Here is a 103,449-nt window from a genome sequence, read left to right as displayed (position 1 = left end):
TCTCTGTTCTTCAATCTATCTCAGACTGTAAAGATGTTCTCTGTTCTTAAGTCCATCTAAAACTTGTTTTCTTGAGAAGATGGACTTACAGTTTACAGGGTTGCAGGTTTCAAGATAACACCCATTTGGTTGCTGAACTTGAGCTTTTAGAAAGAGAGAAAACTTTGCTGACTTTTTACTCACCTTTAAAGAAGTTGTGCCGTTGATGTTATGGTTTATTGAAAGTTGTTGCACCCAAGGCGGATGTAAATATTCGGGCTTTAAATGTTATTGGTTATTAGATTAGATTAAGGGTTAAGGTCATCCCATGGGCCAATGCATTTAGCCCTCGGGACACTTTTTAATTGATAAAATACACTCTCCATTTGCAGCTGATGATGCTATAATGACTTTGGGACACTCAAATGTATTTACAGCGTAGTGTTAAGTTAATTAATACACACTCCCTGCCATGGCTGGAAGCAAAGACTGAGTTACAGGAAACACACTCTCTTATATTGGGATGTAAACTTTTATAGTAGCATAAACAGATGGAAAGGCCGACCGTAAATTTTGTCTCATATTTAGTAATTACGTTTATGATTGCTCGGAAGGCAATCACATTAGGACAATTTTAATCTACTTTGATTTTCTTAATAGGGTCACAGTATTGATTATTTTCACCCCTTACCTGTTTTTCCTTCTTACTTTGGTGTCTCCGTCCATATATCATAACCTCAAAGATTATGTTTCAGGCTTTTGCAGCCCTATTTGTAAATTAGATGAAAATGTCGCTTCGTCTCAGATTTCACAAATTCAGCCCATTCACTCGCTCATTGACTCCGGACGACTTCCTGAGCTCATCACTTTTTTAGCGAGGACACAGCAGCACGGAACTCATTAGGAATTCAAAATGTCACGGCAGATGGCTTCCCAATGACATGCGTTGGATTGTATTGTTTCATTTCTTTAATTCTGCATTAAATGGAATTCTCTCAAATGGAAATCTAATTGGCCGTGCTGCCGGACCTCGGTAATAAAGAGCTCCTGAAACAAGACACCGGTTATAGTGGCTCCGACAAAGTCCATCAGTCTTTTGGCATTTGACTCAATCAACCGCGGGCATATCGAATCACGTCATTTGATGGCAATCATAAAAGCAACAATGATCGCTATTGTCAGCTGTAGACACCAGTATGTCTGTCTCACCTCTCTCCTGGTCCAGAAGTCTTTGCCGAGGCCAGAGGGCCGCTGGACGCCCATATTCTGCACTGGGGCTTCCTGCCCAGTAAGGACGACTACCTCAGAGTGCTGTGCCAAGCAGACGTGGTCGTCTCCACCGCCAAACACGAGTTCTTTGGCGTGGCCATGTGAGTTCACTTCTCTTGCTTTGCTTATTTGCTGCTATTTAAAGGTGCTGCATGTATCATTTGAACAACAATAAATCATTAACACATTCATTTTCAGAAAGTAGTATAATTACCCACCATCGCTGAGAAGATTGGCAGCCTCTACCAGCCTCTAGACTGCATTTTACATTGTGTGCTTCTGTGTCAGAGCAGTGAGGTTTATGTGAAATGTGGTCTTAATTTTTACCAATTTTAGATAGAGGCTACCCATAGTCTCTACCATGGTCTCATTTGTTTACAGTAATTATACCAATGTATCATAATTGATTTGACAATTATATATTCATGTTTAAAATGATACACGTAGTTCTTATCTAAGGGCTATCTAAGGGTTTTCACATTGTAATAGTCCTTTTAAAGTGTGACTCCACGGTCTCTACTGTCTAGGCGATTACAATAACTACCAAGCTAGGGTCGTAAACTCTTTCCTCTTTGCTGTAATTTGGCTAAAAACAACCCAAACAACCCGCCCTGAACCAACAAAACTAATTTCTTTGGGTCGGACTTAATTGAAATTGCCTTCACAACAGAAATTATTTGCAATTATTTTGATCTGCACCCGTGTCCACATGGCATATTCACACCTGTCAGAAAAAAGCAAAAAGTTAATAAAATCCGCTCTAAATATACACAGCCCATCAAAGGTTTGGACACACCTCATTGAATGTACTATGTTTTTATCTGATTTTTGATCTAAAGCCTTATGCTTAAATGCGTGAAATTAGTTTCTTAGACAAATATAAATAGTGAAGTTGATCCTATGTATGAATTTCTTTCCAAAGCCTTTGCCTTTGCATCAGGGCAAAGGGCGACTACTTTAAATAATTTAAAATATAACTTATACTAACACTTTTTTGGTCACTGCATAATTCAATTTGTGTTATTTCATAGTTTTGATGTCTTTACTATTATTCTAAAATAGTAAAAATAAAGATTAATAAAATAAAAAATTTTGACGGGCAGTATAGGTGTGAAAACCACCTAAGAGGAATATTGGCTAAATATGGAGTTTTGTTATATGTTTATGTCTATATGCAATAAAATACATTGATCACGTACACATTTGTATGCAACATGTGTATGTAAGGAATCCACACATGCACATCCACACACACCTGTAGTCTGTAAGCAACTCCTACCTGTCCTGGACGACAATGATATCTTTGATAAGTTCCAGTCTGGTTTTTCGTCCGAGGCACAGTACTGAAACTGCTCTTCTCAGGGTTTCAAATGACATCCTAATGTGTGCTGATGCTGGAGAGTGTTCAGTTCTGTGCCGCTTTTGACACTATTGACCACTCTATTCTCCTTAGTAGGCTTCAGCAATGGGTGGGTATAACTGGGACTGCCCTTGACTGGTTTGCCTCCTATCTGTCAGATAGGAGTTTCTCTGTGGCTGTTGATGATTATGTCTCCTCATCTGCTCTGTTGACTTGTGGTGTGCCCCAGGGTTCAATCCTCGGTCCTATTCTTTTCTCCCTGTACATGCTTCTAGGGCTGCGATTAATCGATTAGTCTGTTGATTATTTTCTCGATTAATCGATTAGTTGTTTGATCCATAAAATGTCAGAATGGTGAAAAATGTCGATCAGTGTTTCCCAAAGCCCAAGATGACGTCCTCAAATGTCTTGTTTTGTCCACAACCCAAAGATATTCAGTTTACTGTCATAGAGGAGTAAAGAAACCAGAAAATATTCACATTTAAGAAGCTGGAATCAGAGTATTTTGACTTTTTCTTGAAAAATGACTCAAACCGATTAATCGATTATCAAAATAGTTGGCGATTAATTTAATAGTTGACAATTAATCGATTAATTGTTGCAGCTCTACATGCTTCCCCTTGGTTTCTTAATTATCATTATCATTGTTATGCGGATGATACACAGCTGTACTTCTCATTCAAATCGAATGACCTTAGTCAGCTCTCTACCTTGCAAGACTTCTTAACAGCAATCAAGGACTGGATGTCACACAACTTCCTCCAGCTTAACCCTGACAAAACAGAAGTCCTTATTACAGGCCCCGAGAGCATTTCTGATAAAATACAGCAGTGTGTCGGTCCTTCAGCAGCAAATGTCAGCTACAAGCCTCAAAAAACCTAGGAGTCCACTTTGACCAACATATGAACTTTGAGTTGCATATAAAGAAAGTGGTCCAGTCCTGTTTCTTTCAACTAAGAAACATTGCCAAAATCAAATCTGTATTATCGTTTCAAGATCTGTAAAAAAATCATTCATGTTTTTGTCTCCTCCCGTCTTGATTATTGTAATTCGCTGTTCACCATCCCGAGTCGCTCCTCTGTGTCTCGGCTCCAGGTCCAAAATGCGGCCCCCAGACTTTTAACCAATACACGCCGTAGGTCACACATTACACCAGTGTTGGCCACTCCACATTGGTTACCCATCGACTGCAGAATTGATTTTAAAATTCTCTTAATCACCTATAAAGCGCTACATGGGCTGGCCCCACTTTATATATCGGAATTATTGTGTCCCTTGGCCACAGTGAGATAGCTGTCCCAAAATCCAGGTTTAAAACTAAGTGTGACTGAGCTTTTTCAGTTGTCTTCCTTTAGTCATAAAAAACGCAGAGTCAGTGGATAGTTTTAAGAAGCTTTTAAAAACTCACTTGTTTCGTAAGCACTTTGTTTTGTAATGTGCTGTTTGCCTTCTGTGCAGTTTTTAATGTTTTTATTTTGTTATTTTCTGCTTTTCTGTTTCTAACTTTCTTTTTTCATTTTCTACTTTTTTACGTTTTCATTGTGCAGCACCTTGTAACTCTGGTTTCGAAAGGCGCTTTATAAATAAAGTTTATTTGCTTACTTACCTTAGACTGGACACCCTCGCTATGATTGAAATAGGCTCACGGGGGACGGCACGGGTTTTCATCTCAGGGGGCCACAGTGTAAAAGTGGGTGAGGTGTAACCGCTACTGATCAGACAAGCATGCCTCGAAACCCTAACTTCAGTCACCTGTGCTCCGCATTTGAAGGGTTTCATCAGAACATGGCCTGCGTCAAGGTATAGCAGCGAGGCAGGCCGGCCTCTGTAGAGGAAAAGTTATGATCTTATCAAACAGATCTCAGACCGTTCCTTGCCCCGTAGCCAGTCTGCCGAGTTAGATCTCACTCCAGCCTCACATAGGAGCTTATGTTTCGCTGTCGGGGGAACCACTGACATTCATTTTCTGCTATGTACGGTTGAGGCAGCGGGCAAAAGGGAAGGGAAAAGTTGAAGACCGGCTTACTTAATGAGAGCAACATTAGCGAGTACCTTTTGCAGCAAATGGCAAGCAACAAACAGTGGCACAAGCTCGGTGTGCGGTTATGTATCCAAGCATGACTAATCCGAGTGTAATATGCTTTCGGTGAGCTCACTTCCTACTTTACATAACAGTTCGAGCTTTTGCATCCAACGTGAAGCCTGAGTTGCAAAGGCAGCAGAGTCTGCGTTCGGAGAGACAAAGGGTCACGTGCGTCGCGTGCGATGTTCACCAGTAAAATAAGCGCGAGGTTTTGTCTAATAAGGGGAGAAAACAAGAGTCGGAAGAAAACACGGCAGAATCTCACATCTGCGTGATAATGAAGTCATGTGCTAATTATGGCGGTGAAAAAGACTGTCCTTCTGAGTTTGAGGAAGAGCCGTCCCTCTGGGGGAAGCCTTCCACAATGATGTTTCTACTTCCTTTGATCCAAAACCAGGGGGAACTGAGACACACAGCCCACCCACTGTGTCTATTGATAGTCAACTCTGTGGCTGTGGTGATGTGTGTGTGTGTGTGTGTGTGTGTTTTGTACACAAAGCACTCGCACACATGTACGGTGTCTGTGTGTATTTCAAAGCTGTAGACACGCACACAGAAATATACACATTGACAGGATCAATATCAGCATGGGGTTTCCCTTGAGACTCAGGTGGAGGGGAGTATTGAACGTCTCAAAGTGGCTTCTTTCTTCTCCTGCTCTTCATCTCCTCCAGAGGAAAATGGCTAAATGTTACTTATCGTTTGAAACACTTAAGAGCGCCGCCGAAGTAGCCGCACGATAGCCGCGCTCCTCACTCCCAAGTGTAAACAATAAAAGCCCTCGAGAGCAGCTTCAGCAAAACGGGCCGCCCAGTCATACGGCCCTGACCGAGGTGTCACCAATGCGTTTCATCCTCATTATTGTTGAATTTGGCCTAATCTGATTAATTATGAGTAGGCAATGTGAGCAGACGCCTATTCATGCCCTGCAGTGATGAAGTAATTTAGCCCAGCAAAATTAGCAGCTAATTATATTTGAGATGAAAAGCCTGATAACCATTTGCACGCTTACACATTACGCCACTGGAACGGAACTGACCTTAATAATCGCTTTCATAGATTCTCGCCGTCGTGGACCAGGGGGGCCGCGGTCTTTGCCGTACCTCGCGATGATCTTGATTTGCATTGCTTTTGAACTATGTCCATTTAGAGAGCGCAGAGTACTTTCATTTATTGCTCAGAGGCAGAGGGCAGTCTAGCCGTCCAGGAGACTGTCGCGTCTCCTGGTGGGGTGTGGCTTGAATTATTTTGTTATCAGAGGGTGTTAGGACAGGGTGCAGGGTGCCAGCGCATGTCCTTTGTCCATCAAATAAATCCTATGAAATTGCAGTCCTGGAACCCGAATCTAGTGTTTAAATATGCATGTTTCCAGCATGAGAAATGATGGACTAAAGTGATGGCAAGGAGTGAGATTGAAAAGCCATCAAATATTAATGTACATTCTACAAAATATTTAAATAGGCGGGCAACTACGGTGGTCAGCAGGGTTCAAATGAGTTGAATCAGTCTGGAGCAGGGGAGGAGCGCATGCTGAACTTCCTCATTGTTATCATCTTACAGCATATAAAATGAATGAATAAGTTATTAGGATTTTGTGATGGTATTTTTTGAACAATTCTGTGTTTGGGCGGGGATCGGAGGCTCACTAAATGAGGTGCTTTTCTTCCCGTGTTTTTGAGAACGGGACGCTGTAGCGCCACGTCTCTGAGAAATGTCCTGCCGACGCTTTTCTTTTCTCTGAATTCGCCCCGGCTCGTCTGTAAGGAACTTCATTTAGTCTGAAATGTTCATGAAAAGAAACCAATGTCAACAGCGACACAATGGCGCCCATCTTGACAAGGCCATTCAGCGCAGGCAATTATCAGCATTGGATAATGTTTCCAGTTTGCAATTTTAGGGACAGGGCAAGCAACCTCAGTGCGTCTTTGCCCATTCTGGGCATTTTCTGCAAATGGATTTATAACTTGTGGCCAAAGTATTCCACGATGGCTGCTGTGTCTGTGTATTACTTCTGTTTTCTTCTTCTAATATCATGTAGGTTAGAAGCCGTCCATTGTGGCTGCTATCCACTTTGTCCCAAGTCTTTGGTGTATCCGGAAATATTCCCAGGTAATGCCAATTATTTCTTGACGTGCAGGCAAATACACGATCCGCCCGTGCAAGTTATTTAAATTTGCAAGGATTCTCTGCCTTTAAAGGTGATATATTCCTGTTAAGATTCGAGAGGGAAAGTCTACCAATGGATTCCCTTTGTAACTGAGCCGTGAAGTTTTACAGTCACCCAGCTCCGAGAAGAAGAAAAAGATATTGGCCTAATTTACCTGATTCTTAAGTCCATAGCTATCTCTTCCTTCAATTAGATTTGCATAAATAATGTGAATCTTTAAAAAGAATACTGGTTCAATTATGTAAAACCTGTCCCAGTTCAGTGTAATATGTATTTTTAATTATAAAAGTGAGCAGTATCTATTTTTGTGCTTTGAGGTTTTGTTTCATTAAAGATGTGTGTGCGCGGGCGCGTGCGTGCACATGTCTTTTTTTCTTCCTTCCTTACAGCTGAGTATCTGTACTCTACACCTGACCAGCTGTGTAAAAGACTGCAGGGACTCTGCAGGAGGCCAGATGTAGCCAGGAGACACAACATAAAGGTAACTAACTGTGACATGACAAGAGCACAATGAACACATGGGGCTCTGTTTTCATGAATCGAGGCACAAAGACAGGTGATGGCACAAGTTCATTGCGCTGTGCTCGTTTGGGTGTGAGCGACAGATTTTTGGTTATTTCGTGACCAGAGGCGCTGGCGCAGCACAGGCTCACAGTTGTGAAAGGTGTTGGATTAGGAGGAATAAATTCACCAGGTGTGGTGGGGGCTGGCGTCAGTCCTAGCCAATCAAATCAACACCTCTCATCCCCTTTAAAAGCAGTGCCTTCCCTGCCATGGCGTACTGAGAGTTTGGTAATAGAGAGGGGAGTCCATACAGTGCCAGTGGGGTGCTGTATGTTACAGCACCCCAAATATTCTCCTTTCTCCTTTCTGGAGATATTGAAATCCCTGTCACCATGTTTTCCATTGTTTTCAACTTTCCAGTACAATAGAATGTATTTCCATTATTTTGTCAGTGGCCTGTAGTTTGTTTTACTTAAGTGATTAAAAAGGTTGTATTCAGTTAGACATATTTGGCTACATTTACATACGCACAGTAATGCCTATTGTCAATACTGCAGTAAGGCAATAGCCTGTTTAAGCGTTTACATGATTGTTCTATTTACATAACTAGTTTAGATTATACAGAGAGAATTCAGATTTCTCTAAAGGTGCAGATATCCTCTAACAAGCTCAGCAAGCCGAGCCTCCAATCCATTCATTTTAGAGGAGCTGACCACGAGATGTTAGCACGGAGATGGAAACAAAGGAAATGAACCGGAAAAGGAAATTAAGACACTTTTCCACAAGGCAACATAACTAATCACGTGAGATTTTAAAGCCATAGCAGGCTGGGGTGTGTGAAGAGTTCGACTAGTTCGGCCAGCGAGCCCGTTCACACCGCCGGGTCTGCAGCCAACGCAGCGCCTCGTTTTTTCCACAAACGTGTCCTTCTGTCCGTCACGAGCTGCTCAAACTCATTTCTGCAGGAAATAAACCCGTGGCCTTTTCCTCCCTGACTGGCTTCCTCGTCTCTGCGCTCTAGGTCGACACCGCCGCCTATTCCTGGGCGGCCCTGGAGGAGGGTTTCGAGAGCCTCCTGGCAGCCCGAGCGGACCACCGTCCCCGACAGGCCCCCGGCTGGAGGGAGGCGGCCTCGAAAGTGGGCACACTTACTTCACTCCATTAGCGGCGGAGTGAGATGGATTTAGAGGGTTGACGGAAAGTCTGCCAGGGGAGTTTCTGGGGCCCGTCGTCATGCCTGACACAGCGCCACGGCCCGCAAACCTGTGGTGGCTTCCCAGACAGAGCGTCTCAGGCACCTCTCCTGCTCCAAATCAAAGCCAGTCTCCCGTTCTGGAGACATTGTGTCGGGACCTGTAAACGTCCCCATCTTCACATGCTAGAAGTACAGTCTCTTTTATGTGCGTGTGGTTTGAGGGAGACGGGAGGAGGGAAGCGGGGGGGGTTACGTGTAAAAGCTTTCATGTTTCCCATAGGCGGTGCCACCTCATATATCCGGTTGTATCCATTTTTATCCTTTGTACTGGAAGACGTAAGGCTGGAATTCAGCGTTGTGTTTTTTTTCCCCCCTCTCCACCGCACCGACAGAGCGGCAGCCAAGTTGTGGCTTGACGTGCTATTCTGCGCCTCTCCACCTGGGTTGCCAGGTTTGGGCCAGAGTCCCTGGAATGCGTTTGCTCGAAGTGCCTAAACAGACCTTAAAACCTTTCTGGGGCTGCTGGTCAGCTGGTATCGAGTGGTTGTCATAAAACCTCTAACATTTTTGTCCATTTTATCATTCTCATACACATGACATCTGGTAACTGTATTCTCGCATTGATGTTTCTGAGATTGCAAATCACAAACCTTGACAAATAAACTTTTGTTACACAGAATCGTCATTTCCATTCTCATTCTCTTTGAAGGCATTTGTGGAAATGGTAGAGTTCATGCACTATAACATATTGTACACACTTGGATGATCAGTGTATTTTTAGCCGGAGGAAGCCTTTGATGTGTGATGAGGAGGCTTCCTGTTCTCTCCACAATTCAATTTCTAAAAGGAACGTTCTTCCAACATCTAAATAATCGATTTGCTAGAGAAGACAACCTTACATTGGCATATGGATATGTCCAGAGGGGCAAGTTTGAAAGGTGCAGAGGTTAACAATGTGATTCCGAGCAAAACCTTAGAAGTGTGCTAGATCTGGATAATTTTCCATATTTGCTATCCTCCCTTTTCTGAGCAGGCGCCCTGAAGTGTTGCTCGCAGCGCCCTGAATCCACTGCCTCCTCACGTCTCCATGATCTTTTATGGCGTAAACGCAGGCCAAGAAAACAGCCTCAGAAGAACACAGGGTTTATACGGAGGTGGAGAGAGAATCCCGATGAAAGCCGGAGTTCGTGTTTGAATTAGAGGCTTCTATTATGCACATGTTTGTAGGGCTAGACTGGGTACTGGAGGGGTGCCCATCTTGGTTATTAATGGACTTTGAGGTAACACGGGCCTCAGGGTGTAGCATCAAACTGTCCACCCACACTACTGAGTGCGACACACGGCTCTAGCCCGGGGCGTACTTACCCACAGCCCCCATCCCAATGCATTTTACATTCTCACAGATGATATAAAAGGAAGAGGGGGTGGATGCAGGGGAGCTTTGGGGAGCCTCCTCCCTTGGCCCCCCACCTTTAGCTTCCATACAAAGCACGGGGTTTTGTATGCCGCTAATGAGTGAGTAGGAGTTTAGTGTACACAGTGGGCCCCAGCATGGTGGCTGGAGTTACTATTGACATAATTCATATTGTGTTATCAGGTTGTGTGGCAATCCAAAGATTAGAATGGAAACAGTTGCCTCATTCGGTGTCTGGAATCTTTTCACATCTAGATCACCTGCAGATTCAATGAACCATGTCTATCAAGTATGGCCGTTAGTAGGTGTTGTTGCATGCACTCATACACCTTAGGTCGGTGGTTCTCAACGTGGGGTCCGGGGACCACCAGGGGTCCTTGGGGGGGTTCCCCCAGCAAATTGATGAATTGTTATTATTTAATTTGCAAGAAGTTAACACAATTAGAGAATGTAGAAGAAAATACTATTTTGATCATAGTTTCACTGTTATCTCTCTACCTACAATACAGATAGTCATGGGATTCTGTTCAAAATCATGTCTAACAATAAAAAATATTCTCAGATTTGGGTCCGAGAGACCCGTGGCCCTAATGTGGACTAAGTTAGGGGTCCTTGAAAAAGGTTGAGAGTCACTGCCTCCATGTCCGCTTGCACTGGATCAAATGTACAAACTGATTCAAATGGCAGATGCATGTGAAGTTTATGTCACTGCCCACAGGTTTACACCGCCAAACTTTCTCACCTGCATGTAAACTGAAAGGATGCGGTGAGACGTGGACTGACTTAGAGGAGTTTTGGAGTTGTGGATTAGGAGCCAGCTTTCTCGCAAGACAGCGTTTGGCTAACTTCGTTCAGACTCCCAACGCTCTGCTGCGCTGCCTCCTCGACGCTCTCCGACACTCCGAATGTATGAACGGGAATTCAAACAGTGCTCTAAAACAACAAAGGATGCAGTTCGGGTGCCAGAGTACGCTCTGCACCTCGGGAGTGCCAATTGACGAACGTTTTGCACCAATGGGTGGTTATGAAAAAGGAAAAAAAATAAAGACATCCGAAACAGAAAGTTGTCAACTATCCAGATGGTTCATTGTCACTCGGCGTTCTGTCTTATTGTGGCCGGGCGCGGTTTGTTGCCATGTTTTTTGTTTATGTCGATTCCAGAAAGAACTTAAAAAAAAGTGTGTCATCTGCGCTTTGTCTTACCCGTCTTCTCATGTTCATTCCTTACCGAGAGGAGAAACAGAACGCATTGTGCGACCGTCAGTGCGACAGATTAAACAGGCACTAAACACGGCACATCACGGCGATTTACCACTAACGTGCGTTCTATCAGTGCGATGGAGGGGGGGAGGGAGGGAGGGGGGGGATGGCACACCACAGTTTTAAACGCTCTGAACACTTTCGCCCCGTGGTGATTCTCTTCCACCTGGTAGGCATGAGGAAGGAGCGACGGCATTAATGCGATTCCTTCTCGCGCCGAGCAGAGTGTGTCAGAGCCACTCTGCGCGGCGGAGCGCCACAAAGAACACACAGTGTTGTGTTGACAGTACCAGGGCACTATGTAAATCCAGTCTCCAATACATGCACATGCTGTTAGTGTAAATATGTACTGTCTCATTAGCCGCGAGAGACGGTCAAGCGGGTCTGTAAAGCGACTCTACCTTTTTCTGTCTCCAAATTCAGGAAATTTAGATAAAGGTTTGAGGGAAGAAACATAGTCAAATTTGGCACGATTTAAATAATATATGAGGGCAATATGCTGAAAAAGATAATGTAATATAAAGTCATAGTCCTATATTTCACCTCACATTTGTTGGGCATTTCTTGAAACATGAAAAAGTAACAGTACACTTATATGAGAATGAATCGGCGAGTGGCACTGATTGGACATTTTGAATCACGACACAAGCGAGGGTCTGATGCGGTTACATCACGGCATGTTTCGTGACAACGTTTAGATTATCCGCATTAATCTTGCGATGATGCCTTTAGTCGGCCATCTCTCTTCCAGCAATCTCTGGATGGATTCATTGAGCTTTCCCACTGGGCAAAGAGTGAGCGTTGCACCTGAAAACCTGAAACTGTACTGGAAACAGTGCAGAATTTGACATAAAAAAAACCCCACTGAAATCGTAAATCCTAGACATAAAAAGAGCACATTTGTATACGTAAAACAAGACAAAGTACAAAAAAAAAAAGTCTGCTTTCTGGAAATACTTTCACTGTAAAATAAAGTCAGTCTTGACTACATCATGGGCAGACCTGATCACAGTGTGGGGTAAGGAAATTGGTTGCAGGTACTGTAGAAATTGCTTTACAATACCAGCCTGTTAGTGTCACTGTTATAGGTTTGATAATGAGAGCTCTGTGGGGGGGTTTAACAGCCGATCTACAGCCCAACGTAAACAGAAGGCGTTTACCCCCGAAATAGAAATTAACACATATGGCCAAAATGATCTGTACCAGGGCCAATATGAGGCCTGCAGATGCTGCCCTCCCACAGACGATATACAGCACACGCCGCCGATTTGGACGCGATCATTGTCTTAAGTGGGTCATACTGTACCACATTTGCCCCCCCCCCCCCCCGTGCCAGATCTACGGTAAAGCTGACGAAACACGTCCGCAATAAACTCCACAGAGGAAATTCACGAGTTCCCCTTATCTATTTTAGCAATTGCCGGACGCCGAGAGAACCAGCTGTGTGAAGTGAAGCAATAATTACATCGAAAAAACAGATAATAAAAAAAAACACAGATTAACGCAGATTGTGAGGGCGCTCAAGTGGACAAAACGTCTTATCTGAACCCCATGGGTCGCTCTGGCCTTGCTGGCTGTGGCCATAGGGACACCTAGACCAGAGCCGGGGTCACGACCCAGTGACGCCGTAAACCTCCATAACAATGCAGTCAGTCTCCTAGTTGTTAGAATGCCACACCACTCATAAAGGTTTTATAGCAAAGTCTATAAAACAGTGAATGCATTAAACCTTTTCATTGGCCTGTTAATACATGTTGCTTTGAACAGTTGGTGTCATGTGTACTGCCTGTGCTGTGTAGCCTATGTGCTATTTGTGCTGTGCGTGTGTGTGTGTGTGTGTGTGTGTGTGTGTGTGTTTCATATTTGATACCTCAGGGCTGCAGGATTGTTTACTCTAAACTTGTCACTCAACGGCACTTTCCCCCCCGTTTAACTCCGGCACACTCCCACTGAAAATCTCCCCACTGAGGTTTTTTTTTTTTTTTTTTTTATCTTGGAAGCTGTGACTTTAGGTTGTTTGCCCCACCCTTTTTTTTATTTTGTTAATTTGCCGTGCAGTTGTTCTCGGCGCCTCCTAGACGCTGATAAGGGCACACACACACACACACACACACACACACACACACACACACACCGCTATCTGTGTTTTAACATTTGCTTACTGTATTCTTTCCAGGGGCTCCGTTTTTAGGAAGCTTTCAGGCGGTGCAGCCCCTAGTGCAAAGTAAAACCAAGACCACGAGAAGCGATGGAGCATGATCGCTCTGCCTGTTTTCGGTGTTACATTTCGAGCCTGTTGTCGTTCTTTATTCCTCTCCTCACGCGTACGGCCGAGTGAGGATTATTCTCCGTCCGTAATTAAAGCCTCTTTTTTTTTCTTTTTCTCGCCAGGGGTCAAATAAAGGCAAAGCGGTCCATTCCTTAATGTGTAGGTTGCTAGATGAGTGCATCATTGTTGCTGGAGGTTCTGAATGACTAGATTGTGGCCTTGAGCCGTGGCTTGTTCGCTCGTCTTAGCCTCACAAAGAAACACACTTCCATAAACCCACAAACTATGGCCGAATCATTTCTCGTCTCATGTCAAAGGCTAATGCAATTTCTAAGGAGGAAAAAAAAAAACCCCTCGAATAATAAATAAATAAAAATGATCCAGCTGCAGCTGGTTTGTTCCACTTGATGATATTGTGAATACTGAAATGAGAATTCCCTTTTAGCAAACAAACTTCCATTTCAGACAACAGGAGAGCTACACAGAGAGCGTACGAGTGAAAGAGGGAGAGAAAGAGAAATTTTGAAAAGTAAGAAAAAATGTTGGTTTGGGGCCTTTTGAAACTGGTGGATTATCAACAAAGAACAGCAACATTAATTTCACGCATCAGGAGCGAGGCTGGTTCCATCCTCTTGGCTCTGCGGCTGTCTGATTGTAGGCTGAAACAACACCTCCAGCATGGAACGACAAACTCAAAGAATGACAAAAACAAAGACACTGGTCTGGGAAATTTGTTTATGCAAATATACATGTGAGCGTGCGGATATGGATAAGGAAGAGTAGTGTTTTGCTCCTGACATCTGATACATTGGTCTGAGAGAACCTGTTGTGCGGCTCTGACAAGCCGGCAGAGGCTGAATGAGGGAAGCCTGATCGTCTGTCAGACACTGAGGCTTTATTAGCATTCTCAAGGTTTTCTTTTGACGAATCTCAATGTCAAACCCGGTGTCACACTATTCCATCAGCCGCTGTAGCCGCTGCCAATGAGCAAACCATAGGCAGGAGAACACTGTAGTCTGCAGTGCTTTTTAATACTGGGGACTTGTGAACCATACAAGTTATTATTTCACCACCACCCCCCCCCACCTCCCAACCCCCCATCGAATTAGGCTAATGACAAACACAATTTCTCATTGCATACAGCAATCCCATATTTCTAATAACTAACTTGCCCCATGCACTTATCAAATAGACATAGGAATGTACTCCCACCTTACACTCCCACTTTGTCACAGCATGTTTCGAGTGTTTCAACATATGATCTGAAAAAGTACCAACATAACAAATAACTCATAAAATACTAAAAAAACATAGTTATGCAAGTAAATAAAGACACGTTTTGATGTGGAGATTTTCAATTTACCCTATTTTGTACACGGGATCAGCACAAATACGAAAAAAAAAAAAAAAAACTTAACCGCTTGTGATAAAGAAGAAGACGAGCATCAAAGGAGCCGGCTGTCACCCGGTATCTCGGGGTTATTTAAAAATGCAACACTTGAAAGATCCATTTTTAAATAAAGGGCCAGCCTCAATTTTCCATGAGGCTTCAGAAGACGACGCCCCTCCCGCGAGACGGAGCATTAAAGGTGCCATAATTAGACGAGCGAGCCCCGCCGATTCCACATTAGCTTTTTTATTTATTTATTTATTTATTTATTTTTTTTTACCGTTGCCATATGGGCCGTTACGCTATCCTCCGCACCGGTGTTCTCGATAGGACAAAGGGAGAAAGCGAGGCGAATGAAAAGACGGGAGTTGTCCTCAAGTGACACAGTCATATGCTATCAATATGCTGCCATATTCCACTGGAGCTCAGGCTGCGTTTTAATGGGCCCGCTGGTTAGAACGTGGCATGCCTCAGCACGGGGACACTGTACTGCTATGCTTTCATTTCTGCTTCTTTTTTTTTTTTTTTTTCTCCTTCTTCTTTTTTAACTAAGGCAGGCAGGCGTCCATTACCATGAATCCCTCTTCCAGAGAAGAACAAAGAGAGGGCTCTCCAAAAACAGAGTGGTCGACAGTTATTATATGAAATAGCTGCTCTGAGAGAGGCTTGGCTCCCCGACCCAAAACAAACCGAGCTGCACTCCCGTCCCGTCCCGTACCGGACTGACTGACGGTTCGGTTCGGTTCGGTGCGGAGGGCTTCCAAGCCGATGCCGGTCGTGTCATCTCCTCTGCTATCTCTCTCTCTCTTATTACACGGCAGAGCACTGCGTATCGCCTGACATCTTACAACGAGGCATCATGCATAATACATGCGCCTTTGTGTTCGTGTTGTAAACTACTTTGGCTTTCTCTCCTCTTTCCACACCTCTCGCCCCCACCAGGAAAAAAAAAAAAAAGCATGGGAAAAGACACACCAGGCGTGTAGCGCCGTCGACTCTCCAATCCAACTTCTCCCTTTCTTGTGTCAGTCTCGGAGAGTGAAATGTGGCGCTGAAAGCTTTGGTGGCCTGCCGGCCTCGTTTGGTCTTCGAAAGTGTCTGCGTTTGCCAGGAGGGAGGTCACCCGAAGCTGGAGCTCATTCTCCCCCTTTTCTTCTCCGCGGAGATTTAGCGAAACACACGACCACAAAGCTAGTTTAAGTATGTCACTCTCCCATCGTTCCCAGTCCCCGCTGCCAAAGCATGAGACATCTGATTTAGGGAATAATAAAATACAGAAAAATGGCTTTCCCATAATTACAGACTCTCTTATCTCGGCACGAGAGAGAGAGAGAGAGAGCGGGGGTGAGAGAGAGAGAGAGAGAGAGAGAGAGGGAGAAGAAAAGAACAAATTCCATACAGACAGAGTCTTTGCATTGGCTTTTAAAATGGATATAAAAAGAAACTGCTGTTTGGGAATATGAAAGCGCCCGGCTGATTCGAAACTGATGTGAACACTGTCATACCGTACCACACAGCTACAATTGTATTTCAGTAGGGATTATTTGTACACTCAATCCATATGCTGACTGAGCAAGGTTTCTGACAGTATTTACACAAATCACATTTGCTCCTCGACAATGCCTGGTTGAGTATCAGATTTTTCGACTCGACTTGGAACGGTCGGAGTTGCGTGTGTCAGAGGAAGCGAGCTCCCGCGGAAAGCTGAATCACCCCGAGTGGCTCGACGCCGCGCCGATTATCCTCCCGAACAATAACAGATCGTTCAGCTGCGCGCCGGAGCCCCGTTTCATCGAGTTTTTATCAAGATCGTGTTTCAGCAGTAAACCTTCTGTGTGGCATTCACAGTGTCTGCAGTTTTATCTCTAAAGTGGATTGTCACCCCAAAAAAAAAAAAAAGCAGCGGCTGTTGAACGATTCTCCTTTTTTTTTTTTTTATATATCTTCCTTCCTTTGGACAACAGCAAATAATCCCCCCCCTTCTTCCCCCCCCTCCCCCCCAACAGTTCCCTTTGAGTTCTTTGCGGCCCTTCTTCACACACACATTGAACCTGGTCTTCTTCAGTGTGACTCCTGCTCTGCCTTTCAAGACCAAAAATAGCTCTCAGAACAAAAGAAAAAACCTTTGCTCACGGAGGAGAAATTCAATGAACACATTCACAGCACTTTTCATGTGGTCGAGGCGCTCTGGTGGGAAGAGGGAGGAGGAGGGAAGGGGGTGGGGGGGTGGGGGGGGGCAGCTGTGCTGATACGAGTGATGGAGAACACCTGTGTGCGTGTGTGTGTGTGTGTGTGTGTGTGACCATACCCTAACCTGTGCTGACCAGCAGAGGGGGCTGTTCTGATCCGCCCGGCAGCTGTCCATTCTTCTATCAGGGATGCAGTGGGGGGTAAACTCCAGGGGTGGACTTAGTGATTTTGGGGGCCCTAGGCAAAGGCAAGCATGGGGCCCCCCTGAATCCCGACCCTCACCCTTTTCACTCCGTCTCTCCTATATGTTACCTTCAAGTCAGGGATGAGCAAAGTACCGCAAAACATCCAATAGTGGTCAGGGCCTGGCAATATTTCACAAGAAGTCAAGTGGAAAAGTCCACTATAGCGTGAACGAGTAAGAATCGGGTCATGGGCATGACTCAAGATTGAAAGATGTTTGTCAGTAAGTACATGTCTTTTAAATTCATGAAAAAAATGCTTATATTACTTGATATTCTCGTCTTGTGCTGTAAAAGATAGCTAAGCTAAGGCAAATAGCAATTCTATTTTTAAAAAGATATTTGATTATGAGTTCAGGTCAAATGCTTAATTTTAATTCTACATGTTTTATACTGTTGTGTCCATGCACACGTTTCACTCACACTTTTGTTTGAAATCAAGCTTGTCCTTAGCCCTTTGATATGTAAGAATCATTGTTTACTGTACAAATGTGACTCATCTTATTGATATTTCTACTTGTCTTTCATGCTGTGGCCCATGACAAAGTGCTCCTAATTTTAGATTTGATTGTATCCTGGTTTTAAACTTTAAACTGTTTTGGATGTATATTGTGTTTTAGTGGGACCCCACCCAGGAAGAGTAGCTGACACCCTTGTGCACAGCTAATGGGGATCCTTGAGATGAGAACAAAAAGTGCTATAACATTAATTTTCAAAAAGTAAAGTAAGAACATCCTTCCTATCAGCAGATATGTTAGGTCGATAAGCAAGTGTAAGTATAATAACATACAGTAACAGCAACAAGAAGATGTGTGTGTGCGTGTGTATTGGGGGATACACAGGATATTGCAGTCTACAGCGGAAAACAGGGAGTGACTCTGCAGTTGTAACTGAGGTGGGAAGATCATTCCATCTGGCCATCTCATGTATTTCATTTACAACAGAGTTTGCTTGCTTATCATTAGTCTATGCCAGTGATTCTCAACCTTTTTCATATCAAGGACCCCTAATTCAGTCCACATTAGGGCCACAGACCCCCATTTGATGAGATTTGTTCGGACCCAAATATGAGAATATTTGTATTGTTAGATAGGATTTTGTCCAGAATTCCATGATAGTCTTTCTTCTTCATTCTCTAACTGTGTTAACTTCTTGTAAATGAAATAATGCTGAAGTTTAACAATTCATCAGTTTGCTGGGGACCCCCTTGAACCCCCGTCAAGGACCCCTTGGTGGTCCCCGGACCCCACGTTGAGAACCACCGCTCTATGCCGTGGCTGTACTCAGTGTACAGTGCTCCTTAGGCAGGCCAGCTGATGTTCCCTCACACCGCTTCGTTTAATGTGAGACCCTATATTGCCTATATCGAGTGTATGCATGTATATATCGCTCTCTCTCTGCAGAGGCATTAGAAGAGTGGAGTGCAGGAAAAGAGGGGTGACACATCTGAAATGTTGCTCCTCACATCTAGATGAAGCAGGCCTGTTTTAATTGCGTCCAGCGTTTGAGTAGCAGGCGTGGGTAATAGGAGCTGACAGACAGTATGATAGCAGTCCTGTGATCACCATTAGACTACAAAGAGTCTGGCGCTCTACCCTCCCTCCCATTTACACCCTGATTGACTGTTTTATTTCAGGAACAGCTCCATTAGTCAGCCTTCCATGAGGGCTCGTCCGTCATCGGAAATTATTGAAAGTAATCATCTCGTCCTACGCTGTATGCGGATATGCGTGTGAGATTTGGTCGAAGCACAAAAATTCAAGCATGGCCCAACTGAGTAGATTGAGACTGAGTGTAACCCGACCCAATTCTGGTCCCGAATGGAGGGGCGATGGCATTTTGGGGGTACGAGGGCCCCAGGAGGACATGCAAGAAAATACAAAACAGAGGAGGTTTAGCTAGTGGAGACTGTTTTGCAGGCATGCAATGGTAAAATGGCAGGCAGGATGTATTAGTGGTTAAGTCCTGCATCCGGAGGGTCTTGGTTCGATCCGCAGTGTGGACAAAAGATACGAATGCGCATATTGGAATAATGCTGCCCAATAGTGAATTAATTAACTTTCACATCAACGTTTTGACCCCGTTGGGTCTTTATCAGGTTTGTTCAAGTGGTCGAGTGACTTTGTTGCTTGTTTATGTCCCGCCCTCTGGCAGTACATCTTGCCCAGCAGATGCATTGCCAGAGCCAAGCAATTCTTCAGCCTTGGTGATTTTAATAGCTGCAGGCTCTCCAAAACAAAGTACAAAATACCAGTAATACATCAAATGTGACCAAACTGTAGGAAACAAGATGCTGGGGAACATGAAAACGTGAAAAACACATAAAAAGCACTCAGAAAAACACCTTTAAAGGGTGCTATTGGGCGGTAATATCCTGAGCACTGCAACCATTAGTTCATTTCACCCTGTGATCGGTGCCCATTATGCTGGATTATTCTGCATGAGCTGTTTGGAGAAATCTTATGGTCATTTTTGCACTTTTTGGAACTCTAAAGCAGTGATTCTCAAACTTTTTCATATCAAGCACCCCTAATTTAGTCCACATTAGGGCCACAGACCCCCATTTGAGAGTCTGAGAATATTTTTATTGTTAGATATGATTTTGTCCAGAATTCCATAACTCTCTATATTGTAGGTAGAGAGATAACAGTAAAACTATGATCAAAATAGTCATTCTTCTAAAAGTTTAACACGTCAATTTGCTGGGGACCCCCTGGAACCCCCTCAAGGACCCCTGGTGGTCCCCGGACCCCACGTTAAGAATCACTGCTCTAAAGAACCAGGACCCGGACAGGCTGACATGGAGCTGCACTAGCTAACTCGCTGTGTGTTGTGTGGACATACAAACTTCACTGGTGTTTCAACTGACATGAGAGTAGATAATGACCAAATTTTTATTTTGGGGTGGACTGTTCCTTTAATGTGAAAAAGTTTTATATTGCAGCTTTAACCACTACCGGTTGCTACACTCTGGCTGGCCCTGCACACCAACCAGATGAAGAGAATTTCCCCTTCAGATGAAAAAAGTATATCAAAAAAAAAAGTGAGTTTCAAGACATGCGCTCAGTCCCATTACATGTGTACTAATGACAGCTGTATCACTAAAGGCAATTACAAACCAGGTTGTAACATCCACAAGTACAGTAGATACACAATCCCTCTTCCTAAAGTAGGTCCGTTGTCAAGGTTTTATTTTATTTGGTCATGTTTTTTATGATGCCATATAGACTACTTAACCAGCCAGGCTGGAACAGTGCTGGGAGCTTTTCACTTCAAGTTTAAGGTTTATAAATTATGACGTTGACATAAAATACTTCATATTTCTAAGATCAAATTTGATCATTTCTATTAAGGAGACCCTTGAGATGGAGATATAAACCATGATTAGCTGTCCTCAATCTTGGATAAGCTAAAAGGAGATCTGGAAAATGTCACATTTGACACAATGGAGCCAATTTTTTTCCAGTATCATAAAGAACTAGACAAATCTGTCTCTGGTAGACATTTATACGTTTGTATATTGACAAGTAGACCAAGTAGCCTAATGTCTGTGTATTCCCTATGAGGTTGTCGATCATTGCCCACTTGTATGTATTAGAAGTCCTGAATTAAAAGTCTAACCCCCTGGGAGGTTTATACGAAAAAAGCATGCTTTCTTGCATGAATTGCCTACATAGCTGAATACATATATAGATTAGCATATCTGCTATTTGGTGTGTAGTCCAAAATCTCTGGAAAATATGAATGGACTTCAAAAAATGCCAAAAATTAAGGGCTTGATCAGATACCCACGAGATATCTACATTTTGTTCCAAGGATTAAAATACATCCATCATTTTTTTAAAACTTGCTACCTACCTCTTCACTTGTCACTGTGGGACATGTAACCTTCAGCAGGAGAAAGCGCTGGCTGGTGAGACTGGTAACCGGCGACACTTCTCAGCAGGTACGTTTAGCTTACCTATTAGCATTAGCATTTATCCTTCCATGTGTCCTTCGTGGGCCTCTGTAGTGCAGTGGCTTTGCTGTGTGTTATTTACAAATATGTTGCGGTTTCTGTCGCCCTCTAGTGGTCAGAAGGTTTTCTTTATTGCAGCTTTAACTGTTGTCTCAAACTGTCGTCTCATTCAAATTATTAGTGTTGCATTGAGTAGGCTAGTTTTTATAGTTGTTGTTCATATATAGTAATAGTTGTAATAGTTCATATATAGTATATATAGTAATAGTTTTTAGTCATTGTCATATTGTTAAGAAAAGATGTATATGTGACCTCAGGAAGTTAATTACCATGTGACCCTTTAAGCCAATCACCTGCCAACTCCTGTATATAAATGACATGACTTCCATTTTCCTCCATGCTCTGATGAAGGCCACTAGGCCGAAACGTTAGCATGTTTGTTGACATGGCCAGTATAAATTGGTGAAATTGAGATTTGTCAACTTTGTCCTGAAGATCTGTGTGTGTGCTACCTTTTTACCTTTGGGTATTCAACGTTGGAACTTATATGACTTTGGTTTAGCACCACAAACAAAATACTGGGAAGGCGCATCCTTTAAAAGATCTCACTACTACTTTATTTTTGGTGTTTCCAAATCCTATTCATATTTTGAACTATACACTAAATGGTGGAAATGCTAACTTTGCATCATACTTTGCCTCTCTACTCGGAAATTAGATTTAAGATTTGTTTTTTATTATTAAATAGTGAAAAGTGGGGAGAGACAGGAAAAACTGGAAGACAAAAGCCAGTGTTAGTTAGCTGCTAGCTAAACACAAAATCAATCAGATGTAGGCCTATCTGTGATGAAATGATCACTTTCCCATAAAAACAGCACAGAAATTAACCATGTCTGTTCAGTCCTTTTGAGACGGGCAAGTTGTACGTACTGAAAGGCAATCAACTGTTCACAGCCACAGTTGCCCAAGAGCTGTGAACCTTGAACATGGCCGGCAGATGGTGTGTTATGTCCAGTGTTGCCAACTCTTTTTCAGGGAATGTAGTAGTTGGCTGCCCAAAAGTCGCCAGATGACATCATCCGCTAATTTGCATGTTAATATATTTGCTGCTTTTACGGAAGGAGAGGGAGTTACGCTGTGTATTTGAAGCTCTGTGATCATCAGACCTCTGGATTAGACAAGCAAGTAGCGCAAATCGGCATCGGTCATACAAATGTGTTGCCAAATGCTTTGAGTCAACATTAACATTGTTCCCCATGGTCTACAAAAGTTGCTATAGGTTTGTCAGTAGTTGCTTTCGAGAAATAGTCTGAAAAATCACTAAATCTAGCAAGAAAGTCGCCAAGTTGGCAACAATGTTTATGTCACTTGAAAGCCCTCTATTAAAATTCTACATATTTTCCCCAAAACAGACCTTTTACACCATTGATTCCATTTTGAATTCACAATGAAATGAATAATGACTTTACTCGCCATTACTTAGGCATTAGGCATTACTTTTACTAACTGGAAAACAGTGTATCTTTAATGGTGACCTCATGGTATACCAGTAGGCGCAAATAAAAAATTCAATCAATAAAACCATCACAGATTTTTGAACGATCCCCCCTCCGACATTATGTCCCACCCCAACATCCTGTTTCAACAGGAAATACATTAAATTAAGGAAGCAAGATGCTCTCAAAATACTGTTTCATTGTGACTTGAAGGTCTTCAGGACTCGCACTTAAGGCCCAGTCATAGCACCATGTCAGCTCTATCTTTGGTGATAAATAAGAGTGTGAAATTTTCACTGTTGGGTGAAAACCTTGTAATGTAAGGATTACATGCTTCTCTATGCTACAATTCTACATTCCATGGGTTTATGGAAACTTTTCAAAACCAATTAAATGAACTAAAAACATCAAGCTTAAAACAAGACTGTTTTACTTAGTTCTCGAAAAGTTGACATTTTGGAGATACAAGGTTTTCACCCGACAACAGCGATATTCAAGCATAGTGCTGCTGTCATACTGATCTATATGAATCCTATATGAATTCCTGTTAATAAAGGGGTAACACTTTATATGAAGTGTGCGTTAACTAATGTTAACTAATGCATTTACTAACATGAATTAAACATGAATAACAACATTAACAAAGATTAGGCCTAGTTATTGTTAAATGCACATGAACTGCATAAATTAATGTTGTTATACATGTTTGTTAATGTTAATGTGTTTATTATTTAAGCATGAACAGTGACATTAACAAAGATGACTTCATATTAAATACACAATAAACAACTGCATTAAGTAATGTTATACATTTGTTAATGCCAATGTATTGTCTACATTGAAACCTAACTCTTCATGTATTATTTAAACATGTCCTGGCATTGACTAAAGTGAGTATATATATATATATATATATATAGCGGTAACACTTTACAATAAGGGTACATTAATTAAGGGTTAGTTGATGCTTAATAAGCATTAACTAACCCTTAATGAACAGTTAACTAATGTGTCTGGTAATCATTTACTAATGGTGTTCATGCTAAGGTATTAATTTATACATTATTTAATAGTCATCTTTATAAACTATTAAATAATGTATAAATTAATACCTTAGTTAACATGAACACCATCAGTAAATTACACATTAGTTAACTGTTAATTAAGGGTTAGTTAATGCTTATTAAGCATTAACTAACCCTTAACTTAGTGTACCATTATTGTAAAATATTACTATATATCTATATATATATATATATATATATATATATATACACTACCAGTCAAAAGTTTTGACACATTTTTCTTTATTTTTACTATTTTCCACATTTTAGAATAATATTAAAAACATCAAAACTATGAAAGAACACAAACGAAATTATGCAGTGACCAAAAAAGCGTCAAAACTATCTTATATTTTAGATTCTTTAAAGTAGTCGCCCTTTGCCTTGATGGAAAGGCAAAGGCTTTGGAAAGAAATTCATATATAGGCATCAACTTCACTATTTATATTTGGCTAAAAAACTAATTTCAAGCATTTACACATTATAATTACAATAGCTTAAGAGAATGAGAAACAAAGTACATTCAGTCAGGTGTGTCAAAACTTTTGACTGGTATATATTATTATTATTCACGTCAGGTAATTTTCACCCAGTGGCTAGAATCACTTCCCTTACAACAGAGCCATTATGGTTAATTATAAGATCAAATTATGTCCTGTTTTATGATAAGAATCGACCAATCAATGTCACTTTTGAGTGGGAGAAAATATATTAAAAAGCAAAACAATGTATGAAAGAGCAGTTTTGTGTTTCTCTCTGTCTCTCTGTCTCGCATGCCCTCTCTCTTCAAGACTTTCACTGGCATATTGTCAGAGTGTGTTGGTGTTTCATATTAAGTGGTTTTGTTTTGTCAGTAACTTGATGCGCTGCTGTCATCTTGCCCGGGTCTCCCTGTTTTGTTTTCTTAATCACAGCAAGACTTAACCTAAAAAAAACCTACATAAATAAAAAGAAGAAATCAGCAGTGCAGAAATTCAAACAAGCGGGACAGAAGAGTTTCAAACAAAGATATTCTAAATTTCTACTATACATTGATAAAGGGTTATTTAATTTTTATCAAAACATGCCTTTACAAAGGCCAAATACAGACTACAAAAAAAATATAAAAATAAAAAAAAACACTGTAATTCAACATTACATCACAGATACAGTATGTGACATATAAATGTTGACAAAGAATGAATTACATTTTAATTACATTTCAATTCGGTATGTGGAGACCATTATTCCCTTTTCAAGATAACTATTCAAACTCATAACCATGAGGTGCAAATCCTCCTGTTCATTGACTCAATAACACTAGTTGCAATATAACAGTAGCAAGTAGGCATAATCATTTAGAGGATACACAGATTCATCCACATAATGACGATACCATTTCTTGTCTTATTACGATGACTCTACTGCAGTTACTGCACTCAACTAGACTTTGTTCTCCTCTACACACAACTTTAAAACTCACATTTTAAAACTTAGACTAATTTAAAACTAATACTTATTACTTTTAAATTATTTTTAGGCGTAAGGCTACAGCGGTGAGTACAATGAGATCTGTCACGTATAATAAAACACAGTCATTCTGGACTTAAACTCCCTTAACTAATTGTAGCTTTGTTGGTATTAATTAAAAAAGGATCATCCACAAACTTTGGGCTGATAATGAACCATCAAATTATTTTCACAGTCTGTGCCAAAACAGGCAATGCATTAATTTTTGGGGAGAACAATTTTGGAGTGTGCACAAAATCTTAATGATTTATTGAGTATATTGAGTGAGCAACTCTTTCACTCGACAAGGACACTTGTTGAGAATTGAGCTGAAGTAACAGAGCTTCAGTCACAATGCTTCTTTTTGATCTTCACACTGCAAAAAACGTCCATCTTAACAAGTCATTTAGTCTCATATTCAGCCTTCAGATCTTATTTTTCTTAAAAGAGTAAAACTCTGCCAGGGAGGAGAGATAACTCCACTTGTTTCCAATGCAGTTTCAGGAGTTTTCTAGAAATGAGTGTCAGTATCTTGAAACAAGTCAGAATAAGGCAGATCACTGCACTACTATCAAGAAAATGACACTTGATTCTACAAAATTGCATTGGAAACAAGTGAAATTATCAAACCCCACTGGCAGATTTTTTCACTTATTTTAAGAAAATTAAGATTTTAGGACTCAATAATAGACTAAATGACAGAAATATCTACAGTCTGACACCATCTGATGAACAAACACAACTCCTGCTTGCAGACAGCACTATTTCTTGTTGAGGCTGAAGATCTCCTGGCTCTCGATGAGAATGAATTCCACTATCTGGTTCTGGTAGACCATGTTGACTGCCATGTTCCCCGAGTCCATCTCCGGCCACATCAGTGTCGGGCCAAAGACGATGCTGATTCCCTGGGTTGACATTAGGTTTTTCGTTGAATAGACCAGGACCCTGACAAAAAAAGGACACAATTGTAGTTGTGTGCATTTGTAAACTGAATGTAAACATAGCTTTTCAAGTGAAGAGATCTGGGGCGAGTGAAGGTCAGAAGCATTTTTTGGCAAACGCCACATTTCTGCATCTACTGCTCTCAATACGCATCTATATTATTTCTTCAGGTTTGTCAGCACAGTCGTTTTTACCCTTAAATGGCCCCTGTTGAAAGTGTATCTCGTTTCAATACTGGCAACGCTGGTATATCATTTCGTGAACCCAGCTTTAGGTACTCTAAGATCCAGGTTCAGCCACAACTAAAACCACTCACTCTCCCCACACCACAAATTCAGCAGTGGTGGTGTGCATTGCAGAACATCCATTGACTCGACGGGGAAAGTTCTAAAAGTAATGTGGACGGAGGTTTAGCACAGGGAGTCTGGAAAGGCAAGGAAACCAGAAAAAAAGTTGGCGCAGGGAACCGAGATCCACATTCAACTCGTGTAAGACTACATTTTCTGTGGTTGGGGAACCGGTCACGAAGGTAGAAAGCTACACAACTGGACTCTAGTGAACAGTGTGTGTTGGTGTGAACTGTCCTCCCCCTTTCAACCGACTCTTTGGGAAGGTGTTCCATTAAAAAAGGGAGACCTTAAAGCCGAGGGAAGGGAGTATCTGAGGACTGGCTCGCGCTGTGTGCTGTGGAGCGGGGAGAAGCTAGCGACAGGGTGCAGCATTCTCCTTGTGCTGAGGCTTGGCTGGGGGACAGAGGCAGGCCAGGCTGGGGGGGGACCAGCTCCACGGAGGAGGCAGCCCACAGGCTTCTGGGCCCGTTATGGAGTGAGGCCTGGAACGGGATGGAAGGACTGCGGCACAGGGCCGCTCTCCAAGCTGTCAGTGGGCTCTTGACGAAGCGTTCTGAGGTGGGATCGAGTCCCTCCTTGCCCAAAACGGATCCACACAGGGCCTCTCAGCGCATAATTGCATCCAAAAGGTATTGTCAGCTCGCCAGGCGTGTTCGTCTCTGCCGCTGTGGCGTCTAAAGCTGGTATTTTGGAGAGCCGAAGTGATGTTATCTATGGCTTACATGTCATAAAACACAAAGCAAAAACACAAGCTGTAAATTTTTCTGCCCTCTTAGCACATACTGTTATTGCTTAGATGTGTTACACATGTACGCTATTGCAAAAATGTTTTCTTTCCCTTGTCTTGTGTTTCTAACAATATGCAGTGGGTTTTCTGTAACGAAACAATAGTTCAAGCTCTATTTTAGAATGTAAAAAAAAGTGAAGTGTAAAACATAAAAATACACTCATGCCCTCTGAGGGCTTTTCTAATAAGGTCAAAATCAGGATGTATCTGTTACCTATGAAAACTTGGCTCTTAAATGGTTAATTGCATGTGATGGCCAACATCTTGCCCTGCCATATGTCATTACACTATGGACTGAGCACACGCGTGCCATGCATATTCCTTAACCTCATTAATGAAGCAAAGTCCTGATGATCATCCACACTGACACAATCATTATGAATAATTATCCTCATCTCACTTTGAGCTAAGAAATGAAATTTTCCTTTTAAATATGCCTCCAGTCTATAATGTCAAAATAAATGTGCTGTGAATTCAAAACACTGCAACACTAAAGACGCAAATATATGGAAGTCAGTCTGCAAAGGACGATCGCTACTATAAAGCATTGTGTTATTTTCTGTTATGGTGTTTTCTTTCTACTAGCAGTTTATGGAATATGCATGCGTCACACAGTGTCATCAAGCTGGAAATAAAATGCATAAAAGCTGAGTAATTGCTAGAAATTGTTGTGGGCAAGTTGCATTGATTGCATCCAGATTTGAAGCTCAGTTTACAGGTGGGTGTTAAATTGCAGGACATTGAATCATTACCACCCAATTATCAGTGCTTGCAAAGCGCGAATTCACCTCCTCCTAACAGAATCCAGGTGTAAGAAATTAGCATTGAGAATTGCATTGAAATTTGTTTAACATGAATCGGAAAAAGGAAGAACTAGACACCATATTCCATTGCTTTGCCCTGTTCCTCCACTTTCAAAATCTAGTGAACATGTTAGAAAAAAAACAAAAAAAAAATCTCTACCAAAGGAATGAAGCTATGGTTAAACTTGTGTGTAGTGGGTTTAGTCAGAAGATGACCACTAGGTACAAACATATGTAGATCGCCGGCGGGAATTTCCTAAAAACTTGTAAACTGCGTCTTTAAAATTTAAACGAGACAGAATGATAAGAGTTCAAAACCTCCCTGTGTGTGTGTGTGTGTGTGTGTGTGTGTGTGTGTAAAAGAGCGAGAGAGAGAGAGAGAGAGAGAGAGAGAGTGAGTGTCTATGCCAGCATGTGTGCATGCATGCGTGTACAGTATATATGGTGCATTTCTGTGACTAAGTGTTTCGGGGTGTGTCCTTGAGTGCAGCGTAAGTGAAACCTGATTAGAATGTGTACACACTATAATTTCCCATTTATGTCTGCAATTAACCTAAGCCCCGTGCCTGTAAACAGTACATCACTGTTCCATGCCTGTCCTGGCATCAGCATTTTAACTTAATTAGAACAGTACAATGATCTAAGGGTCTGGATTGCCATGCCTAATGGCTCACTAATGATCTCAAATAAGAAGACTCAATTATTAAAGTAATTCTACTGTATATTCACAGGAGGGATACATCACCTAAGCTCCCTGGCTGATTCTCCTGCTCTATGGCGATCGACTGGGAGCCGGTGTTAATACGGCAGCTTCCGCCGCGCCTCGTCCTCCCCCCGCCATTCTTCCACCGAGGCCCTCCCTTTCATCCTTGCCTTCCCCTCGCCACCTCTTCCTCTGCCTCGGGTCTTTTTATCTTTTCTTTTTTTTTTACCTCCTTGTGTTTTTCTTTTCCACCCGCGCGGCCTTATTCGGCCTTCGAATCTCATTTTTCTTAAACCAAGAGACAAATTTCAGGAATTTTCTAGAAATGAGTGTCAGTCTTGTTGGGACAAGTCAGAATAAGGCAGATCACTGCACTGCTGTCAAGAAAATGACACTTGATTCTACAAAATTCTTGAAACAAGTTGATTTGCATTGGAAACAAGTGAAATGATCAAACCTCACTGGCAGATTTTTTTCACTGATTTTAAGAAAATTCTGATTTTAGGACTCAATAATAGGCTAAAACGACTTGTTAAGATGGAGATTTTTTTTTTTTGCAGCGCAGCAGCCAACTTACTTTACTTTCTCATGTCATCCAACCACGGCCTAACATTCTAACGTTCACTAGTGCCGCACAGCGATGGGAAGGAGCCATGGTGGCATGCACAATGGCAAGTGTCCGGCGTGCCCAGGAGGTGACCACAGGACTCTTGATGTGAACTGACGAACCATTGATATCCCCTACATAAGCTGACGTGCGCGGCCCAAGATGCCAATGCTAATTAATTAGCATCTCGTTTTTTTCCCTAAGTGTGTGTGTGTGTGTGTGTGTCGGGGGGGTGCTTGACAGGACATGGGAGCTGGACCATGATGGCGTCCCTCTTCCCTCCTTGCCTGGAAGGCTCCCGCTAATTGGGTCAGGATCATTGACTCCTTCAGGATCACGGGACAGATAATACATTGAGGTGGGGAGGGGACAGAAGGAGGAGGAGGAGGAGGAGAGGAAGGGAGGGGGCCGAGGTGCCAGAGGAAGAGGAGGATGGCTCAGAGGTCTGATCCGAACCCGAACCCGAAAAATACCTCCGAAGTTCAAGTGCTGAAAAGTTTCCAGCGAGCGTCTTCGGTGCACAAAACGGGGCTAAATATTTACGCCCGGATTGTGAAATGTTAGATCGCACACACCAGAAAAAAACAAACGGACTTAATCCATTCCGGTCGGGTACCCGCTGATCTCAGGACCGCCACGCCTATACCGAGGTCGCTCCAAAGGTTTGTTTTTTACAGTTCTCTAAGGTCAGCAAGAAGTGGAGATGGAAAACTGAGCCTGTGGATGTTTTAAAACCCTTGCGGTAAATGGCAACCATGAACAGCAGTGACAAAAACACCCACAAAAAGAAGGAAGAAATAGAATGGCTAAGTGAAGGTACACTTCAGAGAATCTGGTTTCCTTGACCACATCATCACAATGCGAGTACACAGCTCCATATTGAAGCCAGACCCCACGGATTGGGGAGGAGGGAGAGAGGGAAAAAAAAAAAGAGAGAGAGAGGAACGCCGGTTCCACACAGGCAGAGGACGAAGCCACAACAAAGGAGTCGAAAACTTCATAGACTCCTCCATTACTAAAGGCCCGGCCCCAGCCAGGACCGAAATAAAACCCCTCAGCGAAGCCCGGGATCGTAAAAAAACACTCTTCGTTTCAGAGGGAAAAAACCTCGCTTCATGTGGGAGACGAGGACACACACACACACACACACACACACACACGCACACACACATATTCTCACACTCTCCCAAGTACCATCTTGTAATCTCATCTGACATCTCTGATAAGAACTGCGGTCATCTGATAGGGATGGAAAATGTTTTTTTTCTCTCTTTGTAATTATTTTCCCAGTGCCCCCTTTTTCTCCTCAAGGGGAAGGGCGCTGTATACACTGTGAGCTCTTTTTGCCTGTTCTTGTCTCTGGGAAGGGAAAAAAAAAAAAAAAAAAAAAAAAAGGCAAATAATAAAGTACGGAAATAAATAAATAAATCACACATGATCCTCATTTAGTGTGGTCTAGTGTGCAATTTAGATTAGGCAGAGGCTACGCATCCAGCGTAGGAGAGAGCAGAGGAAGGGGTGGGGGGGAGAGAGAGGAAGAAAGAGAGAGAAAGAGAGGGGGGGGAAGAAGAGAGAGAAGAAATAAGTGAATAAGGGGCTAGGCCACATCAGTAGGTGTGGGTGTGGCACCCCCCCCCCCCCCCACCCATTCCTGGCGCTGCTCCCTCGGGACCGATTCTCCTGCCGCCCCGTCACATGAGACGAGAGAGAGAGAGAGAGAGAGAGAGAGGCAGGGGGGCGAGGGGGAGCCATTCTGCGGCCAGGGGACAGACTTGGCGGCACTGCTTGGGATTTACCCCCGTCCCCCGCAACCGCTCGCAGTGGAAGCGTGTGAACGAAACAACGCGTCAGTGGCTGGCTACTGACAGCCTCTATGATCACCCACCCGACAGACGCTAGGTAGCTGTGAGCCGGGAAGGTGGAACCGCTCTCCGTTTCCAGACGTTCTCTGCTCCCGTTTCTTTTTATTTTAGCCGTGCTATAGGTACGTTTCAACGAGCGGGAGGGAAAAGGGGAAAGGGGAAAGAGTCTTGTCAGCGAGAGAGAGTGGGAGAGAGGGAAAGAGAGAGAGAGAGGATGAGATGATGATCGCGCAAACGAGCGAGAAGGGAAAGGAGCGAGGAGAGAGAGAGAGAGAGAGAGAGAGAGAGAGAGAGAGAGAGAGAGAGAGAGAGAGAGAGAGAAATCCTCCCCGGCAGCCATCCTCCGAGGGCAATTCTGCAGGAATATGAATAGGGAGCTTTGGACTAATTGAGGAACCTGGCATGCGAAACCAAACAGACAAACACGTTTTCGCGCCGCAGCCAAGGGGTATGTTCCAGTTAGGGAGGGGCTCATAAATCTAAAATGAGTTCAGTTGGCCTCCTGCGCGGGGGGCTGGTAAATGTGGAGAAGGGCTAGGGATGGGATAGAACACCTCTCTGGGGATGTGGGTTTAGCCATATGGCCCTTTAGCCTGGCCAGGACGGGACGGGAGTGGACAGGGGCCAGGCGACTCTCACACACACACACACACATACACACGGCGCTGAGGTCACTTCCCCCGGCCCCTCATGCGGGACCTGGACGGTTGCGGACGGAGGGCAGGAGAGCGTCCGACCTCTCCATCCTCTTAAAGTGCCGAGTTTGACCCTCTGTCAATCTGCTGCTCAGAATAGTGGATAACAGATCTGACTCAGGGTTTATACAGTGTGTGTGTGTGTGTGTGTGTGTGTGTGTGTGTGTGTGTGTGTGTGTGTGTGTGTACCTGTTTTGCTGCCCTTGTGAGAACCAGTTTGAATTTTAGACACTGGGAGCGATAGCGTTTTAGCGAAGCGAGGTCATTTTGGTCGGTCCTCGCTTCTACGAGGGTTTAGTTTAGGGTTTAGGATTGAGATTAGAATTAGGATCAGGTTTAGATCCAGGTATGGGTTTAAATGAAGGTTTGTTTAGGATTAGGACTGAAGATGAAGGGTTCTGAATTTATAATGAATTTAGTCAGTGAAAGTCCCAACAAGTAGAACAAATCATATGCAGTGCTGTCAAAAATGTTGTACACCCCTTGAGTTTTTGCACAATTTGTTGGGCTACAACATGATTTTATAATGAAATTATTTGCTTTTTTTGGTCTGAGACCTATACAATGTTTTCGATTACGTCATGAGAAAATTCTATATATTTTTATGAAGTTAGAAAATTCAAATAAATGAAAAATAGGGCGTGCAAAGGTAAGTGCACCCCTTGAGCTGAACTGTGTCACTGATATTTTGTGATCAACATTTCATATCTTGTGCTGCTCAGATCTCATATTCAGGTTGGAGGTACAGGTTTTGAACATTATTTGCCATTCAAAATTGTACTTTAATACAAAATTGTATTAAATGTTTATGTATTTGTTTTATTGTTTCTTTGAAACAAGAAGACCTGGACTCCAATGCCACCCATAAATGAAGCTCACATTCCACACTATGCTATACTATACTTTAAAATACTATACTATACTATACTTGAATATACTCTATACTATACTATACTATACTTTAATATACTATACCATACTTTACTATACTTTAATATACTCTATACTTTAATATACTATACCATATTTTACTATAATATACTATACTATAATATACTCTACTATACTATACTTTTCTATACTATACTATACTATACTATACTACACGTTTTCTGAGATTGAATCCATCCCACACCCTGAAATCCATTGAGATTCCATTGAGACCTGTTACCAGCTGTTGTTTCAAATTACAAATAATTTCAATTTCAAATCATTTTGTAGCCCAACAAATTGTGCAAAAACTCAAACTTTTTCATGGTACTGTACAGCTAGGATAAATCAAACATGTCTGATTTACTGTGTATTCTAAAACCTGATGAGTTTGTGGGTTGAGGACCGGTTGGAACGCTTGCAGGTGCCATGAACTCACCTCTGCAGGTGGCTGAAGAGCAGCCTCATGGTGTCTTGGTTGGGCTTGGGCAGCTGCTGGACCAGCTTCTTCATGCCCTGCACCTTCTGCTTGGGGTCCTTCGTTTCTGTGCGGGAAAACAGGAAACGGCATTTTATGCATGACATTACGGGCTAGCTGCGATACGGTAATTAATTTGATTAATTTACTTATTTTGAGCGCTGTAATTGCCTCGGTAATTAAAAGTAACTCATAAACTATGGCCAGTCATGCCATGCTGACCATGTGTAATTAATTCCTGAACTACAGAGCACGAGGGAAGTTTCTCCCACACTACTAAAATGCCATCTTGGCGTTCTTACCATACGTAGATGGATCAATACAAAATGCTTCTCTGATTGTCCTCGCTTCTCCACATTCAAGTGGTATTAGTGAGACTTTCAGTAGAAATGGTTGATTACAGGAAGCCATTAGATGCTATTGTGTTGTACTGTAACATGAGCCTTGATTGCTGACCAATTAGAGGCCATGTGGGAATATCCTATCAGGCTCTTCCTCATGGGACTGCAGATATTGGCGCTAATGCAGATGCTGGAGAGTCAGTAAAATGACCATCATGCTCCGCTCTCTATTGGAGGGCCTTCATTTTGACCTTTAACCCCCAGGACACAGAAAGCATCGATCATACTGCTGGGAGGGTCATGCTAATGCATATTGGGTTTTTTTGCCTGCGGGGTGTTGAAGATCAGGTGAGAGAAATACCACCAGTGAACCCTCTGAGCATCTGCTTTGATGAATCTGGTAAGACTTCATTGTAATCACTGCTTCATTGTAATCACACACAAAAAAAACAAAAACCTAGAGCACATTCAGATGAGCTAGATAATCTGGGTGGGGGAAAATCCTCAATTTAGTCCTCACAGTCCCAGAGACATCAATACCGCGGATCAAGCTCCTTTCAACCCCCAAATTTAGAAAAAAACAACGTTGCGTGTTAATCTGAACAGATGTTTGCCTGCTTTAGATCTATTCCATTTAGGAATAGTTGGGCCAAGACGTGTATCTGTCTTTATAGGAGCAGAGGAGGAGAGAATAGAGTGGGGTGGGGTGTTTTTATACCTCTTGCTCATAAACACAATACCAGCCTGTGATCAGCTGTAAGAAAAAAACACTTTCTGTATAGTTCCCCCAGTATGTTAATGACTCTGCCATATACACCTAATTAACGCTCAGTTTATTTGAATGTGATCTCTAGTTGATCAGCTGCCTTCATCTTTTCTATGGAGAATACAGAATAGAATAGGCTAACTGGCTTGCTAGTTAATGTTAGCAACTGAACCAGCTTATAGTATATTATATACAGTACATACATAAAAGCACTGCTTATACAATAATGTGCTTTATTATAAGATGCATACTGTCTTACTGTCTGTAATATATACAATACTGTGCAAAAGTCTTAGGCACCCTAGATTTTTTATATAAATTTCTTAGAAGTCTTAGATGTTTATTTGTTTTCTGCATTAGTGTGTCAGTAGTCTGCTGTTTATTATAATTTTTTTATATTCAGAAACTTTTCATTTCATTAGTTTTGAAAGCATCTTCGCTTTATGGATATCATTGACATATGACTTTTGCACAGTACTGTATATATATAGTATATATAGTATACATGAAATAAATAAATAAATAGATAAATAAATAAATAAATAGACAAAGAACCCAGAAGTTCTCCTGCCTTCAGTGATGTGACATCACTGAAATGCATTTGCATTCAAAGAGGATTATAGCAGAATAATTATAAATCTTCACTTCAATTTTGACTTTAACCTCGCTCAATAAGTAACAGCTGATTTGACCGAAATAACTTTCACCATGAAGTTTCACAGCACCCAGCTATAGAGAAGTGAAGTGTCTCACTTCCCGTTGCCTTGGCTCTTAAAGCCCACAGTGAAACAGCGCCAAACACAGTGACACCGCAGCGAGGCGAGGCTTCTACCCGTTCATCTGTTGAATGCTGCAACCTGTTCTTCCTCTTCACCGCCAGTTAAGTGATAACCCTGCGTTTCCCCCCCCGGCTCGCCCGTGCTCCGCTTCCCCCCCCCCGCTCACCTCAGCGGGTCAAGCAGCGTCGGCCTGACGGGGCCTGCGTGTTCTCATTAGGGCAGGTTGTTAGCAGACACAGTCAGGACAATGTTTGGCCTGCTCTCTGTTGTAGGGCCGAGGCTCCCCTTGAGCACGGCTACAGCAGATGTCTGCGTGTACACCGAGCTGGCATTGGCACAGGTGGCAGATGCCCGTGTCGGCTGCCAACCGCCGCCAGTTGGGCACAGATGGACCATCACGTTCAGGGAGGGAGAGCCGGGCCCCTGACCTTCTGCTGTAGGTGAGGCTCTCTGGAATGTGGGAGCGCTTCCCTGAGTCGTGAGCGATTGTTTCCCCCCCTCCTCCCTCCCGTTAAGTTTGTAAAGAAATGACAAAACCGAGCGGGGCAAAGTTTCCTCCGAGAAGCTTTTCCGACGCGAAGAGGTGCCGTCTCTGCTTTGGATTTGAAAGAAGAGATCAATATTTGCCAGCATCTGCTGTTGCGCACAACCTATCAGCAGTAGCCGGCTTTGAAATATTTAATCTAGTCTCTATTACTGGCACAAAGGACATGATTCATTAATTACTTTGCCGTTGGTGGCGGACATATTGGAGATGCCCCTCAGCCTACCATTGCGGACAGATGGTGGGGACACTGTCATTAATTTAAAGCAGGCAGAAATGTTAAGACTGTGCCATCTAAATATGCTGAATCACTTCAACTAACGACATGCACCAGAAAAGCAGGAACCACTTAGAAACGATAGCAATGCAAACAATGCCAAGAACAAAGTACAGTCACAGAACTGTATCTGATATCTTCCGAATGTCCTTTAGTGAGTAAAAACCAGCATCATTATGGGTCGATTACAAACGGGGGGGGGGCGACGGAGCTCGGGAGCAATAGGAAATGTCTCGGACAAGTGACGTTAACCCGCAGAAGACTAAATGAACATTAGTCATGTCGAGCGGAGTCCCAGGCCGCAGCATTAGGCTGCTTTTTGGGCACCTTGAGGGAGCAGAGTGATTTATGGCCTGTTATGACAAGAGACCATTACAACTCCCCACTGAGGTCTGTTTACAACAACACAAACAAACACACCAATGTGGAAATGAAATTCAATACAATGACAAGGGGTAACGCAAGGAGCCGTAACAGGCCCCCACATATTTCAACACCTCGGCTGAGCGAGGTATATGACATACTACTGCTGCAGCTTTAATGTACAATAATAAAAACTCTTAGATATTTCAGCATTAACTTATTTTTCTCCTCTACAGTGTCTTCAGTGACACAATGGCAAACTAGAATGTCCTGAACTAAAAAAAAAAAAAAAAAAAAAAAAACGCAACATGTACAAATTCCTTTGCTTATTCCATTCTGAGTAAATAATATTAATTAACTAGACAATAGCCTCAAGTTTTCTTCCCCCCCCCCCCATTCCCAGATAACTGTTTCAATCGGTGACACAGCGACTGGATACACATTCAGCACCTAAAACTGCTGTGCATCTAATCCCATTACAAACAGAGAGACCTAGTTTGTTTCGAGACAGCTTGCCGTACAAGCCCGTCTCCAGGCTCAGTGTACTGGCTTACCAAGGCCCCGTCAAGGCAAATATTAGCAGAAAGCAAATAATCCTGCAGGTTGTGATTAAGATTTTAAATGGATCCCAATTGTGTGCTTTTGGTTAATGAATAACAAAGTCTTAGAGGATGGCGTCTGTAATTTATTAAACATGAAAAGCTCCTTGATGAAATATAGAAACTAGATATATTTTTGCATTTCAAACGATTTGCATGGCCAGCTTACTTGCATGCAAATGAGGCGGAGTTTCAAAGAGTTATAAAAAGAAATTAACTAATAAGTACCATTGAATCGCCCTGTTTCGCAGAAGAAGGTGTCATCTTCATCAGAGGTAACCGGACTGTGCAATTAACCCACAAAAGCCACACGAGCACAATTGTACAAAAGTGAATTTATGCATTCTATCATTGCATATTTATGTAAGGGCTTCACTCCGCACCCCAAACACAAAAACACACAAACATAATTAATACTCATTAGGGATAAGTGAATAATCAATCTGACTGATAATGGCTCTGCTGTGCTCTCTAAGTCTGGATATATCAACTGAATAGAATTTTTTTTTTTTTTTTTTTGGGAGGGGGTGCAGCAGAGGTGAAGGGACTTGTGGTAAATTTCCAGTTACTTCTCAGTTCCTTCTTTCCCCCTAATAGTGATCATTCGTTAAAACTAGGGCAAAACATAAATATGTACAATAATTCATATGTAAATGACGGCTCTTTGAAGTTAAAGAAGTGGTGTGTTACCCGGGATGACCTGGAGCTGGAGCTGGACTTTACCCTTTCCAAGAAATGTTTGGATAAAATATGCTTCTGATGAGCTGACCCAATTGTGGCCAGCCTTAGCAGCATGTAGAATATTACTATATTACGATATAGTGTGATAGAACCTCTGAAACCATTTTGCATACAGATGAATACTCACAAACATCAGATTCTCCAATTTGCCAGATACTATGTGCATCTATGTTCAATAGTGGTTAAAGTGAGAGTGGAATTAATTTATATGTAGAGGTAATTGGCAAACACAACAGATCTCATTGACACTCCTGAAAAATGTTTGTGCTTCTGTGTCACTAGGGTGGAGAAATATGAAAAAAAAAAAAAATATGAAGGAAATATAGTCAGCTACAGTTTGATGCAAAAGTCCCTGGCTAGGTTGAGATTGTGGAGCAGTATTCATACGATCTGTTCTCGCCTGGGTGGCCCAGTTACAAACTCACATGACTCTATTTCCATGGTTACTGAGGGCATAGACAAGGACCAAACAACTGGGGAAAATATGCCTTTTCCTAATTAGCATTTTTGAATTAATAGAATAACAATTTTTACGAATGCTCGCCCGATTTTAATTTCTGCGAGTGAGACTGGGGGTGAGGGGCAGAAAGAGGAAAAGGAAACTATGTTAAGAGAGGTCAACTCTCTGGTATAAAGTAAAAATAAACAACTTGCAAATGCGCACTCACACACACACACACACACACACACACAAAGGAGAATCTCTCTGCCAATTTACACATTTACTGGTGATACTTTGAATAACACCCTTGCTAAAAAAAAAAAAAAAAAAAAAAAATACAAATTATAGCAACAACTTTGGTGTTCAAACGACATCTATGTCAGTGTTCCAAAAAGATAAAACTCAATTCATCAGTGTTTGCATTGATTTGCTGGGAACAAAAAGGCAGGCTTGTCTGTGAGACAGGTGGCTGGAGATTCCAGATCCCCCGCTCTGATACTAGGGCCACATGAATAATAGATTCTGCTACGTTGGTGCCAGGATCATGGCCTGCAAACACAGCTGCTCCTCTCAGCCATCCAAGAATGAACAGCTCACAGGGAAGGGAAACAGGGCATGGGCCCCACCTGAGGACCCGGCACAGAAAAAAATAAATACAAACTCACCAAATCGAGAGAGAGAGAGAGAGAGAGAGAGAGAGAGAGAGAGAGAGAGAGAGAGAGAGAGAGAGAGAGAGAGAGAGAGAGAGAGAGAGAGAGAGAGAGAGAGAGAGAGAGAGAGAGAGAGAGAGGGAGGAGTTAACAGGCATCTGTGATCTGTGCGCACAAAAGTAGTGAGAGAATGAATAAAGGAAAAGAAAGATGAATTAAAGAGGGTGTACGACTGAAAAAATGGTGGAGCAAAACATTGTGTTTGTATTTAGTTTGCAATGTGGAACATGGCTTTGTATTACATAACATAAAAACTATGATTACCAAAAGCTTTAAAGTGGAAATGACAGTATGGCTTTTAATCACTGCAAAAGGCTGCTAATAAGGCAGTGGGTCTGTCAATCTGCACACTGTGTCTTGCTGGGTGTCACGAAAAAATCTGCATGTAGAGACACATTATGGCAAAGCAAACCTCGCACCACTATCTGCTGGCTGGGGGATTTCAATTAGAGAGCTGGTGAAGTGGAGCTAGTATAATCATCCCACCTCTCATTTCAGCGGGGCCCGTCCAGGCCCAGAGGATCTCCCCCCTGTAATGCAACCCCATTACTGCCAAGATGGCCGCCGCGGCGCTAATGATGACGACCCATCTCCTCCATCACCACCGAGAGACCGTTTCACATTGTCTTAAATGGAGGGTGATAGATGGGCACGGGGCAAAGAGTCACACATATCCGTTTACAAGCTAATGCCTGGCACAGATGTTGCCCTCTGCTCATGAGCCCATCGGCTCAGCCAGGTTGCTGTTGATTCTCTTTAGCAGAAGTATTTTCTTCATTTCACTATGCCCAAATGAAATCCATAGTCATATGTCTGGAAACCGTTTTCTTCTAATTAAGTTTTAGCAACATAGCTAGCTAAGTGGCTACAGCTAGGCTATTTGGATGTGATGGGATGTAGGGAGGCTAACTAGCTAACATTATTTTTTTTTAGCCTACCAGAGCTAAAGCTAAAGTATTTGAGGCTACTTCAGGTAACGCTACACATCAGGGAAGCCGTCAATCTTTGACACCTTCCTTCCTTTATAAGCTAACAGAGATCGGTCATATTTCAAGAAATCCTGAATCCATCTTCTTGTCATTCAATGACAATGAGATTCAATGAGAAATTTAATAACCAGATTTTTCATGAGGTGAACTGTTCACCTCATGAAATCGCATCTGGATTGCAACTTGGGTAAGGTAGGTTCATGAAATCCCTAATGGACTCTTATCATAGGCTGATTATCTGCCTCAATATTTCCCAGAACCCGAACAAGGCTTCAGAGGGCGAGGACCAAAAAGATTCCTCAGTACCGAACAGCATCGCCTCTAAACGTCTCTAAACGCGAACGCTGAAGCTCAGCACAAAGATGTCGCTCTCTAAAACGCAAAACGATAGCTCGTTTGAAATGTAAACTAAGGTGCTCCAGCAAAACATCTGCTAACATCTCTCTTCACCCGTCCTCCTGTATTACCACCACCACGTTTAGTCACAAATCTGTGCATTCTCCTCCCCTGGCCGTTGATCTGGGGTAGCAGAGAAACTTGTAGCAGGTTAGCCTAATTACACCTCCTGCTATGAGGGGCTTCCTCCACTGCTAATTAGTTGTCTAAACGCTGTCTGCGACTCATCAGCCACGCACATGCTTATCTGATTAAGTGGATGGAACCACCTTGAGTGCCAGTGGGTATTCTGGCCTACATTTCGAGCATGTAAATATTTATTGCCAAATTATGCCACCACCTTGGGATTGTTGGCAATCTGCTTTCAAGGTCTCTGTGAGAATATTTTTGGGCACGGGGTGGAACAGATTTGATAATAGAGGAGACTTTCTCTAAACTGCATAGAAAACTTGTTAGCCCGGTAAAAATAGGCCGCACCCAACTTGGTCTGCAGCCGAGCATTGAACATTTTACAGTAAGCATTCTTGTCCAAATACAATGCTCAGCCACTGTAGAAGTTATGTGGCAGATTATATATACTATATATTATATGTATACCTTAGTCACACATGAGACCAACTGATACTGCTGGCCCACGGTTCAACCCCGAGGCAAGGAACACATGGCTCAGGTAGCATTTCAGCACCAGACTCCGACCTTTAATGGCATTGTTTATACAAGGTTAGCACAGAGGCGTCGTCTGTCCGGCTGATAGGGGGGGTGGGGTGGGGGGTCTGATGGCCAGGCCTGATGGAGCCTGACTGAGATGTGAGACAGGAGGGTGACACATGAGCGGCTGGAGGATCTGGTGACAGCTTATGACTGGACCCCGGATTGCACACCAGGTTCACAGGAGCCTTTGAACCAACACAGTTGGCCCAGACAGGGTTTAATTCATAACTGGGGGAATTTCAGAGGTGAGCAAAAGAACCTCTTCCTTACTATTTGAGATCGTGGAGAACACATGGAAAAACACTTTAAAAACACATTAATTTGATTTCTATTAGTGAGAGAATGCCAAAAAGGTCCCTGTTTTATAGAAAGCCTTTGTGATTAATTTTCATAATTCTTGTGCTATTACACTGTAACTTTGAATTCCAGTACAACATGCTACTGTGCTATGCAGGCTTTGTGGTTAATTCAAAATTGAATTGTGAACTGATATTATCATAACAAGCAGACCTCAATTTCTATTAAATCTAAGGAAGAAGAATTCAATTCAATTAAGTACATGAAACCTCGTGTTCATTCGCTTTTCTGCTTTATTGAAGCTTTCCAGGTGAGAATGCCATATAGTTTTGTCAGCTAATTTTCCTAAAATCCCTCAATTCTACTTTTTTTTCCGAAATTCATGTTCACCTCCCAGACATTTTCAATTCAAACTCCTATTCAAATGCATTTAAGTGAATTTGACTCGATTTATAAAATCCTGGATTGGCCCCAGTTGTGCCAGGCTTTCTATTGATATCTCCTCTGTTCCTGTGCACATAGTGTAAACATCAACTTTGCTTATCAGCTGAATTCCCAGTGGTCTCTCCCTTTCCAGCTCAGAGAGTGAGAAATAGTTTAGTCTTTAAGTGAGCTGCCTTAAGGGACAACAGTTCTAGAGGCAAACACAGGCACTCACTGTAAACAGGATTAAGGCTAATACACCACAGGGCCAAATGAATGTGTTACTATGTAAAACGAAGGGTAAACTGCATAAAATATGGTCTTGGCTGAATATCAACTAGCATTCTGACACATTAGCCAGAATCAATGTCATATTGGGGCTATTAGAGGGGATGATGAAAATGAATTGCAGCAAAAAAAGAAGTATTCAGGCCAGTACTTTGGAACAATAGAAGTGACTGCAAGGTGACTGCGAGCCTTGCCAATATGGCAAAGAAAGCAGCTGACACAAAACCAGCGGTGTTGACAGAAAATGCAGCTGGGCTTTACTCACTTATGGCCTCCACAAACAGCTCAAAGAATCGGAAGGGGAACAGCGGCTCTGGCAGCTCGCGGAAAAACATCTTGAGCGCGCCGGTGACAACGTGGATGTCCTCCCACTGGCTGCCGTCCAAGTTAAGCTCCTCCTCTGGGAGAACACCAGGCAGGCAGAGGACAGGAGGGAAGACAGAGGGAACAACACAGCTTTAATTGGGAGAATTAGCTGGGGCTAATTACTATGCTAATGTTTACCTGCTAACAGCGCTCGCTCGCTAACAGCCGGGCCTCCCCGGCTGCCCAGAGGTCTGGCGCCACATGTTTTCGCTCTCCGTTTGAGGCGATATAACCCTCCGCTGAAATCACTCAGTTTTAATAGAGCTGAGACCGGAGAGGGCCCCTGGTAGTGACACAGGCCATCAGGTAGACAAGCGATTCGGAGGGAGAAAGCGGCTTCGCGGTGCCACAGGAGGGAAGCCGTGTGAGCCAGAGCCAAGCTGACAGGCCTGGAGGTCTGACGCTGCCTCGCTACCGCATGAAGTCACATTAGGATGTATATTGTGCTTGGAAATATGCCATCCTTCACCTACTGAGACAATTACCCTTTACAAGGCGCTAATCATGCGGTATCAGGGGATCCGCCAAACAATTCACATGTAGAGAACTCATTTTCGAAAAGGCTGTTGATTTGTATTAATTTGTAAAGCGGTTGGCGTAAGTCTTAACTTGCACCTCCAAAACGGTATTCACTGAGTGACATTCATTCTTATTTTAGTTTGCCTCGAACACTAGAAGCCTCAACTTTCAGTCAGTCAGCCTCAGCCAGTGGATCCACTTGACACCTATAAGCTCATTTCTAATCAGCCCACTGTTGCCCGGCTATTGAGCCTCGGCACAAGGATTCGCTCGGGGTGGGGGTGGGGGTGGGGGGGGGGGGGAAGTCGGTCTTTTTTTTCTTTGGAATGCACTTCAAGTTCAGCTGAGGAGTGAAAAAGAAAATTAGTATCAGTCGCAAAGGCTGAATGTGCCCCGTGGAATTTTCATAGTATGCTATGCGATGTGGCAAACGTAGGCCAGCCTACATAATGTAAACGATCACAGGCATTGTGAGCGTCCCTCTGCCTCGACAATGTCCAGTGTCTCTGAAGTGCGAGCGCGAGTTGGAGGAACAACGCGCGTTAAGAACAAAATGGGCGTTAACAGAAAGTAGGCACATGGTGTCACCGCGCCAAAATGCACGGAATGCTGGAAATGCCGGTGATGTCACTCTCGAGCGCTTGTGTCTTGTGTTGCGATCCGGCCTCTGAACCGGGAATCACAAGGTACAGAAGGAAAAATATGGTAACATGCATTCCAGAGGGGGGTTGCTTTCGTGTTTCAGTGTTTTTGAATTATAGTAAGAGGTCAGTGGTCTGTCCTTGTTCTTTGACTAGGCAGTACAGACGTTTGTTTGTCTGTGGGAGAAATCCCCATGGGCTTGAGCATCTCACATGGAAATGTTGGATAATTTGCGTGTGTGTGTGTGTGTGTGTGTGTTTGGGATAAACTGTTGTAATGGTAAACACTAAAACCAGAGTCAAATTCCAACTTCCAACGAGGGCAAATTATGTGTAGCTTGTTACCCGCTGACAGAAAATTACAATTTACTAACAACTGCAGTTGTGGAAAGCATTCTCGTTCAACCGACCTTGATCCACTATGAACCGCAGCTTCTGGATGGTAGCTAGGTTGCCACTGACTCTGTAGATGCCATCGGCGTCCAGGCCTGGAAAATGTACATGTTAAACAGAAGTGAAATGGTCTTTGCTACAGTATGTTCAACAAACACGTGTAAATACAGACGGATGCCATCAGCTTCCAGACCAGACCTGGAAATACACACGAAATGTAAGTGAAACAGTATTATACAATCAACAAACACATTTAAAAATGCAGGCATATTAATTGTGAGGGCAAAAATGATAAAAAATCATACTGGCTCTTGGTTTCTGAATTACATTGTTTACTGCTATTGAATAATTTAGTGTGACCAAAATACATGCATGACTTTGATATTGCATGGATATGAAGTTAGAGGACAACACATATCAATAAGATTGCAACCTTAGATTTCTGATTCTCATTGTCCATACTAACTGCTGTTGAATCATTATCTGTATAATATAATATTGCACAGCATTACTGGCATATATACAGTACTGTGCAAAAGTCTTAGGCACCCTAGATTTTTTATATACATTTTGTCTTAGATGTTTATTTATTTTCTGCATTAGTGTGTCAGCAGACTGCTTTTTATAGCATTTTTTTTTATATTTAGAATTTTTTTTCATTTCATTATTTTTGAAAGCATCTTCGCTTTATGGATTTTTTTTTTTTTTTTTTACATGTGGCTAAGACTTTTGCACAGTACTGTATAGGATTGATATGAATTTCCAATGATTTCTGATTCACATTGTTCATGACTGCAGCAGAATTGCCAGTGAATATACTAATCTAGTATAATCAGGAAATACATGCTCCAAATACACGCACGGATATGAATTTAGAGGACAGTTAAGTATCAATGAGACTGTAGTTCTTGGTTTCTGATTCCCATTGTTCAGACTGACTGCTGTAGAATAAACCGTCAGTGAGCCTCGTCAGGGGCTTGGACTGCGATGCCATATGGCTCCATTTCACTGTGAGATTTTGAGGACTACTTTGATTATAGAGTAGGCCTGCCATTCTGTGCTGCATCCAAGGACTCAAGATGAGACTGCCAAACCAACTCAATATCAGTCGACAGCTTGTCATGCTTTCACTGTCCCCGCTCTAAAAATGAACAATGTTTTTTTACATGCCATTCTGTGTAAAACAGTGTTCATAGGAATCATATTAATTCAATGAAACCTGTTACATTTCACAGGAGGTAATACAGCTTTAGTTGATGATATAGGGTCTGACAAATAATTAGAAGTACACAAAGACATGCTGATGTTGATTTTGTACACTTTGTATAGTTAAAACAGTGTGACCTGCAGGTATGAAAGCATCCAAATTAAGGTTAGACTACTAGTTTGCTACAGAAGAGGATCAGGGCCACATGTGAAAAATGTGTTTGAGTTCTGAGTTTAAAGTCAGAATTCTGACATTAAGGTCTGAGAATAAAGTCAGAATTCTGAGATTAAAATCAGAATTCTGAGAAAAAAGTCACAATTCTGAGATTAAAGTCAGTATTCTGAGTTTAAAGTCAGAATTATGAGAACAGGGAAACAATAACTGAATAGGTGGTCGAATCACTGAATATTAGTCATTTTTTGACATGTAAAATGTTTAAGATGTTGAACATCAACACAAACTATCAGCTATCGGTAGCTTTAAAACAAAAATACCAGTGTGAGACTTCAAAAATCGGTCAAACCGTAATCCACATACCCCCAGACCCAGTGCATAAGAAAGATGAGCACATTCCATGAGATGCCCGCTCAGTTCCTGCAGCTCATTTTCGGGACACTGTTGTCACAGCAAACTAACACTGGGCAGAGGTAGCCAGGATGACATTTCCCCCTGCCCTTTATATTGATTGCACTAATGAATGTCCACATTTCATGCGTTTGACAGCGGCACGGAATGTACCGTTGTCACTGCCGGGGTAACTTGAGGATATAAGCTGGCGCGGAAAGTAAAGGAGACACTGCGTCCTCCAGTGTCTGTGACCCATGTCAGAATGACCTGATAGAAGTGAAGCTAAAATACATGTGGGCACATTGCTTTCTACTTCAACTTGTTCAAGGTTGTTTGTTTGCGCTCCCTTTCACAGCTCTCCCCACCGCCTCGCCATGAGCTTCACTTGTGTTGAAAGGTTTATTTTCTTACAGGCCAAAGTCCATCATGGATCAATAAACATAACAGTTGCTCTAAATCATAATTGCCATAGTTTAAAGGCACTCTTAATCAGTATTATTTTCTCAGCAAGTTTATCAGGCCGCCGCAATTTTACCCCAAGATAACTAATAGTCCTGAACAAATGTTCAGCCAAAACCACAAACGGGACCCATTACACCAACACATAATTCACTCTCAATTTCGGCTCGGTGTAAACAGTCTGAAGTGGACTCCATTCTGGACGGGGACCAAAAATGAGTGATTTGGGATGCTGGGGAGCGTTTTCCTCAGGGTTCAGCCCCTTTGCCTCGCCAGCTATGTTAGGGAGCCTGGGAAACTGCTGATCAGACACACTGTGCTGGAACGCTAAAAGTCAATGACCGAGACACACTTCTTCTAAAGCAGCCACTTTAGACCGTGGATCTTGTCAAATGAGCTTGAAAATGTCAACATGGAAAGAAAGTGTAAACAGTATGAAATGCTGAAACGGGAGATTTGCGCGATTGTGTGAGATGAAGCGTCGGAGAGGTATAGAGAGGCCGCGGGGGCCAGGATGTGGAGCTGAGAGAAGATCTCAAAACCTAATCCAGGAGAAGAACAGGGAAGTGCATTCTTCGAGCCTTTCCCACACAGATATCGTGCATTTTAATCTCGTTCCCATACACAATAAAAGAACTGGCAAATGTGAGCTTTCAGCAGAATGGTACGAGAGCACATACCTCGTTTCTCCACAGTTTCCAGACAGAGCTTGACGAACTTTGGCACGGTGGTTCCTTCGCGCTCGCAAAGTGTCAACAAGTGGCACCCGAACACGCGATCTGGAGAGTGAAGAGTTATGACTTGTTAGAAGAGGTTTGTGCAGAGCCACAGACGTTAAAAAATTTTAAAAAATTGGCTTTTCAGTTTCATCATTTACAAACTTCTGTGACATTATTACGTTCTTTTTGTCAGATCTCACCTTTCATTGCAACAGTACAACTTTAAGTCAAAAAGTGGAATATCTGTTAAATCAGATCCACTTTTTTTATTGACATTTTTTCACATGAACCTTGCGTCTCCCAAGTGGCGCGACTCTAAACAGAGGCGGCTCCTCGTTCGCTCTCCTCATGCGAACGTTTCCATTGCTTCATTACTCCACTTTTGTCCAACTGACTTAGCGAGGAAAGGGCTCTCTGAACTCGGCCCAACAGGCACTAAATTCCAAAAGCCTCTGCAGCTACTAACTTCATCAAGCCAAGTGGGGAACAGAAAGGCCGTGGCCTTAACGCATCTCGGGGGTTAGCCAGCACACATGGAACACAGGCCGATTTTCACGCTCGGCGGTGAGGTGCTCTCGTCGGGTATCGCGCCTCTCCGCAGCCTGTGGAACATCAAAGATCGCCCTCTCTTGTTTATACAGCGGAGGGGAGGGGAGGGTGCACCAAATACATAAATGACTCCGAGCGGGGCACCTTTGCATACAAAATGCACTTCTTCCCCGGCGCTCGGCGAAGATAAGCAAGGGGGGGGGGGGGGGGGGGGGGGGAGAGCAGAGAGGGGGGAGGGAGGGCAGAGAAATGGAGCAAAATTACCCCTCCTAAAGGAATTCAAATAACCCTCCCGTCGCATGGATTTAATTTGCATTCTGAAGAATGATAGGAGAGAAGAGTGGAGGGGGGTGGGGGGTGGGGGAGAGAACGTGATTTGAGGAAGCACACTCTCTGAAGTGGCTTGCCCACCAGCTCTGCCAAAAAGGACAGTCTGGGGGCCACCTGCCCCATTCCTTAATCCACAAGTATTTCATTTATTCCGTCAATAACGTCCTCCTCCCTTTGATCTCGCGTTTGTCCCGTGGACACAACATTAAAGGGTCTCCTTGAAGCTGGGGGAAAATTCCAAATACCGTTACCTTCTTCTTAGGATTGCAAATGTGCTTAAATATGCCCTTTAATGGTGTATTTTCCTTCAACCGTGAGCTCAATAAATTAGTTACCCCTTTGAGGAATGGGCGGGTAGCTGCCTCGGATCGGCGGCGGTTTGTTCGAGTGAAAATGCATTCAGTTCGTTTATCTGCCGCTGTTGTTCTTCTGCGTTGGAGGAGAAGAGACGATTTTCGAATCACTGTAAGAGCGATTAGTCGTATTGCCACGGTGACAATCAATTGTAAAAGAAATTGAGTCTCTTAAAAAAATTTCCTACACCGCTCTTCAGAGAGTGACTGTTAGCTGAAAACTTAGTCTGACGGTTCATCGCAAGTTCATCACAATATGAATAACCATTTGCGATAATAACCCCGTGAAAGCATAACACATGAATCATGAATAAACAGAGGCGTTCTCAGACAGTCTCTCCTTGTCGGGACATATTCCAGGGTGTTTTATTCATGTCGTGAGTGTCAATGTTTGAATTAGTGAAAAGCATCACCTTTAATGATGCCTTTCTCTTGCAAGGTCTTCATCGATGGTCGCCGGATGATGAACTTCTTCAGCCGGTTTTTCACCCCGCTTTTGTCCGCGCTGTCTGACACGCTGTGCTTCAGCTTGGAGCTTGTGAACATGTCTGCAGACAGGCACACGTGAAGGAAAAAGCAAATGATTACGCTTCAAATGTAGGGCAAACTATTATATTTACTGCAATTTTGTCTTTGCTAAACCTTTAGTTCTATTGTATTCAGGGCTAAATCAAGGCAATCTCTTGGTGTTTTCGCGATAGCAATGCTGGTCGCGATAACAGACCACAAAGCAGAGGACTTGCAGAGTTTAGTCTCTAAGTTAGAAGAGAAAGTGAAACAATAATACGCCTGAGAGTGAAGCTGAAAAAATACTCGATCGCTTTCATTTTGCCCGCAGCGACATTTCTAGATATGAACTTTAAAGGGACGACACGCCTGTTTGGTGTGGGGGGTGTGGGGGGGGATGTGGCGTTTTTTTTAGCGGTGGGAGGGAAGACTTGTGTATTTTTTTTTCCACTCAGGCAAGTTGCATATGGATTGTGTCCCTGACTTATCTTCACAATCATTCAAGATGGATCCGTGACATGAAATCAGAATGCTAAATGATGCAGAATGAACCTGCAAACCTGATGAGTTGTAAGGGGGGGGGGGGGGGGGGGGTCTTGTAGTCCTATGACTGCCTTTTTTGCAAGATTTTAGATTAGATTAGGTGAAGAGAGACATTTTTCTATAATTTTAGGTATGTAGCATTTTCCACAAATTGTCAAAAACAGCTAAAATTGACCAAAACATAAGATAACACAACTGGTAAATTCTTCTTATAATCAAGTATGTCCAAAATAGAGCAGATAGCAGGATTTGTGCAAACATTTTGCAAAAATAAACAAAAAAACAATTGCTAAATCAATAAAACTAATCTCTGTACCACTCTTAAATCATTAATCTATTAAATTAGTGTGTAAAATATGTGATGGCTATATTCCTGGAAGTCAAGAACATGTGTGGGGGAAAAAATAGACAAAAGTAGGGGAAGGTAATTAAAAATGAAAGTAAAAACCATCCCCCAGTTATCACACAAAATATTGATACGTTTGGATAGATAAATCACATCTCGTTCTATACGGGGCAATGCCTTTGATTCAGATATCAAATTTAAAACGGGCACATGTGAAGTCACTGAGGGAACTACCGCTTTATGGATTTTTCTTTTCCTTGGGTGGATGGTGATGGAAAATATAAGGATGCTAAATAGAGCCTGGTGGCACCACTGCTACCTGATGCTGAATTTCCCCTTCATTCCATTCCCACTCTTATTTATTCATTAGGCTTCTTTCCAGGCACCTCTCCCATGGCTGTCTTTTTCTATTATTCATTCCAATTGAACTTTTCTGTGTCTTTGGGAATTCCCAACTGTTTTTGAAAAGACCGGGCCTGCTTGTCATTTTAATAAAAATGAACATTGCTCCTCCCAAATGAATGAGGCTGACCTATTTTTTTTTTTTCTATAGGATAGCGTTGAAATCAAAGAAACACTTTTCCTCCTTGCTCTAGAAGGGGGAAGCTGTTCCAGTAAAGTGACCCTAAGATAAGAATACATCTGTACTATCAGTGTAAGCTGATGTAACACTGCACCATGCTCACATTCGACTGGATTTTGTCAATCGCACTTTGGTATCATGATGTCATCTGAGTTGTTTTCTATTGTTGTATTCATAAATGCATTCAGACTGATGTGTACTATTTAAGTAAAAGGCAAAGTGAAATTCTTCTGCCTGGATAATGCGTCGTTCTCATGCCTTTGCATTGAGAAGAATGTCTCCAGAACCAAAGGCAGAGACTAAAGATAACAATAAGAGACTGGATCTTCGCCTCCATGTCCCTCGTCTCTAATTAGGATTTTAATATGATCATTCAACGGCAATAATATTCCTCGTGCTACGCCAAAGGTGACAAGATTGATTTGAACCATTGACAGGGATTACCATAATTGCTACTTGACATATGCTGACATAATTCTAATTAGCATGTTCTTGTGTCATGGTTCCTCTGCCCGCTTCCTAATTGAAATCAACAGTCGCCGCACATTTTGGCCACGTATTTGCAAAACAGAAAAAGTGCCACAAAACATCAAGGGAAATCCGTCACACCAAATCACTTCAGCAGGAGACAAATACATATGCAGAACGCTCCATCTGTTATAAGTCATTCTTCTTCACATATTGGAAAACTAATAACTTTCCATGCAGTCGGGAACACATATCGCAACCCAGGTAGCTTGCAAGTGAAATGCATTTTAAAAAAAACACTATGGAAACACTGGCATCTGATTGGTCTATGGACCCTGCGGTGGCCATTTTGGATGTTACTGAATATATTTATTGTTGACTACTGCCGCATTCTGATACATGGGGCCGATATTTAAATATCAGATATTGGCCAGTCAGTGTCATCCATAGAAACAGTCTGTAAAACCTGCAATGAAATATTATTATATTTCCAGATTTTATTTTTTTCATTTAATTGCTCAGTCCTCCGAATAAAGCATGGAACTTCCGCCCACTTTGATCTATGCCAATTTTAAAGATATTAAATAGCGGAGCGAAATATCACCGACTGGCAGCTTTAACACAACAGAATCAGTACTGGCCTTCAAAACCCATATTGGTGAAACCCTGCTTGGGACTGGCTACTTACTGATGGAGCGTCGATGTCCAGGGTTGGCTTGCTTCGGGCTGGGGGAGGCGGATCCGAACCCGGGCAGGGAGCCGCCATGTCTGGGCAGGTACTCTGTGCTGTTTGACCTCCGGAGCCCGGGCTTGCTGGGAGAAAACCCTCCATCCTGCAGAGGGAAAGGACCGCACGACCTTCCACAGTCACAAAGCTTACTGACTGCATTACTGCTAGAGATGGGACGATATGCTTATCACACGCTAAAGTCTGACTGTGCAGAATCATGTTTGTTTCCGAGCCACAAATCTTTCTCGCAATGGCATTGGCTCGCTAGAATGTAAACAACAAATTAAAAATGTCATTACAAAGTACAAATAATATAATTTGGATGGAGAGCTTGTGAAACTGTGATGGTCAAGTGTCTCATTTGTGATTACTACAGTAGAATAAAATGGAGCTAATATCGCGATTCATTTTTCTGTCCCAAGATACGTATCGTCACATTTTTGTATCGCGATATATTGAATTTCAATATAAAGTCCCATCCCTAAAAGCTATTAATCATTTGTCCATTGCAGCATAAAATCCTATGTTTGACTTGGTAGTCCATGATTTAATAATTTGCTTTTAAAGGAATGTTTCATACAGACACTCAGGTTAATCATAGCACTAATAAGATAATGGCACCTCACACAGAACAAGATGAATAGCATGTAAGAAGAGTGCTTACCGAGGAACTGATTGTCTTTTTAATAGCGTCGTACCATTTGCAAATTGTGGGGTAGCTGTCAGCTTGGAGGAGGTATTCACTCCCTGTGTTTGTTGTGATCTGTAATAGACGAATTAGAAAACTTACTACACATTTTAATATCATTTATATCTAAACCATATCATCGCACAGGAGTGTTTAAGGTCACTATAATGAACATGAGCAGATCCGCATGGTGTTCGCAGACGCGAGTGTCATCCGAACATCAGGAAACCTTATCCCCGCCGCTTGCCGCGTGTGACAAGAAGCTCACGTTTCGCGGGCGTCTGTGCCAAGACAGAAGAGACAAACACAGACTGTCTCCTCAGAGGGGAAAACACAATTAGCGTGATACTTGTCATCTTAATATCGGGCCCGTTCTGCATCTCTCCAATGGTGCAGTAACAGCGTTTGGCGCCGTCAAATACAATAACCGTAGTTAGTGAAAGTCTTTCAGAAAGCATGACATCAAGGTCAGCATTGTCAAGTGCGGTTGAAATTACACTGATAAGAGCCCACACTGCACCAGAAAGAGGCAAAAATAACATCAAAGTAACCGTATAATATTTCATGTGGAATAGACCGGCAGCATTTTTATTGAACTATTTTAATAATAAGAAACGATAACGCTCCTCCGTTCCTTCAAGGAGGTAATTCCTCAGCAGTGTGAGGAGTTCAGGATCCACATAACCTTTTCCCTTTTATTTGGGGAAATCATCTTAATCCGGCGTGAAACACCGGACCGGACCGTAATTCTTTATGTCACACGAAACCTTTTAATGAATTCTGAGGAGGAAAAATTTCATATTTTATCAACCGACGTGCTCGGCCGAGTCAGCCGTAGCCTTAGGGAGTGGCTTCCCACATCCTCCTGTCCCGATATTCCACTCGTGCGATCCGGTTACCCTACATAGACCTTCAAAGTTTCTGACTGTTTGGGAGGCTGACTTTTCTGACTTCATTACAAAGCGTCAGGAGCAGTTAAGCAGCATCCTTTTGTGATGGCAGATCTAAAAAGGGGGAATGGTTACGGGCGCAATCCTTGTCAGAGTGTGTTTGTGATCCCTCTCTTCTTGGGTTACGAGCATCTGAACAAGCATGTTTGCTCTGGAACATTGTTTTTCCTGGAGGCTGCCCCAGGATGTGTCAGTAATAGGGTCTACACACTCACGCTGCATTGTGGGGGACAGGTTATGAAGAGACTGGTGCATTCAGAAGTCCTTGCAATACATATCAAACCTTTAGATCTATTTGTATAAATGCGAGCTTATGAGAAATACACGGCTATGAAGGAAAATGCAAAAACGGGACCGGTGAAACCAATGACTTCTATGCACACCAAGCCATATATGCTGTATTTATATCAAATCTCCTCTCTCTGATTAACAGGGCCATGATGGACTCAGATAGGTCGTTTCATAACCTCAGTTAGATGTCTTCGCATTCATTTTGCATAAGTTACAGTCTGTTCCTCTTATGAATCTTGCATGGTGGACACAGTGAGCTCTTTCTCGTCTCCCACCGGAGCCTGAGCTACCTTCAACTGGGAGGAATCTATGTATGTTTCATCCTGCCATTCTTCACCTCTCATTGCTCAAGAGTGATTGCAAGTTCAACCTAAAATCGGAGTCTTTTCTTTTCGTCATCACAAAATTCACAAATAATACTCTCTTCTCTCTCTCTGGGCCAATCAGCAAAAAATATGCAGCCTTGTTTTGACCTGTAATTGGGCCAATCAGTGTCATTTTGAATATGCGTTTCCCCAAGTTTCTTCTAAGTCTGATCGGCTTTCCCTGAGATATTTGCGCGACACGTGGACAAATAAACAAACAGACGATGTGCCGCCCCCCCCCCTTGAGCTAATCAGTGTAATTTTGAAAATGCCATAACAGAGCGGTGAGATGCATCATTCCGCCAAGGTTTGTCAAATTCCGATCAGGAGAGCTTGAAATATCACGTGACTGACGGCTGAGCGAAAGAACGAACGGAAGGAGATCGAGCCACAGTCCGACAATATCGAGACAATCCCCTCTATTACATGTGACAACAAAACTATTTAACATGATTTTCATACAATTATCCCCTGATGTAAATAGGGCATATGCATAAATTTATCCCTAAATCTGGGCCTTGAAGAAAGCCACGTCTCTTTAAGATGTCCCTGCAACTTGTTATCTTGAGATCCGTAGCCTCGATGTCGAAGCAGTGCTGAAATCCTCATGGCACTGGGGTTTAAGAGCATGGTGGATTTATCATGCATTCTGCAGGATAGCCACGCAGAAATGCATCCTGAACATTTGCTCCCCCCTTTCTTCTGCTGTCATCTCGGAAACAGAAGTGCTCCATTGAAATGTCAGGCTTTACACGCCAAAGTCTATCTGACTCCCCGATAAGGAGGAGTCGTCCTTCTGAAGTTTAATCAAAAAGCGAGTGCAAACTACTTAAAAAATATATCAAACATTTTCTTTAGCAGCGGTATGGTCAAAGATGCATTAAAGATTATCAGAGGCAGCCTGAAGAGATGACAGCGGACTCTCCGTGTCTATTCATTCGGTTAATGAAAAATGGAGATAAGCTCTTTCAACTAAATGCGGCCACATCCAGCCTCGAGTCCTGATGTCAGCTGTCCTAATCTCGCCGTGCACAAAGGTACAGTGTGTGGCGCGCCGCCTCTCATGTCAAGCTCGTATTGAGCTGTAGGTTCGGTCGCAAACTCGGTAATTCGCCTTGATGTTAATCCTGACGCGCGCGGGCCTCTTGAACCGCAGTTTGTGATTTTAATTAGTGCGGTCATTCTCAGGCAAATGTTTGCTGGGGAGATGCTAATGTGCATGAAAGCAAATAGATCCCCCGCAGGCCTCTCAATCGCCTTGTCCAAATGGGAGGCAACAGCATAGGAGGTGATACTAACCAGACTGCGGTACCTAGGTCTCCAGTGGAAGAAAAACACATGATACATGAAGACAAATAGAAATAAATGTGAATATTTGATCCCAGGCATTGAACAAACAGACAAGGAATTAACAAGATCACGTTGTTTTCATTGGCTGGCTCGGTAGCAGACATTACAGTTCCCAAGTGTGTATAACCAAAACACAAAAGCACATCCAGTGTCTAAGTAAAGTACATTTAAATTGCTCCATCCACAGACGAGGAGCAGGGTATAGTATGGTTTCTATTCATTCCAGACACCAGCGAAAACGGAGAAGATAAAGCAAAAATTCCAGTCAAAAGTTTTGTGTGTATCTCTGCAAAGTGAAATGAAGTTACAGTAACCAGCACAAGTACTGTTTTGCATTCGGAAAAATGAAAAAGAATATGAAATAAATCATTTTTTTTCATCACATTTCTTAATAAAGAGGATGTTGAATGTCTGGGCCTTATTTTGACTGGAGTCATTAATATTTAAATATGCACAGTGGTGCAGAGCGGAGAGTGCCATTTGTGCTTTTATACATTTGCATTTGGCTCTTAAATTAAACATTAATTACAGTTCTTCATAAAGGAACAATGCAACGTTGAAGCATTCTACTTTGCCAAGTTAATTATTTCCAATTTGCAACAAAATATCTGTGAATGTGTCAAACTGTGATGATATGGTTCACAGAGATTAAAAAAAAAAAAAAAAAAGTTCTTAGACTCACAGCATAAAGAAGAGAGTAGTGCTGGTGTTTCGTCAGGTTTGCCCTGAGAAGAATGTTAATTCTAAGGCCAAGGCAATGTTTGTGATGTTCACTTTTGCCATCATTTGTACAATATGTAAAGTATCCTTAATTTACAATTCACAAACTCCCTTTCCTCTCGGTCGCTCCTCTTGATCTTCTGTGAATTCGAACACGGCTCCAGATAAAGGTAGAACCGTTAAACGCAGTCCCGTGCATGTTGATCCAGAATAAAGGCTTGCGGTTTTATGAGGAGAAGTTCATTTCGAAGTTGTAATCTCCGAGGCAATCTGCTGTCGGACGTCTAAATCCGTCCACCGTTTTGGCGATTAACATACTGTGCTTTCACTGTTTCTCTCAAGAACCAAATTAATGCCCACTTCAATGTAAGCAGCTTTGAAGAGTAAGGGCCACCACACAAATACCTTTTCTCTGCTTCGGGGCCGAGCGGAGACTGTCATTTCAAGAGATTAACTCCCTTTTTGGGAGTCTCCAGAGAGGAATTATTTTATGACATTAGAAAGGTAACATGAGCCGACACACAAACAGTATCAATATAACGCAGTGCGGCTGATGTTTACTTTTTCCTCGCTACCCCCCCCCCCCCCCTCCCCCTCCCCAAGAGAATAGCAATCCAGAATGACAGAACACGATTAAACTGCGAGATAAAGCTTTTTTCTCTCTAACAATCTGATGTTTGGTTGATTGCGTGAGTGAGTGAAGACCAGCTGATAGCATGACACATAGGGAACCTGCGCATTTCATCAAAAGGCCACTCTGTCGTGAGGTCGGTAAGGTCGGTCTGACGGGCCCAAAAATTTCAAAACACCCCACTGTGCGTATAGAGCTGTGGGATACAGAGATGAACTATTCATTTCTCAGGCAGCCACACCAGTTTTGTAGTTCATTTGGTAGGGAAGCAAAGTCAAAGAGTGGATGATGAGCATCTCTTCCAATTAAAAGCTTTGGCTGGACATTAGAACAGCTACTCTTTTTGGATTATTATACATGTCTGCTCAGTGTTTGTTTAATGTAGTTTTGTGTGCTGGACATAGCGCCTTCTAATTTTTTTGTGTGTTTTTTAATGTCCTGTATAGTTATGTGTTATTTGTCTTCCATCGAGGACCATATTGGAAATAAGTTGTTTTGTGGAACACTTTCATGTGCCATCCTCTGTGTTCAATGTAACATGCTAAGTTCTTTAACATGTTTGATTTTTTTTTTTTTTTTACCCGTAATAAATTCAATCAATCAATCAGCAGGCCTTCATGCAGGGATCCAGCATTCTAATTGGTTCTAATTTTGTTTTAAATGGTTTTACTTTGTTTGAACTTTTACTGTTTTAACTTTTACTTTGCTCTTTGTGAAGCACTCTGTATCTTTGTTAAGATAAGTGCTAGACAAATATGGTTATTATGCATGCCAATATTGGCAAATTAGGCTTTTGTATTATGTTTCACAGAAACAAATACATCACAGCTTATCACAAATTCCCTGCTTGTTCCCTTCCTGTGGTACATTGGGGGAAATGTTGCCTCCGTAACTCACAGATTCACAAAAAAATCCAGCGGGAAAGGACCACAATGAAGCCATCCCACTCTGCTGTGAACACACCTAGGACAGCCTGCTGGAAGACCAGAACACATCTACTCGCCCGTCTGGCTCTGCGACCCTCTAGAGTTAACACAACATGTTACTGTGACGATGGGAAGTGATTGATGTGCAGCAATATACAGTTACAGCCCAGTTTCAGACGGCCGGGGTTTAGCAACCCTCCTGGGCCAATTAGCCATAACACTTATCACAGCGTCACTGTTGAACATATCATTCTGAGTGCATGCCCATGAGGTAGAATATAAGACGCCAGCTATGATAGCGGTTTAGACACCACAGAGACATGTAGTTGCTATAACATGGCGTCGATTTTTCTCGAGGTGAATGGAAAGTAAGATATTTTGACATTCGAGCACGGCTATTAAGCTATACACTGGGTTTGATCTATTTGGGTCAGAGGCAACTTTTTCTCCGAGCGGTATGTGTTTTGGGATGAAGCCACTCTTACTCGCAACTGTAATCACGGCGAGTCATCAGGAAGCAATCAAGCACCGTTCGCTTAAGACGGATGGCATTAAAGTACTCAGGTCAGCGGCTTTGGACGATTACATCCTGGGATCAGGGTGGCAGGAGCGAGTTCACACAGGACACTTACTCCGCTCTGCTACCGCAAACTAGTTCCAACCTGCTCCTCCTATCTCCCTATCTCGCTCAGCTACATCTAAGTCATTTCTAAAACATTCATCACAAGTTTATCTTCCAAATCGCAGTTAGAAATAACTGACACTAATTCCAATTATAGGCCCTTGGAAGAATTCGCGGTCACGGAAAGGTGGCTGGGTATCCTGTGCTTACGGTGTCAGAGGATACCATAAACACAGTTTTATATTCAAGAGCCTCCTCATCAGCGTGAACTTCAAAAAACACATCGACCTCGTTCAGAAAACAGAGTTCGGCAAACCGCGCTGACCCCGGCGCCCGAGCCCTCCTCCGAACATTTGGCTGAAATGCTGCGAGCGTAATTCACCTTTAACACACTGCGGAGAGACGCATCCGTGAGGTGGCGTAGGTCTTTTGGAAGGAATATTAAACTTTCTTGTGATTAGTCCGAGACAAAGCGATGTGGGTTTTTTTTTAGGTTTTTTTTAGAGTGGTGGCAGGTTAGGGCTCCTCAACTGAAGTGGACTCATTATTTTCTAGCCTCGGGCTCCGTTTCATCATCTTTTAGTTGTTTCGGTCCTCTCGCTTGTTGTTTTGGAGTCTGTTTTTCCAGATTGCGACTGTAAGGGAGCTCTGTTTGTCAAAGCAGAAAAGGGTACAAGGAGCTCACAGCGAGCGTCGCCCAAAACTCAAAAGAATCAATTAATGATGAGAGAGGGATGCAAGTGTTGACGTCTTTGTCGCAATGGCCAGTTGATAAAACCAGACGACTTTGACACATTACTTTTGTCTCTCTTTACTTCTAGGGGGGGGGTGGGGGGTGGGGGGGGGGTGGCTGCAATTTGGACTTTTTCTCCTCCTTTTGTTATTTGCTTTTAACTCACTCAAGCCAGACACGCACTTAGATATTCAGAAATGCATGAAAAATGCATGACCACTTATTCAAAGTTGTGCTTCTTTTCATTATTTGAGCAATGTCAAAGAAATCTCAAGTTTTATTAGCCTCAAGGGAAGCGTTTTGAGCCTTTAGTCTGTCTCAGAGGAGATCGCCTTTAATCAATGCCGAGGATGGTAAGAAATGAATTGAAAATATTATGTATTGCCCGCCACGCTATCGTGACTGTCTGCCATTCCATTTGAAGTTTTCCAAAACAAATATACTGTGTAGTATATGGAGCATATTTTTGTATAACCATCAGCCGGCTACACTGATGGGTAGCAACGCTGTCTCTCTCTCTCTCTTTTTTTTGCAGGAAAACATATTTCTTATCAGGAACCTGAGAGCCATATGGGAGTAACGATGACCCACTCTCAGCTCTGTCACAATCACCGACCTTTTTGCCACACTGCTCTCGTTTCTATCTTTGTTTGCGTTAGCATTCTTTCCGCGAGTGTGCCACAAGATCTGGGGGTCCCCCAGGTGTCAAGAGTCTTAACACACAGAGCAGAACCCGTTCCCTGTGCTGCTGGAAGGTATGCATTTCACTGCGTCAGCCATTGGTGTCACTGATAGCTTGATAAAGGACACCGTGGACAGGAACCTCGCATTGTTTCGAGGAACCTTTGCGAGAGTTTTTATCTTTGAACGTGGATGAACCTTGAAGAAAAAAAAAACACAACCGGCTCCGACATAACACTTACTATAGAACAATGCGCAGCCATCGATAGGGATTATGATATTGATGAGTCAAAGGAAGGGCGAGGAAAGTGTCCCGTAGAAAGGCAGCGCAGCTGAGTAAATACTGCGAGGCGGCGACAACAGCCCCAGCGACATCCTCCCCTCGTTCCCATCTGCCCCTTTCGCCCTGCTTGTGGAATACTGGAGGAACTGTGTGTCACTCATCCACAGCGATAGAAGATGATTAAATAAACTTCTCAAACTACCCAGCACGCGTCTTTCCCGCATTTGCCGTGAAACCTGCATTACAAAACAAAGCGAGCGGGAATAGCGCTTTCTCAGCCCGCAAATTTTTGTCAACATTTCCAAACACTTTAACTCACACTCCAACCCCCCTCCAGCAGACCACAGCTATGTTAATCCCTACTGAGCGAACCCTCATAAATTGATTGAACCCCCCCCCCCCCCCCTAACTTTCAACTTTCTGGATATAGAAGAGAAGGATCTCTTTTTTCAGGGAGACGATCGCCCGGAGAGGTTGGTTTCAGCTCGCTCTTCTATCCTTTTTAGCCATAACTTCCTGCAGGAAGAGCAGGTCTTCCGCTGCAGCCTGCTGGCCCGGCTCGTCCGAGGAGCGAGCGCTGGGAAAAACAGCTGTCGAGCGGCGGAGGTCTTAGAAAGTGGACACAGGCCGAGGGGCGCAGCGCCGGTCCGGGTCGTGAACTTTGGCTCCGGCTCGCCAGTCTGTCAATGACAACAATGTCCAGGGAGGAAGCTCGCTTTACTGGAATGGAGGGAATAATATCAATTGGGAGAGCAGGGTGGAAAAAAAACAGCCATTATTCCGATCCGATGTCAGTGTGCTGCCTGTTGAGAAGAGTTGCTTTATCTTATTTGAACGTTTAAAAGTTCATTTAGTCAACACATTTTCCCCGATGGACGCAACGGGATGGAGAGTCGAATCCAAACGAACCGATTCTTGATTCCATCACGACAATTCTGTGAGTCGATTCTACTAATAAACAGAATTAGAATCTCGACTCCAAACTCTGGAATCAAAGAAACTGTTTCATTTAAACAAATTTGTAATGAATTCATTCATCAGTTGGACAGTTGCTACAAAACTCATTGAGCTAACCAGACTTTATAGAACATTTGTACCAAGTTTTATACCATTTTGTGGTAATGTAATAAATTAGTCTTGTTGTACAACTTCAATTTTTGCATCGATTTTCATTTAGAATCGGTTCCATCAACTCCATTACACGGTGTCGGAGTCTTAATTGACTCCAAAAATGTTTTGACTCGTCCACATTTTGGGGTTATTATGTTGACAAGACACCGAACAGGTACTGAATTTGAAAATAACCACTTTGCATTATTTCGATAATTTCATAAATTTGAAATCACTCTATCAAAGTTCCTATCAAAGTTGAAATGGCCTTTAGAAACACATTGAAACACATTGACTACATAAACCCAGCCTTCAGATTATGTGGTTTAAAGGAGCAATTATGATGGTGTCCTCTTTGAAACAGCTAAGAAGAAACAAGAATCACTCTGATCGTCTGTGGCATGGGAAACTGTGACCTAAGTGGGTATAAAAATAATGCCATTATGTTTTTAATCACATCTGTCTATCTGGGCTCCATATCTTCCAGAGGTATTTCTTAGATTATGAATCACTCTTTGGGACGGGGCAAAAATTAACAGGAACTTTCCATGCTAATTTTAACTTTAATCCTGGTGTTGATTGACAATGTTGTCAGACCTCAGAATAGCTTTGCGTCGACATTACAAGCACTTCTCTGTCTACAGCACTTGGATTATTTAAGATTATGTTGTAATTCCCGTTTTAATCTGCCCTGCATTAAGATTTCAGAGCTGAAATGCTGTGCAGAAGAGTAGCACTCTGCCGCGATGAAGTGTCTTAAGCGTTTGATGAGATCTGGAAATCTGCTCTCATCCTCTTCCCCTTTCTCCCGGATATCACTGTGTTTTCTCATGAAAACTTGCTCCGCCGATGAATTGATCATCAGTTTGCTTTCCTGGCTTTAAGCCTTTATCAAAAGATTATCTCCAAAAAGGCAATAAGAAGTACCACTGTGCGGGTCTGCGAGTCTAATTCGTACAAAAATAGGATTTCTGCGGATGTGCAAAATGCGAAGATGTCCCGGTGTCACCTTTAAATACGAATAAAAATGAAAATTCTTCACAGAACAGGTGGCTAACGCAAAGACAAAGCCCTCAGAAAAATATCAAATATGATCTTAAGAAGTTGAAAACAGTTTTATAAGCTGCTTAGATCTTCAGGACAACGGAGGACGTGGATTCCAAAGATGGTCCCGCCCCACACCCAGCTTTCACTCTCAGAAGAGCAAACACAGTTCACACAGCCTGCAGTGACACAGGGCCACGGCTCAAAGCTCACACTACATACTATTTAGTAGAAATTCTAATTTATTACCAGTAGAATTAACCAATCACTGCAACATATGTTCAGACTGATATGCAGAGATGATGTGTTGAGATTAAGATGCATACATTTTATCTTTACTTCTGTTGTATAGCTTCTGGTATGAAGTAGGGTTAGACTGATATTGATTTGCCAAAATATGGGGCCGATATTATTTTTTTTTATTAAATATCAGATATCGCCCTGTCAGTGTCGTCCACCTCTGATATGATGGAGGTTCTGTAAAAAGTCTGTAAAATCTACAGCATTTTACTTCCTTTGCACATTTTAGTTTTTCATTTAATTGTTCAATTACGTTTTTTTTTGTAAATGAATTCTTCATTTAAAGGCCTAGTGTATCCCAGATTTTCCCTACCATTGAATAGGTGTTGTGGGTTCACTGGTAACCCTAAAAGAATTTCATTTCTCTGTGTTTCAGTGGAGAGTTTTAGTGTTCAGCAGTGAGTTTTAGCTGCTTCAGAGGCTTTTCCACCCTGACAAGAATATAATGATGCATCAAACACTGAATACTTGGCATTTTTTGGCGCTAAAATGAAAAAAAAATTAACAATATTCAATATCAGCAGAAAATATTCTGTTTCGGCAGCTTCAATACAAAAATATCAGCCTTCAAAAACCCATTTCAGTCGAACCCTACTATGAAATATGTGGTGTAAGCGGATATAGCCCAGTACATCTCGAGGCTTGAGTACATCTGTCTTACTTGAAACACATTCTTTCTGCTGGACTTCTCGGTTGTCCACTCGACAACTGCCCCACATAGGTCCACTCCATCTGCCTTGCATCCAGGTTTCTAAATACAGAGCGGAGAGAAGGTCAGAGGGGGAAAAAAAACAAAAAACACCACAGTTACACCTAACAGTCATTTACGAAAAAAAGCATATTCACAACATCTTTTGAGCAAAACGACGCTCACCAGGTTTGAACAAAGTAAAATTGCAATAATAGAGCGAATAATGTAATCCAATAATAGAGGACCAATTTATTTCTGCTTTGCTCTCATGCTTTTTTATTTTTCTATCTTTTGGTCAAATGAGAATTAGAGTTTAGTGTATTTTCAATATGCCCAGTATCATTTCCCCAGCAATTAAAACTGCTGTGTGTAACCGCGGCACAATGCGGACGACTTTGTTTTCAGTCAGAGGGAAATGTGATTTTGAAAAAAAAAATAAAAAAAATACTGCCTTTCGCGCAAGAACTAATTTAAGTAAAAGGCACGGCGGTCCATTTATTAGATATTATTGCCCTTTACTGTGGTCTCAGCAAATTCGAGCCGTTTCGAGACAAGAACATTTTCTCGAGGATGAAAAAAAAGAGAGAGAATTAAGATTGTGTAAGCATGTCGTTTCATATGGAGGGATCTTGTAAAACAATATCATTGATTTCTTGGTGTCAGTCAAAAAGTTATCCAAAACAGGGAATTGAATATATATCTCTAATACATATATTGGACATATTTACACTGGTGAAAATAGTAGCTTGACTTTGAAGAGATTTGTAGCTTGTAGTGTAAAAAGAATCAATGCTAGATGTGAAAAGCCATACTTAATCATGTAAATAGGAGTTTATATACTAGACAAAAGAGATAGATTTATTTGAATACTACTACATAATCTACACTTCATGTGTGTACTATGCAATGCAGGTGAGCTCAGACCCAAACAGCACAGATGTGACACTGTAGGTAAACTGTCTAAATTCACCAACTCGCCATCATCAAAGCGAAGGGAACGAGTCGATGATTTCCATCTGAGAAAAGGGCCCAGATACTTCAATCTGTAACCCAGCCTCAAAATGTCGTTCTCAAATAATGAACTATTGGACAGAGAGAGTCTGACAGACCCGACACTCATGGGGCTCAGTAAGGGAGAGGGCTTTGATTAAGTCCTCGGAGCTTCATTAAAAACCATGGCAAGCTCATTTTAGAGACAGCCCTCCCCTTTCCAATACTCCCCCTCTCCACCAGTCACCACTTTCTGTCTTTTTCTGTGTTTGTCTCTCTCTCTCTCTCTCTCTCTCTTCCTCTCTATATGCACGTCAGAGCCACATCAGGGCAGGGTGGATTAAAGTCAAAAACACACCGCCTGACAAACACACACACACACACATGCGCGTGTATATTCACACATATGGCACGCAAACATGTAGATAGGCAGACATGTACACACTCAGAAGAAAAGCACACACGCACGCACACACACACACACACGCGTTCGTGCACGGCGGTCTCCAGGAGGGGGTAAACAGTTCCTCATTGCTTTCTGATGGGGTGAGCTCCAGTCCTCGGGATCAAAGCCAAAGTTAATTTGCCAGTTTGAAAAATATGAAAATGAAAAGAAAACGGTTCATTTCTGGCATCAAATTAAAATGCACACAGTGTGCGTTCACTCAACATTTGCACTCTTAATGCTAATAGGCAAGCCCTCTGAAGGTTGATATGAGGCCATAATTGAACGCTGGCCCTCTTATAGTCTGCTGGTAATGGTGTCCAACTCTCACTATTGGTGTCACTTCGAACTTTACAGTCACTTTTTTACCCCTGAACACACTCCGGAGCTGTGTGGCTGTGTGTGTGTGTGTGTGTGATGTGTGAGCGAGAGAGCGAGAGAGACAGACAGAGAGAGAGAGAGAGAGAGAGAGAGAGAGAGAGAGAGAGAGAGAGAGAGAGAGAGAGAGAGAGAGAGAGAGAGAGAGAGAGAGAGAGAGAGAGAGAGAGAGAGAGAGAGAGAGAGAGAGAGAATAAGAGACAGAAAACAAAGGGACGGAAAGAGAGAGACAGAGAGGAAACATATGCATTTACATACCAAATTTGTTACAGCCTCTTGCTTGCTCTCTTTATAGAACAGAAGCTGATCTGAATCCAAGACTACCCATGTGGAAGTCCAGTTTTTCCTCTGCTTCTTGCCACCTTCCGATATTTTGGCTTTATTCAAATATTCACCTTTCACTTCGGCCTGAAAGTGGAGACGATACAGGGGGGGGGGGGGGGGGGAATATCAGCGACAAAATCAATATCATAAATAGCAGACAATAGTCAACGTTAGAGAAAAAGAGCACAGCGGCCTGGCGGCGTAATCCAACTACTGAAATACATTTTTATTTTCTGACGGGGTGACCACAGAATTCCCTACCGAGCGAAACTTTTTGATCCACCCAGAATGTTGCTGAAGCGCTCTCCTATCACACACGGATGTGCTGTCATACTCACTGAGGTTCCAAACACTGCGGCACCGCCGACGTTATGCTGGGACTGATTCCTCCGGTGGCGAGAGATCTGCAAATCAGGAGCAGAGGAAACACTGAACTGAGCTCCGTTAATGCTGAAAATCGTCTATAGTATTAGTTCTATTTTTATGTTAATATTTAAAATGTATTTAATATTGTAGGTGTTATATTTCAAAGGTAAACAGGTGCAGAAAATAGAATACAGAGAATAATTCTTCTCTTAAAATAATGTATGTTGAAGTCAATTATCAATGCAGATCCAGTGGCAATGCAATGCAACATCATGCAGGCAATTAGGCATGTACATGTGATTAGATAAAGAACATGGCATATGAGCAGTGTGTATTATATTGTGTATATTATATTTGTATTGTATAGTGCATGCTATTGTGTGACAGCTCTGTGTGTGTGTGTGTGTGTGTGAGGCATAAGACCTCGCTGCTCACCCCAACCCAATGCCAATCATGATCAGACCATGATAGCTGATATCAATAAAAAAAAAATAAAACTCACCCTAAAAGACAATTTTTTTTTTTTTTACATAAATCCAGCATTGCAGTTGTTAAATCAATTGAATTCAGTCAGATTTTTACTCTTTCCTCAACCAAGTTTGTAAAGAATTACCAGGACGATGTGGTTGTAATATTCCGTTTACACAGAAATACAACACAGTATTTGCCATTTTAGCAAAGTGGCATGCAAGAACAGGAAGAATACTGTTCGATGAAATGCATTCCCTTTTTAGAGAGCGGGGACCTATTAAAAACTGCAGTAGAGCGTCTCCAGTTTGACATGAACTTCTCCCCACTAGCACAGTGCTGGCCTGCCCTCTACTGGTCGCTCAACACTCTAGGAATGCTGGGAATTTGAGGACAGCAAGAATGGCCCAGACTTCTCACAGACCCAAAGGTTTTGCTTTCTCTCTCTGTTTGGGTCCAATTTTTTTAGCAGCCCTATTTTCTTTATTATTATTTCTGACTTTTATTTAATTTTTTTCCCCCCAAAACCAGCAGACAAACCTCCAGCCTGAACAATCATGGGTTTGGATCTGAGCTTGATGTCATCATCCCCACTCACCAGCACACAATGGCACTTGTTTATGAGATTAGATAACCTTTGTGTTTTTCATTGCAACGCAATGAAACCTATGACCGTAATCAAAACAACAGCCTGTACACTGGAGTGGTGAACTGATGCAACGTTACAGCAACACTTTTATAGTGCCCTGAATGTTAATGACCGCGTTTCCAGTCTGTAGGACGATCCTGGTTAATTACACACAGTAGCCTCTGCCTCGCTGCCCTCTGGTAAAACTGTTATTACAGGGCCACATCTTGCAAACAAGTAGCGAGTATCGTCTGCGTAATTAGCAAACATGGGAAAAAAGCAGCTTCGAATGTGCGCTTGTGGCTGAGACTGTGCAAAAAACATTGCATCTTCTGGTTTCTGTCAATTACCTCAAACTATGAGAAGTTGCAATGAATATTAGGAGGATTTTGTTTGTCAGTGGATGGGTTCATAAATGAAATATTACTGTATTTTGTAACTGAACAGATGCAATGGCTTTGTGGGAGAACTATACGAAACAGGTGTCCCCGCTCTCCCTAGCCCTTATCAAATAGATTAGATTAGCGGTTCTATCCAGATCATCATGGCCACACGGCGATAGCTACTTCATACCAAATATGCCACAGCAGATTGCTCATTTTGTAAATGCATCATCTGTTTTATCTTTTTTTACAGCATGTTTTTCCCATAGGGGCCTGCTAGGAGTCAAACAGAGATCATCTCAATTAAGCTAATGATAATCACCTACTGTGCAAGTACAGTTTAGAAAACAATACATAATCATCATTACTGGAATTTATACAAATATGTCACAGAATGGCTAACAACTGTCAATACGTCTGTGCTGTGAAATCCAACCAGAAATGATCTAAGTTATTTCCAATACACAATGATGCGGTTATTTAAAAAAAAAAAAAAAAAAGGTACTACTTGTAGCATTTCAACATTTATATATCATTCTATTAATTGTGATACTTTGATATTATAACCGTGAACAAATGAGACCACAGTGGAGACGATTGGCAGCCTCTATCTCACGCCAGTGGTATTATTAGTGCAGTGTTTCTCAAAATTAAGACCACATTTCCCATAAACCCCATTACCTCCTGTTGCTACTTGCCCCCCCTTCCCCTCCCTGGCACTTTTTTGGAAGTGCAAAAAGGAGGATGAGAGCCCTTGATGACAGCCAATATGCATTCTAACCAGTTGACCTAATATCAAGTTGAAACTATGCAGAATAGTGGAACTGGAATATAGTTGTGGATTACTCTCAACATAAAAATGTTTTCTGTACTGTGCCATAAAGCAATCTGCCTTTGTGCTGTAAAGCAATCCAACAGATTTCCCTCCAAATCAGACCTGTTGACACACAATGGAAAATGCAGTGTAGAGGCCGGTGGAGGCTGACAGTCTTCTAGGTCAGTGGTTCTCAACGTGGGGTCCGGGGACCACCAGGGGTCCTTGAGGGGGTTCCAGGGGGTCCCCAGCAACTTGAATTGTTAAACTTCATTTCACAATTAGAGAATGTAGAAGAATGATTATTTTGATCATAGTTTCTCTGTTATCTCTCTACCTACAATACAGATAGTCATGGAATTCTGGACAAAATCATAGCTAACAATAAAAATATTCTCAGATTTGGGTCCAAGAGAGAAAAGAGAGAAAATCTCTTTGGGACCAAGAGAGAAAATCTCATCAAATGGGGGTCCGAGGCCCTAATGTGGACTAAATGAGGGTCCTTGATATGAAAAAGGGAGAATCACTGTTCTAGGTGATGGTCTTGTTCATTTACAGAAATTGTACTACTGTCTCAATATGAATGTGGTAATGATTTATTGATGTTAAAATGCTACACACAGCACCTTGACAGTCAGTGCCAGTGGGAATGAAGGGCCTCTGAAACAGCATTTAGACTACAGTATGCAACACTAAAGCCCTCCAGTGGAACCTATGTGAATTAAATTAGGGCAGAAGGCAGAAGGATCCACCCTGCCTTGTGTATGAACAGGAACACTGGGCACAGAATGAGTCAGTACGAGAAGCAGTGCAGGGTATCGGTTGTCCTATACTCACAGGCTTCGGAGGGAGGTCAGAATCCTGCAGCACCATGGACTTGGACTGGCTCAGGCGCTCCCCGGAGCTCTGGGCGCTCTTGATGCGCATCTGCACAGCGCCTGGCGACGCCACAGTCAGCTGGTGAGGCAGAACCAGGGGGAGCGGCTGCTTCCCGCCGCTCTGTAAGTTGGTGATCCTGCAGACAGGCAAAACAGCAAAGTTCAAGGGATACCTCGACATGTTGTCGTTTCTGTCAAACATGTGTTGCCATGTTGTTTGTTTTGTCCTCCAGTTACTCTAGAAATGGCGTAGATAAGAAGGTGGGTAGATAGGAAGATCGATGAAACTTTAGTGGTCCTCATGGGGAAATGACTTGCAGCAGAGTAGAATAAAGAGAATAGACCAAGTAAAGAGTATTGAAGATAATACAGGGGTGTTATAATGGAGCTGACAGTTCTAATAACTTAGAATATTTTCTCCACACTACAACCTGGTGAAGAACAGAAATATTAGACTAAAATAACATTTTAAATGTCAAGGTATTCCTTTAAGTGCATACCATAAGGGCAAGTCAGAATGAAAATATAGTATTGTTATATGCAGCTACTACGTACATATTGACATGTGTACAAAGGTGCTGTTAATGTAGAATGCCATTATATCCTAGACCATTGGGCCCAATGTATGGTTTGAGGACCACCAGGGGTCCTTGCAGAGGTTCCAGGGGGTCTCCAGCAAAATGAGGAAAAGTTTCATATTCAGTATTACAGCATTCACTATATACAGTGTGTTATATTTGGATCAGTGGCCTCACTCTCTCCACTGTTCTCTCCCCACCTTAAGTATAGACAGTTCTGCAATTCTATAAAATCACATCTAAAAACAAAAATCTTCTCTCATGGGGTTTCCTGGAAGAAAAATCTTATCAAATGGGTGTCTAATATCTATTTGGGGGTTCTTTGATATGAAAGTTTGAGCAGTTCCCAAACTATAACAATAAATTCTGTTAAACGCCCCACAAGCATTAAGTGAAACAAAAATGTACAAAAGAGCAAGGCTTGTCTTTTCCTTCTGCTGGTAAGATGTCTTTGGGTTCCTGTTCACGGCTCTGATTGCTTCACAAGTCATTGCGACACGTCTGTTTCTGCAATGTGTGTCTGTCAATAACAAGGGAAACCTATGATCTACTTGTAACACCAGAACCAGGCATGTGCACACACACACACACAATTTTAGGACCTCTATGAACATTAAATATAAATGTACACGATATTCTTGGAAGTATACACTTATTGAGCTGACTGATCTTTGTCAGATGAATACAGAAGATGCTGGAGCTTTTCAACATGACCCTCTCCAACTTAAATTCTTCTTTAAACTAAACACCTGCCCATCTATAGGTCTGGGTTCATCAAATTAACTGGTCATTTTTGCTCTTATACACAATTACATTGCTTCAAAAAGATGTGATCACAACATTCACAATATTCATTTCAAATTTCATTTTCTGATGCATGCTATTTGCAATCAATGTCAAGAAAGATTTGTCCTAAACTATAGCATCAAGCTCATGTTGACGACCAACAGGTTTGATCTGAAGTCTGAAAACTTGCTTAAGTCCATTGCTTTTCTTTCTCAAACACCTTTCTGCATTGTGGGTTTCTACTAGGCGGATAAAACCAGAGTATCAAGCAAAGCACTAGCTGTCCACATAACAAAAACCCACCTCAAACAAAACTGATCAGAATGTCTGATGAGTTAAGTAACTATATTTAGACAACTTCAGTAACAGGAAACAAAGTGAAGCCCTCTGTGCAACGGAAGCTAAAGTCATGCATGAAGTTATATTAAAACACCCCCCTAAATTTGGTGAACAATAACGCCAAAACGCGTAGTGTTCTGTGTGTTGCAAAAGGTTATCTTTAACCCTGAATCTGCAACCCGGATGCTGAGGGTTGAGCAAAAAACAGTTTCATGACACCTTAACAGCAACTCAGTTAGCAAATACAGCAGTCGTGAAATCCCTCTGTCCAAAAGCACAAGCCAGATGTCTCAACACCTTCTAATAAGCTGTTTTGAGCTCATCAAGCCCCAAGTACAACCTGTAATCGAGGACGATCCTCGATTAGATAGACTTAAATAAGAAAACAAACTACTGTGTATTCCATGCATAACACATCCAGTAAGTGAGGGCCTACATAGCATATAAATCACCCCAAAAAGTGTTTTGAACCATTAATGATCCAAAAGAGCATGCAGGCATACACCAGTCACCAAGAAAACAAAAACAAAAAAAGATACGTAAAATCATAAATTAGGACCACAGATGAACTCCTTTGACGGACCATTTACTGGTATCTTACCTCGTCCCCGCCATCCCTCTGTCAGTCACAGATTGCAAAAGTAGAAAGACAGAGAGAGCGCACAGGCCTTCCATTTAGAGGAAGTGCGTTTCGTCACGTGTCTTGTTTCAAAACCACCGTCTCTCAAAGTACAGTCGATGTGAGTTGTGTTGTGTGCTGCAGCCTCCCCATTTCCTGAGCCATGACACTTGCTCAGAAATCGTCTGACCAAAAAAAAAAAGAAAGAAAAACACGTTAACCTCATTCTCAGGAGACTACATGTTAACACTTGGTGCAGGAGTTGTAACTTGCGCGAGAGATTGTGCATCGTTGCGTATTCACTGCATATCAAAATCCATATTCCTCAGAGAAAAAACAGAAAGTGTGGTTTTGCTCTTCTCCTTTTCACCGATTGTGTTTAGTAATGTGTGTCAAATCGCCCTGAGTGCTGTTTAAAATTCAATGATGGGCTATATGTATCATGAAGTTGTATACAATCATTCTGCATTCTCCACGTTGCACACATGACCCTTTTGGTTGAGGGCACAGTTATTTTGCAAACCCAGTTTCTGGCAAAAAAAGTTTCATATTCAGTCATGTACAACGTGTCACACAAAAAAAGTAATATATTTGCTGCGTTGTCCGTGTTCCAAAACATCCTGACAATTGAGAACGAGAACCTCAGAACGTACTTCAGTTGACAGATGTCAAGATATTATCTCTCCTGTTACTCGTCACTTTATGGAAAGTAACCACTCAGTCACTCAACTTCAATGTATCGGCATAGAGAAAGTTACTCAACCACATAGTAACTATACTAAAAACTACTAGTCCAACGTGAAGCCTGCTGGATTTTTACACTAAACGCTGTGTCTCCAGATAGTTTAAATGAAAAATTTGACCTGTCTCCTTTCCTATATCTAAGTAATCATTCAGTGCATATTATCATATCCTGTGATCTGTCTTACACTATGACACGACTTGATTTTGTGCCCTGATTTTCCCATTGTAATATACCACAGACATGTTGATTGTCCTATTCATAGTCTAGGAAATGTAGATGTAGGTATTCAGGGTTAATATTTAAATATACAGTATATATGTGTAAATGCAGCCATCATAAATAGGAGAGGCTATGTATGTATAGCCTAGGCCTACATGTATGAGCATGAATATAGGTGTATATATGTCTTTGTGTGTGTACACTGCAAAAAATCTCCATCTTCCAAGTCATTTAGTCTATTATTGAGTCCTAAAATCCCAATTTTCTTAAAAAAGTGAAGAAATCTGCCACTGGGTGGATATAATTTCACTTGTTTCCAGTGCAGTTTCACTTGTTTCAGAAGTTGACATCCAGCAATTAGCCGGAGCCGCTCTGGATCCTGCAGTTTGAGAAAAGTCAGTTGTATTCCGCAATGATCAGTCTTACAGTCTCTGTTGAACCATCCGGACAGAACACTCGCTCAGCTACAACAGCTAGGCACCCGAAAAGTTAGGTCTGACCGAGGCACTTCCAACAGAGCTATTTTAATTTGTGTGATGTAAACCTATGTGTAGCAGTGTAAACACGGAAGTGGAGGAGATTCACATGAATGTACAAACTGGGTGCACGCAAGCGTGACCGTTTTCCGAAAAACAGCTGTAGTTGCGCTAAATAATGGTGTAAATATAGTTTTTTTCCACTCACTGTGCGATTGTTCGGCTTTAGAAGACTTGTATTATGCTGCATGAGCTGTATGGAGTCATTTTATGTTCATTTTTTGTTATTTTTGGAACTCTAAAGAACCGGTCCCCACTGACTTCAGTTGTTCTGGCAACCTCCCCTGTGTCACATCGACTAACTTCACCTGTGTTTCAACTGGTAGATAGTGACAGAATTATCATTTTTGGGTGAACTATTCCTTTAATGTTCCTCATGGTACAACTTGTTGTTTATGGAAAGATAAGCAAAACAAGATAATTGTATTCACGTACCCATCGGTAAAATGTAGATAGTTGCAACACCGTGCTGCAACTGGGCCACACAAAGGTCGGATATGCAAATGTTACGCATGCAAGCCCAGTTTGCCAGGTTCTGAGCCAATATGTGGAGCAACTAGACCATCTTGTGATCTGGTTTTATAATACGTTAAGCAGTGATATGTTTTTCTCAATCGCAATCCTTAAATGACTAACTACATTTTCAAACTGTGCCAAAACGCCCACCATTAACACTTTCGCCCGTAACACTATATAATAAAAGTCTTACTTATCAAAATAGATGATATTGATCTCAGTGAAATTCTATCACCCTCACATGCATTTATACATGTGTTCATTGTGTAAATCCTTACATGCAAAATACAACTAGGAATGTGCAATTTCGCAAGAAAATGTAAATGTGATGTGTGATACTGGATGACCTGTGAGATGCCACAGTCAAATCTCTTTTTTCTTTTCCATTACAGTAATTACTGTGAACTTTTGCACTTACTGTATATGCTGCAACATTATTTCCAAACTATGAATCACTTTGTTTGCAATACTGTAAAAAGCTTGTATTTGTGTCATAACACACAGACATAAATTAGTGTGAAATCTGAATACTTAAATACGTGTGTGTGTGTGTGTGTGTGTGTGTGTGTGTGTGTGTGTGTGTGTGTGTGCGCGAGGAATAACTTGTATGCAGAACATTTTTTTATTTTTACACTAATTTATGTTGTGACAGCAACACTATACAGTCTATAGACAGCATCACCAGTATGGTGTAAACTAAAGGAAGATGCATTCAGGGTTGACCATGTCATATTGCTGCTGATACTTGGCATTTTGCCTGTCAGTATTTATGCAGTGGGAAAGACAGATGTCCATTTGGCAGATTTTTTTCATTTTGAGACATGTTAATATTTTGAGTGTTTTAGGGCCTTCTGCAGGTACAGTATAGTAGTTTCAGGAACTGCATTTAAGCAATTATTTGAGTTAATAAAAATAAAAAAAAATCTACAATTTATGCAGATTTAGAGGAATCTAGATACAGTTGCTTGTCCTGCTGACAATCACAAAATATAATTATTTCACAATAGTTTACAAATGCAAAATACATATGTTGAATAGACATGATCCATTCTCTAGATACAGAGTCAAGGGGCAAGATAAACCCTGGCTTTCTAATCCTAGCAATTAACAAACATAATGCTGCCTGGGCAAAAGGTTGCTTGTGGTGACTTGGTTTGGTCAAAGCCAAGCTGTGGGAAGCCAGACAAAAATAAGTAAATGGCTCCCTCAAGTGGACTGAAGTGGGCATGATAAAATGGATTCAAACAGATATATTTCTGAGCCTGGAACGTGGAGCATGGTTTATGTGAAAAAGATGTTATTCATATAGGCATATGAATTTTGCTCTACAGTACTAAATTGTACAAACCTACTTTATACTCAGTGTGGTGCAAATAACGTAATGTAGGTAAACTAAGCACCACATTAATCCATCTTTTCATGTGTTGTACAGTTTGATATATGAAATATATGATTTCACTGTAGGTGTAAGTGTTGTACTTTTTTTTCCTTGAGGAAGCCAATGCTTAATATTAAAAGTTTTCATAAAGGATAAGTTCAGCAATTTTGGACCTATATATAAATTTGCCATATCGTTTTCACAGGCTGTTTTATTTTATTTTTTTTGAGATATTTTCACATCCATTTTCACTCTGTTAGCAGCAAGAGGCCTAGCAACGGAGCTCGCAGTTTCAACCAACTGCTGACTCAGAAGCCGATATTCTCTGTGGGTCAAAGTACAACACCTATGTATGAGACAATACATATAGGTCTATACATAGGTACAACATCACCAAACTTATCCTTTAATGTTAGGAGTTGAAAGCAGCACAATCTTCTTGAGTTAACCAGTCAATTGAACCGAATTGAACTGAACCAGTCAACTGCATTCTCTATGATCATGTGGGATGTTGTTTATATGACCCAAATGTCTTCAGATTATATTTTTTGTTTTCATTCTCAAGTGTTTAATGTGTTTTTAATGTATTTAATTTGCCACCATATTGTATTTTGTTTACAGCACTGAGCTGTTTTCAACCTATTACTCTTTTGGTTTTAGGAGGAAACTATTTGTCACATGAAATTCTCCTCCTGCCCTCTTTACATCAAGTTTATAAAAGAGGTCCTTGGTTCAATTGGACCAGATATTTTAGCAGTTGTTAATAGGTCCCAGTCTACTGGCTCTTTTCGTACTTGTTTTAAAGCTATACTAAGCGATTTTAGGACCGCTGGAGGGTGACAGAAACCACAACACATTTGTCAACAAAATAGTTTTTGGCTGGACTGCAACAGCGGGGCCAGCCCTATAAACGCAAATGTCTGTCACTCACTGACTGACTGACTGAGTGACCAAGTTACACCATTGGTCGGCCGTGGCACGTGGCACATCATAGGATCACAGAGCCACAAATGTAAGTTTCGCTTTCTCCGCCATCTTGTTTCTCCGCTGAGATCGGGAGCCCGTTTTGTTGCAGGCTGACCAATATCATGCATGTAAGCTGAAGCTAAAGTAGAATCTATACAATTACATCATATCACCGTTTATTTCGATGCATATGCGCGAGCTCAGTCCACCTGAAGCCCCTCTGTTCTGTCGGGGGAGAGAGAGACACAGACAAGCATGGAGGTTTCGCCACGCTGAGGGCTTACTGCCGACCTTCCACATGTTTCCGGGGGGCACGGTGCCGGCCAGTGCCGCTAGATGGGCGCCAATTTGTTCCCGGTGATCCGGCTGAGATTTCGGCGGGGGTCCCGACGCCGATGCAGCACGCCGATGGTCGGCCGTGGCACACCCATACACGTCCAGCCATATACAGTACTAGGTTTTGACCTAGTCTTGTTTTTTTTTTAAACAGCTAGGGAGGAGACAAGCTAGTTTAAAAAAAAATGAAAAGCTACTGAATGCGCCGGGAGGAGCTTCGATTCGGATCAACTTTGACAACAGAGGGGTCATTATATTAATGAGGCTTCCATCGCCTATGGCGTTGCTGCGTGTTTACAAATGTGTTGCGGTTTCTGTCATCCTCCAGTGGTCAGAAAAAAAGCTTTAAAATCTGATTGTGTCACCTCAAATTGTCTTGTACGATATTGGCTGCCCTATTTGACAGTAGTGATGAAAGGTTCGGCTCTTTTCTTTATGAGTGACTCAGTGGAAAGGTTTGTTCAATTGACTCTTTTGTTCATTTGATTCAGTTGGCCATTATGCGCGGGTGAGAGGGAAGATTCCCGGTGAATGATGAACGACAGAACAGTGGGTTGCCTCCACATGATTCGTGTTCGTGAACAATGCAGTGTCTATCCAGTACCGCTAGAGGGCAGCCAACATTCATAAAAGTGGAAACACAGAGTCTTTGAATTGATGAAAACCACGTCGATTCAACCACTAAGAACCGTGTGGATTAGAATAAACAAATTCCTTTATTTCTTGTTCATCGGTCGTCGATTTGTGAACGATTGGCAGCGAATGAATGTCTGTCTGTCCAAATAAAAATTACTATAAACACACTGATTGTATTGAGGCTTTTAGACGCTTTTATTGTGCTTCACGAGAACAAAGTTAACAAAAGATGAATGTAGACCTATAAAACAGTAGTAGGAGTAGTAGTGTTTATTTTCAAAACTATGCAAACAAAATAGATTATGATATTTGATAATGGCACAGAGATGATTAGGATATACACAATAGTTTAAGTTAGGATGCAGCCAAAATGACTGGACTGACTTTTCTCTAACATGACTTGAGTTTGTGGGATAAGCAAAATTATTTACGTAGGTGGAGGAATGCAAAGTGTGAATTAGTCAGTCAGTCAATTAGTAAAATTACTATTGTCTGACTGCTTATTAAGTTTAGTTTCTCCAACCCACTGTCACTCACACAGCTCCCGTTCACGATTTGCGAGTCTCAATTCTTGAATGGCTGCGTATGCCGCTGCAGAGCTGTTTGGCAGAGTGAGGGATGACTTCCAGCTCCAATGAAGATTTGTTTGCCACAAACGATTCGTTCACGGCTCTTTCATCGCTATTTGACAGAAAGAATTTGTGCCTGCAACTTATTTTCTGGTCAGAGAAGTGAATTAACTAAAGTGAATGTACCTTAAACACTTGAATTCTGCCCACTTGTTAAATTTGAAAGTGAATTAACCACAAAGCCATAACATTGATTGAAGTTAGCTATCAGCTAGTGTCAGCTTGCAAGTTCAACTTTTTTCTCTATCTTTTTAATTTGTTGGGTTTCATGCCAGTTGTTAGCTGCCGAAGTTTTTAGACACGAGACATATTGGTCTCTCCTCTTCGTCCACCACATTAACAGTGGACTGGAAAGCAAAACATGCCGTTTTCTAGACTTGGGTTTTGAATGTTGACCAGCAACTGACTTGGTTGCTATGTAACCTAACCTTTTTTATTTTTTTTAAGGCATACTGAGTAGGATTTTGCTGGCTGTGGCTTGTACACAACACAACTTTCAAAGTTGACCCCTCCTCCCTGCGGTTGCCAGAATGGTAGGTAAAAAACAGTAAAAAAAAAAAAAAAAAAAAGTATGGCGAGGGAGCTGGGGATGAAGAGTGATGCAGAGTTGGCCTATTTTCTGTTGGTGCCGGTTAGCTTAGCTAACTATATCAGCTTTTCTACGGTGGCCGAGAGAGCAAACACACAAGAAAACACATGCAGATAGACGAAACACAAGCAAGTTAAGAAAACATCTTCATCAATTTGACAACACATGCGCTGCAAATACACACAACAACCAAATACACAAACGCGCTGCAAGTAGCACAGACGACAACGGATCTGTTTCCAGGGGACACAAAAAAGTGATGAACCCGGCAGGGACACGCTTGTTGTTGAATGAATCATGCGATCACGATGTAAAATAAACCAAAAAAAAAAACTTACATTTTAGCTCATTTTCCAACACCACTGACGAGTAGCCGACTTCAGTAACTTCAAAAGTCACAAAGCATTGAACAACAAGCGTGTCCCAGGTGGGTTCATCACTTTGTTTTGTCCCCTGGAAACAGATCCGTTGTCGTCTGTGCTACCTGCAGTGCGTTTGTCTATTTGGTTGTGTTGTGTGTATTTGCAGCGCATGTGTTGACTCTTGTCAACTCTGTTCACTCTCAGATTCTTGGCAACAGGTTTGTATAACAAATGTACAATTTTCTCTCTGCTCTATGCAGTTTGTTAATTTTACAGTAATGTTATTTTTCCCTCTATTTTATCTGTTAAAGGTGAAAGCTTCAAATCGCTGAGCTTTCAGTACAGGATTGGGGCTACTACAGTATCTGAAATAGTTAAGGACACATGTGAAGCTTTGCATCAGGTCTTGAAAGATGAGTTTCTGAAGGTCAGCAATATCTTATTTGCAGAGGTGGGCTAGGGGTAGGGCAGTGTATATGTTGGCGGGGGGGGAGTAAAGGGATACACATAATTAGGAATACACTACAGTTGAGGTTGGGGTTGAGATTCAGTAGTTGCTCTGGGAGGTCAGGTATGGTAGTGAGGAGAAATCTCATCTTAAGAATTGTAAATAACTTGTAAAACATTCTGTTCTCATACATTTGCAGACACTAAAAACAGTGGAGGAATGGCGAGCAGTTGCCAAGGACTTTACAGAGAAATGGCAATTTCCACATTGCTTGGGCGCCATTGATGGAAAACACATTTATAGTCAGCCCCCGGCCCACAGTGGCAGCACTTGGCACAATTACAAACATAGGTTTTCAGTCCTGATGATGGCGATTGTAGATGCCAGAAAAAAAAAAGACTAAAATGTGACTTTAAAGCAACTACAATTTTCAGTAAACAACTAAGACTAAAACTAAATTTAAAATTCTTGTCAAAATTTACACTGGTATTATTGGAATTGTATTATTTCGAAGTCTCATCAATTTCTTGTTCCTATTCTTGGCATGTAGTTTGAGCTAGAACATAAGACATAAATGAAGAGATTTTTTCACACCCTTAACATTTCTCAAGACCAAGTGCCAACTAATCTCTAATTAGAAGACATTGCTGCAGGTGTGACATGTTAGTTGCATTAATGAAGTGGACTGTAGTACAGTAAATATCTATAACATGTAAGACATTAATTTGACCTTTACCAAATCAAGGCTTCTTTGTGGCCTACAGTTTAAAACAAAAACTTGCTGTTCCCATCTGCTCAGTGAAATCTGCCTTAATGAGTTGTCCAAAGCAGACTGGAATTTATTTATATATTCTAATCTTTTTTTAACAGCTGCAGAAGTCCATATTATGAGTTTACTGGAGTATATAAAACAACAGCAAAAGCAATTAATTGCCAAAGTGAACTATCTGACCAGCAAGCTAGGATCAATGGAGGAAGTGGAGGATTTTGAGGACTGGCTTAAAGAAGATGTGTGGTGAGGTTTTTTTTTTTTTTTTTTTTAATCTCATAACAATTTAATTTTACAATAAATTCTAGAGTAGAATCTGGATTTTTGCTCAGTTTTAAAGCCCCTGAAATCTTGGTTTCACATCTTAAGTATTTCTCTAGAACATTAAGGCTCCACTAATCAATATTTTTATGTGATCAATGGGTCAAATGGCTTTGTGTAATGTGAAAAGTGTCGTTCGTAATGACAAACTCACAGATAATTATCACCTGACTCTTCAGTTCCTCTCAGCGCTACAGAGCTGTTACAGAAGGAACAAATGATGTTCACCTAGGTTTGATTTAAAGGTGCAGTGATGAAGGGAGCAGACCCTTGTTTTGGCACAAAGCCTAAGGTTACACTCTATTACCAGATGGTCCTATTAATAAATTTGGCCATATCTTGTATGCCTTACTAGATACAATTTTGAGTGTAGTTTTCCTGAAACAGTCATGATCTATGTTATTATATACACTAAACATTGAATGTCTAGCACAGTGGAAACAGAGGTTGTTGGACAGTAGTTAAATTAATTAAATGTAGAACATAGATCTGGAACAAAAGAACGCTTTGAAGATTGACTATAATGGAATGGGGGTCTTCCAGAGAAAGTCCTGTTTACATTTAAACCTCTGTTACATGCACACACACACACACATATCCTGAGAGTGGAATAAGTGAAGAGGTTAGAGGTCTCGATTGGGAAAGCATGAAAAAAGGCCTAATGCACTAAAATTAGGATGAAAATGTGCTCATATAGGACCACATCTCCCTTAGGTTGAGGCCGATTGAGAAAATTGGTTATCAAGGTCTTTAGAAGAAAAAATGTAATTAACACTGGATATTTATACCCTGTCTGATAAAAATATATTTTATATTATATATAAAAATGTTCTGTAAATTATAAGATATTAGCTCTGTCTCATTTCTGGGGCTGCCTCCTCCGAAGCCCGCATTTCGAGGCCGAATACGTCATACTGGGTCATGAAGGCTGTCCCATTCCAAAGGCTCCTGCATATGCGGCCGAGAGATGCAGCCTTCTTTTGGCCGAATTTAGAGGACAGAAGTGGTGTATCCTTTGCGGCCCATGGTATCCCAAAATCCATTGCGCGCCGGTCACTTGTTTATATTTTTTCTGTGAAAATGGCATCTGGCCCGGCAGGAACATCCTCTGAAGCGGAGGAATTCACTTTTAAATGTGAGTATTGGTTTTGCTTTCTAACAATTTTAGTTTAAAACTCGCTGGTAAATCTTTAGCTAAGTGTGTAATATTAAAGTAAGTAGTATGTTTCCACAGGCGCCAAAGTTTCCGTTAGTTACATGACTCGCTTAACTACTAACGTTACCAGCCCAGCTAACCATCCCGCTACATTAGGTAGCTAACCTAAGTTACTCTTGTTCGCTATCAGAGGTCCATTCTCCATGCTTGTTAGCGGCTGGTCCTCTTATAATGTTGAAAATGTCACCTGCTTAAATATTTGCTTCTGTGTTTCGGGAGCAAAGAACAAACGGGCCTCTTCACGGGGGCCAAAAACTCTGCCAGCTACGGCTGGAGGAAAGGCAGTAGGCTACTAGTGTAGTTAATGGCAATTGTCTTGGGTATGCTTCTATACAATATTGATACCTCGCAACAAATGGAACTTTATAAATATAGGCTACAGTGTGGAATAATCGGTCAGTAATAATGAGTTACCTATACAAAGCACATGATAATTAAGATAGCTAGTAGATTGGGCATAAACCTTTGTTTTGCTGACAACTGATTTAATATCTGCTTTATTTTTTTTACTTGTTTTCTCTCTGTGTGCTATAGGGTGATCCTGGAGAAAATGGGTCTGGAAGGGAAGGTGACTCCCTTGCAGGCCAAAAAGAAGTGGGACAACCTTAAAAAGAAATATAAAGTATATAGCCTAGACTGATTCTATGAAATGGTCAGTTGATGATGCTTAGAAAGTATGTAAGTATGTCAGTAGGTCTGTGTGTTATAATAGGTGGAGGGGCAGGTACAACCTCAAATCTACTTTAGGAATAGACTAGTAGATTTGTCATGCCTGTGTGACATTAGACAAGTATGATGCATTCCCACTTCCAAACAGAAAGTGCTGTGATTTGTGGTCCTGGGTACTGCCAATAAGTTGTATTTGCTTGTGAAGGTATTTAGCCTAGTTTTAGTCTATTAATTTAGTTCAACCCCAAAAATCACCAGTCTTTCAGTAGAGAATGTGTCACAACCTCAGTTTATAAAAAGGTAAGTCCAAAAAAGAGAATGACATGGGATTATATCGAGCTGTACAATTGATCAGAACACATACCAACTGGAAAACTTATTTTGCCAAAATTTGTAGTGCCTAAAAAAATAAAAATGGTTGTTAAACTAAAACACCACTTTTCTCATTTTGCACATTGTATAGTAACATGAAAGCAATAATAATTGTTACAATCATGGAAGTTAATAAAGACATTATTGTAAATGTGCCTTGAAGATGTGACATTGTTTTTGACCGTCATGTTATTAAGATTATCCTCTGTTTTAGGATTGCAAGTGTCCAGGGTCAGGAGAGGGAGTCAGCGGCGGAAAACCCACTGCTGCTACTTGGCCTTGGTTTGTCCCCATGGTCATGGATGAGGTGCTGGGACAGAGGCACTCCATTTCCCCCGCTGTGCTCATTGCCTCTATCCAAGAGGACAAACCAGGGCCAAGTGCAGCAGTGGAGGAGCAGGAGGAAGAAGGAGAGGCAGGAGCATCTGAGCCAGGGCCACCAAAGGGAGCTAGGAGGGCAGACGACGAGTTTCTGGAGCTCATTAGGGAGGATATGAAGTTCCAGAGGGAGGCGGAGGAAAAGTGTGCAGAGGAGAGTAGGGCGAGAGCAGATCGCTTGTTTTCAATTTTGGAAAAATTAATTGGAAAACAATGAACAAAAAAGTATGAATTCTGTTGTTCAATAAACATTTTATTTAAAATAAGTTTATTTTATTTAGACAGCACAACATGCGATTGATGCAAAGGAATAATGAACATTGAACTAAGGCCGTATGTATAGATTGGTAAATAGGAATAATGAACATTGAACTAAGGCCATATGTATAGATTGGTAAATAGGAATAATGAACATTTAAGTATGGCCATATTGGTAAATAGGAACAGTGAACTAATAAAAATGTGTAATAAAAAGACTGAACAACAAGCAAATAGTAAACATGTTGTCCCCCACCAGTGATGTAGTTCCACCCTTGGGTCAGTCAGTGATGCTGAGTGTTGTTGAAATATGAGTGAAATTGTATAAGCATTTTCATATGGGACAATGAAAGGACAGATTAGTAGCTCCAACTTGTTACATATTGTCCAAACAGAAATAGCCTAGGTTTTAAATGTTAGCGGAACGTGTGTTTATGAAGTGTTAGGTTAAATATGTCCATATACTGACAGATCTGGTGCAGTTGTAGGATGTCAAACCCAATCCAAATAGGAATAAGTAAATGACCATAAGGCTTCTGGATGTGATAATATAGACAGAGGAGACACGCCAGCTGATCCTCCAGCGCATAGAGAGGGAACATCTCTTTACAGGGAAGAGAAATGCTGCCAGAGGTGCTTGGGGGTGAGTGTTTCATGTTTGATGCCTGCTATTGCAACATTGGGCTACAATAGCTATTCATTGTATATTACCCATTTGAATTGCTCGTTCTGCAGTATCAAGTATAAGTATCAATACCTCAAAAGAAAGTACAAGGTATGCAACAAGCGATCTGTACATATTAAACAACCTTGCACCTAAACTTTGTGACATGTGGTTATTGTGTCATGTAGCCACAAGAGGGCGCTCAGCACTGAAGATGTAAAATCAGTATGCAGTTCCTGTCATCTCTTGATGTGATTAGGCTCACAATTTAGAATGTGCGGGGGCACAAAAGACGTCTACGCACCATGATGGTGCTACTGGAGCAGGTGAGAGCTCAGATGACACCCACTGACTATATGTGAGGGAATTTACCTGAAGAAAATCAAATACCATAAGGAAAAATGCAACCACTCATGTTCTTTACAATGTGTTGTTTTCTTAGGCGGACCACCCCCCGATTTACGCGCAGATTAATAGGGAGGTGCCCCTGCTCCAGATTTATTTTGATCCCCAGCAGGACCTCAGGCCTGACTACCGTCTGTCCCGCACCTCCGTGAACGCCCTCTTGCAACTCCTCAGCAGGGGAAAGGCAAGAGGCTGGGCTCAGCACCTGGAGGTCCTTATCACACTGTACCGGTTAGCTCACGGCCTTTCGTACAGTGTGGTGAGCAGGGCCTTCCAGGTGTCAAAGACCACTGTCCACAGAGTGGTCCACCAGGTTTGTGGGTCACTGGTGGCCATTCGTGGGCAGCACATCCACTACCCTGCTGAGGAGGACGTTCCTGCTGTGGCTCTGGGCTTTACGGAGCTATCCGGGAGCCCCGCCTTCACCAACTGTGTGGGAGCAAAAGACGGGTGCCACATCCAGATCAAGACACCCCCAGGCCCCCACGGACAGGACTACATCAACCGCAAGCTGTTCGCATCAGTGCAGATGCAGGCACTGTGCGACAGAAACGGCAGGTTCGTCAACCTGGTCGAGGGGTACCCTGGGTCGGTGCGTGACACCAGGGTCCTGAAGAACTCTGAAGAGCCTCTACATCGCTGCAAGGTATCCTCCTCCCGGGTACTTCATCATCAGCGACGGTGGCTACCCCTGCATCAGGACTCCCATCACCCTCCTCACACCATACCGGGAGCCACTGCAGGGAAGGGTGCAGGAGCGCTACAACCGCCACCACACCAGGGCTCGTTCAGTAATAGAGCAAGCCTTTGGAATGATGAAGACCCGCAGGAGGTGCCTGTTCTTCAAGGCCCTGGAGGTGCAGCACACTTTTGGTCCGGATGTGGTCACCGTCTGTGCTGTCCTCCACAACATCTGCCTCACAGCTGGGGATGTCGTGGACCCAGACGATGACAGGCCAGATGCGGTGGAGGTTCCACCACCCCGCCCCGTCAGGAACGAGCAAGGGGGGCAGGGAGTGCGGGACAGACTGGCGGCACAGCTATCTGCCCCTGTGAGCCTGAGGAACTCCAGGACCACGATTATTTGTGACATTATTTTTGAATTTTGGGATCTGATTTCATCCTGTACCGTTTTTTTTTTTTTTAATACATTTACTTTCTCTGCCTTTTAGGCGTAGCTTACCTATGTTTCCATTCTCACTACATTCATAACCTTGGGGCATAATGACTGTTGCCATGAAAGGACATATTTTCATCACACAGGCCAGCACGTTTGTCTTTTGCTGGAATCACTTTCTGTGTATTCTCTAGATCACCAGTCGGTTTGCTGTGTTTGATCTGTCTCTCATTCTGTATTCATCATTCTTGTGAATTATGTCTGTGTTGCCATGGAATTTCTCTTCGGGAGAATAAATTCGTACTAAACCTCATTAACAGCATTTCATTCAATTTCCACATTATGCTCTTACAGCTAGGTCTATGGTTATTGGGGAATTTATTTAGGAATGAAGAGACAGCACTTTGGTTCATTGGCAGTGAGGTGTCAAATAGCCCACATGATCGTTGTCTGAGCCAAGTCGCATAAAGGATAAAAGTTGCGCACAGACACACATCAGCTCACGACATTTCTTTAGCCCAATAATCTGATTTGTATAGCACCTTTCTTATCAGTGCTACAAAGTGCTTCCCAAAAAGAAAATGTAGCATACAGTAGATAGAAAAAAACAATAAAATCAGAAATCACCTAACCAATTTCTAGGCATTTGGAATTTCTGTTCTACCTTCATGAGGTAGACACGGCTCATTAGAGGCTGGCATAGCCGAATTTAGATTAATTAAACATTAATCTGAATTATGTTAAATGTTTTTCTGTGGATAAAACACAATTTGGACAGCTGTCATCCTGTGTGGAAGGAGCCTCAACGCAACGCTTCAAATGTCAGTTCAGTATGGCGCATGTGAGGACGTTCCAATTGACAAGCCAGGTTCACTCGCCTCCTCGCATCTTCTCCTCGTTTCCTCCATGACCTTTGACCGAGGAGTCGAGGAAGAGACGCGAGGCGAGGACACGAGGAGAAATCGTTACCAAATGGAATGCACCCCATGAAATGCCACCTTTACTTGATTCCATGTATTTCCTGTTGGAAACAGGAAATGCACCTCCCTATCAAAACTGCCTGTCTCTCCCTGACTGATATTGCAGTGGCTTGGACTTTTAAATCATCCCTCACTGTTATGTCCTGCCCCAACAAATGCATCAAATCAAGGAAGTAGTCTAAAGATATCATTTCATGGTGTCTTGAACTCTCAAAACTAGCATATTGCTCATTTTGTGGAATAAACATTGCAGTTACATTTCCTCACAATCCTTCCTTATTCTCTACCCAGATTACTGTGACTGCATGTGTCCATGAGAAGTGAGAGACTTAAGTTGTTCACAAGCGAGATGGCCAGCACCAACAGTCCCTGATGACTCAGAAACAGTAAAAGGAGACATACTAGGCGTGGATGTAAAATGTCACATCTTGTGCCCATTTAACCATAAAATATTGCATGTAAACCATGATGCCAGCATGAACACGTGTTCAGAATGTAACATGACATACAAAACTTCTGTTCTTGAACATAGGTGGGCAGCTATCATCTCATTCAAACCCTCTGACCAACCTCCTCTAAAATACCATGTCTGCAGGAACAGCATATTAAAAGGACACCTCTCCTGAAGAGGTGTCCTGTGACAAAAAAAAACAAAACCCTGAGAATTGTGCAGCATCCCCCACTTAAAGACATTTGACAAACAGTCTGAACTGTTGTGTGTTTTTTGTTTTGTATCTTAACATGTCCTTAATGGATTTGAGCTTTTGAGTTGTAGGTTATTTTTTTGTTTTGGGACCATGAAGTGTTAACTTGAGAACTTGTGTTCTGGTCTAATCTTGATAACTTGTGTTCTGGTCTACACTTGAATAAACCTGACTAAAAGTGGCTGGAAACTGCATTTTTTTTATTTATTTTTTTTATGATTTTGGTTATTTTCAACCTGGGCCTTTTCCTAGTCTGTGCCGTCATGACTACTGATTGTGTTTTTAAAACTGAGAACATTCATACATCCAGGTAGCTGTGAACACACCATCACCACACTGTGGGCAACAGTTGACTCTAAAATGTAACGTTTGCACTGCAGTTCTAGATGTTGACTGGCTGCAATTGATCACAATATTTCAGTAAGCAATTTTAGCTGTTCAAATACGTTGACTTGAAGTCACATTGGAAGCTTTTTTACTTGTTGGAACTCTGCACCCAAAATGTTTTCAGATTTAAAATCTGAATGTAGTATTGGTCTAACTACATCAGATGTGCTGCTACTTTTACTGCATGTGACACGATAGATTAAACACAAGCATAGCAATGGACTTACATTTCTATACACTGACAACTCTTTGATTTTGTGCCTCTGTATGGGGCAAACACTGCATCTCAGTCAAAGAAACCCTCTAGAAAATTTCCTTGCCTGCCTGACCTGAATTTGCCTCATGATCCCCCTCAGCTGCGCTGTGGGAAAACAGTTGTGATGCCAGGTGGGAGATATGATAGCGTACCAAAACTTCCCACATCTTACTTGAAATTATCACTAGAAGGCTGCCAACAGAAAAAAATGTCACATCAAAGGTTTGCGGCATCCAATGGTCTACTTGCCAGTGAACTCATGCTATTTAAAATGATATGCAGGGGCAGACGTAGTGATTTTAGGGCCCTAGGCAAAGGCAAGTGTGGGGACCCCTGAATCCTACCTCTCTTGCTTTTTTGTCCAACCTTTCTATACATGAACCTACGGAAGAGGATTAGGGCCACATGTGAAAAATTAATTTGAGTTCTGAGTTTAAAGTCAGAACTCAGAACTCAAATACATTTTTCACATGTGGCCCTAATCCTCTTCCGTATGAACCTGGGTAGCATAGCTTTTTTTTTTTTTTTTACTTTAAAAACTCTCAGCTACTGATGCAGTGGCAAGGAAGATGACCTTAAAGTCAAGTGGCAAAATCGTACTAGAAGTAGAATAGCCCATTATTCTCCACTTGTAGTGTGACGTATATCTGTTTTACGAACTGCACGTCTGTTTACTTCCGGTCAACCTGCTGTCAACTCTACAGTAACGTTACCTTCGCCTCCACCTTACAGTTACTTCACTTAATTTTGTACATATTGTTAATAGTATTTACAATTATGAAGGTGGAAAGGAGTGAAAGCTCACGAAAGAGAACTTAGCTGATGAAGAGCAAAGGACTTTTTTAGTAGCCAGCTAGGCTAGCTGACTGGCTAACCTCGCTATTTAAAAGACACTGAGGTGATTATCAAAATGATTAAAAAAAAACCAATGAACAGTAAATACTATTAACAATATGTACAAAATTATCCATTATTAATTAATTATAATTATCCATCCGAATCGGGATATTCTAAAAGGCTGATGGTTACCCTCCTTCTTGCCGGAGACATTTACTATCTATCCATTAGTAGCTATCCACCAAGTTAAACACTTGACCCAAGAAATCCACAGGAGACCAGAAGCTGTTAAGAATGTCACTGAGCCACAGTGTGAAACTGAAAAGAGACATAATGCAAAACATTGGAATTAGACATTACCCACGTAGGAAGTATAAATCCAATATGGCCAGGAGATCATAAATCCATGTACAAATACAATGTGCAAAATCAATATCGCCTTTGCAGGTAATCACCATACATTCTAGCGATTTCAGCTAAATAATGGTGTAAATGTCTGTCTTTTCAAGTCACTTGGGGATCTGTTGGCTTCAAGAGACTTGGAGTATGCTGTGAGAACTGCATGGAGCCATTTTATGGTTATTTTCCGATATTTTTTTAAGTCTGAAGACAGGTCTCCGGTAACTTCAGCTGTTTTGGAGAAAGCTGCAATGTAGTTCTTCACATTTGCATTGAATTTGAACTGCTGGACATGAGTCTTCATGATTTCATGAAGCAGAGAGGGTTCCAGTGTCTCCCTCTTGAAGAGCTGCGGTTCTAAGTTCACTGTTACCAGTGCTTTGAGCAACTGGTTTGTAGTTTATACCGTTGAGATGTATGAATATTTTTCTTTCTTACAAAAAGCAAGACAAATATTTCAAGTAATTACCTTTTTATGGAGTAACGGAAACAATTATTCTAACAAATTAATTTAAGTTGATCATTGGTTTCAATTCTGAAATAAATAACTTGTTAATAAAACCTTTAAACATGGAACTAAACATCGAACAAAAAGTTCGGAACTTTGTGTTTGGTAGATTATTTCTCTGTTGTAACAACGCTTCTTGGCAATACATTTTATACCGTTGGAAAGCCTGTTTATTTCCCTTTTAAATGGTGCCCCATTTGTAAGGAACATGCATTTGTGGGATGAGCAGCACAGCTGAGTATGTGGGTTGCGCTCATGAAAAATTTGCCAAATCTTCTCTGCCAATGCCAAACAGCTTATTCTGCTGTTGCTATTGACTCTTGTTTTGAGCTTCTGGTACCCACAGGTGCTGACAATCAGGTACCTGATTGACAGCACCTGTGAGCATGGGCCCTTTCATAAAGTGAACAAAAAGATAATTTATTTTACCATCGGCTCGTTCAGTGGGTCAGGGAAGCTTTTGTAGGTTTCAGGGTGGCCCAGGCCAAAAACAATGAACAAAATTCCCAAAATGCCAAGAAACAAAAATAGCTAAACTGAGTCAAACAAAAAGTACAATTCTAAACTCCGAGACTGAACAAAAACAGGAAAGAAAGGGGGAGGAAAACAAATGGCAGCACACCCTTATAGAGCTTCCCTGATCTGAGCCAGCAAAGAAACAGCTAACAAGTGACAAAACCGTAAACAGCAACCGCTACAACACGCACACATATAAAACAGAGGGGATGGCTGTCAAGTTGCCAAGTGACAGTGACTAGAGCTTCTCTCCGGCCTTTATACTGGTCCTGATTGCCAACAAGCTCCAGGTGAGGCCACTTCACAACCAATCACTGAGTCAAAGGGGGTGGGTCTGAAACAGAGAGAGAGACAGACAGCAACACACCCCAAACCATGGCCAGGATCTGGCATAGGCCGTTAACAGATAGTAAAATATGAAACAGGTGAATTGTATCTTTAAAGGTAATGTCCATTCTATCAATATCATAGGAAGAACAACAAGAGATTGAGGAAGTCATAGTCAGGGAGACAGCAGAGAGCAGCCACACCAACCAAACCCAAAAGCCTTTTTCTGTTTATTTTGTTTTCAGCTGTTAGTGCTCAGTGTGATGGAATCTTCCATCAAAATATAATAATTATGTAAAACAATTCCATTCCATTATAATACAGAGGCATGCTATAAGATCTTTAATTTTATAAATTTTAGATTCAAGTTAACAACTGTATAGCGATGTGTAACTTGGCTTGTAACGCAGTAGAGTGCCCCAAACGCTGCCCAATTTGTTCTGTAGGGTAAAATGCAATGTTCCTCCCCACATCAGCCCCGCATTACATGAGCTCAGCCCCAAATGTATTCAAACCTTAGTGACGCCCCTGGGCTCAAGACTAGACCGACTTGGGATTCAAGCAAAGTTGACTTGGTCACACCTCAAATTCTACATATTTATTTATTCAGCGATGATTGGTGGCAGTGAGCGGAGACTGTTTGCGGGGCCAGAAGGGAAAGGGAAAAGCCCAAAATATTCTCTGAATGATTTGGACAAAGGCTTTTTTTAAGTGAGTACAGTGTTTCTTTGGATTTGTCATTTCTCCTCTTTCCTGTATTAATCCTTTGGTTTGAACTTGAAAGAAAATGAGGCTAAGGTACTTAAGATAACATGTTTAATTAGCAGCAAATATTGTCGAACAATCACTAGAACCACATATTGTCAGTGGGCATTAAATTGGTCACAGTACATTTGGCTTTTTTAGTATTCGCTGTCTCAGTCTACATCTGAATGATCCCTATTTAACCAACGGGGTCCTATTGTTGTGCTTTCTGCCTATATATTTTCTTTATACAATAACACCAAACCTATCTGCATTACACATTAATTGCTTGGATGGATAATCTTAACTGATCCTCTACTTAACAATCAACAATAACTTTATTTAATTGTTATTTACTCATTTCTATGCTTTTAGAACCTCAGGCCAGCTGTTCGTGGTTTGGCTCAGGTGTTGCGTTTATATTTTTCTTCAGTGTATTTAATATATTTGAGATGGACCGCCTGACCTTTGTAAGGCCCAAGCCTTCTCAGATAAAATGACCTTGACCTTGTTTATATTGGTAAGATCATGCTCCCGATATTTTATATTTGATTTTTGGACATGCTCACAAACTGGCTGTTAGGGCTGACTTCAGGTCTATCTGAAAACAGCCAAACTACTATCGGGTTCAGTTTCTGCAGTAATAGCTGCGGTGAATTATTCAAGGACCTGTTCATCAATGCAGTGAAACCACTGGAGGCAAAAGACTTGTTCACTTTGTTTGAAGTGAACTTCTCCACCCTTGGAAGTAACAGGTGATCATCTGTTTCTGGAGAGACTCGTTAATTGATGTTGAGGGTATGATACAGTATTTTAACATATTTTTCCTCTTGTGTCTTGAACTAAAGAACAATTTAAAGAACAATTTCTGGTATTTTACCACTTATGGTATGTCAGTCTGGAAGAAGAAAAGCGTATTTGTTCAATGTGCTGTTTGACCGATATAGAAAATGAGTTTCACTTTGTTTTCTATTACCCTTTTTTCTGGGAACTGCGCAATATTTTGTTTAGTAAGATAAAAACAGATATTGATTTTGTAAATATGGATGATGCACAAAGATTGAGTTGGCTGTTCGCTTATGAAACATTTAGATTAGCTAGTTACCTGGAGAAAGCCTGGGAGATGAGAAAAAAAGCTCTTTATCAAGATAAACTAAGTTTGTAGCAGTTCTTTTCAGTGTATTGTTCATTTGAAACCTATCATTTCAAATATGTTATTTGAAAGAATATAGTAGTACTTTGTAATGTGGCAATTCATTTTATTTATTTATTTATTTTTTTGCTCTTATATGTATCACCGGAAGATATATGTTTTGTAAAATGGTGGTGTCCTGTAATCCCATGTGGGATGGGCCAGATGTTTGGTATGACGCAGAAATAAAAATAAACTAACTAACTACAAAGCCCTTCACATGTATTTCTATTAATTGATAAATCACAAGTTATTTCAGAAGCATGATTGTACATTATTTTCTCCAGTTAGGTGTGAAAGGTAATCTTTGGCCCATGAATCAAGTACAATATTGGTGAAAACCTTCCATCATACTCAAACTCAGTAAATCCTGTACACTGACATCTTTTTTTTTTAACAAAATCACTTTTCTTTAAACTGTAGCCTAAAAGAGCTGTCATTATGTGGTACTTGTACTTAATTTGATGTTTTGATGCTGGGTTGAAGACACCAGCCAGTGTCAGCAAGAGCAGCTGCATCTTGTCTCCTCATCACCCAGCTGTGTTATATTGGCTCATTAGGCCAGTCTATTTAGGTTCCCTTCAGTGCTCAAGAGGAGGCTATGAGTTGACCTGCTGTATAGCTTGTGTTACCTCTCTTGCGTCCAAGCGTTAGTTTAGTTGAGTGTTTTCTTGTTGTCTGAACTCTGTAACATGCCTGAAGATCTTCAGTAAACGTCGAATCTCTGCCTCCTGTGTGTTTTCTGCACCTGGGTCCTCCCTCCATGCCCCCGTCACACACTGACTTTTCCACTCGTTTCTCACACTCATCTCACTCGAAAGTTCCAAAGCAGCCAGTAACGATGCATCAATTTTGTTCCGGCCTGAATCAATCGGTCAGAATTACAAGGTTCCACATAGCCTACGGTATGCTTTGTCATTCGCAGATCTACTTTGTCAGATTTAGGTGGACTTGTGTGTCAGGTTTAGCTGTCTTTTGCCAGACTTAGATGATGTATCAGGTTTAAGCTGTCGTGTGTGTGTGTGTGTGTGTAAAGGCTCTAAATAAATCAATAATTAAATGCAAAGAGAAATTGGGAAATTAATAAAATAACTTGACTAAAAATAAAATAACCTGTACGTAATTTTGTTTTTAGTAAATCTTACTTTATTTTTCATCCATAAATTAATTTTATTAGTTATTGCCTCACATGGATTTATTTTTCTTCATCATATGCTAATAAGGATGCGTCAATCAAACCTTGGGGGTCCGTGTATCTTTTGGTCATTCGATTTTCCTTCCAGAAACGGGTATTTAAAAAACAAAACGAGTGGTTATTTGATTTTTGTTTTAAAATACAAAAATAAAAATTTTTCATGGTCAAAAAGGGATGAGTGAAATTTTAAAAAATGTTTTGATTTTCATTTTCCATTTCGTATAACAAAAAATAAAATCACTAGAAAACAGACACGAAAAAAAAAGCCATATTCTGAGACGGGATGTGGTCATTTACAAGGTAAGAACGCCAAAAGTACGGTGCTGTGTAATTGACCATGATACATGGACATGGAGCAGTACGTTGTTTTCCAAAACAATAAAAGAGTGTGTCTCAGGGAAGAAGACATGACAGCAGAAAAACCTACTCGCATATTTCAGGTAAAAAAAAAATCATCAAGGTATAGCTAGCTACTAGCTATATCTTAAGCAATCATATTACTCTTATTTGTCCAAACATTGAAATGCATTGTGTTTTTTTACTTGGACTTACCCTTACCTTTGTTATTCAGACTATTAAAAAACCTTTTTTTCAAATCAGCACCTGTTTGCCTACCCTTTGGCCATTACTGCTAAATATATACAGTGGCTTCTATGATGTTTGGGACAAAGATTTATTTGGCTCTCAGGGTTTCCCATATATTAACACCTTGGCAGGCCGCCAGGGCACCAGCTCCCCCGCCAAAGTATCTGAGAGCCTGTCAACTTAAAAAAAACATATTCCCATAATCAGGGATGGAAATTGAGCTTGCCCCCACCCCCTTGCCCTTTTGTTGTGTATGAGACAAGTGTCTTGTTTTGAATGAATGAATTTAATAAGAAGCAGCCCTGACTTGGCCAAGCTACATTCGTAAATAAAAAGCATTGCTTTTGTTATTCCTTCATTCCTTTTCCCAAGCAGATTGCGTGGTAAAGTCAGCTGGTGGGGTTTTCTTCCAAATTGGTCGTCTGGATGGGAGACGAGCAGTAGGTGGTTGAAGATGTCTTCGTGGATTGGTAGATGGGGGGAATCTTTGACCTTTTGGAGCATCCTTTAAGTAAGTGCGACTCGTCAGATAGGTGGGGGGGGTTATGTTGGATAGGACAGGGAGCCAGGGGAGTGGTGTTGAGCAAATAGTCCTGGTTATGATTCGCATGGTTGTGTTAAGCTGGGCGTCCACATGATGTGTATGGGATGACCTGGACCAGACAAGGGCACAGTATTCTGCTGCAGAGTATACAAGAGCCAGTGCTGAGCCTGCGAGCTTACAAAGCAGGTTGTTTCTGGACTTCACCTTTGCCGCCGTTCCTTTCAGGTGTTCCTTAAAGGACAGGATCCTGTCAAGGGTCACTCCCAGATAGGTTGGGTAGGGGGCGTGCTTTAGCTTAAGTCCGCTCAGTTGGATGTTTAGTTCTTTGGCAGCTTCTGCGTTTTGGAGGTGGAATACACTGGAGACTGTTTTTGCTGGGCTTGGTTTTAGGCGCCAGGTTTTGCAGTATTGGTCCAGTTTTGCGAGGTCTTCAGTGAGCACCTGCTCCAGTGAATCAAAATCTGGTGCTTGAGTTGCCAGGCAGATGTCATCGGCGTAGATGAATTTGCGGGATTTAGTGTTGGGTAAGTCGTTTGTATAGAGGTTAAACAGGGTTGGGGCAAGAACGGATCCTTGTGGGAGCCCATTTGTCTGTGTTCTCCATGCACTTTTCTTCTGTCCAAGGTGGACTCTGAACCTCCAGTTGGTTAACAGAGTTTTGATTGTTGCTGTTGCCCAGGCAGGGAGTGCTTTTGTGAGTTTCAGTAGGAGGCCTTTCTGCCAGATGGTGTCATAAGTGGCTGTGAGGTCGAGGAACACTGTGGGTGCATCCCAAGTCTCTTATTTGATATTTCCTTGATCCTCGCTTGAACCGGAAGTCGTTCTGGTCCGCCATCTTGAAGGTTGTCCCAAACCTCTTATTTCTTTTCTGAGGAGTAAGGAGGGATCACTGAGGAGCTATGAGTGAGGATACACGAGAGCAGCTGAATGCCATGACGTTAATCACGTCATGACATCGCTTACATGACGCTTCAGAGGAAAGGACGTCTCATTTCTCTAAAAACCAAGGCCAATGTGTATGAGTGAGGGCCGGTGTTGGCTGTGTGGAAAGTCGTCAAGGATGAGGATCTGTGCAGGATAGGGGGTTCCATTCACAGAGCTGACCCAGCACAGGTTAGGGGAGTAGTCCTTGTTCCAGCTGAGTGGAGTGTTCCTCTTTGATTGGGGTCGTGTATCAGAGCAAGGTCATTTCTAGATGCCCAGTCTGAAAGTGCCTCCCCATCACTGTCCGCTGCTGGGTATCCCCAGTCAGGGTGGTGGCTGTTGAAGTCCCCCACATAGATGGCAGGGTGAGGTAGGGAGGGTAAGACTTGCTGATCCCAATTGGCGCTAGGGGGCTTGTATACATTAGCAATTGGCTTCGGCAATGTTAGTTCGCACATAGGTGGCACGTCCATGTTTGGTGTGGGGTGTGTAGCACAGAAGATCAAAGCCATTGATGGAGTAGCGGCCTGCTTCCTCTGTACCAAGGTGGGTTTCTTGGAGACAGATAACATCAATAGAGTGTTGCGAAGCGAAGACTTCAATGAGGCTTCGCTTGGCTGCAGAAAGGCCTTCAACATTAAGTTGTAGTATTCGGAGGGCAGGCCCTACTGCTAAGTGCTCTTGGGGCTGTTTGTTGTTACTGCTTTCGGCTTGGGGGCTGTGACTAGGATTCCTTGAGTTGGCTCTCAGGCGTCTTCTCTTGGAATTTAGTCTGCTGGTAGGATCATTAGCTTCCCCAGGCGGATCTGGGTACTGATGGAGGGAGCGACATGAACGCTGATCCATTGCCCTCCAAAAAATGTCAGTGCTTCTCTTGGACCAAAGCATTACACCTTTTGAATGAAGAAATACTTCTTGAAGTATCAGGTGAGTCCGTTTTTTCCTCTACCACCATCTGGAGATTCAAGTTTCATTTTGATGTTTCCTCTCCTTCTGTCTGTGTCTCCAGGAGATTGACTGAAGAACCCCAAGAGTTGGAGCTTCATCTCTGCAAACAGACTTAATTACAGATTCCTTCAATTTTTGTATGTTTTGAAGATGAAGAGCCCATGGAAGCATATCCTTGATGGTAAGCAATACCAGTGAAGGCAAGATCACTACCCACAAAAAATATTAATAATCAGTCAAAATTTGTACTTTTACCAACCATGTGACTACATATACAATTTGGCTAGAGTCTACATCCAATCTGGCTACGCAACAATACAGAAATTTACTGGCTACACAACAATCTGCGGCTACACAGAAATATAGCTAACACACAGTAGGCTAAACCCCATCAAATTTAAAATCTATATGAAAAACTCTTTAATTAACAATCTAAAAGAAAACAAATCTATGATATTGTCACTTTTATTAGCAGTCAGGTTTTTACTTGTTTCTCAAACCTACCTGATTTGGCAATGGTTTTAAAACGTTTCTCCTTCCAAGATGTAGTAAGCATTTGATTCTTGTTTGAGTTACCACAGGTGACTGACGTAATCAACACAATTAGTACTTGAGACCAACAGATAGGGGGAAACTAAATTGAGGAGGACATCTAGTGGAAATAACTAAAAACTACACAAGACCAGGTTAGGAATTGTGAGATATGGTGGACATAAAACACCACAAATGTGTGAATGACAGGAATACCTGGAAACCTTACGAATGTAGTAGAATTTGTTGATAATTTGATTTAATAATTTTATTAAATTTTAAAAAGCAGCGTGTATAGAACTGAGTGGCCATTTTGGACAACTTTGCCATCCCATAATTCCAAATTGCTGCAGTAAAAAAACATGAAAGTCATGACAGATACCTTGGGATCTGGTCTTCATGAATGTAGTGGAGGTTTCCCTTCATGATGATTCCCTTCATCCTCCAGATAATATAAAACCACCTTGTTTGCCTCATTGTGCTAGAGTGCTGGAGTGAATTAAACTATTTCTCATTTGGCAGGGGATGCCATATAATGCCCTCAAGGACCCTTAGTGGATTATTTGTGGATAAAGTTGCAATTTAAAGCTGCACTAGGAAAGATTTTGATGTAAAAATACACCTGTCTTATCAGCCTCAATCACAAAGTGGGACTGCAACAGAGAAGAGCGTCACATCTACGCCGTACATTCACCTTATTTGCCCAAATGAAATTCTTGTGTTGGGTATGGACACTGGCATGAAATTTTCTCAGTGCACACGAAGCAACAAATTGAAACTTAAAAGTGAAATACAAAACAGCAGTGAGCCAGTCCATCCAGAGAAAGCTGGACTCACCAATGATGGTTGAACCTGCTGTGATTATTTTTTCACCATCCCTACCACCCACTAAGAAGAAGACATTTTGGTCCAATCAGTGCACAGTTTAGTGACATCATGTCACTAATGGCTAATGAAGTCCATCAAAACATTCAAACAGTTATTGCGCATGCTGTGTTCATGCCACAGCAGGAGCAATTTATTGGAAATATGACTTGCCGACTTGGGGAAAAAAAAATCATGTGAGCCTCCTAGTTACAGGTAGGACGTGGACATTTTTTATGGGATACCCAGTTGTAGCAGCTGTTTGTTTTGCTTCTTCTGATAGTGTGTAGTAGTGTATATTCTAATCTTACAAAAGGGTAGTAAGTTGTAGTCTTCAATTGTCTGTAACACTTTATTTTCCGGGTCTGCAATTTCTTAATTTCCTAGAAAGGAGCTGTTAATTTCTAGGGAAGTTTCCTGGAAAGAACCATGACATTATGTACTAATTATAGGGAAAATAGAGAAAGAGTAGTTGGTAAGTTCCTCCAATTTCTTCTGTTGTTTCCAAGACAGAACCATGAAATTATGTAGTACAGATATATATATATAGAAAATAACTAAAATTAATTAAGACTTTTACCAATAACGATATTATATAATTATATGAATAATGATTTCTGATTATTGACCTCTGCCTATTATTTTTCCAGTAAATAGTTTATAGTTTGCAGTTCTTTCCAGGAAACTCTTTTAGAAATTGACATTATCTTATCGTCTCCACCAGACTGCTGACATTTTCTATACAAATGCTACATCGTTTCATGGTTCTTTCCAGGAAACTTCCTAAGAAATTAACAGTTCCTTTCCAGGAAATTATTAGGAAATTGTTGACCTGGAAAATAAAGCGTTACCCAATTGTCATGTCTAGGCCTAAATCTAGTGAGGATTATTCTTCCTGTACACTTCCTCTAATGAAAGACTGTGCTCATTGGTGCAGCATCAATGGACAGGAGGTCACAAGAAAAACATTTTTTTTTTTGGGGGGTGGGGGGGGGAGTCCAGGTGATTTATAGAATGTGGACATACTGTAGTTATACACAGTTATTATCATGGTTGTAATCTTTGTGATAAATGCCTTTTTCTTGTGAGATAATGAATATTTGCTGACTCCAGGCTTCTCAATAAATAAATCAAGTAAATTAGCCTGAGAGGGGAAAATACAAATCCTCATTTGGTGTAAAAGTTAACCACGATGCACTTTCATGCTTTGCGATAGGGGGGTTGTGAGTAGGCATCACAGCCAAAAAGATATAGAATCATTGCTCCATATACCCAGTTGATAATCCATACATGCAGCAGGAGATACCAATATTGCATATTCTTAATTAGAATGACAACGACCAATGAAACAGAGCTCTCAGTTGTGTACATCAATCAATGTTTATTTCAATTTGATTTTGCATCAACATATTTTCAGTTCTTTTTTGTCCAGTAATTTCTATTACACTAGTATAATATCAATAAGAACGAAAGGTGGTAGAATCCATTTAAACAAGACGAACTTTGCTGCCATCGTTGAGAAAACCAGAGAAATGCTTGGTCAGGATACTACAGTGTGAAGAACTACAGAGTTCCAGTGATTTAGACAGAGCCAGAATACCAGGTACAGTACCAGCAGTAACAGGTACAACATATACAGAGAAAAATATCCCAAGAATGTTTTTTTTTTTTTTTTTTTTTTGTTTCTCTTCACTCCCAGGGTTGAACTGTACAGTCGATATAAAAACCAAAAACATACTAACAAAACACCCTGTCAGTAGAAGTCAGATTGTTGTTTTTAGATTTTTTGTCTTTTTTTGTTTTCTCTGCCATTGAAAGTCAAAGTTAGAACTGCACTGAACACAAATCTCATTGACGGTACAGAGACGGTAGAGAAATAGATTTTTTTTTTTTTTTCCCCGTCGTGTTCAAGACCACACCTCATTCAATCAAAGACAATGGACGTACAATTCTTAAAATCCATGTCGCTCGGCTTTCGGATTTCAGTCGACTTGAGTTTGGTGAAAACGAATGGTGTCTAGCCTTAAGGAATGTCTCACCAGCCTGAGAGGAAGCAGGCAGAAATGACAATGCAGATGTATCTTGTATCTGTTTTTTTGTTTCTTTTTTCCCTGTGTGTGTGTGTGTGCTGTGGTACATATTTCACGTGACTATGATACAATGCTTCATGTGCATATATGCTTTGTGTGCGTAAAGGCCTGATGCGTGAGAGATGGACATCGATAATCCTCCATTTGGTTCTCAGATCAATTCAAAATAGAGACAAATACACAAGTACAAAATATCCTCCTCAGTTAATCCCATTTGCCAGTGTTACGTGGCCACTCACTGATATGTACAACACAATCACAATATGATACAATGTATCATGAAACATTTCTTGTTTTTAACATACGAGAGCCCTCGGTTGAGAGGCCATGGCCATCAAATATGGGGTTGGGACAAAGAGGATATCATAGTCAAGAACAATAAGTAAAGAAAAACAAGATATTTTCCTTCTGCTCAAATCAATACCAACGTCTCACACACGTACATAGATTCTTCAATGACTGACTCACACCTGAACGTCACTGCAAAAACAACAAGATGTTACTCCCGCTATCCCATGGACTTCTTGCCTGAACAAATACAAATGGTAGTGATTTAATCGGACCTCTTCTATCCACTCCGGTCAAAGACAAGATAGTGAGAGTCATTAGAAGCATGATGTGAGATCATGTGGAAAGAGGATCGCTCTGGTTACCGAGATGAAAACAAAAAAACCCACAAACCACGGCGACATTTAAAAGTTCATTCATTTTCGATTGCTTTGGCAGAGAAAGAAGAGTTTGTCTTTAGATCGGCTTGTGTGATGCACTCTCTCTCTCTCTCACACACACACACACACACACACACACACACACACACACACACACACACACACACAGGCACAACCCAGTAGCTCACCAAACTCATACATCTGACAAAGGCAGCTGAAGATTTGAATGATGAATAAACAACAACCAAAAGATAAAAAAAAAAAAAACCCTCACTATTTTTTTCAGTTCCATGGACTTTGTCTCATCTATTCTCATCCACAGGAAACATATCATGACTACCACATATTAGCTCTTTGTTAGTTAGTTTACAGTGAGGGGATTCACCCATCTTGATTTTTATGGCACGTGAATAATACATATGTTTATAGATATAAACACGCTCAGTTCAGACCTCACAGAATAGGCTTTGAACTCTCTCAGCAACCAATGTTTTTTTTCCAAACCGTTGCATACATCTCACACCAATCTGTTCTCTGTTTTCATATAATTCTAGTTGGGGAGTGAAATATTCCTTGTTGTATAATGTCTTAGTAAGTAGCAGCAGCCAAAAAAATGAAATTAGTGTGATTAGACTGTGCAGAGTTAAGTGTTAATATTACTGATTTGTGTTTGCACTGTGCCGACCACAGAGTTTTCAAAGTAATTTGTAAGGACATAGTTTTAGCATTAGTCTCAGTGGGTCTATGTGTAAAGAAAGCTAATATTAATATTGTGTCAAGTTTGTGTGCTGGAAACCAAATGAAATTTAAAAAAAAAAGGTAAAAGAACAAATTTTGGCTTAATAGCAATGCAGGTATACATTTCCATTTTTATATATAGTTTTTTCTCAATATTTCAAAAAATATAAAGTTTTTCATAGTTTCTGTTGTTGGCTTATATCATTAAATAAAGGTTTTTATTTTTCGTATCTCCTCCCGTTAAAGTAGCATGCTGCTTTTTAATATGGCAGTTTGATATTTTTAATAGTCATCCATTTTTGTTTTCATGCATTTCTTGTTGGTTTCTTAACTTTTAGAGTATCTACACAGTGAGGTCCTGGAAACCCACCCGCTCACAACCGCACGCTCACACACTCACACACACACACACACACACACACACACACGGATGGACTTGTCGGACATCTCCAGTCCCATCTCCGGTTCCTCCAATGTTCCTATCCCCTCTCACCATCCACCGTCCCGTCTTACTACACGTCTAGACAAGTAGCTAACCTGTCCTAGTCCTTCGAAAATGTGACAATGCCGTACACAAAGACAGAGGCCCGTCAAGACAAAGTCTCTCTTGTGTGTCTCTCTGAATCGCTCTCGTCTGCAGAGTGAAGGTCCTTGTCCCGGCGTAAAGCTCCCAGCAGGCCAAGGGCAGCCTCAGCCCAGTGTCCTGCTATTAGAACTGGTACCATTTCTTGTCCTTGCACTTCAGCATCAGCTGTGAAAAGAAAGGAGACGCCAATACTGTCAGTGGTGAAGAGTAACTAGTTATTACTGCGTCAGCTGCTGTATTGAGTAGATTTCTTTAGAACAATGCTATGTTTGAGGATTTTTAAAAGTCTGTGATTTTGCTTGTCTTGTGTAATTAAAGGTATTATGTGTAGCATGCTTAAATCTTATTATATCATTATCAAATTAATGGTGATACCTAGGTATAATTACCGTAAACAAATGAGACCATGGTGGAGATAACTGGTAGCCTCTATGTCACACCAATGGTATTGCTAGTGTTTCAAAAATAATAAAAAAACAAACTTTTCTTAGGTTATATTCCCTTAGGTTATATTCTTTATGGCCACTGGACATCACAGGTGTTCATGGGTTACATCTTTGTACAGCAAGCCTGCAGTAAACACTTGTGCCATGTGTGTTTGTGTACAAATTACACCTGGTGGCTAAAATATGATACTACAACCGGGGGCAGCGCCGTATGGGAGGCAGAATTGTAAGACGCATGTGTTTATATTGGAGGGACATTCACGTACAGGGGGACAATCCAGCACGGAACACCGGCTACTTGGCTAGTATTGAAACTTCACGATTCACCCCCTCTGCAGTCTCGGAACCCATCGTCTATCGGTCTGACGACGATTAGACTCAATATTTCGGGGTTTCCGGTGGAGCCAGCAGACATCCCGGCCAAGACTTCCTCTTCCGTGCGCCGGTCATTGTTTACAGTCCGATTAGCAACTTGAGACGTGAGAATGGAGTCGGAGTTGAGAGACGACGTCTCATATGCAGATATCTGTTTATAGAGATTAGCCGAAATGTCGTCCGGACCTAAAACACCTACAAAAAGTATCGATGTTTGTGTATTGTGTGGAGAAACGTTCGACTCTCGCGTCTCAAGTTGCTAATCGGACTGTAAACAATGACCGGCGCACAGAAGAGGAAGTCTTGTCCGGGATGTCTGCTGGCTACACCGGAAACCCTGAAATATTGGCCGTCGCCCCCAGAGTCTGATCGTCGTCAGACCGATAGACGATGGGTTCTGAGATTGCCCCCTCTGAGACTAAAATCATGTATAGGCCTAATCAGGTTGCCTTGGGTCTTCTGGATTGTTGTCATTTGTGTGATGTTATCATCAGCTTAGCTCAGATGTTATGGGGTTCCTGGAAATTTTGAATGTACAATTGATATACATGGGTTTAATATTTTAAGCTATTATATTGATCAGCTTCAGACAAAACATACCTTTCACACATTTTTGGACAAAATCTTGATGGCTTTAGCTTGAAAGTAAGTAAAGTAAGTTAGTAGTCCAATAAATAGTTGTATATATTTCTTCTGTGAGCTACTTTCACATAAGTAATCTAAAAAAAAAAACACTCTATCATGAGTAACTGGAATCGTAGCAGTATACTGTAGGAATATCATAGCAATATTAAAGTGATAGCATAGGAGACAAAAATTACTATATGTCCATTATAGGAATATCAGAATGATTTTGTTTTGGATTATAGGAAATTGATTTCTGCAATGAGGGACACTGAAAAAGGGGGCAAATTTCAGCTCTATAGAAATATTAATGGAATATTATAGTGATTTTTCTTTGGGGAGTGTTGCTGGGAATCGATGGCAAAACCCCCTGAATCTCCTTTTTTTTTTTTTTTTTTTTTACCTCATGAGCGTGTTTGGAGAAGGTTTCTGCACTGGTCATCATGAGGGCGGTCCGTTCCTCCAGCTCCCCCAGCCTCTGGCCTCTCTCGTCCAGGGCGATGCGGGCCCGGGCCAGGTCACCCACCACCCCGCTAGCCGCTGCCTTCATGCCCTCCACCCCGCCCTGGCCGGGGATGTGCTGGGCCAGACTCCGAGAAGCCTTCCCCGCCGCCGCCTCACCAACTGTGCATATCGAGCAATAAGGAAAGAGAGGAGGAAAGGGAGATGAAGAGAAAAGTTACAAATTATTGCCTTTTGGGTATATAATATAAAGTCAATTCTACAAGTTAGTACGGGCTATATAGGGTCAGGCTAAACAAAACAGGGCAGGACTGGAGAGGACAGGACAAGACGTTGCACTGTGTGATATCTTTTTGTGATGCATAGCGGGTATGCATACATAAATTACCATGAACACATGATATGGGTTCAATTGTGGAAATTAGCTCTCAAGGAACTGAAAAAAGGAGGAGGGCCATGCCTTTTAGGGCTCCGTCAAGATGTTAAACCAATAGGTTACAGACGTTTTTGTTCTGTCTTTCCAATTGAGTAATATGACCTTTTTAGTCAATGATATTAATATAAAAGGTTTAAGCTGTTGGGGTATGTGAGTTGTGGCCAGATCGCCTACCAATGAGATGGAAGTCATAGGCAGCTTGCTCAAGACCTCCGACCTTAAGGACTGGATACATGGGCAAG

General features: G+C 41.8%; 2 protein-coding genes and 1 pseudogene across 2 annotated transcripts; 2 read left to right on the top strand and 1 right to left on the bottom strand.

The window, feature by feature from the left end:
- Positions 1 to 1,204: 1,204 nt before the first annotated feature.
- On the top strand, positions 1,205 to 9,170 carry LOC139667280 (tRNA-queuosine alpha-mannosyltransferase-like; the record flags this gene model as incomplete). Its single annotated transcript, XM_071546730.1, has 4 exons — positions 1,205 to 1,349; positions 6,730 to 6,800; positions 7,248 to 7,339; positions 8,384 to 9,170. Coding segments are annotated over 4 exons (452 nt in total), but the record flags the coding sequence as incomplete, so codon positions are not given.
- Positions 9,171 to 24,077: 14,907 nt separating this feature from the next.
- Positions 24,078 to 70,894, bottom strand: arhgap15 (Rho GTPase activating protein 15). Its single transcript, XM_071546731.1, has 13 exons — positions 70,795 to 70,894; positions 68,450 to 68,627; positions 65,292 to 65,357; positions 64,888 to 65,037; positions 62,787 to 62,876; positions 52,096 to 52,194; positions 51,390 to 51,534; positions 48,668 to 48,802; positions 46,984 to 47,082; positions 44,088 to 44,165; positions 42,417 to 42,551; positions 33,447 to 33,552; positions 24,078 to 26,273 (listed from the first exon to the last, which is right to left on the bottom strand). The coding sequence occupies exons 1-13, from the start codon at positions 70,866 to 70,868 to the stop codon at positions 26,090 to 26,092; spliced, it is 1,539 nt and encodes a 512-aa protein (XP_071402832.1). The 5' UTR covers positions 70,869 to 70,894; the 3' UTR covers positions 24,078 to 26,089.
- An 8,246-nt stretch (positions 70,895 to 79,140) lies between these two features.
- On the top strand, positions 79,141 to 95,460 carry LOC139667278 (putative nuclease HARBI1; annotated as a pseudogene).
- The last annotated feature ends 7,989 nt before the right edge of the window (positions 95,461 to 103,449 follow it).

Source organism: Centroberyx affinis, unplaced genomic scaffold, assembly GCF_046629955.1.
Source record: "Centroberyx affinis isolate AG114_WGS23_722 - 3 ecotype Tasmania unplaced genomic scaffold, CSIRO-AGI_Caff_v1 ptg005419l_1, whole genome shotgun sequence".
Taxonomy (NCBI): domain Eukaryota; kingdom Metazoa; phylum Chordata; class Actinopteri; order Beryciformes; family Berycidae; genus Centroberyx; species Centroberyx affinis.
This window is presented reverse-complemented; position numbering and strand designations above follow the sequence as displayed.

Bases quoted from the DNA above. Each gene is read 5' to 3' on its own strand.
- arhgap15 (XM_071546731.1), bottom strand. From the start codon at position 70,868: ATGGAAGGCCTGTGCGCTCTCTCTGTCTTTCTACTTTTGCAATCTGTG. The intron at 42,552-44,087 runs GTCGGTTGAACG...GTGTTCTCCCAG, and splicing joins GCGGTTCATAGTGGATCAAG to AGGAGGAGCTTAACTTGGAC. The intron at 26,274-33,446 runs GTGAGTTCATGG...TTTTTTTGTCAG, and splicing joins CTCTTCAGCCACCTGCAGAG to GGTCCTGGTCTATTCAACGA.